The sequence below is a fragment of the Onychostruthus taczanowskii genome, unplaced genomic scaffold, assembly GCF_017590055.1.
Source record: "Onychostruthus taczanowskii isolate IOZ18803 unplaced genomic scaffold, ASM1759005v1 scaffold95, whole genome shotgun sequence".
Taxonomy (NCBI): Eukaryota; Metazoa; Chordata; class Aves; order Passeriformes; family Passeridae; genus Onychostruthus; species Onychostruthus taczanowskii.
The window spans coordinates 959692-1102985 of NW_024507546.1; the positions used below are offsets into that span (position 1 = coordinate 959692).

Consider the following 143294-nt stretch of genomic DNA (forward strand, 5'->3'; position numbering starts at 1 on the left):
GTGTGGCACAAATGTTTTAATCACATGTTTCGTGCATATGTTAGAGGTGGTGCTGAAACCCTGAGATCAGGTTCTCTGCTTTGTTAAACATGAGGTCAGAGTAACTGTTTTAATCATCCCAGAGCCTGTGCAAAACTTGGGTAGGAAGAAAAGTAGGATTAGATGGAGAGATCAGTCAAAAAAAGCAAAGCCTACCATGAAATATTTTCTTCCTTGCTTTGTACTTGTGTCCAGGCTCCTTTGTGTGTACTGTGTTGTTTGAAACTCCATGGTTACGGGAGGGATGTTGTTCTCCTGTGTTTCTAAATCTGTTTTGGTGAGCAGAAAAGGAGTGATGGTTCCCAGGATCAGATTAGTTATTGAAGGCTCAAAAATAACTTTGTATTTTTAAGGCTTTCTTTGGACTCCAGTGGGATCTGAAGAGCTGTGGGAGGATATAAGGACACAGAGGGAGGTGTTTGGATTAGATGTGTGTTACCCAAAGCAAATGGTCTAGATGCAGGGGTGCCTACAGGGACAACACAACAACATGAGAAGCCTGTTCTCTTTCTTGCAATTTTGCAGTTGTTGGCAGTTCTGCATGGAGGCAGAGCTTCTGTATTGCTCTTGATGAGATACCAAACTGGTTGACAGTGTAACCCTCTAATTTAGGCCCCTTGAATGTCATACAGTGAGGGGAGGATTTCTTGCTTCTCCTGAAGTCCCTTTCAGCTCTGAAATGGTTCTAAATGCTCTGACAAATTGTTTTTCCATTTGCATGAGCACCTCTGTGTTCTCTGGTTTGTTTTTATCTTCTTCCTCCCTGCCAAGCGTCTGCCCTAATTTGTGCTGCTCCGAAATTTTGAGCTTCTTTGTAGTGTAATTAGGTGTGTCAAATCAAGGCAAATTTTGAACAGGATTTGTAAAAACATAGCCTTACTCAGAGTTCAAGATGCAGGCGTGCTTCTTTTAATAAAAATAACCTGTTGCCACTTTCGCTGGGAGTTTTTTTCTATTTGTCACAGACAAGTGGGCAAGAGGATTTTTCATACTGATTTAATCTTATCAGGTGAAAGGGCAGAGAAGCTAAAATTGAAGATTACAGTTGCAATTTCACTTTCCTCTAATTTTTATCATCTGAAGAGTCCATCATGAAGGGAAGTTTTATTTCTAACAAAGAGTGTCAGTGTAGGTTTTTGATAATACATTCAAGTAATATGTAATAATTGCTTTTTGGCTGAGTGGCAGCCATTGTTGCTTGCTCTTAAAGTAACATGTGGGTCTTGCCTTGCTTTAGAAACTTCAGATTTGAAGATGAATTTGTAAATATTCCTCAAAGTATCGCACAGATAAGTAAGGAAGCTGGTGTGGAAAAATTCATTCATATCTCTCACCTGAATGCTAGCATGAAGAGTCCCTCTAAATACCTCAGGAACAAAGTAAGTCTGGAATCCACTTAAATATATTTCCTGACAACGTACTTTGTGTTTGGTTTGGGTTTGGTTTTTCCCCCCAGCTGTAGCTGTTTGAAGGAAATCAGTGTATGAATTTTCTACAGGCTGTTTTCTGTAGCTGAGAAATGTTTGGGCTTTTTGTGAGACCTTTATCTTAGATCAGCATCTTGAGGATCAAATGGCTTAGATATAAATAATTCTTGTGCTACTGATGGCATAATTTTTTTTAGTTCTGTAGTCAAAGGTGCCTTCTGGTATGAAAGGCATTTACTTCTGCTTGGTTTAGCGTGGATGTAATGAATGTGTTTGTTTTAATTGGTAGGCTGTTGGAGAGGAGGCTGTGAGGGAAGAATTTCCAGATGCTGTAATTTTGAAGCCATCTGAGATGTTTGGGAGAGAGGACCGATTTCTCAATCATTATGCAAGTAGGTACTCTTGGAATAATAAATCCATGTATGATTTATGTAACTGCCTGTAGAGAACAGAGAGAAAATGGGATTTGCTTCTGAAAAGCAGACAGGTGTGTTCTGATCAGCAATGTGTGGGATATACAGCAGCATACTAAATTCTCACCTCTTGACAGAATTCTTTCTCAGTCTAGTTAGAGGTTGCTCTTTGTTTTTATTTTTGTAATAATTTTATTTTGAGCAGTGTGTGTACTGACTCACTCTAAGGAAACAGCAAATGCAACACTCTTGTTACTGTTAATACAAAAACTAAATGTGTCTTGAAAAAAAATGCTGCTGCAATTGGCTGGGAATTCTTCCCAATCCTATTTTTTTTTAAAGAGAATTCAATTTTCAGAAGAGATCCACACTCAGTGTGGTGTCAAATGTCTTGGTTATTCTAGTACTGAAAAGATTCCCAGATTTCTTCTTTTTTTACATCAGACATGCGCTGGTTTGGTGGTGTCCCTCTTGTTTCTCTGGGCAAAAAAACAGTGAAGCAACCAGTCTACGTAAGTTTTCCATGAAATCCCAATCTCAAATCCTCGGTGGGTGGATGTGTTGGTCTGTAAACCACTTCTGAAAGAAGAGTGTGTGCATGTATTCCTGTTTTCTCTTGGTAACTGTTGGAATTTGTTCCTCACAGGTGGTTGATGTAGCAAAGGCAATTATTAATGCAATTAAGAATCCTGATGCAAAAGGAAAAACATATGCCTTGGCTGGGTAAGTCACTTTCTCTGATTCTCATTAGCTGTAGTACATCTTTTTGGTGTCATTTTTTGGCATGCTGCACAGTACATTTAATTTCTCCATCCATGCACACAGTTCAAGGTGCAATAAATTCCACCTCCTTTTTGGGAGGAAAAATGGCTCAAGCAAGCTCTTACAGTGAGTACTCTGAAAATCCTAATTTGGGCTCCACTGCATTTCATGTGATGTATGTACACACAAAGAAGTAGGCAGCTTGGGAAACATGCTAGACAACATGGATTCGGGGAGAATTCTGGTAAAGCTTTGTGGAAAACATCTGGAATTAGAATTAGATCTTAGAGGCAGTGGATCTACAGTTAGAGACTGGATTTACAGGTTGCCCAGAGAAGCTGTGGCTGCCCCGTCCCTGGAAGTGTTCAAGCCCAGGTTAGACAGAGCTCTGAGCAACGTGGGATAGTGGAAGGTGGGGCTGGAATGAGATGGTTTTTGAGGTCCCTTTCAACCCAAACCATTTTGTGGTTCTCTGATCTCTTGGAACTTTTTTGGAGAACATGTCAGTTGAAGGCTCAGTTTTCATGCTTGTAACCTTAGACCTTGGCATCTGCAATCTTGTGTTTATCAAACTGCTCAGCAGTGTGCTCTTGTGGTGTCATGGAGCTTTTCAGAATGTTTTGGAATGGCAGCAAATTGCCTGGAAAGCCAAGGGAGATACCTGACAGCTCAGGCTGAGCACATCTAGAGAGCTTAAAATGCCAAGGCACGATCTGAACAAGAAAGGAATGGGAATTCCCAGTGGTTTGTGTTACTCCTAGGCAAGTGGATGGACAACTGACTGCTTCATTCTCTCTGTCTTGAGAGAGGGGAAATGCATTTTTTGGACAATTCGTCTTGCTTTTAAATAGAACAAGTACTCTTACTCAAGTAAAGGCAAGTGACTCAATTTCCCTGCAGCCATTTCTACCAAAGATGGGATGTCTTGTTAATAAAGCATCCTTAATTCTGCTTTCATCCTTAATTTCATTTCTGGCTTCCAAGTGGGCTTGAACAAGCTGTCACAGTGCTGGAAGTCTTTGAGTTCAGAATTGGAGTCAGCATGGAAAGGAGGCACATTCAGGTGTGCTTTCAAAGCACACAGAAACACTCCATCCAGTGTGGTTGTGGTGGGTTAGCCTTGGCAAGCAACCAAATACCCACTGTCCCTTTCTGCCGAATCTTTTCCATGCTTTTCCCCAGCTCCAGGATGGGCCCTTGCACAGGCTGCAGTCCTCCAGGATAAACCTCCTCCCTGTGAGCCACAGGGGAATCTCTGCTGGCAAATTACTTGGATTGAAGAAACAGGCTCTTTGTAGCCTTGGGGGTGGAGGGTTTTAAATTGTTATTCTTCTTGAGTGCTAATATTGCAGTGTAGCTGACTGAGGTGTGATGTTTGCTGCGTTCCCTTCCAGCCCTCACCGGTACCTCCTGTACGACATGGTCGAGTACATCTACGCCATTGCCCACCGCCCTTTCATTCCCTACCCGCTGCCACGGCCTCTCTACCAGTAAGTGGGACCCTAATTCAGTAAGCTCTTGGCTGCACAGAAGCATTAATACCTGTTGCATGGGTTATTTACTCTGCCCAGTTGTTATTAAACTGGTGGGGCTGCAGAAGTTGCCTTTCCTAAGGTACTTGTTAGCCAGTTTTGAGCCTTCAGCTCAGGGACAGGCCTTCATTTGATGAGCTGGTACACGAAATGCATGCTTGTAGTGAGCTTAACATAGCTGTTCATTCCAGAGTAATTTCCCCCTGACATCTAGGGACAGGATGAGAGGACGTAGCCTCAAGCTGCACCAGGCAATGCTCAGGTTGGACATCAGGAAGAATTTCTTCACAGAAAGGGTGGTTGAACATTGGAATGGGCTGCCCAGGGAGATGTGGAAGAAACAACTGGACATGGACAACAACAGTGGTCTGGTCTGGTTGACAAGGTGGTGATCAGCAGAGGTTCGACTTCATTAGCCTGGACGTCTTCTCCTGCCTAAGTCATTCTGTGATTGAATGGCTTTGCTGAGCCAAGAAGTAGCGAAAGTTCCTAATTCAATAAAATTAGTAGCAAATCAAATGATTTTTAACAATACCACAGGGAAAATCTGTGTGTATGTTGCTGACTGCAGGCCCTGACAGATTTTTTTGCACAATCTTAAGGACCTGCTATGAGGCTGGGCCTGATTTTTAGGGAATAATCACATCTTTTTGAAGAGCTACCTCAAACAATACATGCCATTTCAGAAGTTGCCCTCAGCACGATGGGGCTGTGTTATTGTTTGGCATACTAGTCCTCCTCATTTTTAGTACAATGCAAATGAATAAGCTTAATCAGTCACCAGAGTTAGAACCCTCTTACCAGTACGATTCAGCATTGGATCCATGGAAGTGCTGATGGATAACACTTAGAACATCCTAAACTGTTTTAGCTGTTCCTGTATTGGCTGCAAGAGGCACCACGCACATGGCTCTGGTGACAACAGAGCAGCTTGTTAGAAAGGTGCTATGTGGATGCTTCTTGGTTTCATTCACATTTGCTGCAGTTCATGTTATGCTTTTTTATTTAGGGGCTGAACTAAGTGATAGTTCATATTTTTGTGAAAAGAATGCACCTAAAAGGCAGATGAGCCTGGTTGTGTTCATGTACAGTAACTCAGTAACACCCTAATCTGCCGGGTGAGCACGTCAGCAAGAGGTCCTACTTGTTCAGTGAGAGATTCTGCTGTTGGTCCTGAGACACTGAGCAAGAACTGTAGCATTATTTTGTTTTCCCTGTCAGATTTCATTTCTTTCAAGGGAAACTTCATTTCTGAAAACTGCAGATACCCCAGTCCTCGCCCTTTTTATAGATTGCTCCAGATTCCACCAGCATGTTTGTGTTGCTGATAACTCTGCTGATTAGTTGTCAGCAAGTGTGATTTCTTCTGGAGGCATTGAATCCAACATTGTGACTAATTGGATTACTGCCTACACTGGCAGGGAACAGAGTTTGAATGAAAGGCAGGGGCAAGACTAAGCCCTCTGGTGTGTGGGGAATTGGATGGGGGATTTACTTTCCCCACCCCCTAATGCTCATTTTAACTTCCACAGATCTGCTTCTCCATTCCATCCAAAGTAAAGTAATATAAGATCCAATAATTCAGGAACAGTTAATTACCAGAAACACAACCAAGAACTTGATGGCTGGCACATGTAGTGCTTTAATGAACTCAGAGCTTGCAAGAACAGCTTCTTGCTATTGGAACAACCTCTTGCTCACCATCTACTAAGTCTGAAATAATTTTTACCAGATTTCTATGTATCTGGATAAATGACTGCACTTTTACACTATTTCTTCTGTTCACAGTTTAGTTGCAAGATTCTTTGAGTTGAATCCGTTTGAACCGTGGTTGACACGGGACAAGGTGGATCGGGTAAGTGTGGGACCAGTCAAAAATCCCTCTTGGGAAATGTTTCATTGTGCATTTGTAAGTCCCACTTGCAGTTTTGCATTCTCCAAAACCACATGGAATTGAAAACAGCCAAAAGTAGAGGTTGGATGAGCAAAGTGAGAGGGGAAGTGCTCCCCACTCTTAGTGAGTTTATGTACCTCTAGATGCACTCAAATCACTTCCATCTTCCAGGAAATGGTGTTTTTAACAACTGAAGTTGAACTGACACCCTGCACACATTCCAAAATCTCACTTAACATTCAAGTGTGTTTCCTGGAAGAACATTGCCACTTCATGTTTATTCCTGACTTCTCAGAGTGTTTGATTGGGGGTGCGAAAAAACAACTGCAAGCAAGGAAAAAGTAGGAATTAGCAAGGGCTAGTGTCAAAATTTGGCTTATGCGTAGGCTAGCAAAGATATTCATGTACATTGCCTAAACTTTCTGCTTTCTGAATTACGGAGTGTCTCTCCCACCTGTTTTGCAGCACTGGAATTTCAATATATTTTATTATAACACAACATCAATACCCTACTTAACCTGATTGTCTCCCTGGATATAATTGTAACATCTCCAAAAACCTTCAGCTGCCTTTGTAGTTTCTTCCATTATATTTCATAAAATAAGCCTGCACCAAATCACTAAAACTGCTGCAAGTTAGCTGTAGCATAGGTAGTGTAAGAGGGAGTTTCTCCATGTCACTTCTGGGTCTGATTGTTCCTCTTTCCAAGCTTTTTGTCCTTAAATAATCTGTACAGTATTAGATGTATTTGATTCAAAAGACCTTTCAAGGAACACCAGCATAAGAGAAATCTCTGTTTTCTGTGGGTTGCCTATATAGAATATAGATAATATATGGTAATTCTGTAGGTAATAGAATTAACTGTGGTAATGGAATCAAATATTTGTACCAAGCCATGTTCTAAACCATAAACACAGCAAAACCATCTACCAGAGGTGATAATTCAACACAACGTTTTCTTGACAAATCAGAATATCCATAATTTGAGTTCAAGTATAGCCTTGGAGTTCCGCTTCATTTTGCCTTTATGATGCAGTAACCTCCCTGATAATGTATGGAGAATAAAGGAAGGCACTTTGTGCTTGATATTTATTCCTGAATTAAAGCCTGAAGGACTTCTTGCTGGGTGCAGAATACCTGTACCTCCTGTTGAAGGTCTTGGTACTCAACACCTTGTGTAATTGTGCCACAGTTCTGTGTGAATCTTTCTTCTTCCTCTACTTCTTTTGTCAGGAGAATAATTGCATTGGGTGTAAAGCTGTTCATTTCAAGTGAATTATCTTTTTTTTTTTCCCTTACCCTCCCCATTCTTGTTGAAGTTTCACACAACAGACATGACGTTTCCTGACCTTCCTGGTTTTGAAGAGCTGGGGATTGAACCAGCCTCCCTGGAACAAAAAGCCATCGAAGTCCTGCGCCGTCATCGCAGGTTCCGCTGGTTGGACGCTGAGCTGGAGGAAGCAAAGCCAAAAACACAGCCCATGTAACAGCTGGCAAGGGGGATACTTAAAGCTTCTTAAACTGCCTTCGGATGACCCAGCTTCTTCGGAGAACTGTGTACATACTGAGTAAAATGTATTAATCATGTAAACTGTATTTCACCAGTGTTGTCTTTTCAGTTAAGGGGGGATTGTGACGGCAATGTGAATTTTCCCTCTGCCACAGAAGGAAATAACATGGTTGCTTAACTGGTGAGCATTGTAATGTTTTGAAGGTTGGGACTAGAGGGAATATGCCATAGCACTTGTCCCTTTCTCCCTTGCCTCTCAAAGCAAATGTGTCACTGAGCTTTAGGTGTTCAAACAGTTTCAGGAGTGTTGCAGTTTGGGACTAGTTCATCCAGAATGTGCCCTTTCCAGTAAGAATTGCTGGGTATGCTGCCTGTTCAGACTACGAGATCTCAGACAAAGCCCTGGTTTTAAGTGTTTGACTCTTCTGTACTTGGTTTCCTGTGCTCTTAAAGAAAGTGCCAGCCTCCTTTAAGGGAGTTGCAGAGAGCCAAAGTCACTGAGCCTCCTTTTCTCCAGGTTAAAACATCCCCAGCTCCCTCAGCTGATTGCTGTAGCCAGAGAACAGAATCTCTCACTCTTTCTATATTGCCAAAGTACAATGAAACTCTTGGACAAAGTGTTCCTCAGATTTCAAGAGCTTCCACATCAAAACTGCTGCTGTTAATATTTACTCTGTGAGAAAGAGGTGGGCTCTTGTGAGTGTTTTGATCTTGCCTTCGAAGGAAGTATTAAATTTGTCTCTCTCATGGATTGTTTATTTTTCTTTTGATAACGTAAGTTCAAAAGCTAGGGCAAACTGGAAGGTGAAGTGCATATTGTTAGTAATTTGAGCATAAACTTCTATTATTTTGACTGCCAGCTTTTCACTATCAGACCCTAACTCTATAGTCTCATTAGCACTCATTTGCTAAGTGTGGCCCTGATCTTGATTTATTGCACATTGCTCACATCCTGCTGTGAAAGCACTCATGTTCCTGGGCTGCTTCACAAGAGTACAGAGAGATGCAATTATCACACATCCCTATGGTTAACGAGCAGTTTCCATTTTCAGATAGCAGAGTGCTGCAGGAAAAGCTCCCAAAGGCAGTGTTGGAATGTGAGGTGCCAGTTCTGGAAATGTTTACCATGGTGTAGTGATTTATTTTTCCACCCCCCTCATTCAAAGCACAGCTGTTCCAGTTGCACCGCTGAGCTCTCCTACAGGATCTTAGTTCAGACAGCCATTATAGAGTGGGAAAGGGATGAATATCCATGAGAAATTTACTTGAAGCAGCTGTTCCACATCAGGAATATGGGTAAAGTAGAGCATGACACCACAATACTTTGCACGCAGGACTTCCCACCCAGCAGAAACTATGCTGTGATTTCTCCTTAGTTACCATTCTGAAGCAATTCCTTTATTTTGTAATACAGCCCTGAGTACAGAATTGCTGTAATCCATAGAATTGGTAAGGTTGGAAAAGACCTCCAAGATTGCTGAGTCCAATCTTGGGTTACCACCTTGACAATTAGACCAGAGCACTGAGTGCCACATCCAGAGGTTTCTTGAACACCTCCAGGGATGGGGATTCTACAGTGTCCCCTGGGCAGCCCCTTCCAATGCCTGAGCACCCTTTCCATGAAGAAATTCCTGCTGATGTCCAACCCGAACCTCCTTTGGAACAGCTTGAGGCTGTTTCCTATTGTCCTGTCTCTTACTGGGAGCAGAGCCTGACTCCCACCTGGCTGCACCCTCTTGTCAGGGTGTTGTTGAGAGCCAGAAGGTCCCAGCGAGCCTTTTTTCCTTCAGGCTGAGAAATGCTTAAGGGTTTCTCCAGTTGCTTAGAGGGCAGATTTTAATGACTGAGAGGAGATTCATGCTGGCAGTAATTATTCTGTAGTTACTTCTCTCTCCCTGCTGTTACTTCTTTTCCCTCTGCCCTAAGAAATGCACGTGGATACAATTCTATGACATAAGATCAGAGGACTGATCCAAACTTTGAGTAATTAATGAGAATCTTATTTCAGCTTCTTTGAGGTAGGGGAACAGAAGGTGAAGTGCGCTTAAAAAAAGATAAAGAGAAGCTGGTGGCAGAACTAAGAACAATGATGGTGTGCTTCTATAGGGTTTCTTTCTGGGATCTTACTCCCTAAATACCATTCCTTAGCTTAACATTAGTTGGGCATGTTACAAACTACAGAATGGAAATTGCCTTTCTCATTGTCGCTAGGGTATGGCAGGGATTTTGTTACCTAGATTCTGGTTTGAAGCAGCACATGGAATCCACAGCTGGAAAAACAGATCTAGCAACACAGACCTGGCTTACACTGAATCGCCAGTAGTCGGAGCTGCTGCTTAGCAAATCCTGATCCCAGTTTTCCTTCTGGAACCTCCTTCCCCAGCGTTCCTCCTCTGGGCTGATACAACTGATTAAAAAGCCATGAAATACCTCCCGCCAAAGTTTCTTGTGTATACACATCCAAAGGCCAGTGGTCAACAGCTCACTGTCCTGATGGATATCGGGGACAAGGGATCGAGTGCACCCTCAGGAAGTTTACAGATGACGCTAAGGCAGAGTTGTCACACCTGAAGAACAGGACGCCATCCAGAGGGACCTGGCACAAGTTGCCCACAGAGAAGCTGTGGCTGCCCCATCCCTGGAACTGTTCCAGACCAGACTGGATGGGGCTCTGAGCAACCTGGGATAATAGGATGTGTGCCTACCCATGGCAGGGGGTTGGAACAAGATCTTTACCCTTCCAATCCAAACCATTCTGTGATTCTGGCAACTAAAGCATATGTTCCTTACTTTAAAACCATTGAGTTCACTTGTCTCAAGATTATCCCTGAACCTTACTATTGCAAACCTCCTCTACACAGAGGAGATGCCTCTCAGTTTCTGGTCCCTGTGCAAAGCAGTCTGTACCAAGAAACAGAATCTCGGTTCTGCCAGAGGAGCACCTCAGGTTCTATAAGGGATTTGTCCAACTGCCTGCACCTGAGGAGCCTTTCAAGCGTGCTCAGGGGTGGCTGGAGGGAAGAATGGGGCAAAGGTGACAACAAACTGCTTAAAACAGTCCTAGATGGGGGAGGTAGGTGCATGGTAAGGAGTTAGTTTGGCTCAGACAGTGGTGGTTGTGGGAGCTCTGGTGAGCTGCTGCTTCCCTTCAGCCAGCAGTGCCTGTGGTAAGTCACTTTTTTGCCCTTTTGTTATCTGAATTATTTGTTGTGGGCTTTACGAATTCAAGAATGGATGGTTTTGCAAGCTGAAGCCTCAGTGAGCAGCTGAAGAATTCTCCCCTGGAGACATCTTGTTTCTTCCAGGCTTATGTCTTGTGCTTGGCTTCTCAGGGCTATAATGGCATCAGTGCCTCATTTTGTCCCTGTTAAGGGGTTTGTGTTGTCTCTCTGCCATGGAATTAACTGGTGTGTAAGGCTTAAATTTATGTTCTAGTATTTCTATGAGTGGGTAAAGTGCAGGTTTTGTTCTCTGTAAATTTGTCCTGCCTTTGGCCAACAGGACTTTCTGAGCAAAGGGTGGACAATAGGAGCACATATGCATTCTGTAGGTACAATTTCCTTAGGAAGTTCATGTCTAACTAATGTTGTTGTTAATTAAAATAAAGCTGATGCTGCCACTGCATTTTTCGAGCCTCTGAAGTCTGAGGGCAGCCTGGGCAAAGTAGAGGTTGTGTCCCAAGAATGTGTCAGAGCAGTAATTTAGTAACACAATTGAGTGAAAATAAAAGCAAAAGATGTTTGCCTGTTTCCAGTTTTGCCAGCATTTTTCTTAAGTTTTCCTCCCACATACACCCCATGCTTTATACCCTTAAGTTGGGCTTGGGTAGGAAAGAAAGAGCCACTCATTTTTCCATGTTTGTTGCTCCCCAGACCACCTTATTCCTTTCTTTTTGTTGCCTTTAGAGTTTTCCCAGCCTGAACATTAGTGCATTTATGAATGTATAACAAAATAAGAATAACCTCTCACATCTTTGTGTCTTCTTGAAACAAGAAAAATCTAGTTATACAGCATAAATTAAAGAACAATCCCCTTCCCTATTAATTAACTTTTACTTGAAATATTTGAAATTTTTCATGCTAATCTTCAAAAACTGGCTCAAGTCTATTTGAAATTCCTAATCTGACTTACTCAGGCCGCTGACTTAATTTTAGAACCACAGACTCATCGTCCCTGGGCAGCTTATCCCAATGCTTGATAACCTTTTCTGTGAACAAATTCTTGCTGAAAAGAAGAACATTCAGAAATGCAGAGGAAATGCTTCCCTCCTTGGCTGTGTGCTCAAGCTTGCTTGGCTTTACTGTGTGTGCAGCAGGAACCTGCCTTGGGAGGAAGAATTTAAAAAGGAAGAAAAGGTTTTATTCAGTAGTGTCTGGTGGAATGGAAAGAAGAGCTGGTCTAGAGACAGGAGCTATTTAAGGGCTTATTAGCTGCCAGATTTTTAAGGGGAAACTAAATCAGAGAACAGACAGAATCATTTAATCTGTTGCTGAGGGATTTGATTAGTTCTGATCAAACCTTGTGTGGTGAAACTGTGATAGTCAATAATAAGATAATTTTTAAAAAACCACACTGCTTTCATTCACATCTTTTTTTGCTTGAATTCTCTAAAGTCAGGAGATAAATTTAGATTTACCTTTTCATTTTCCTTCTTTGTGAAACTGCAGCCCTGTTGAAACATCAAGTGTGCTTGTTATCAGTGGGGTATAGAGCCCTGTTTGCATCAAGTGTGCTTCAGTCAGGACCAGTGGGCAACGTTGAACCAAATTGTTATTTGAATTTCATCTGTCTCTTGTTAAAAGCAAGAGAAGAAGAATTGTAGTTTTCAGGAAGTTAGATGATTTGCAATTGGTTTCACCTGTTTGTCTCTATTCCTGTCCATATCACGGCACAAGCTTTCCATTCCTACACCAAGTACAGGTAGGTCCCTTCATTCTCTGGTTCAATTTTTTTTTTTTTTTTTTTTATTTGGTTGATGTTCCTGGGCTTTGTTGATGCTGTTTAACCTGCTGTATATCTCTCTTCCTGTACCTATTTTCCAGTGCATTGCATTTTGCATTAATTTTCTGGTACATAAACTGAGGGATTTTTTAAATATTCAGCAGACTGGGAGCTTTTTTCCCTTGTGCTGAAATCCAGGTGAGGTGAGGACAGGACATCCACCAGCTTGGCAATTAATTACCAGCACTCAGAGGGCTAAAGGGCAGAGCTGCTCATGGTCAGCCACCTAAAAACCCTCAGTAAACTGTGGAAGACCAAAGACTGCCAGTGACCCAGAGGGTCCATCAATCCCACAGGGCAGATCAGGGTCATATCCTCTGTGCCTGGAATCTAGAGTTTTACATGGAGCTCCCTGCTTGAAACCAAGCACTGATAGTACCTGGGTATCCAGCTCAACTTTCTGTAGCAAATGTAATTTTAGAAATTGTTTTATACTTCCCTGCCACCACCAGATTCTGTCTTCAGTTTCCAGTCATGACTGTAATCTCAGATTAGATTTCAAACCGTGTTTTTTCTGATTTTCGGGAGACTCAGTGTTACTTCAGAGCATGTTTTTCCATCCGTTTACTTGGAGTCCCTACTTCTCCCATACAAGGCAAAATAGTACCTGGCAGTGTGTGTTTGCCTGCAGAATTCCCCAGAAATGTGCCATCTGTTTCCAAGTGCCTAAAGGATCAATGGTAATGGCAGCAGCTTTGAAGCTGAAACCACACCTTACTTGAGCCCTGCTGTGGTGGGCACAAAGAGCTCTGAAGTCAGTGCTGGCTTCTCATTCTATTTGTATTCCTCTTGCAGTGGTTCAAAAGAGATTTGCAAATGTAGGTCAGTTCTGTGTGGATTATTTAACAGGAATTCTCGATGGAAGTGTTATTTATGCAAGTGTCAGGACTCAAACCTGGGAGCTCCATGGTGCAATGGTGCACGTCTTCCAGCTACTTCTTCTGTGGGGAGTTTGGTAAAGAGGAAATTCTTGTTGTACATAGGCAGTTTGAGGAGGTATTACCAATGTGCTTTAATTCAAGGAGTAGTGCTACTAGTATAATTACTAGTGTAATTCAAAATGCTGTGCTAGAGCTCTAAGCTGACAGCCACATCCAAAAAAGGCTGAAACAAACATTTGCAAAACTTTATGTGCAACTCCATAGCATTGCCCAAGTTTGTTTTTGCACCTCATTTAGACTTTGAATTTGTGTACCTGCTGTGGTTTTGGTTTTTTTGTTGAAAGGGTGCAGATGCTATTAGTGTGGATGAACTGAGGCTGGCTCCTTCTGTACCCCACCCTAGAAATGCTCCCTAATGTGTTCAGCTCAGTCTGCATCGAGTTCCATGTCTGTGGGACTGGCCTGCAAGTCAGTTGGTTTAAGTAATAGCACACTGTGCTGCAATCTGCTGTATAATTATACACTTAATTAGATTCACAGTTTGCTACCTGTGTCACACTGTGACAGGGCTTGCTGCTCTTTAGGGAGGGGAAAAAAAAAAACCTCATCTGCTTATAGCTCAGAAAAGCATCATAACAGTTGATTTTCGCCCTGAAGGTTTGAGTTCCTCTTAGAAGAACTTGCAGAACAGATTAAAGCTCAAGTAATTACTGTTTATTAAATATCAGTGAACACCCCCCAATTAAAATAGGCCTTTGGGCTTACCAGGGAAAAGCCCTAAGAACAAGATGATGATGTCAAACACACTTAGAGCTATGGGATAAACAGAGAGAAAATTTCAGTGCGTGAGTTCGGAGGGACCTGTGATTGTGAGATCTTATATGACGATCACAGATGGCCTGGGTTGGGAGGAACCTTACAGATCATCCAGTTCTAACCCCCCTTCCACTAACACCTTCCACTTCCCAGGCTGCTCAGAGCCCCCGTCCAGCCTGGCCTGGAACACTGCCAGGGATGGGGCAGCTTCTCTGGGCAACCTGTGCCAGGGCCTCACCATGCTCACAGGGAGGAATTTCTTCCCAATATCCCATCTAAACCTGACTCTCTGTCACTGTGAAGCCATTCCCCCTTGTCCTGTCACTCCAGGCCCTTGTCAGGAGTCTCTCTGCATCTTTCTGTAGGCTCCCTTCAACCCTGGAAGACCACAATGAGGTTGATATATCATGAGGTGAATCACCATCACATGGGGTAAACATGTTCTTACTTGTTATTCTGCAAAATATCTCTCTTCAATGTATCTTCCTTATGCATGTTTAATCTGCCTTAAAACTCTCCGTGATGGGCACTGCTTGTGTGTGTCAGCAAATAGGAAAGAGCTTTAGTTTACCATTATTCATTTTAAACAACAGAATGTTTTGGAATGGAGGTATCCATGGGGCTCTGAGCAACATGGTCTAGTGGAAGGTGTCCCTGCAATGGCAGAGGAGTTGGAACTGGATGATCATTCACCCTTCCAACCCAAGCAATTTTATGATTCTATAATTATATCATTTGATCCTTCACAGAGCAATCCTTCTATCTTTCTCCGTGAAATGAGATGAAAAAAGGGCATAAAAATTTTATTTCTCATCCTGTTTGTCCTCTTCCTTTCAAGACAGAAAACTTAGAAGTGTCTGACTGCTCAAAGCCTCCACAGATGGGCTGTTTCCCTAAGCATGACACTGCAACAGTGCAGCATTTCAGGGACTGTGTCAAGCTGTCCACACTTTTAAGTGTTTAGAAACATAAGCCAACATTTCCCTCTGTAAGGAAGGAGTCCTTCACAACATCTTGCTGCTGCAATTATGGCAGATTGCGTTTGCATAGACCCTGCTAAGATACTGTGAAGTTGGTTATTGTGCATTTCACTGAGCAATGCCAGGATTTAGGAGCCTATGCTGTTAATTAGGGCACTGGTGAGGCCACACCTCAAGTGCTGTGGCCAGTTTTGGGCCTCTCGCTTCAAGTAAGGTCCCTTCTGTTCACACCATCCCACCCTCTTTGCTTGATAACCCCATACACCATTTCTTCACCAAACTGCTGGTCACACTCTCTCCCTCCTCCATCATTCTTAGTTTAAAACTCTCCTCAGCAGGTTGGATAGTTCTCTGTCTTGGCTTTTTTAACTCTGGTGTTTCCATCACCTCAAAAAGATTACTAGGAGCAGGAAAGATTCAGTAAACTTTGACCAAAAAATAGAAATAATAATAAAGCCTGTGCAAGTGTTTCATATCTCTGATCTGTAGTAGTTTCCTATAATGCCGTTTAGGGTAATTTCTCATGCAAACACAGTGCACACAGCCCATAAATCTTGCAATGGAAGAACCACTCAAGCTCTGTGTCAGAAAGGGCTCCTTTGCCCCCTGCTCGTGGAAGGCTGTTCCAGAACTTCATAGTTCTGATCCTTAGAAACTTCTCCCCAGTTTTCAACCCATGTCTTTCCTCGGAGAGTGGAGATGAACAAGTCCATATGTTCTTCTTAAGCCAGGATTGTCTTTTAGATTAAAAATTTCTCTCCTTTGTATGTTTCCCTCCTGGGAAACCAAAGAAGCAGTAAATTTCTTAGGCAATTTCATTTCCAACTTCATTTTCTTAGGTAAGACAAGTAAGCATTTTTTTTTCTTCTTAGCTTCTTTTCATTCAAAGGATTTTCTTAATTGCCTTTGTAGTTTTGTCCTATTGATCTCTCATAGTCATCCTGTAATCAAGCAACAAATGGAGCCTTCATTCTTTTTCAGTCTGAACACATAACAGAGGAGAAATTCTGTTGGATCTCTGAATAGACACTATTTACTTGGTTTATTTCGTGTGATTTCTATAATTATAGTCCTTTAGGTCACCCAATTTTTTTGACTGATTTCCCAGCCTTTCTGGAAAAGCCTGATGTAACAAACTAATGATATGACTTTTCATTGTCATGGCTATATAAGCAGCATTTTAGAAGTGATATCTGGAGTCGAAACTATAAACTATTTTTGGCAATGAGAAACCAAGCAAACCACAAAGCAGCCAGATCTCCTTGTCTTTTGCACTTAAATAATAATGTTTTATGCAAGATACTGCTGGGGGGGGGGGGGGGGGGGGAGACCAACAACAAAAAAAACCCCTGAAAATATGTAACTGCTTAAAGAATAAAAAGGGCAGGAAAAACTTTGTCTCCGTTTCAGTTGGGAATATAGGGTGGTCCTCAGCTTTGAAAATAAGATTAAGGAAATGTACAAATTGGCACCTACCTGAAGCAATTTTGGAGTTTAAGGAGAGTGTGTTTTAAGTGTTTCAAGGTTGCATGAAGTGCCTTTGGAGTCCACAGGCAAGGACATTTCATTTTATTGTCAATAGGACTGAAAAATTTTAGAAGGAATTATGACTTTTGCAAAATTTGCTTCCACCCAGTCTCAAGGCTTGAAGTCCTCTGGCTCCTGCAGAGCATGGGTCTAGAGAAAACTCTGTCCAGAGGAAAGGCAGGGGGTTTCCTGATTCCTTTCTTTACAGCAGGAGCCCTGGGAGGTTTTGGATGAGGAAAGCCTATGCTGTTCTTGAACATGAGGTGCTTCAGAGCTGGGTAAGGCTCAGGACAGTGTGAGAAGCTGCTGCTCTCAGTTGGATGCTGCACAGCTCAATGAGCAGCCTCAAGCCAGCTCTCAGGGGTGGAACATGGGAAAAGAAGGTAAATACATTCCTTAGTGTGGAGCCACCAGTGTGGGGACTCTTACCAGCCGGGTGGGGGAGTCCCCCAGTTGCCAAAAGGGACACGAGTTTGGAGGTCACTGTGAGTTTAACTGAACATGAGGCAGTGGTTCAGCCAGGTTAGTCCAGTGCAAGTGAAGTAAACAAAAAGCCAAGCACTGAAATATTTTCAAGACTTTAGGAAACATTCAGAAAACAGAGGCCTTGCTGCTTTGTGTCTCTGGTAGTTTTGCATTACCTAAATTCCTTCCTAACCTCGAGATTTGTCTCCAGGTAGGTTTGAAATTAGAGAAGATATTACTGATTTTAGATTTCTGTCCAGGCTTGCAGCTGTGCACAGCTCTAGTCTAGATATAGTTGTGTGAGAAGTAAAAAGCTCTGAGCCTGCAATTTTCAGGTCTGTGGTGAAGACTCCTGTATCTTCTCTGATGTGATGCAAGGAAAAAGGTTTTCATCATGAGAATTGTTCACTGTTGGTAAGGCTCCAAGAGACAGTGAAATCCTCATCCTTGGAAAGTCTCAAAACTAGGTAATTTTTCATGGGATCATATCAAGAATGGCTTGGCTTGGAAGGGAACATTAAAGATTATCTAGTCCAAGCTGTGGTTACTATGACTGATCACTGGGAACCAAGCAGTGGCCTCTCCATCTCTGTGTGTGGATGGTGTGCACCCAAAGCTGTTACCAGTCTAAACAGAGCCTGAAGATTTGTCTCTAGGTCACAATTTAGACAGCTTTGGGGACCTGCCTTTGGGATACAGGGAGCTGAATTTCACCCAGGACCTGGAGTTCCTGTGCCTGCTGGCTTCATCCTGAAGCCAGGACAAGCACTGCACTTTGAAAGGGCTCTCCAGCACCCTCCAAGAAAAACCAGATTTGATGGAGGGGAGGAGCTGATCAGCCATCCTCTTCAATTTGAGAGATTTTATTTTCTCTGTGGCTGTTTGTGTTTCTTTTTAATCACTTTAAACTGCTCTGGGACTGCTCTGCCTCGGGCTGCTGCTTGTCTTGAGATTCGTGAGGAATGAGCTGCGAATTAGGACTGCTCAGTGGTGAAGTGCTTTTTTATCCAGGAGGTTTAAGGCACCTGGCTGAACTTCCTGACAAATCTCCTTAGTTCCACCACAATGGTTTACTGTAGACCCTGAGGAGAGATGCTCAATCAAGAAATTCCACATGGGCTTCAGAATTCATTGATGGCAGAGCTGATTTCTTTGTTTTCTTTTTCCATGCAAATGTGCCCTTTCCCCCCCCAATTTTTCATGAAGTTTTGTAGGGTTTTTTTTCTTGTTAAACTTTTCCACATCTCATTTTAACTATTTTAAAATAAAATAGAGTTCCCCCTTTCTCCTCTTCTAAACAACCCTGTAGATGAGAAACTAAGCCTATTACTACAGAAAAATTAATTAATTAAATTTCCAACACAGTCCTGTGTTTCAGGAGTTATTCCCACAGCTTTGAAATCAATATCTGCCTGTCTTGGGGGGATTTTGCCTCTTCTTTCCCTGTGGTACAACATCTTCCCAAATCCTTAGGTCTTTGCAGTTAAAAAAATGCAACTCCACTTGTTCCTTGTAAATACTTTTTGAAAATGATGGAGAAGAGCTGCACAATTCATCCGAGAAGAGTTCTGTTTTCTAAAGAGTTGAGCTGCATCTCTTCCCACTTCCTACTTCTGTCTATATTCCTCCCCTGGTGAAAGCCAGAAACATGCAGTGAGATAGGCAGGCAGGGATTTAGCCTCAAATGTGCTCGCTTTCCAAAATGTTAACAGAGCACTCACACAAGTTCCCAGCAGGCTTAAAACATGGCCACCCCGTAGGAAGAGCCTTTACTGAATTTCTCAGACACGGATCAAGAGGCAGGCTCTGTGCTGCTGCCCCTGCTTAGCAGCCCTTGTGTAACCCCTGCAAACCTAACATTGTCCCGAGGAATGTGTGCACAAACACCCAGGGCACACATCAGGAGACACCTGAGCACTGGAGGTGATCACATCTTATTTCCTGCACAGGGATGAATTGTGGAAGGATTCTTCTCTGTTAACAAATGTTGAGGGTTTTTTTTTCCTTTGGAAGGGGAATTTCTAGGCTTTCTCTCCTCTGTGGAAACTTGCTATATCAGAGATTTATGGCTTTCTGGTGCTTTTAGTTGAAATCAGGCAGTGGTGGCACACTAGAGAGACAAGGGCAGCTGCTTGGGCAGCGAGAAATCAGGTGGCACTTGAGTAAAGAGCAGTTCTTGGACACTTTCAGCAGAGATCCTGCTCCGAGGCTGGGTTTTATGGCCTCCTTGTAGATGTGCTGGTATGTGAGCTGACAGGGAATGAGCTAGTGAGGGTTTCTAAGACTGATTTGATTCAGGTGCTTAGAGGAACGGTGGCTTAGAGGAACCTTTGTGTCCTCAAGGAGAGCATCAGTGCTCCTGGGGAGTCATTTTCATCTCACAGGTAGGAAAAGTTGTGGGAGCTCAGCTGTCAGTGGTTGGTGCCTCAAGATTCTTTGACAAGGGGTAATTTCACACACACTCCTATTCAGTTTGGGAAATTGGTCTAAAAATGTTACTATAAACAGGCTCAATTATTGTAAAATTAAGTTTATACTAACATAAACAAAGCCTGCCATGGCCTGCCTGAGCTTCCACTAGCTCAGGTTGCTCAGAGTCCCATCCAACCTGGCCTTGGACACTTCCAAGGACTGGGCAGCCACAGCTTCTCTGGGCAACCTGTGCCAGGGCCTCACCATCCTCACAGGGAAGAATTTCTTCCTGATATCGAATCTAAATTTTCTTTCAGTGTGGAGCCACTCCCTTTTCTTTTTCTTTTCTGTCACTACATGCTCATGTAAATACTTTCTCTCTCCTTAGCAGATTATTATTAAAATAGGAAAAAGTTGAGGAATAAAATAGGAAAAAGTTGAGGAATAAAATAAGAAAAAGTTGAGTTGGCTAACAGATAATCTGTCTGAAATTTATTATTTCCCCCCACCTCCCACCCCCAGGAATAAATCCAGCTCCCTGGATTTACCTCTTCATGATGGTGTAAGAGTGCAAATATTCACTTGCATAGAACTTCCAGGTGAGAAAAGCTGCAGGTCTTGGTGGAGTTAAATTTCATAATGAATTCTTACTATAGAGTTTTGGTCTTAAAGTTCATTTAAGGTTGGCAACTGGTACAAAAATGTTGGCCTGGCCTCAGGGTCAAACTTTTATTTATAATACAACAGATGGGAGCAAAACTGGTTGTGCACCTCTCATCAGCAGACAAGTTTCAAGATAAGTGTATGACAGAGCTCAGCTGTGTGGGATTTGAATGTGAATGACTGGGGCAGGAAGATTATCTGGCAGTGTTTGTACAGCATAATATAGCTTGGATGTTGCCTTTGGGAAATGTTTTAACAGGGGCTCGAGGTATCCACTCACTTTAATTTGCATAGAATAGTCCATCTAACATGTCTAACGATGATGGGTGAGATACTTTATCTAATTTTTCCTGTATTGAACCCAGGAACTAATTCATATGGCCTCTCTAGTTAGGTATACTCATCACATTAAAAAAAAATATTGAGAAAGAGCAAAGTCATCCATGTGATTGTCAGGGTATAAATGCAGTTCTTCTTTTGTAGTAAAACTACTAAATCATGTCTTCTCAGCCTGAAACCTCAGTGTTTGCATACAAAATTGCAGAGAAGAGGACATTTACTTTACCTGATCCCTTTGCTTCCCTACTTAGAGTGAAGAGCTTTGATATGAAGTTAATAAAAAAGAAGCATTATCTATATAAAACAGATGTATCCAGGAGACTTTTCAAATAACTTAAAAAAAAATTTGGGTTTTAATTGATGGCTAGGAAGTTGTGCCAAAAAAAAGAGAGATGTTTTTTCAAGCTGAGATGCACAGCCATTTTTCTATCTGACTCTTTAACAGAGGCTACATGAAAAGGTATCAGTCCTTTGACTCCTGAGCTGATCCTTCTCTATGCAGATTTGATTCCCCACCTTCCTGCTGGAAAATTCACGTGATAGAGAATAGGATCTTTGTGATTAGGATGATAAGTGGAGTGGCTGTAGAGTTTTAAGAGGTCTGTTCAATATGACTTTTATATGCACTTCTGTATGACCAGTGAGTTGCCAGAGTTCTTCTGAGGAGCTTTTGAAAAATCGTGGAAGTGTTGGCTGGAGGGCACCTCTGGGAATCCTCCTGCAAGGGCAAATTGCCACCAGGTCACACCAGTCACGGCTTTGCCTGTCTGAATCTTGATGGCTTTTGCTGATGAAGTTTCTGTGACAGAGGAGCCCTTGAAAATGATACCTTGTCATTTGTGTTAACTCATCCCCCACAAAAGCTTTGCATCTGTGGCTAAAGGGGAAAAAATGTGCCCGCAGCTGCAGAAATAAAGATTAATTGGTTTGTTGCCTTTCAAATGAATGGGTGTATTATATTTTAATAGTTTAAGCTGGTTCTATATTTAGCATCTATACTTCTAGAAAAAGTTAAAAAGCTTTTGTTCCACTGATCCTGAGAATAATCAGGCTACAAATTAGAGATCAGGACATGCAGAATAGGTTAGGAGAGTTAATTATTCAGAAACTGAATGGCTCAGATTTTTTCCTGCCTTTCAAAAGCTCTAAAGCTTAACTGTTTTTCCCAAAATAGGAGATTTTCATAGGATCAGAGAGTTATAGAATGGTTTGTGTTGGAAGGGGCCCTTAGGATCACCCAGTTCTAACCCCCCTGCCATGGGCAGGGACAACTACCACTAGCCCAGCTTGCTCAGAGCCCCATCCAGCCTGGCCTGGAACACTGCCAGGGATGGGGCAGCTGCAGCTGCTCTGGCCAACCTGTGCCAGCGCCTCAGTACCCTCACAGGGAACAGTTTCTTTCCAATATCCAACCTAAACGTCTTCTCTGTGAGTGTGAAGCCATTCCCTCTTGTCCTGTCACCCCAGGGCCTTGTCAAGAATCTCTCTCCACTATGGATGCACAGTTTCAAGAAACTTGTGGCCTTGGTCTCCATCTTCTGCCTTTACAGGGGATGGTTTGGGGAAGCCTTGGACCACAAGGAGCCACATCCTGTTCTTTATTAGTTTCTGTATGTTTGCACAAAACAAGTCAGAGCTGCACAGGCCTCTGAGCTACTACCATTTTATGGCATCATTCAGGGCCACAGGGCAGAATGGCAGAATTACTCAATTTAATCAAGTGTTTCTGGATGTTCATAGCCCAGCCTGCTGCTCAAAGCAGCATTGTATCTGAAGTGAGGTCAGGTTGTGCAGAAATGTGTCAGGCTGGGTCTTGAAAACCTTTAGCGCTGTAGACTGCCCGTCACCACAACATCTCTAGGCAACCTATTCCTGTGCTTTGATATTTTCCTGCGCCTTTTTCCCCACCCTTATGTCCAGTAAGAACGCCTCTTTCTTCAATTCAGAACCCTTATCCATAGTTCTGGAGCTGGGCATGTGAGATCCCTGCTCTTTGGCCTTGGCAAAAGCCTGTCAGGGCTTGGAAGGTGGCTTTAACGTTTTATTTTCAGTGTAACCAAGCTCCATTGCCTCAGCTTCTCTCTTCACAGGAGAGACTTTGTCTCTTCACAGGACAAACTGTCAAGGCTGGACAACTTTGGTGCCATTCCACTAAAGTCATTCCAGGTTACTTTTAAAAGACTCGCTGAAATAGCTGTTCATGCTTTAGAAGTGGTTTATGATTCATCCACAAGGATGGCTAATCCTGGTTAAAACATTTGGACTGGTTTTCCTACAGGCCTGTGCACAAATATATGAACACAGCTTCTGTTTTGTGTTCCCTTGACTTCCTGTCTGGGTCATCTCTTTAATTTTGTGTCTCTCCCATGGCACCCAAGAAGTCTTATCTTGCCACAGAGAAAATACAAAGGTTTTGCCTTGGACTTGAATGAAACAATAAAAGGGTTCTTTTAGTTTTTGTCTTACTTCTGCTGCTTGTGTCATTAAATAGGCAAAGCATAAAGAAAATGCTTCTTAGAAATGTACCTCTGTGGTTCTTCAGGAAGAAAAGACCCTGGATATCACTGCATATGTCTTATTATCATGGTAAATGTTAAAAAGTGCAAGTAATGTATGTTAATGTTGAGTTTTCCTGTCAATTCAGATGAGCACATTATGAATAAACCCTGGATTCCCAATGTCTCATGCCACTACAAAATAATGTTCCTTCTCTTCTCAGACTTGGTCAAGAAATCACTTCAGGAATAGAAATGAATTATATAAGGCTGTACCCTGGCTATCTGACAACCTCACATCTTCCCAGTAGGCACAGTACTAACTTTATCCCAGCACAGTGCTCGGGCTAATATGAGTCATCTGATAACCTCCTCATTGTGCACTGACCTCAACCTTGGACCAAAATAAACAGAAATTCAATTTCAAACCTCTCCTTGGTGCTCTCACCCTCCCTCCAGTGTGTCTGAAGCTCGGAGCAGTGTGGCAGACTCAGCTTGGCTTTCTTTCCCATCCGGCTGTGGTGAAATGGGAGCTGAGCCTTGGGATGGGTTGTGTTTGTCCTCCAAAGAGCCTCAGGCTCTGATCCTGTGTTCAGTGGGTTCAGCACTTGCTCTGCTCACTGCAGGGGGCTTGCTCCTGCCTGATGTTGAGCTGGAGTCCTCTGTGATATGGGAAAAGCCTTGCATCTCCCCCTCAAGGCAGAACCTGGTATCTAATAGCTAATTTCTTCACTTTTCCTGCTTGCATTAATAGCTGGGAAAGATTTTTTTGTAGGTTTATAATTTTTTTGCCATTCTCCCTTCCTGATAGCCAGATGCAAGTTGGGGATCTTCAGGAAGAGAATAGGGCACTTGGGGCAGAGAATGGAGGATCAGTGATAGGGTATTTTTCGGATAAGTTTTCCTCTGAAACAAGTCCACTTTGAAGACACAAACCTCTGTCTGTATCCAGGAATGACCACCTCAGATATGCTGTGTGTGACAAGAGAGGGATGGCACATTGCCACACATGGATATCGGCTTGTTAAAGCACTGCTCTGAACAGAGATAATTCCAAGATAACTTCAGCCCTGCCACTGGACACTCAGCTTGTGCCTCTTCCCAATCTACAAAACAGGGCCCACCACTAAGCCTGTTCCACAGCCATACCCTTTTAAGGGTAAGATTTAGGGTTTTGTAGTTTGTGTGGAGAAGGTTCCATGGGGCCAATTAATGGAGGGTGCTTAGCATCCCTGCACCAAAAACAAAGCTGCTCGTCTTCTAAATTCTCTGATTTAAATCTCCCTGAGCTGTTCTCTATGAGTAAATTATAGAAAAAATTACCTTGGTCTCTGGAGCAATCCAGTCCTGATCTGTCTTGAAATAAATATTTGAAACTTCACAGTGAAAAGCAGATGTTAAATTCATGTTATTCTGCATTGCCTCTGAACTGTTTGCTTGAAGATAAACCCCCTTTCCTGTTCTTGCTGATCATTGGTCATCTGTTCTCCAAGATCTGAAATTACTAAAGCAGGAAAGTCATCCATGAAGGAAAAAAAAGGTAATGCAACAGTTTTTAAGGTACATTTTCAGATGCATCATGCAAAAATTCCCTAAAAGATTCAATAGCTTTGTCATGTGTGAATTTACAAGGACACATGTATTTCTACAGCCAGGGGATAATTCTGTAAATAAGCACAGCCCTGCAACCAACCATGCATGCAAATATGCCTTAAGATTTATACAAAGCTTACACTTATTTGACTTTAATAACTACCTACATATCAGGCAAGAGTAAAGGTGAATCTGACAAAAATTCTAAGGGTGAGTCAAGAAGTTTGGGCGGAAGGCAATACTGAAACATGGAATCATTCTGTTGAAGAAGACCCTTAAAAAGTTGGGACTTGCAAACACCAAACTTTCAGCACTGAATGTGATAGAGAAAGAAAATATGGTTCTGTTCTAAGAAAGAGCCTACTCACTTAATTTGTGCCCAAACCACCCTGGAATGAAAGGGTTCTTTCATCTGAAAGCTTCAGGCTCAATGCACCTTTTGTTTTACATGAAGCCTGAGGCATTCACCTCCTGTCACTTTGCTGGTGAAGTGCTTTACCTCCTTTATGATGCAATCTGAAGATCTTTGTACTCAGCAGAACGTTTCCTTTTCATGTCAGTTAGTTGGGGAAGAGCTGTGCACCTCGTTCCTTTGAAAAATGGATTAATGATTCAGAAGTGCATTAACATTGAATCTCCATAGTCAGGCACCTCAGAGAGTGTGATCTTGACTAGCTTCGAAAATTAACTTCCTCTTTCCAACATGGACCAAAACCACACAAACATAGCAGTTTCTTGTGGAAATGAAATAATGAGCTCACACATAAATTCAAGTTTCTCTGGAAGCAACATTCTTTGAGTCTGGGATAAGAATTTGAACTTCAGATTGAGTGTAGTGCCTCTGTAATAAGCACAGAAGGAAAAAAAAAAGGTGAAGATAATGGTTTGCTTCCTAAGAAATCAATATGAGATGATTTGGCATGGTGTAGTGCTTGGAGCTCATTATGGAATTCTTTGGTGCAAGTATTGGCAATCACTTGGGAATAGCAGAGAGAAATCCATTTTGTGATCCCTTATTTTTTGTTCCTCACACAATTATCTGAATTGCAATGTTGGTCTGTGCCTCTGACTTTATGTGCAGTTCTCCCACTGAGAAGATTGTGGAGCACACAAATTCCGTCCATCAGCAGTATTTAGGTTTTTTTTTTTCTCTTGCCACAAATTCTACCTGTTTTAATACCCTTTCAAGGAGCAACTCTGTAGCTTAAATAACTATCAAGTTTATATTTTAAATCTAAACCTCTGTCTGTTAGAAGGTCCTTGTCCATTCATTCTCTTCTGATCCAGGACAAAGTTTTGCATGCATTTGCCATCCTGGAAGCAAGATCCCAGTGTCCTGTGGGTCCCTTAGACCTCAATTACCTTGATGTAATCCTGATGGCTGCCAGCAAATGTCTGCATGTTTACCCAGGGATAATAAATAACACTTTGGGCTCAGAAACAATGATTGGAGGCTCTTCCACTTGTCTTCCTGTGAATTAAAAATTGGTGATCACAAAACCCTCCTTTTTTTTTTTTTTTTTTTTTTTTTTAACAGTGAGGATGGTAGTCCTTCCTTACTTGCAAAGAGATTTGGGAATTACATTTTAACCAAGGCTGTCTGAGAATCTTCTGTGAGGACAGTTCTCTGATGGAAAATGCATATTATTAGGCATCAACAGCAGCTGAGATTTAAATCCAAGAAAGCTTTTTATTTCTCCCTCTCTAGGATGAATATAGGGAATGATCCTTGGTTCTCTGCTCAGAGGAAACTCAGGAGCAGCTGCCAGGTGGGAATGAACTGCAGCCACCTTCCTGCTTATTCCACTCAGCAGCATCCTTGGAAGCCAGGTACTGTGAAAGAGCAGAGCAGAAAGACACAAGAGGCTGTTGCTCAGCCTTATATTTCTTACAAACAGCCACTGCTGGATCCTCTTTCTCCTTAGGAGCAGGCGGGGAAAATGGGGCAAGAAAGAAATGCATAGATAAGGCACCAAACCCTTGATGACAAGCATGTTGAACTTCCACAGGTGTATTTCTGGTGCAGTGAACTGATAAAAAGTGGAAGACAGGCATATGGTGTTCCTTTAGGTTATAATTTCCTTGGCTGTCAGAGGTCAGGTGAATTCATCTGACATGAGGCAGGAGTGGACATAGAAGGAGTGGTTTGGATTGGAAGAGACCTTCAAGATTATCTTGTTCCATTCCCTTGCCATGGGCAGGGACACCTTCCACTAGCCCAGGCTGCTCAGAGCCCTGTCCAATATGGCCTGGAACATTTCCAGGGATGGGGCAGCCACAGCTTCTCTGGACAACCTGTGCCAGGGCCTCAGCACCCTCACAGGGAAGAATTTCTTCCTAATACCAAATCTAAACCTCCTCTGTTTAAATCTATTCCCCTTTGTACTGTCACTACATCTCCTTGTGAAAAGTCTCTCCACTGTTTTTTGTAGCCTCCTTTCAGGTACTGGAGGGCTTAGCAGTTTGATGTTGCTTTGTTGCCACAGTGCTCAGCTGGATTCAGCTGCAACGTCCCCATAAGTCAGAGATAATCAGCAGATGAGACATCTCAGAGCAGGAACAGCATGGCCACAGAAACCTCTGAATCTATCACTGCAAACTGGATAGGCTTACATGTAATTGAAGGAATGCTGGAAGCAAACCCATTAAGTGGGTTTTCAATAGCACCAATGTCCTTCTAACAATACAGCAGAGGAATGACTCTCAGGTCAGTGTTGCCCCTACAAGGAGGCTGGAGCTCCTTTCTCAGAACACGTTCTTGTATTACCTTTGCAGAAACGTCTGCCAAAGGGGCCCACTGGAGTGGAAAACAGCCTGACCCTTCCAGTGTTCCTGGGAGATGTGCTTGGGAGAGAGAGCACTGCTTGGCTGCAGAGAAAGAAATCTATGCAAGAACCTTCCTCTGAAGGCTTGTGAAATATTCTTGTTGTGTAACCTCCCTCCTACATTGTTTGGGAGCACACAGGGAGTGTTTTACTGGGCTGCAATGATCTCCAGCCTGGGCATCAGGTGCTGCAAAGAGCTCAGCATTTGCAGAATTAGCTCAGCATTTGCAGAATTATTGGTCATTTTGGGCAAACAAAAATAGATGTAATCTTTAAGGCTCCATTCCAATTGCTGGCTCTGATGACAGCTCAAAATGCCTCACAAAATGAAGTGCAGTTAATGCTATTTCTGTTCTGAGCTGATCTATGGGGTTTTTTAAAATTATTATTCTTAAATATTAATAGCCACGTCTCCACAAATGATCCGAAGTTCGGAATTCCACATTTCCTGATCATTTAGTCAATCCATTTCCTAAGCTAGGTGCTACTTATGCTAAAATGGCTGAAAGAGCACTTCTCAGCAGGGTAAAAACCTGCAGGATTGGGATCACTGTCCTTAGGTGAAATGGTTCCCTTGGGAAAAATCTTAGAGAAGCTGCTCCTGAGAACCTACTGGGAAATAAGAGGAGTTTTGTTTGCTTTTTAAAAGTCCAGAATAATTCATTTATTTTTAGATGTCTAGCAGTGAATCTGGCTGCTTTGGGGATGCTTAAGCTCTTCTTAAATTCAAGTGAGGTTCCTTATTTTTCCTTCAACACTGAGATGCCAGCAATAGTTTTGATACCACAGACCTATCAGTTCAGTTTTGTTTGCTTAATTGACAGTCTGATAAAGCTGTGTTTGCAAATGTTTTGGTTCCAAGGGTTTGACTGGCTCACCACAAAGGCAGGGATTTATAACAGGAAAAGATTAGGAGATGATATATGTTGTAAAGAAAGCTTTTCTTAAAAATCAGGGACTACTCAAAGCAGAGTTCTAGAAAGGGTTAGCATGTGATGATGTGTACAAACAGGAAATGAAATTTATGGGTTTTCAGGGCTGTGGAACTAAAACATGATAGGAGCTTTATGGCTCAAATTCAAAAACAGCTTCCATGATAAATTTAAGGCTCCTCTTCATCTTTTAAGAAATAATTTAGGTATTTTCCCACAGAGGATTACTGACTTCAGTAACAGCAAAATCAGAAAAAAAATCCAGTCTAAACAGAAGCAACTGGAGTTTGAAACCTTGCTATGCGAAAGGCATTATGTATTTTTCATAGAAAGCAATGAAATATTAATTCCTTTTAGTGACTTAGATGAGCACTATAAAAAAAAAGTATTAGAACTGGGGCAAAAGAATTGCATTATTCAACCACATCCTCTTCATTACATGTTATTAAAGAGATGCTCGATATTTTGAGAGGAAAAAGGCTTTTATAGTTCTGGTTATTAGAGTAAAAAGTTAAAATTTTGTCAGTCTTGGGAGAGAGAACTGAGACTGAGGGAGATCTTCCTACTCCTTTCTTTCTAAAGAAATGAGCATCAACATTACAATTAAGGAATTTTGTTTGACCCTTGTGCTGGAACAGCGTTTTACAGAAGTGTTCATCAGAAAAGCCCTCAGCAGTGTTAGAGCCTGGCTCCACTGACATTCCAGGCTCCCTCCCAGTGCTCCCAAAAGAAGTCAGAGGGATTTCACCAGCCAAGGAAAACTGCTCCCATGCCTGTACCTCCAACAGTACCTAAGTCACTATAAAAGGCTTCTCCTGGGTCCAAGATTGTGTATTATTTGTTCCTTACAATCACAGTTCATTGGGTGCTGACATCTTCACAGCAAGCCTTGACCTGGTCAATGCTATAAAAAGTTAATTTTATGGATTTCTCGTTAAACTCCAAAGGGTGGTTTAGGAAGGTTTGTTTTACAGGCAGCTTGTGCCTATTCAGGGTGGATTTTTTTAAAAGACAATAATGAAAGTGGTGCTGCTGTTGTTCCTCCTCCCAAGAGCTGAAGCCTGGCTTGGCAGGCATTAGCAAACTGTTGGATATAAGTGGATAAGACAGATCTAATAGGAGAGATGTCATGGAAAGAGGATGATTCACTGTTTTGGGCTGTGCATGGAGCTCAAATCCTTGGTTTAATCTGGTGTTAAGTGCCAGCTCCATGTCTATAGCTTGACACTAGGACAGAGAGCTTTTTTCCTTGGCTCCTGGTGATCCTGAAACTCTTGTTTCCCTTTGGAGGAGTCTTTCCTGCATGCCTCAGGTTGATCCCAGTGAAATAATTATATATTGGTGCTGTAGATGTGTTCTGCAAGCAGCAGCTGGAGCTTGGAGAAAACACCCTTTCCTTTGGTCTCAAAGAGGTTTTACAGCAAAGTTCTCCCAGGTCTGCTTTCAAGATTAACACAGAGGGCTTTAAACTGCATCTAGTATTAAAACTGTGACTGCCAAGATCCAAACCTTGAAGAAACCTAAAATTGGAAGTCTTATATCAGACAAATTTGCAGTATAGCTCTCTTCCATTGCAGTTTAACACATTGCTCAGATTCCATTAAGTTGTAGCACAGGACATAGCCAGGGAAGTGCAATGGCTTTTGCTTCCTAGATAATGGACATTAAGGATGAGACAACACTGTATTCCTGGTAAAACAAGGGAGGCAACATTGCTGGGAAAACTAAAGAAAAACCCCAAAAAGCAGTGCGCACCTCAGACTTTCTCCTGTCCTTTTTCTCTACCTTCCCTACCTCACTGAGCAATTTATGTATTAGCTTTCCTTTTTATTGCCTGTTTATTTATGGAGCCAGTTCCTCTTGCTCTGAAATCTGATTCAGACTGAAAGAATCAGAATCTGTGGCTCTCCAGTGGTTTCCAGAAAGTCCCGGAGCAGACACAGATGATTTTTGCATGGGCGATTTCTGTCAGATATTTTTCATCCTCACCTTATTTGTGACTCGTACATTTTTTAATCAGATTCTCTGCAATGACCCGCTGCTTTCCAGCAATTTTCATGCAGAGGAAGAGATGGCTTTTGTTACAGAGCTAATCTTACATCTGCTTTTATTGCTCGGTATTTGAAGATTGGCTTCGTGTTCCAGTGGTCAAGAAGAGGGGAAGTGATTTCTGCCCTTTTTAGCCAAGAAGGGTGGGAAGGCTGTGTGAATGGATTTAGTCTGGTACTGGGTTTTGTACATCAGGTTAAGCTTTAATTGAATTTGGTGCCTATTTGGTTTATATTTAGTAATAATAATAATACCAAAATACTAAGTTCAATGATCATGCTACTGTTATATTTTGAGGAGTCTGGTAAAGCCCTCTGTCCCAGCTGGAAGGTTTCTTGTTGATATTATGACTGCTAAAATGAGATCTTTTTCATGTTGCTTGTCTACCTCTGAGCTAATTTGCTTGTTTGTTTTTATTTTGAAAGCTTCTGCTAAAACAAACTAAGGAAAAAAAAATATTTGGCTGTCTCTGAAACAAAGTTGGTAGAAAATGTTCTGCTCTGCCTGTCAGAAGTTATTACAATCGTTTTGCTACAAAGCTCTCCTACTTTTTGGGCAGAGCCAGAAAATTTGGCAGGGAGGCTATTCTGATGTCATGGTGCTCTCTGCCATCCTTGAAGAAATTTTCTCAATGCATTTTTTTAAACATGTATTTCATTAGAGACTTGTCGGAGCTTTACTATGGAAATGCATGAGGATTTCTTAGTTCTGGGAAGACCAGATGTTCCCGTATCAGTAGGAGGGAACTGTTCTGGCTGGCCAAGACCTGCTGCTCCTGGCAGGGAGGGATGGGACAACAAGTGGCAGGCTGAGAGCTGTGTTTCCAGGGCTCTCCATGCATGCAGGCAGGACACTGGGAAGTGGGAGGACACAGAATGGGATGAAGGGAGAGGCAGCCTGAGGTGAGAGAAGGAAGAACACAGTGCTGCCAGCTGTGTCCTCACAGGTGGGGACATAAACCTTTTTTAGCCAGATGACCTCTGGAAGTCTCATCACTTCCATTCCAGGGATGAACAGAAATCCCTGTGAAGAGAAATGTTAAGTCACAGAAAGGCCAAATGCTTTCCCTCCTCGTTTTTGGCTGGGAACTCTGGACAGGCAGAGGGGGCAGGATGGATGCATGACACACAAGGGATGGGGGCTTCTCTTGCAACAGAGAGTTCCCTTCACATCAGAGTGATACAAATCTCAGTAAAATATTTCTTTATTGTTCCTTCCTAATAAAAGAGAGGGTGGCATAAAATAAAGTGAGTTTAGTGATGATACAGGCAACATCTAACAGACTGTTAGAACTTATTAAGGACTAACAAGTTCTAACAAAGTAACAAATTGAAATGTAACAAATTCCCACAGCTGAGGTGTTCTTTTGCTACTGTTGGTTGGTTTTCTCTTGGGTTTTGTCTGTCGGTTTTGGTTTTGTTTATCTTTTAAATAAAGTTTAAACAGGCTGCAAGTGCATGTAACTGTAGAGATGACCTCAGTGGAAATTTTACTGGGTGATCCCAAGCTCTCAGGGATGGGTGTTAAGGGATGCTGTAAGTGGCCAGCAGATCCTAAACTCTCCCCAAGTTTTCCATAGTTTCACAGGCCCCCCTCAATTGTCACAGCTCCTCCTGTTGCTCATTGCCCTCATCCACTGAAATTAGTGACTGAAAAATTTTGGTGTTTGTCATGTCTTGGCTATCCCTTTGTGTCTCTGTGTGTTTTTCTTTTTCTTTTCTTTTTTTTTTTTTTTTCCCTTTATTATCACTTTTAATAGAATCATAGATTCACAGAATGGTTTGGATTGGAAGGGACCTTAAAGATCATTTTGTTCCAACCCCCTGCCATGGGCAGGGACACCTTCCACTAGCCCAGGTTGCTCGGAGCCCCATCCAACCTGGCCTGGAACATTTCCAGGGATGGGGCAGCCACAGCTTCTCTGAGCAACCTGTGCCAGGGCCTCAATACCCTCACAGGGAAGAATTTCTAATTTCTTCCTGATATCCCATCTAAACCCACTCTCTGTCAGTGAAAACCATTCCCCCTTGTCCTGTCCCTTCAGGCCTGTCAAGAGTCTCTCTTTGCAGTGAAAGGGTCCTTGATTGGGGTGCCTTAAAGAAGCAGAAGCTTTCTCCTTTCACTTAGCCTTACACAGTATATAAGCCACTGATCATTGCCTGGACCACTTAGAAAACATTGCACTACCAGCTAGAACCATCAGAGGTGCCACTGACAGCATGTACAATCTGCTCTTAGCCAAGACTCCTTGCAAGGGCATTCTGGACTTTGGCTAACATAATTTTCCTCACTGTACCTTTGGAAGCAGTGGATGGGCACCCAGATGTAGAGAGACTAAATGCCACAGCAGAATTCTCAAGAATCTCTTGTCATTTTAGAAATAATGCCTTTCTCTTGCATGGAAGCAGGGCTTCATTGAAATATCGGGGTTTTGATGTGAGCCAAAGTTAAATGAAAGGATTGGAGCAGAAAGAACTGGGAAATGAGGAAGGATAGAACAGCAAGCTGAAAAGGCAGGGAGAAGATAGAAAATGGGAAGAAGGATGGGACATGGACAGGAGCTGAGGGACAGAATAAAAGGATAAACACTTGAGACCACCTCAAGGCCTCTAGGATGGAAATAAATTAAAGAGTGAAAACTGAATATTGGCGTGCAGGAGCAAAAGGGGTTGAACAGACCCATAAGAAGACAAAGTCCAGCTGAAGCATGACCAGAGTTGTCCAAGCAGTTGCATCTGATGCTGCAAAACCTGACACAGTATTTGTACATTTCAGTAATTTTAAGCTGCCTAGAAAAGAACTGTGAAACCCTCCATCTTTCCCTGGTGAGGGGTCTGCATGCTGCTGTCACTGTCTGTCACACTCATTCATTTGCTCACACAATACAGGGTTGTGTTGTGAACCTAAAAACTATGACAGACCAGAATGCTTTTCCTCCTGTAATAAACAGAAACCTGAAGTCCCTGAAGTACATCCACAGAGTCTCTCTAGGAAAGGGCATCTGAAAAAAACCCAACATATTTCCATGGGAAATACTTAAGGGATTTAAAAATAAAGGTTTAAAAGTTATTCATCTATAGATAGAATTTTGGGGGGAAACCCAAGACAAACACAGTATTAAAGGCACTTTAGGTTAACACAAGTACTTGAAAGCTAGAAAATATTTGTGTCAAACTTTTTGGTACAACCTGTTTTCATCCCTCCCCCATTTATCCCAGTATTGTGACAAAATCTTTAGTTATATCATTATATATTTTTTCCAGTACAAAGACCTGTTCAACAAACAGAAAGGACAGCATTCCAGGAATAGTCTGGGTTGATCCAGGGAATAGAACTGTCACCTTCACTTCGTGGAAGTGCAATTCTTCCTCAATCAGTGAGCAGTGACACAAGCACCCTTTTCAAAGGGCAGCACAGAGACTGCTCAAGGCCTGGCTGCACGGGACTCTAAGCAACGTGGGCTAGGGGAAGATGTTCTTCCTGCCCATGGCAGGGCTTTGGAATAGGATGGTGTTTAAGATCCCTGCCAATCCTGGCCATTCTACGATTCTATGACTGGGATGGAGGGTTTCCCATCAGAGAATATTCAGGGTTACTTGTATTTTGAGAAGATTGGGATTTTTTTTTAATCCCTGCTCATTGTGGTGATGCATGAAATCATGATTGATACGTGGGTATTGTTAGATGCCCCAGCCCTCCTCGGTTGGGAGGGCTTTTCTGGTTCTTTGAGATCTGCAGTTACACAAATTGAGAACTCTGAGTATTTTCTTCTCTCTAGGAGTGTAAAAGAAATAGGAAAGCCAAGGTTTCATTGCCCATATGCAGTGAAATCACTGTTCTTTCATACCCTAAGTGAGTCTGGCATTCTGTGAGATGCAATGTTTCAAAGCCAGGCCTTCACTTGGACTAGAATAAGGAGGCTGAAGGCACTCAGGGATCTGATCATGAACATTTTATGCCGCAGCAGGTGATGCCTGGAAGGACATTAATAAACATCCTTCAGGTTTCTCCTGCTTTCTGGTGAGAGAACAAACCAGGAGAACTCCTGTTTCCGAGTGGTGTGCCTAACAGCTCCAGGGCTCAAGCTAATTCTGCTTCCCTCCCCTGTTCAGCACTCTCATTTATAGATTTATGGCTCTGAGTAAGAAGGGAAGTATGAAGTTGGCTGTAATTGGTACTGTGTATAAGTGTAAATTACCATTTCAAATGGGGATGCTCTGCCAGCTATAGCATTTTTTTTTTCTGCATTTTCCCTGTCTATTGCTCTTTTTAGACTGTGGGGATTTGTTTGATGTGTGGAATATTTTGGCTCCTGGGAAATGAATCTTACCCCAGAGCCTCCAGCCTGTGGGAGGTTCTGTTGTGCCTCCCAGCCTGTGTATTAGGATGATTTTAGAGGTGCATTGATCACCAAAATATACTGCAGGCATGGAAGGTGTTCTTGTGTCTCCATTTGATGGGGGTGAGAGTTACAAGATGTCACATGAGCAAAGCATGTCAAGCTGTTCTGCTGAAGGTCCAGTGGGCAGCCAGCATCCCCAGCACATACTGAGCAGCCTTCAGCCAAAAGGAGTTTTGGAAAAGGGATGTGAAAAGTATTTTGCTGCAAGCAAGTGAAGAAACTGTAGTAGGATTATAGGGATGAGAAGCTCCATAACTGGGAAAAGTACCTGAATGTGGGAAGCAGAAGATAGGGGTAGCACAGGAGCCATGAAGGAGGGAATTGGAAAGGTCAGGAGACAATGGGCTGACTGGGAAATGCAGGAAGACAAGGAAGTGGCTAAGAAGTTTTGCATGCCCTAGCCTCAAACCTGGATTCCCACTTGGGATAAATTAGTTTTGGAGTGAGGGTCTCTGGGTTTGGCTTTCCTGAGAAAATGCTACACAGATAATTTTTTGGCAGTTGCAGTGCTGATATCAAATCCTGCAGAAGGCAGCTAAAGGAAATCCAAAGGGTGGCAGCGTTACCCAAAATGCTGAGCCACGTTTGGGGGTTCATCCAAAGGAATGATGGAAACTGAACTCCTGTGCTGCAGATTGACAGTGCCTGTATGGACCAGGCCTGGAAGAACAATGTCCCTCCCGTTTTTGGAGCAGGATGAGAGCCCAAAACTGGGTGTCCTGTGCAAGTCAGAACGCTTTTCCCTGTGAATCTCTGAAGGGATTTTTGTGCACCTTGGCATTAGTGACCAATACAGCCTGCAGGAGGATGTGGCCATCATAAACTCTTGAACCACAGCAAGGTGCCAGACCTGAGTTGGAGATGTGATCACAGCTACTGCCTCAAAGAGGAGCTTAATGGCACCCTGAGGTGGCACTGGCCTCGTGGTGTTGGCTTCAGAGCCAGCACCCAAATCTCTCTCCAGGGAGCATTACAGTACAGCAGTGTGACTTTTGGGGACACTGTTCTTGTCCCTCCCGACATCTCCGGGTCGCCCTTGCCTCCAGCTCTGCAAATTTTGTGCCACCAGGAGCAGCTGGCCCAGCAGGACATGCACAGAGGCTGAATTGTGGCAATGGGTATTGCCTCTTAATATAGAAGTGAGGAAGGGGTGAGGCTGCACAGGCGGCGCGGTGCAGAATGGCTCGGGAGCAGGCTGTGTGCTGAGAAGAGTTGTGTGGCATACTGCAAGGGCTTCTGGCTTTAACACTGAGCCTGAGCGCACCAGAGGGACAGCGGCTTCTGAAGGGCTGTCAAGAGCAAGCCCAGGTGGTGCAGAGCAGCCAGAGTGCCTGCTCGGAGCTGGGCTGTGGCAGGAGGGTGGGAAGGGATGGGATGCTGGAGCACTGCTCGCCCAGGTATCGGGAAACCCAGAGGTTTGGTAGCATGAAGTGTCTGTATGGGCTAGAAAATGGCCCTGCAAACCGTTCTGGAGCTCCACGCTGACTCTGCTCTGCTGACTGAAGCTTGCTCCTTCAAACCCAGCACAGGGTGAGCTCCATCACGTATACATGCCCTATGTGTCCTCTTAGAAACGTCGGGAGCTTTCCCATCCCTCCTGAAAGCTGTTTTGAAAGGATTTCTCAACAGTTAACCCTGCAAATGAAGTTATGATTCAAATAATCTTGGGAATGAATAATTCATTGTAATAATTGAAAAAGAAATTTCAGCAAGAAGCATTTTACTATTACAAAGGCAAACAATGATTTTTTTTGTTCAAAGAATAGGTATATTCTCCAGCAAAGTCTTTTTCATCTGGCTGCCATACCCCAGTTATGTATAATATGAAACAAAAATACACTTCCTTGTGTGACAGCCCCAAAAATGAAAAAAAAAAAAAGCTTTCTTTTGCAACAACCATCTTCAATGCTAATGAGCAAGAAAGGAAAGGGGGTTAAGTGACATTTAATTCATATTCACCTCCTTCCTGAGAACAGAGACAAAGAAAGCAGCCACAGTCAGCTAGTCAAAATGTCCAGAGTCTGAACCAGGAATTGCCAGCTAGTTAGGAGGGACTGGGAGAAGGGAGGCATAAAAAGGGGAATGTTTTCCTCTAGATCTGTGCTGCTAAGAGATGGTGTAGGCTAAGCACATGGCTTGCAGCCAGCACAGGCATCAGATGCTGCGATGATAAAAGCCTGGTTAATAATATTTAGCACTGACAAAGGGCTTTCAAGGGAAAGACAGACTTTTGTCGAGGGAAGGATGGAACCAGAGTCACCTGTTAGCCCATTTTCTCTCTTTCAGGAGAAAGTACAGTGTCGTAAATTTCTCTGTGCTTTCAAATGCTGAGCGTGACTGGGATGGGGCAAAACACAGGTTTCTAAAGACAAAAAGAGCTGGTAGTCTGATTGTGTGTGAAATGCAGATTCTGATTTTGGGAAGACTTAATGCTAGCTGTGTGGTGATGGACAAAAAAAAAAAAAAAAAAAAAAAGCTCACGTGTTTGGTATGTGGGAAAAGAGGCAAACTCCATCCACCCCAAATGAGGAGAGCAACTGCATTTACCTGTATCTTTCCCCGGTTGCACTATTCACCGTGACAGGCTGTCTCCATCTGTGGATGGTCCGATGCTACCGTCGTGCTTGCATCATGGCAATGACATTTATAAATGGAGGTCCACGAGCCACAGGCATGGAGTGACTGGCTCAAGGTCAACTCCAGCCTGCGGCGGGAACGGGAACAACACCGAGGTCAGCCCGGTCCCATGGCTGAGCTCTGAGCCCAGCCCGGAGCCGGCGGTGGCGGACAGCCCCCGGCAGGGGTTTGCCTGAGGGGACAAAGGCAGGACTCCAGTGGGGAGAGGTGGGCGAAAGAAGGGCGGCGGCGGTGCCGCCCTTTGGACCAGCTGTTGCGAAGCTCCTGGCCAGAGGGCTGATCCCCGAGCGGCTTCCCCTCGGGGGTCTCCCCCGAAAAGCCGGAGCCCCTAGGCTGTGGCTGCCGCGTCCTCCGCGGCGGGGGGAGAGGTGGGGCGAGCATCCCCCGTTGGCGGGTGCGCGCATCCGTCTGTAGCTGAGCGTGTCGGCGCTGGCGCGGCGTGCCTGTCTGTGTCTGTCTCCGTGCCTGTCTGTGTCTGTCTCCGTGCGGGTGCCTGCGTGTGTCTGCGTGTGCCCCTCTCCCCGTGTGTGACACCGTGCCTGTGTGCTCGCACACCTCCCTCTCCCGCTCTCTCTCCCGCGTGTCTCCGTGTCTGCGTGTCCCTGTGTGTGCGCGGGGAGAGCAGCGCGGAGCCGAGCGCGGCAGCAGCGGCAGCAGCAGCAGCGGCGCGGTGCCCGAGCCCCGCGGCCGGAGGAGGAGCCGCGCCGGGAGCCCCGTGGAGCCGCCGGGCCAGCGCGGCCGCACCGAGGCGCAACAGGCGGATGGCTGCGGGCGACGGGCGCTGAAGGCGAGCGGGGCGAGGCGGAGGGGCAGGGAAGGGCAGGCGAGGAAGGGCAGCGCCGGGCAGAGCGGGCGGGATGCGGGCGGAAGAGCCGCTGGCGCTGGCGGCCCCGCGGGCGGACGGCGAGGCGGAGGCGGAGGCGCCGGGCGAGGAGCGGAGCGGCAGCAGCTGCTGCAGCAGCGAGCGCCTGGTGATCAACATCTCGGGGCTGCGCTTCGAGACGCAGCTGCGGACCCTCTCCATCTTCCCCGACACGCTGCTGGGCGACCCCAGCCGCCGGGTGCGCTACTTCGACCCGCTCCGCAACGAGTACTTCTTCGACCGCAACCGGCCCAGCTTCGATGCCATCCTCTACTACTACCAGTCCGGGGGGCGGCTCCGCCGGCCAGTCCATGTTCCCCTCGACATCTTCCTAGAGGAGATCCGTTTCTACCAGCTGGGCCAGGAGGCTATCGAGACATTCCGGGAGGACGAGGGCTTCATCCCAGAGGAGGAGAAGCCTCTGCCCCAGCACCACTTCCAACGCCAGGTCTGGCTGCTCTTTGAGTACCCTGAGAGCTCCGGGCCAGCCCGCGCCATCGCTATCGTCTCCGTACTGGTCATCCTCATCTCCATCGTCATCTTCTGCCTGGAGACCCTGCCCGAATTCCGCCAGGAGCCCAAGGGACCGCAGCCTGGCTTCGGGGAGGCTGTTCCTCTCGGAGATGAGGCGCTGCTGCTGCCGCCGCTGCCACCGCCAAGCGGGACCCCTCCGCCCCTGCACCCCGCCGCTGGCTCCGGCCCATTCTTCACAGACCCCTTCTTCCTCATCGAGACCCTGTGCATCATCTGGTTCTCCTTTGAGCTCCTCGTGCGCTTCTTCGCCTGCCCCAGCAAGCCCGAGTTCTCTCGCAACATCATGAACATCATCGACATCGTGGCCATCATCCCCTATTTCATCACCCTGGGCACCGAGCTGGCCCAGCAGCAGCAGCAGAAGCAGCAGCCCGGGAGCAGCAGCAATGGGGGCCAGCAGCAAGCCATGTCCCTGGCCATCCTCAGAGTCATCCGCCTGGTCAGAGTCTTCAGGATCTTCAAGCTCTCCAGGCACTCCAAGGGGCTGCAGATCTTAGGGAAGACTCTCCAGGCCAGCATGAGGGAACTGGGCCTCCTCATCTTCTTCCTCTTCATTGGGGTGATCCTCTTCTCCAGTGCTGTCTACTTTGCAGAGACTGATGATCCTGACTCACTGTTCACCAGCATCCCTGATGCTTTCTGGTGGGCAGTGGTGTCCATGACCACCGTGGGCTATGGGGACATGTATCCCATGACCATTGGTGGCAAGATTGTGGGCTCCTTGTGTGCCATCGCGGGTGTGCTCACCATTGCCCTCCCTGTCCCTGTCATTGTGTCCAACTTCAACTACTTCTACCACCGAGAGACTGACCATGAAGAGCAGTGCCAGTACACCCATGTCACCTGTGGCCAGCAACAGTCACCCTTCTCTGAGCCCAAGAAGGGGGACAGTAATCAGTCCCTCAGCAAATCTGAATTCCTGGAAGCAGAAGACCTGGAGTCCATGAAATATTCCAACTACATTCCTCCCAATAACCAGGGATATAAAGAGAAGAAAATGCTGACAGAAGTGTGATGGGTTTTGTTGTCCTGGGTCCAGACACAGAGCTGCAAGCTGCTGTTACAGTTGTCTTCCTACAAGCAGCTGGATCTATTCAGCATTTACATGCCAGATTGTGGATTGTGATACCGTAAACAGAATGATTGTGATAATGGGCTCTTCTGGCCTGATTTGCTGTTTCTCATTACTGTGTGCAGCCAGAAATGTTCTTGCTTTATTCCGTGGAGTGCTAGCTGTCATCCCCACTCCCTTGTGCATTTCTTTCTCTGCTTTTGATGACTGCTTTAATCCAACATTTGCTCCGAAACCAAGTCTTGTAACTCCACTAGCAGAGAAGTCCTTGCCACTACTTCAGCAGAAGCATTCAGCAGAGTAAACAGTTAAAGCAGCTACAAACATCTGGCTCGAGCCATGCTCTCAGTCCCTGTGCCAGCGCAGTGCCCTTGGCTGTGGAATCAGTCACGCCTGCCATGCCATTGCCTTTGAATAATGGAAACGCTGCAGCCAGGATCACAGGGAGCTCTGCAGCTGTAGGGGAAAGCCGGCAAGCAGATACCTGCCTTCTTTGCAACCCTTGGCATGCTAAAAGATCGTCCTGGTTTGTGTTTCAAAAAAAAAAAAAAAAAAGTGCATAAATCTAAAAGCTCTTTGCTATTTGTGACCATACATCATGTATCAAAAACAAGCTTAAAGCAGTCAACAGGCTTGGTGAAGATTCTCTGTGTTTTGAGCTTATCTCAGCCTTATTTATGTCTGATGTTAATTGGCTTTTATAGTACCAACTTAATCTTCATAGTGGTAAGTGCCTTCTGATGCAAGGCATGTTTGAGTAAATTCATTTGTTATCTGCAGAGTTCATCTTCACACAATAGCGTTTAATGAGATGTGCTTTGTGCTTCAGATACCCAGCTCTATATTCAGGCATGGGAGAGCAGTTGACACCGCTGCTTTTTTTAATTGAGCATTGTGTAGCTGAGGGAAGTTTGCATGTTGGCATTTTGTTGATGTGGCAGGAAAATCCCAACCACAAAGAGCTGTGCACCTGTGCTGTGTGAGGATCTTGCTGGTTTAGCAAGTCAGAGGCATAAAATGCTTCAGGGAGAGTGTGTCAACACTTGAAACTGAGACTGGCACAGATACAAACTTCCCTAAGCTGTTTGCACAAAGCCAGCAGCATCCTCCAGACCCTTTGAATGAGAGGAGAAACAGCAAGCCCTGAAGAGATGCTCTTGCTGTATTGCTGGCCTAGCCAGTTCCTGGTATTTCATGGATAGGAGTGACAGCAGTGTTTTTGTACTTGATTTTATGAGAGCAGTTTGTGCCAGCCATGCAAAATATGCATAGCTTGGCCTGCAGAGCCGGGTTTGTCAAGGGACCAGAGATTTCTATCTTCAAACACATGTTTTGCTTCCCAGATAATTTCATTAGTTCAGTCAGCTCTGCCTTACACCTAACGTTAAAAATGTTTCAAGCTCTGCCAGCAGGTGAGAAAGAAAAATGTATGCTTTCAGATTCCACTGGCAGATTTTCCTGCAACGAAAAGTCCTTCTTGTTTGAATTCTAAGTGTTTGTTCTGCATTCACATGTCTGCATGTGTACAAAAGCAAAGGCAGCCATTAATGCCTTGCATTACACTGTATGAAATGCATATTGGAACGTACTACATATTGCATGGGGCACGTGTAATACATAAACCAAACATAATGCCAAGGTGCAAAAATACAGAGAATATATTTTGTATATATATTGTGCTTTCCAGCCATAAGACTAAGAATGCTAAAGGCGTATCATAGAATCATAGAATGACCTGGGTTGGAAGGGACCTTAAAGATCATCTCTTTCCAAAGAAGGACACCTTCCACTAGACCAGGTTGCTCAGAGCCCTATCCTTTAATATAGTCAAAACTGGCTATAGAACTGGTTGTGAGGTGGGATCTGTTTGCATCTTCATTACTCTACCTGTTCTCAGTTGTCTTGACATATGGCTCCATGCCTAGAGTGCTTTTATTGTGGCCTCTCTCCATCCTGGCCCTGCTCATATGGTAGAAGTTGTTTGTGCAAATCCTAACTACTCAATTTCTCCAGAGTCCTCTTGCCTTCTCAAATGTTTTTAGTGTGCAGGGATCTCCCTTGGGGTCAGCACACAACCATTATATTAGAACCTTTGCTCTCTCTTGCTGAAATCAGTAGGAAAATGCCACTTCTCTCAGTCTGGGAGACACAAGTTTGATGTGGTGAGGACTCATAGCTCAGAGGGGTTTGCCTGAATAAAGCCTAATTTATCTTTGCTTCATGTGACTGAGGCAAAGGTTCGTGAAGGTCTGAGCCTTGGGGACCACTCTGCATCCCTTGACACCTGTAATCAGCTGGTGGGTAAATTGTCCTGGTGAATAAGTGGGACTGAGGGGCATGGTGCCACCTCTGTTGATTTTGTGTAAAAGTTGTCCAGTTCTTAGTGTGTCGTAGTCTTGGTGGTGTTCTTAGTTGTGTTTTGGGGTCACCTTAATGAAATCTTTACTGTGAGGTCAAGAGAGGGTCTGTTCTTCAAGTTTTCTATTGCATGAAACTAGCAAAAGAAGCTGCTATTTAAGAGGGATGTTTTGAGGCTGCTGCCCTCTCCCAGCTGAATGCCCATGTTTGGGGATATTTTATGCCTGAGTCTATCAGCTGATAAAAGCTCCCCCAAAGTAAGATATAAAAAACTCAGGTTGAACACAAGTTCAGGAGGAGTCATGAGACACGCTGAACCTACGTCAGAAAATTCCTGGTCTCGTTTCTCCCCCTGGGCCTGGCCCTGTTGGCCCTGCCAGGCAGGAGCCCTCCCTGCCCGGAACAGGTTGTTCTGCTGACCAGCATGACAGACAGCTGGACATGGAGACTCTAGCAAGAAAAAACGATCACTGGTAGCACAATCCCAGCATGTCTTACACAGATCCTCTTGGAAAGAGGTGTTCTGCCCTTGGGTGGAATCCAGCAGTGAGTTTCCAGTGGGTATTGGATTCTCCCACCCACAGATCGCACCCAAGGTGTAAAGGTATTTTGTGGTGAGCAAGGCAGCTCTGTGCAGTTTTTGTGAGCCACTTTTGTCAATTCTGAAAAGAAAAGGGCACATGAAAATGTGTAAAGCAGGAGTGTTGTTTGCACCCTGGGTTTTCCATGTTGGCTCTAAGGGAAATACAGACCGCCAACAGAAACATGGAAACTGTAACCTTGGGACTCATCTGGGACATGTAAATCCTTCTCAAAGCACCTCCTGAAAAGCAGTGAAGTCCCAGAGCATCAGTAATGCTATACGTTACAGAACTTGTGGAATCTGACATTTTTAAAGGAGCCTTCAGATTTTTTTTTCACGTGACTGAAATGACACAGTGGCACCCATTAACTTTATCAGAGGTCTCATGCCACTGAATCATAGAGATGCTTTCAAAAACCTTATCTCAAGTTCTCAGCGCTTAGCACTCCCCCCAGCTGCTCAAAATGCAAGTCAGTTTCCTTCTGAAGGTAGAGCACATCCCTGTGAAGCCAAGTAGGCACCTCCAGGGACTTGTTTCCATAACAACCTCCTGGACTGTTTTTCTCTCTCTGTGCTGTGATTGTGGCTACAAGCAAAAGCACTCGTTGGATATTTTGTGTTCAGATATCAGCACCTTATCTTTACAGATGTTTTCTTTGCCTACTGGAGCTGATCCCATCACCTTATATCATGTACAGCTGCCCTGTCCAACTTCAGGTGGGCAGTTTCCAGCCTATGAAAGCAGGGAGAGCAAACCTGGAGATGGAAAGAGATTTTATTTGTCCATCCACACAGAGTTGAAGAGTGTGTGAAATACAATCTGAGCAGTCAGCCAGGGAGCTGAGGGGCAACTGGTCTGATGTAGAGTCATCTGGGTGTCTGGTGACAAGGAATACAGGCTAAAGCATTACTTTAAAGATCCAGAAACTCCTCTTGCAGCAATCTCACTAGGAAATAGTTTTACAGTGGAAGAGACTATTGCTCCTTCCAGATCCCCTGGCTGGTATGTTACAGTTGGTTCCCCTGATCATTTTCCCACAGGATGTTTTTCACCAAAGCAGGACAGGGCAGAAATTGTCTCTTTGGAGGTAGGCAAAAAAGGAAGAAAAGGAAGAATTTTACTGAGGACACAATTTTTTTTATCCACACAAAGGTCTGGAAGCACGGAAGGCATGAAGACCTGTTCTGTGGTGTTTTACTGTTGGACTCTTGCTCTTAACTCCAAGATGAAATTCCTGTTCTGCTCCTTCTTGGAAAACATTGGAATTCGGGATTTTTGAGTAATTTTCTGTTTGGGCCTTTTGATCCAGCTTTTGTGGATAAAAATTCACTGCTACAGCAGGTGTGGAGGTGAAGGTGGCTGAACTTGGTCTTCTCTCCTGGGTCCTCTAATTCAGAGTCCCTATGGGATAAAGAAGAGTGAGTGTCAAGAAAATTCAGGGCAGCAAGAGACAGGGTAAGGATTGAAGTGTCTTCCACACGGTGATGGCAAGAGCAGCATCAACCCTAAAAGCAAAGGAACAAGCAGATCCATCATCTGCTGCTATTGCAAAAATAGGTAAGGTTTCTTTCTGTTCTGGGAAATTAACAACCAAGAGTTTCTTGAAATTAATGAGGAAGGATTTCCTAATTAAGATTTGCAGCCTAAAGGGGGAATCTGGTTCTAGGTGAAGAAAGATAATTATAAACTACAGAAATGTAGTATGAGCCAGATCCTCACCATCTGCTGATTCAAGCTTGCAAAACTCCTTTTAGTACAACTGCCTTGGATTATATTGGGCTTCAACTTCAATCTTCTGCATCAAATCCAAGCACATGTACTGTTTGCTAAACTGCTTCTTTTTGTTTGTTCTTTTCTTGAGGTCCTGTTTACATCAGGGAAAGATCTGCAGATTACAGCAGGAGTCAACCACAGCTTTCCCAAAAGCTCTCACCTGTCTCGAGTCCAAGTAAGTCCTATCAAACTTGGCAGAGCTAAGTTAAAATTAACTTCAACTTTATATTGACAGAAATTAAGAGTAGCAGCATTTTATGAAATTTTTTTCCTCACTGGTGGAAAGATGTGGACAGATTCATGGGGCATTGGAACATACTGCCCTCCTTGGCAGCCCTGTGAGCTCAAGATACCTCTGTTGGTGCTGCTGTTTACCAAGAGCACAGCCTTGAGCCCTTCATCATTTGAAGCTCTTTGAAGCTTGCACTAGAGGCAGATCCCTTCTGAAGAGATTTGCAGCCATGGTATCAGCAGGTTCGCAGGAGAATGCCTAAACTGCAGGCACCTGCTGTAGGCATAAGGAGGGGAGCAGGTGTTGGCAGGATGAAAAGACTTAATCCCCTGATGAAAGGAACCAGGGGATGCTGTGTGTCCTTAGCTGCCACCAAAGACAGTGCCTGAGGAAACTGCCTGCCAGTTTCAAGGAACTCTTCTTGTTCAGGCTGGGGTCCTACAAGACCCTTCCCAGGAAGATAAATCCAGAAAAATGTTTTTGGGGAAGGCAGACAGGGATTGTGCTAATTAACAGTGCAGCATTAACAGTGCAGCTGTTAGTACATGTTAATTCCACGTGCTTTTCCCTCTTTTGAGTGGGTATTCCCTTGCTCCAGGGAAGTCTCTCTGGGGCTTGTTGGCTGGCACAAGGAGTTTGAATGTCATAACGTGGCTTTACATTTTGGGAAACTCATAGCTGAGGTCAGTGTGGGTTTTACTGTCCTACAGCATTCACTGATGAACCTTCACCACTGGACATATCCAGGTTGTCTGTAGTGCCAATTAATAAGAGGGGGCCCAAGAAATAATTGAGCTTTGCTGTGTAAAACTCCTTCTTAATGAAAGGAAAGAAAGGATTTGCAGGAGGGAAAGTGCTCATCTGTTTCTGTGGTCACCATAAATACTGAAGCTGTGTTGACTACTTGTTGCAGATGAGAATTAGGGGAAACTTTTGTCTTCACACAAAGAAAATTCAGCAAGTCCTTCTTTGGCTTCATTTTCACTAAATTAATATAAAGATATTTATTCAGTGGTACAACATTTTGGAACACCCTTAGTCCGAAAGTGGCATAAGTCACAAATTTATCAATTTACTTACCTAATCTAGCCATTGTCTGTTTAACAAAATGAGGGCCCTCGATTCTGCTGTCTACCCAAGGTTAGATAAAGGTTTCCATAGGATTGTGGATGGTATGACTCCTGATTTAAATGAGTGTGAGAGAAGAATCAGGCCAAAGAAGAGGGCTGTAAGTGCCCATGACTAGGCTGGATCTCTTTAGGGTGCTGTAGGTGCACATTGGTCCATTCACCTAAAAGGTTGTATACAATTTTACACCAAAAAAAGTTCTAGCTGTTAGAGTACATATTGCTTTATTCTCTTACATTCCCTGGAGGGAAATGAAATGGTATTTTACAAGAAATCTGGAACATTACCATCCCTTCTTGCTGCTCCTTGATGCATCTGTTGTTTTCAATTAGCTTGATGGCATCCATTTTCAGAAAACAGATGCTGCCCTCTTTTACACTGGTGCAATTCTGGAATAACTTCACTGACGTCAGTGAAGTGACTCCAAATTTATCCCCGGCAAAAGCAGAATTGGACCACAGTCTCTTTGTCTGCCTCTCTGCTTTGGAGCTCTGGGGAAGGTGTGCCACTGCCACAACATAAGGTGAGGGCGAGTGCCTGTCTGCTGTGCTGTGCTTGGCATTTTTGTGTCCTTGACACCCCCACTCATGTGCCTGGCTGGAGCAGGAGCCAGGCTGGCCTGGGGCATGCATGGCCACCAAATTCCTGGTGCTGAATGTAGCACTTTCTGGCTCTGGATTCCTGACTGCTCTTCATCTTAGCTTCCTCTTGCCTGAATATGTTTCCCAAGGACACAGAGCTTTTTAAGCTGAAAAAATGTAGTTGCAATTCTTAAGTAACAGAACAACAGAAGGGTGGCAGAGGTAGATGTGGAGACAAGCTCTGCGCCTCCTACATTTTTTTTGCTGATAGGGCTATGTGAAAATCATTGCAGACTTGGTAGGTTGGCTTTACATCTGCTGGTTTCAAAGTCTCCATTTACAGGGAGTACTAGGTTGGAAAAAATGGGACTTACCTGCTCTAACTCTTCTGATGTCAGTCCTGCCTTCCCTGAAACTGGACAGAAAGCTTTGTGTAAATCACCAGTTTGCTGTAAGGGAAAATACCACTGGAGATGGGACAGATGAGGGTGAGTAGAAGGAATACTTGTGGAATCATGGAATGGCCAGGGTTAGAAGGGATATTAAAGACCATCTCGTTCCGACCCTCTGCCATGGGGCACGGACACCTTGATTGCTCAGAGCCCTATCCAGTCTGGTCTTGAATATCTCCAGGGATGGGCAGCTACAGCTGCTCTGGGAAATCTGTTCCAAGGCTTCACCACCCTCACAGGGAAGAATTTCTTCCCAATATCCAATCTAAATATCATCTGTCAGTGTGAAGCCATTCCCCCTTGTCCTGTCACTCTGGACCCTTGTCAAGAGTCTCTCTCCCTTTTTCCTGTGGGTTCCCTTCAGGCACTGGAAGGCCACAATGAAGTCACCCCAAAGCCTTCTCTTCTCCAGGCTGAACAATCCCAATTGCCTCAGCCTTTCCTCCCAGCAGAGCTGCTCCATCCCTCTGATCCCCTTGGTGGCCCTGCTCTGGCCTGGCTCCAGCAACTCCTCCTCAGCCAGAGTGCCAGTGTCACTAACTGACCCACCATAGTGGCTCAGTTTAAAAAAAAATCAAGGTGCAAATCTTGGAAAATCTCAGGACAAGCATGTTCAGTAACACCTGGAAAATCTTAATTCTGCAAGGCCTCATCTGCAATGCTGTGTGCATTGTTTGTGACCTAAAGACAGGATGCACAGAAGAACAGCAAGAATGATCAGGCGGATGAAATGTGCTTTGCTAGTGGAACCTGGAAGAGTATGACTTTTCTAGGCCAGCAAAAGACTGACAAGACCTGTAGTTAGGAAAGAACTGGGGGCAAAATAACCAAAAAAGAAAAAAAAAAGATGAAAATTGTAAGATCTTCCCACATTTCTTGTGTCTCCAGATCATTTGCCATACTTCATGTTTACCTGCAGAACACCAAATCCTGGTGATTTTACTACTAAATACTTGGGTTTTGTGGGTAGGAGGGAGAGCTAGGAGAGGAACTGTGAGTCTTGGGAAGTTTTTTTCTCAGTGGGACTGAGGAGAGAGAAAGAAGTCCAAGAGTGGGGTAGAATGGCGCAGAGGATACCATATCCCTCCAGGAGCTGGTCTGGAGGCAAGAGAGCAAATTCACACCCTTTAAAGATACCCCACCAAACTCTGTTCACTGCTCTTCCCCTCAGCCTGGAATGGCTGCTCACCATATCCAGTCCTTTCTCCCTATCCAGAGCTCTCCAGCTTTTTGCTGACCTTCCTTCTTCCTGGAATCTGTGGTCATTCCTCACTCCCATGAGCTCCCTGGAATCATTGGAATGGTGCATTGCATCTAATGTTGGGGAAAGCCTTGAACATCTCTGCTGCAGCTCAGTTAGATTATCTGATTTGAGCAATCTGCCCTAGTGAAAGGTGTTCCGGCCCCTCTGGCACGAGCGTTGGAATGAGGTGACCTTTAAGGTCATTTCCAACCCAAATCAGTCTGTGAATCTGTGGTTTGTTGCAGAAATAAGCAGTGATGCATGGTCTTCAACAGAAGACCATGCTCACAGAAGACCATGCTCACAGAATCATTAAGGTTGGAAAATACCTCCAAGATCATCAAGTCTAGCCTTCACTGGAATATCATAATGCCCAGAAAACTATATAATGAAGTGCTATGTCCACTCATTCTTTGAATAGTTCCAGGGCCGGTGACTCCAGCACTTCCTTGGGCAGTCTGTTCTATTAACTGCTCTTTCAGTAAAAAATTTTTTCCTAGTCCAGTCCTGTCCCTTGTTCCCCTGGAGAAGAGGCTGACCCCCACATGGCCACACCCTCCTGTCAGGGAGTTGTGGCAAGCAGCATTGTTGGGTAGCTGGTCAGAGCAGTTGATCCCAATGGCCACTCTGGCCTGAAGAGATGAGGAGAATAATTTCCTATTGCACATACTGTTCTGACACAGAACAAAATTTCATGTTTCCACTCTTACCTCTCTCACCTCTCTCAAATCACAGAATTCACAGAATCACTAGGTTGGAAGAGACCTTAAAGATCATTGAGTCCAACCCATGCCCTAACATCTCAAGTAAACCATGACATCGAGTGCCACATCCAGTCTTTTTTCAAACACATCCAGGAATGGTGACTCCACCACCTCTCCGGGTGGCCATTCCAGAACCTTATGACTCTTTCCCTGAAAAACATTTTCCTAATATCCAACCTGTATTTCCCTTGGCACAGCCTAAGACTGTGTCCTCTGGTTCTGTCAGTTGCTGCCTGGAGAAAGAGACCAACCCCACCTGACTACACCCACCTTTCAGGTGGCTGTAGAGATTGATAAGGTCACCTCTGAGTCTCCCTTTCTCCAGGCTAAACACCCCCAGCTCCCTCAGTCATTCCTCGTAGGGCTTGTGTTCCAAGCCCCTCACCAGCCTCCTTGCCCTTCTCTGAATGCGTACAAGTGTCTCAATGTCCTTCCCAAACTGAGGGGCCCAGAATTGTTTCCCCTTGTGGAGGTGAAGATCCTCTTAAGCTCAGGAGGAAGACAAAATATTGGCTGAGGCAGGAGCTTCATCTGTTCAGCCAGCTCTGTGTCACAGAAGTACCAGGAAGGAGCTCTCCTTAGACTTTGTCCTTGAGCTTTCCTGCTTGTTGATGCTCTTTGTTCACTTCAGTGAGGAAACCATTGTCTTGTGATTTCCATCTCTATTTTGGCCAACCAGTTCTGCTTTTTAGCTTTTCTCCTGTGAGTAGTAAGATGGTGAAGGGCCTGGATGGGAAGCCACATGAGAAGCAGCTGAGGGCACTTGGTCTGTTCAGCTGGAGAAGAGCAGACTGAGGCCAGAGCTCACAGCAGTTCTGCAGCTTCCTCACGAGGGCAAGGGGAGGGGCAGGCGCTGATCTCTGCTCTGTGTGACCAGGGACAGAACCCAGGGAACAGCTGAAGCTGTATCAGAGAAGTGTTATGTTGTTTAGGAAATTTTCTTCCCCCAGAGGGTGCTGGAGCACTGAACAGGCTCCCCAGGGAATAGTCATGGCCCCAAGGCTGCCAGAGCTCCAAGCATGAGGTGGGATTGTTGGGTGTCCTGGGCAGGACCAGGAGTTGGGGTTGATGATCCTTGTAGGTCCCTTCCAACTCAGGCTGTTCTATGATCTGTGATTCAATGAGGAAAAAAAGAAAGCCAGGCAATGGAAATGTTATGAATATCCATGCACATCACAAAAGCCTGTAAATGTGGACACCACTTGTGCTCTATCCGTGGCACTGGCAGGATGGTGCACACAAATCTGATGGTCCTTAAGATATCATAAGAACCTGTCCCAAGCACTTGGCATAATTTGAGTCATGGCAACAAGACACATTAGAAAGGAGTTGTAAGAAATACAGAGTAAGCCAAGGAGTTTGATTTGAACCATGAACAGTTGTGCAATTATTTCTGATCTCAGTTTACTCACAGAATTATGGAATAGCCCAAACTGGAAGGAACCCTTAGCAGTGTGTAGTTCTCAGGCTCTGAATTATTCTCATATTTTAGTGTGTCAGAAATAGCACTGTCTGGCACATTCCTTTGAGAACTGTAGACTATGGCCTTTCATGCTTATGACAAAGCAATTGATCTTTGTAGCCTGTCCTTGGAAATGACTTTCAGAAATGTTTCGGAGAGTATTCACTGCCGCATTAGTCTGGTATTTGATGATCTTCTAGTTTTTATCAGTGGACTGCAAACATTTCTCTTGGATGAAAAATGTTCTCTTTCAAAAGGTACCCCTTCCTCAAAATCAGCAATGTTTGTGTGAGAAGTATAATTTCAGTTTATTTTGGTACCCTTTACAAAAGGCATGTTTGAAAAATTTTGTAACATGCGCAATCTCTTTCTTAATATTCTATATATTTTTTGCCTCTTTTGTTTTTTTTTTTTTAAGAAAATGGATGTAAACAAGGCCAAATACAAAATTTGGCCCTGTTTTTGTTTTTCTTGGTTGGTTTTTGTTTGTTTGGTTTGGTTTTGGGATTTTTCTTAATTTGTTTGGGGTTTTTTGTTTGTTTTTTTTCTAACTTTGATCTGGAATGAAATATATAACATGCATTTGGGGTTTATGTTGTTTATTTTTTTTTCTTTTGGGTGAGAGGGGATTATCCTTGGTTTAGGGGAGTTTATTTTTAAAAAAACTCTTTTTTTAAGCAGTGTAGTGGTAGGCATTGGTTGTTCCTGTTCATTACCAGTGTAGCTCCAGTGTCAGCTCCAATACTTCCTTTAATTCATCTATGTGATACTCAAATGCTCCAGAAGAGATGGAATGACAGCCCAAAGCTCATTGGTAATTACAGCATGTACTCCCAGTGACAGAAGGGATGTTCCAGTGCTTTGGCTATGGCGGAGCCAAGCCTGTTGCTCTTTTCTGCAGCTGCAACACCTGCCCAGTTGAGAAAGTTTTTTTGATGAGACCAAACTGCTTTTCCAGGGCTGTCTGACTTGCTAGAACATGTCATTCTGAATTGTGAGCTCCTCCTGTTCCCACTCAGCTGGTCAGCTTTTAGGATCCTTTTACTCCAAGATTATGTGATAAGAAAAAAATAAAAATTAAAACTACAAAAGCTTATTATTCAAATTTTCTGGGTGAATTGAGAATGGAAGGAAAAGGTGCTATCTGCAGAGGACTGTGGCTGCTCTCTTACTTTTATCTTGGCTCTTTAAAAACCAAACCTGTGCAGATTTGTGAGCTGCCACTAACACTTAGCTAAGGGGATTTCAGAGGAGATGAGTTGGGAGTTCCTTGCACAGTAACCACTAATCAGCATCCCCATAGAAAATGTCTGAATACATATTGATAGAGCCAGCTGCAGCTGAGAGGGATTCTGGAGGCTGATGCAGCTTTCCTCTCCATCCTGCATCCCCAATCATGGACTGTGTAGAAAACCACCCACTGGTACTTCTGGCCCTGGCATTTCTGCTTGTTATAATTGCACCAAAAGGTTGTGTGGGTTTTTTGATAGTTAAGATATTCCTTAGGATGGAAGGTGATTTAAATGCTGGGCTTGTAGTCAAGGGCAGAGTCCCCAGTTCTGTCACGTGGCCTTTGGATGTTCCTCACATCTCAGTGCCTCAGCAATAAGATGGGACAGTACAAAGCCATTGATTTCCTTCTCTTCCCTAAACCTTTTAGACAGGGAGATCTTTCTGAGTATTCTTCATCTCCTCTCTGACACCTGGATAATGTCAGGCACAGGTGGGAACCTCTCCTCCCTCGGGACACTGTGTTGTGCTGCTGTCACAACAGCAGTGACAAACAGATGGGCAATGAGGATGAAAAAAAACACAGGAAAATGTTTGTTCCTGTGCACAGGACTCACGGAATACCCAAATGCTGACAAGTCCTGCTGTTACTGGCTCTGTGTTAGTCTTGGCTGATCTGATCCCTGTTTTCCAGGCTCAGGCACAAAACACTCAGAGCAGGCCCCTCATTTGTGACTGTCCCTTTCCTTGCAGGCTGCCTGATAATTAAAAGTGTGCAAAAATATTTCTGTCTGACAAAGCCCAGAGCTGACTTAACTGCAAGGTAAATTGAAAGCTCCTGGAATGCTTGTTCCATGGAGATAAGAGGCTGACATCAATTTTCACAGCTAGTTCAGAAGAAGGGAATTGAAACAAGTTCTTCTCTTCTACTCCCTGAGTTTCCCTCAGGGACCGAGGTGTTAAAACAGCAGAAGAAAAATATGGTGGAGGTGGAAGGAGTTCACTATCTCTTTCAGAGATTTGTGTCAACTCTCCAAGCATGAAGGACTGGCACTGAGCAGTCAAATCTGCACTTTGAATCTGGCAAGATTGGGGGTTTTTTGCAGATATTCACTGGCATTGTTAGGAACTAATACTCCTAAATGATTTTGTAGGGTTTTTTTCCCTTTATGGTATTTCAGAGGGATATGAGGATATGTAGAATAGCAATTACAGCTCTTCATGGTTTATATTTAGTCATATATTGGTGATTCAGAAACAGGCATATGTAAAAAGGCCCAGATGAATCCTCTTGGAAATTTCTTTCTGTCCTATAGCACATTTAGGTGCTGGAGACTTACAAGGAATGCATGAGTCTTACAAAAACCGTATGTTTTTGGAGAGAGAGTCATGCCATGTCTTTGTGCCCACCATGATGCATGAAGAATTTTTTTTTTGATGGCTGAAATGTTTTAACAGCCTTGCTGATACAGAGACTTAGTTTCAGGCAAATAGAGCCAAATTCTCAGCTGGTGTTCATACATCAGCACATTTTTCTTCTGATGCCAACTAGGCAGCATGGTACAGGGTGCCTTAGGAGCCTTTTTTATCATTTAGGAGGCTTTGGGGTCTATTTACTGTATCACTGGGAAGCAATACCTGTTTATCTTGAAAATTCAATGTTTTGAAGTGTAACTAAAATCCCCATTTGAATGTTTTTTGAATTCTGACTGTCAGATGTGCCACAGCACCATGAGAGTCTGTGGACAGAGTGATGCTCACAGGCACATTCTGGGTCAGGATCTGGGATGGATCTAACATTTCATTTTTCCCATACCTCAATTCCTCTGACTCTGGAACTGTAATAACATTTTTCTCTTCTCAGCCTGCAGTTGGGTAAAAATCAGTGGTAAAGTTCTAGGTACACTCATTTGTCTTCAGATGCCAAATGCAAATGGCCATTTTTTCTTTTCCTACAGGGAACCACAAGCAGATGGTGCAAGACAGGCCTGGGAAATTAGAGTCACAGAATTACAGAGTGGCTTGGATTGGAAGGGACCTTAAAGATGATCTCATTGCAGTGCCCCTGCCATGGGCAGGGACCAGTATGTTCAGAGCCCCATCCAGCCTGGCCTTGGAAATTTCCAGGGATGGGGATTGAATGTAGATGTGCAGCTGGGGTAGCTGCTTACTCTGAGATCTTCAAGGAGCTTCTCTGACCTGTTCCTGATTTCACATGGTTGTAAATTCTGTAAAGGGTGTTGTTGTTTTCACAGCTGGAAACAGGATAAATGGGATGTTGACCCTCTTTGTGTGTTTCAGTAATGTTGCTGCCATTGATAATTTTATTTTAGGAAGAAATTCTTCCCTGTGAGGGTGGTGAGGCCTTGGCACAAGGTTGCTCAGAGCAGCTGTGGCTGCCCCATCCCTGGTAGTGCCCAAGGCCAGGTTGGATGGGGGTCTGAGTAACCTGGAATAGTGGAAGGTGTCCCTGCCCATGGCAGGGTTTGGAATCAAATGATCTTTAGGATCCCTTCCAATGCAGGCCATTTTGTGATTCTCTGACTATTTCCCTGTGCCCCTACATCCCTTTCCATGCTTTCTGTCAATAATTGGAAACCTCACTACTGTGTCTTTAGGTAATTATAGTGGGAGTATAAATACTTAACTAAGCAGCCAGGCACTCAGGAGATACCATAAATTCACACTTCCAGAACTTTGATAGAAGGTGGCATTTAAAAAAATGCCTAAACACACCACAGCCATTGTGAATTTTTTTAGTGACTTTAGTGAAACAGAATTGAACAATAGCAAGTGCATTTGAAAATCCTGCCTCTTGCTCCAAGCAGCAGGTCAGGAGTAATCCTGCCCCTCTGCCCAGCCCTGTGAGGCACATCTGGAGAGCTGTGTCCAGCTCTGGGCTCCTCAGGACAGCAGGGACATGGAGCTCCTGCAGCAGGGCCAGCGGAGGCTGCAGAGATGATTTAGGGCCTGGAGCATCTCTGGCAGGGAAAGGCTGAGGGAGCTGGGGCTGTCCAGCCTCCAGAGGAGCCCCAGCTGAGAGGGGCCCTCAGCCCTGGGTGTCCCTGTGTGCAGGGAGGGCTCCGAGCAGGGCCCAGGCTCTGCTCCGGGGGCCCAGCGATGGCACCAGAGGAACGGGCAGGGACTGATCCCAGAAGGTTCCACCTGGACAGGAGGCAGAACTTCTTCCCTGGGCAGACTGAGTCTCCTACAAAGGGGACATGAACTTGCTGCTTGTATTCCTGTTGCTGGCTTTGATCATAGGGGAACCCTGGAGACCCTTGGGATGAGGTGAGAGATAAGGAGTGGAGATAACTGTGGCCACTGCCACAATCGTGGCAGGAATTTCCTTGCCCCTAAGCCCCTTTCTCGCATTTCTCAGCTGCAGCTGCCATCCTGTCCTCTGAGGGCTGGACTGGCAGCAGGACCATGGCTGTTTTGCTGTCCCCAGCAGGCTGTTGTCCTTAGCAATGCCGTCTTTGTCTCTGCTGCAGAGGGATATTCCAGACCTTGTGGCTGAATATATAAATTTGGGGAAGAAGAAGGAAGAGAAAGGTATGTTCAGGATTTGTTTTGGTGGTATTTTGTGTGTTGGTTTCCTTGGGATGTTTCTAAAAGGCATTTAAAACAGCAGTGAAGAGAAGAGAGATGAGGATTTAATGAGGGCTAGCAATGAGGTTAAAGCTGATAAGGAAGGTTGGATTCAAGTTGGTTGCTTCATCTTCTCAGCCACTTTAAGCTGAAAACATTGACCTTTGTGGTCCTTTCCAAAAATTGTAATAAGGGCAAGCGTATCTTGTTGATTTTTAATTTAAAGTCATTAACTCTGCAATTGTCCCAGAATATTGCTCTTGAAGGGATACTTTGTGAGCCAAGGGAAAAATCTAAGCCCCGTGTTATAGTCTCCTCCAGCACTGACAAGAAGACTTTGAAATCATAAATTTCAAAGCATAAATTTTAATGTCTATGGTTTGGCTGCATCTTTGATCCGTAAATGGGAAAGGACTGGGAAAATGTGTGGGTGCTGTACTAATTGAACAGGAGCTCATGTGCCAGATGTGTCCGTGCTTGTGAAGGTGTGGTAGACGTCAGTGCTGGAAAGCTGTAGGCTCCCCAAACTGCAAGGTTTTTGCAGTGATCTGAAGTAAAATGCAAATGGTGGTGTGGTAAATAGCAAGATTGCAAAGTGAATTTGGTTTTGTGCAGTACATTGAAGTGTGTTGGAAACAATAGCTGGTCATAGAATCAGAGAGTAATCGAGGTTGGGAAAGACCCCCAGGATCATCAAGTCCAGCTGTCTGATCCCCACTTTGTCCCCAGACCATGGCACTGAGTGTCACGTCCAGTCGTTCCCTCCAGAGATGGAGACTCTACTCCCCCCCTGGACAGCCCCCTCCAATGCCTGACCACCCCTTCCATGAAGAAATTTGTACTGTGTTCAACCTCAACCTCCCCTGGCACAGCTTGAGGCCATTTCTTCTCATCTTGTCTCTTGTTCCCTGAGAGCAAGCGTAAAGCCTGATCCCCCCCGGCTGTCCCCTCCTGCCAGGGAGCTGTGCAGAGCCAGAAGGTCGTCCCCACCCCGAGCCTCCTTTTCTCCAGGCTGAACCACTCCAGCTCCTTCAGGTGCTCCTCATAGGACTGGCTCTCCAGACCCTTCCTTGCTATTAATTAATCTCAGGGTTTACTGAGTACAGTTTCTCAGCAGCAAAAAACCCCCTAGTTTTTCTGGAGGGTTGGTGTGTAGCTTCCAATGGAGCCTTTTCGGGGGGGAGATCACTGATGTTTATTCCAGCAAAATGCCCACAGAAAGAGAGGTGATCTTTCTGGGCAAAGGCATAAGAGATTCTGTGGAATTCTACTGAATTCTGAAAAGCCTGAAAATTTAAAGGAAATTTGAATTGCAGTGGAAAAAAGTCTGACTTTGGGAAAAATACTGACTGTTGCTGTCAGGAAGCGTCCCTGAGAGCCCGGGAGGAGTTTTTGGAGTGTCGCAGTGCCATCCTGTGGGCCAGGGAGGTATGAGACAAGGGACACCTGCACGGGTGCCCGATCGGTGCTCCCCCACTCCACTCCCCACCAGCAGGATACGGGAGAGAATGGCAAGGGTAAAACTTGGAAAACCCCTGGGCTGGGATAACGGCAGTTTTATAGGGAAAGGAAGAGCAGTGCACGCAAGCAAAGCAAGGAATTAATTTCCTGCTTGCCATGGGCAGGCAGGTGCTCGGCCATCCCCAGGAGAGCAGGGCCCCATCACACATAAGGGTGACATGGGAAGACAAATGCCATCACCCTGAAACATCCATCCCTTTCCATCTTCTTCCCCCATGTTATACACTGATGATGATGATGCCATAAGGTCTGGAATGTCACTTGGGGTCACCTGTCCCAGCTGTGTCTCCTGCCACACACCCCCAGCCCCCTTGCCAGCGTGGCAGTAGGAAAACCAGTTGGATCTGCACAACCAAAACTATCCCTGTATTATCAACCCCAGTACAAACCCAAAACATAGCCCCTGGGAAGGAAATTAACTGTACCGCAGCCAAAACCAGCTCAGCCATGAAGGCTCCGCTTGTATGAGCAGCACTGTCTGCCTCAGCATTTATTAATCCATTTCCTTTTATGTAGAGAAATTCAAGATTTTCTGTGTTTTTTGTCTCCAAAGTTAGCTTTGAAGGAGATGCTTTGGTAGCAGCTGAGGGCAAGCACTTAGGCTTGGGTCAGATTTAGGGAATGGATGTGGGACTTGCCACATGGTGCATTTTCTGGAACAAGTCAGTGTAGTCTTTGTACAATGTCACTAAACCAAACAATGTCCTTTTAATGTCAGAATTAAACACAACATGTTCTGGAAAGTCAGGATTTCTCAAGGGAGTCCCAGATGGTTCCCAGGGAAAGAAATGTGAGCTGCATAAGGCCAGCACTGTGTGGGGTTAAACTGGGGGTTTAATTTGAGGAAGGATGGTGCAGTGCTTGGAATTTCCTTGAATATTTTGATTTGCTCAGTCAAGTTAAATAACCAATCTCACATGAGGTTGTGCTGGATCTTTCCACTTAGTTATGATGGCAGCTGATTTGATGTGTCCTTTGCAACAGAGAAACACTGGAAGGAGTTCATCCTCTCATTAGGAACAGAGCTGCTTACTTCACAATCCTGCTGCTCTTTTCTGCTTCTCTGCTTTGAGATGGGCACTATAAATACATTAGATCTGGTCTGTTTAATCACCTCTCCCTTATCTCTACACAGTGGGATAGCCTGGCTGCCACAGGGGTCTGTCCTAATGAAAGTGAGTAAAATTTGCTTTACTGGACTTACATCCACCTGAAGTAACTTTCCCCACATTTTTGCCGTACCCAGGGACATTCAAAGCCTGAAATTATTCTCAGTTAACTCACTAAAAGTTGCTTCTGACTGTAGATCTTCTTACTTGCTGAATGTACAGTCTGAATGGGATTGCATCTCTCACCACTGAGGGGGATTCCAAGACCTTGCATGGTAGCAGGAGGCAGCAGTTTGGTTTTAAACATGAGTGTTATTCCATGTTTTCAATTCATAAATGTAGAAGGTGTCTGAAATGGGGTTGAAAAGTTGCCCAGGTGAGTTTAGATCCCATTCCAGAGCATAGTCCAATTTTTCACATCTCTGGTCTCAGAAAACTTCACTGAGTTAAGTTATTTATTATGAATGGAGGCATCAGTATCAGGCTCTCAAAATTTAGGACAATAAAGGATAGAGAAATAGGTGCCCAAAATTAACCCCCTGCAACCCTCTACACATAAATGAGGTCCACCTTGTAAAAAACAACAGCAGTTTAGCAGGTTTTTTTTTTGTGTACAATACCTGCATTCTGCTTGCTGGAACTCAGCCCCTTTAGACTTCAAGCTGAGCATCCAATGTCATTCACCACATGGGAAATTCTTGGTTTAGTTTTGTACTTTAAATAGTATTAAAACGTAACTAAGCAATAACTGAGTAATGAGTAAGTCATAGGCAAGGAGTACTTCGGTATTTTGTTTCTCTTATGCTTCACATTTGCCTTCATGGTGCTTTGTTACTTTCGTATTTATAGAGTTACAGAGAAAGAAAAATCTTCTGTGGTCCACCTACCATTCTTCTGGCCCAGTCAAAACCTTTCCTGTTGCTTTGTCTGTCTGAGTGATGAAAGTAATCATTATTTTGATGGTGTTTTCCAACACTGTCATAAATTTGGATATAGGATGATTTCATGCCAGTCTCTGCTGTGCTGTGCTAGCTAAACCCTGGCTTAGTGGACAGATTTAGAATGTGAGGTTTGCTGGCCATAACTGGTTGGTTTTTTCCCAATATTTGCAGTATTGAACAACTGTTTGTTCTGCTGTAACTGAATAAAACAGATCAGTTATTCTTTCTAAGCTGTTTGCAGAGATCTGCTTAAGACTGCAGTTTTTCATCCTTGCAGATGCTTTGTTTCTAGAACATCCAATGAAAGGTTGGCCAGAAAAATTTAGACTCTGGCTTTTAGATTTACAGGTAATTCAAGAATATTTTTCATACTAAACTCAAAAACCTGTTTATAAAATTCATTACCTTTTTATTTACTGGGACAATGATTCTTTTGCACAACCTTTGCTTTGAACAGGGAGGTAACATTACACTCATTAAACATGCAGCACTACCAGTTCAAGAGGAGTCAGGTTTGCTGCCAGAGGGTTTTCCTAAATTTGAAAATCTTAAAGGAGGAAGTATCATCTCCCTGCAAGAGTAAGAGAGTATATTTTACAATTTCTGAGCTTTTTTTATTTTATTTTTAATATGCACAATGAATAAAAGGAGATCCTAGGCATCAAATATTGACTATTTAGAGTCTCACCCTCTCCTCTTTCCCAGTGGAACATCTCTACTACTTTGGGGAAGATCCATGTCATTCATGTAAGTGTAAAACTAGAACAAGAATCAGACCAAACCACCACTGTGATTGTTCACAGTGCTGGGAAGTCCAGGCATTTGTCAGAGATTCAATTTACACAGCTCCTGCAGACATATCTTTCTGCCTCTGGATTGTCTGATTTGGTCTCTGCTTTACCAAACTCCAAACAATACTTGGATTCAATTATTGCTGCTCTGAATCTCTTGAAAACTGTGAGCTGGCCTCAGCATCTCAATTTTTTCATCCTCTGTAATCCCTGGAGTGAAAACTCTCTTCTCCAACATATAAATTAACAGGGAAAAAACTGTCATGAAAGAAAACTTGCTGAGGGAATTTTGCTTTGAAGATCAGCACATATTTAGCCTGGAAAGCAGAGATTGCTCACAACTATGGTGAACTCAAAGCAAGCAAGTTGTGCATTTTGTTGGTAGACCTGGTTTTTCTTTGTCTTAGAAAACTTTTTGAAGACCAGATGTTAATGTGTTGGTGTATATTTATGTTTACATAAGGATGCATATTTATATATTTTCTGAGCTGTTGACATTTTCTCCTTTCAGACCTAGGCAGAACTCCTTATGAATCTTGTTCACTTTCTAGGTTTCTCCCATCTCTGATGTTTCTCCCACTTCTTTCTCCTCCTTTGGGCTTTGGCAATGTGACAAACAACCTTCTGGCCCAGAGCTTTCTCACTGCCACACTTTTTACAGCCTGTTCTTTTTCTTTTTCTGGCTACTTGAGTCATTGCCAAGCAGTAGCAAGAGCTGTGGGAGCTTGAGACTGGAAAGTGTATGGTTTTCATCGTGGAATAAGCTGCTTTCAAACCCCTGCACTGAGTGGGAATGGGAGTTGTGGTGGAAAATGGTGTTTAAAAACATAAATGGTACAAACTCTTTGCAGTGCAAGGCTTAAGCTGCTCAGCATTTTGTCAGGCACAAGCTGAACTTGTTTAAGCTCATTAATAGTCCTGCTCAAACAATTAAGTCTGGACCTCAGAGTTTTGTTTACCACTCTGGAGTCCTAAAATGGTGAATTTAAGATCATATCCTATCCATGTAGCTGTGGTGGGTTAACCCTGGCTGGATGCCAGGTGCTCCCCAAAGCCACTCTGTCGCTCTCCATCCTCAGCGCTACAGGGGAGAGAAAATATCATCACAGACTCCCCACACTCTTCCTATGATCCAGTGGGGGGTCCCTCCCATGGAAGCAAATCCTCCAGGAACTTTCCCATGGCCTGCAGTTCTTCATGATCTGCTTCAGTGTGGATCACTTCCACAGGGTGCAGTCCTTCATTTATTCCAGTCATTTTTTTCTTTCTCCTTCTTTTGTTGTGGAAGACTGCTGATACTTTTAATAACTTGTTAATAGCCCTTTAGGTTTTATGAGTCACCAGCACAGATGCAGCTGAAATGGACTGCAGAAAAGTGTGACAATGGAGAAGTCCCTAAAGGAAGAAAAGTTCTTGCAGACCCAACTTTTTTTGTTCTGCTGTCTCATAAATTGTTTCAGATCTAATTAAAAAAAAAAATTAAATTCCCTTATTTGCTTTGATAGACTTTTCAGCCTTGCACAAAGGGAGGGGCTAGCAGCCAAATTGTCATTACACATCTATCTTAAAAGGACCTAAAATTAGATGCCATGAAAATGGCTCTGGGAATTCCCAAAGTCCCCATTACAGTAAGAATCAGATCTTGTGTCTCTGTCCTTGAAGAGCACAGCACTGCAATGCATCCTAACAAATTTTGCAACCTTCTATTAAATATATTTTGTCTCATGTAAGAAGACGGGTGTGTAATTCCCAGGAGCTGCAAGGAAAAATTGGCTCTAAAGCCAATCCCAGTAGGCATCAAGGTAAGCAAAGAAATGTAGGACTTTCCATTTTAGCCAGCTGCAGTTGACAACAGATTTCAAATTCACCCCCTTCAAACATTCTCATGAAGAAATGAACCTTTAGGTTGTTGTGGCTTTACTGTGATCCCTGTAAAATAACACCTTTTTCTTGCGCATTTTTTTTAACACAACACCTTTTTTATTTTTCCTTGCTAGGCTGGATTCTGTATGCTGCAAGGCTGTCATGTCAGGACGTTGCAAAAGATGTTGTTGCATCTTCTTCCTGTAAAGTTTGTGGAGTTTCTCTCTATGTAGGGGGTACAATCTTTATGGCCAGGAAACTGTTTTCCTTGCTCTGTGGTTTTCTTGCTGCTGCTGCTTTTAAAGGGGTCAACACAGTTCCAGGAAACTGAAACTAAATGTGAGCAGGGACTGGAGGAAGGAAGCAGGGAGAATCCCCTACAAGATTCCAATGTGTCTTATTTCTGGGAAAACTAAATAAAGCAGGATTCAACTGCCAGTGGCTAAATAGCAGCTGTTCCTCAAAACACCCAGACAAGCACCGAGTCCTGTGGGAAGATGGAGATTGACACAGGACACCTCCAGAAGAGTCTGCTGTTGAAAATTCCTTTAAACCTTTTTTATAAGTGGAGCATCCAGATCTGGCAAATGCATGAGGTCAGCCCTTAAAAGAGCAAAGAACTCTCTCTAAGAAAACCAAATGGGTGGCCAAAGTCTGTCCATTTGTCTGCCTGTCTTTTTGGCCTTGGATTACTGTGCTTTTCAAAGCTGTGCTTTCACAACTTGGATAAAAAGGTAGATGTTTCATATAGCTCTACAAGCAGTAATCATCCTCTTCATGCAAAATATCTGCTGCCTGGGGGATGGGCCCAAACCAGACGTGTTTCTCAGTTACCTACAAAGCACCTGGCTTTAGCATCTATAGTCACTTTTTGTGAACATGTGAGTCCATTGCCTGCTCTAATGGAGTTAGTGACTTATTTTCAGTGGTTGTAGAGAGTTTCACTGAAATAGCACTGTTTGTAGTCCATTGTGTGACTTAGGAGACACAATAGCCAGACAATTCTGCAATTGTAATATAACTGTATGTGGTGTTCCCAGAAAATGCTCTGAAGTCTTCTCCCATTGCACCATGGTGATAAAAACCTCTGCTGCTTTTCAAGCTCCATGAGTCCATGCTGTGGCATGCTGAAAGTGATAGAAAAACCAATTAGCTCTGAAAAGTGAAGGGCAGAGAGGGGTGCTCTGGCCTGAAATTCCCTCCCTTTGGCAGCAGCAAAAGTCAGCCATGCAGCCAAATTTCCATGACCATGTGTGGATCCAGCTTGTTTGCGTTGCCAGCTCTCTGCACAGGGAAGTGGGAGGGGGTAGGAAGAATTGATTCTGGAAGGGGAAAGCCTGAGGGGAAGAGTGGAGTTAAATGTGACAGCTGGGATTTCCAGAAGGTAGTTTGATGGAAATCTGGGCATCCAGCTTCCCTAGAACTCTTTATCAGTAACACCCTCTATATCTCCCTGAGTGACTTTTAGCCTGTCTGGCACTTTTCAGCATCAGTGTGTGAGGGAAAAGAGGTGGGAGGCAGCTGTCTCTGATTTGGCAGCTCTGGGACTTCAATGCATCTTTGTGCTGCTGGCTGAGGGTCTGGATCTCTCAGGAGCTTCCAGACTACCTGTGGCTCCCACAGGCTTGTAGGAGTGGGTTTAGAGAAACCCTGAGCTGCCAGATGAAGGCTGCTCCTGGTGCAGCTCTTCTGACTAGTCCTGGGTGTGGATGTCAGCCTGCAGTCCTTGGGAGGCAAAATGCTCTTCACAGTCCCAAGGGACTTGCTCTATCTCTCAGTGCAGGCCAGCTGTGGGAATTCTCCAAGTCTCTTTATCCTGATCTGTGTGACAAGGCCATGTGACTGACCATGAGTGACCAGAGCTGCCATGAATCCTTCTTGCAAGGGCAGTTGTCTTCAGAGTCAGTATAGGTGCAGGCTACCTTTGGAAAAGTGTGAATATACTGGGGAAATCCATGGGGCAGAAACCTTGGGCCATACTGTGTGCACCACACCATCAGCAGGCATGATATTGATAGGGGTGCTTTGCTTTTGGTGTGAAACCTTGCTCTGATGCATCATTCTGAGAAAAACAGCTGGAATTAGCAGGCCAGGTCATGTGGTGAGATAAGTAATTCCAGCTCCCTTACCGGACCTTATTTATACAGGTCAGGTCCAATATTGCTGAGAAATTGGTGGTGGTGGGTTCTTTTTTGTTTGTTTCACTGAAAACTTGAACCCTTTCAAAAATAAAGAAAGAATGAGGTATAGGGAATTTTTAGCTAGAGTATGTGCTTCAGGGTGTTTGCTGCATTCAGGCTTTGAGAACACAAATTCTCTGCAGACAATCCCACACACAGTGGGAAACGAGGTTATTGGGCTTGGAAGTGCACCAGGGAGATGGGACTCAAGTGAGCTTTGAACAGCAATCATTGTATTAGTGGTGGTGTCATAATATGTGCTTGACTCAAATCCAGCATTGCACAGGTGAGAACCTGATGAAACCTTGTAATGCGATATTTGTGGTTGTTCCTGCTGGTGTGATCCACTGTTGAATAGGCTAGACATGAATAAAATCAGTATTTTTTAAAGTATTGTGTGGGGTTTTTTATGTCAAAAAGGCTGGTTGCCCTCTTGGACTTTACTGTGTTCGTATTAAATGTTTGATGTGGAGTTAATATGGGTCTGCAGCTTTTTTAGGACAGTCCATGTCCCCTTGCAGAATTTCACCTTCCTCAGAGGTGGGTGCTGCAGTGCTGCACTGAACTCCTGCTACACGGAAAGATGTGAAGATAATTTGGCAAGTCCCCCTGCTGGTCCTGCAGGGGTGGTCCCTCCATGCTGTGACAGCTCTGCCTGCCATCAGGTTGGAGTGATCTCCTGGCTGGAGATCAGTGTAGTGCTGGTGAGGGACGTGTCTGACTCCATTCCAGCCCTTGCTCAAGGAAAGATGAAGTTGGTGAAGATGGTTTTGCATCTCCCGCATTCTGTGTCTGGTTGGATACCAAGACTAAACAGAGCCAGCTTGGGCACTCTGCAGTGTGTTACCACCTTCCACGAGATCTGTCCTGCTCCATAATGGGCACTGTATGTAGGAATGCTCAGTGGCAATCTCCAAATTACTCTTCACTCAGCTTTTGCTTGCTTCTGGACTCGGGAGCCACAAAGGTAAGCCCACGTACATGGTATTTATCCATGTGTCTGCCTCACAGTCGTGCTGGAAGAGAGCAAGGAGACAACAGTCAAGGAAAAAACCTTGTTTTCCCATTGCATGAAGGAGTCTGTGTCTTGCTGAAGGGCAATGGTTCCCACACAGTTTTGTTTTCTTTTTTCTTCTCCCCCACCACTGTGGCAGCATTGTTACTGGTGAGTACATGTGCTTGTCTGCTCCCTGTCCCTCACCCAAAGCCCTCACTGCTTTGGACACATTTGCACATTTGAGTTAATTCACGTATTTTGCATGTTTTACAAAGTCTTTTGTTCTCTCAGCTGCCACATTTCAAACTACACTTGCTTACTTCATCTCTTTCCCTTCTTCATCCAGCCCAGATGATTCTTCTCTCCCCTCTGGAGGGAAGTTGCTGTCCCAAACCCCACTGCACTAAAGTGAGTGGCACAAATGCTGCTGAGGAGCTGTGTTTTGGATCCCATCATTACAGACCCCATCACTGCCAGCCTGCACCAGCAGTGCTCCAAACCTGCAATGACATGTGTAGAATTGAGATTGCTCTCAACTACAGGTAGATGTATAATGTCCAGGCAATATCACATAAATCATCTTTTCACCCCAAAAAATTAATCAGATTTGGGTTACAATGATGCAAACCCCTTTATCTCCCTATCACCACCACCTCTCCCCCTTTTGTATTTATTAAGTAAAACTTAAAATGCTTCTATTAATTTTTTTTCCTATGAAAATGTCTTTTTTATCTAGCAGGTAGCAAAGATCTGAAGGGAGGAGTGGTCATCTCACCTGCCTCAGGCTGCTGCAGGGGTCACTCCTCAGAACTGTGAATGGGTGATGGAGATAAAAGCATTTCTGGTCAGGCTGCAAACACAGCCCTGGCCTCCACTCTTGTAAATACTAATTTCATAGCTTCCTTCTGAAATCTGGGATTTAGGGAGCCCCATCAAAAGGTGAGGCCACTCCAGGGCTGTGTCTGTGAGCCCCAGGAATCTGTCGTCCTACATTTTTTCAGTCCCTTGCGTGGTGTTAAATTTTGTGACACCCTCTTCAGTTTGACTTACTGCAGATAAGATAAAGAGGGTTTTTTAAACCATTTCGGCTTAGGGTAAGTTTGGGAGAAGGTTTTTAGAGGGTTAATTATGAAGGCATAAACTGTGCAAGGCTGACCAGTTCAGCTGCATCCACCATAAGGGCCCACAGAGTATTAAACTGCATCCGTGGCAATACAGGTATAAAGCAAATGTCAGGAAGGAGCAGCAAGGAGGTCTATAAATTTATTAATTTTAAGTTCAGAATTTGTATATGCTGTCATAATTGGTCTGTTAAAATTATTTTCCTAGAAGTGAATTAGTGATCCCAGTAGATAATACAGTTTGGGGAGTCATTGAATTAGAAGAAATGAAATCAAAGACAGAGTAGCATCTCTTCTGTTGAATAACTGTGGCAGAAACTGTGTTGCAGACAGATTGAATGCTGACAGTTTATCAGAATTGAGTGATATTCACTCATGACTTTCAAGGGAAATTGTGGAATTATGTACAGCACTTCATTCACTTAATCCTCCATTGTTGCCTGCAGTCTGCAGAATAACAAAGGTGGTGGTGACTTTCTTTAAAACATTTTCCTTAGGTATTGCAGTCTGGTAAATTTAACTTCTGTAGAAGGACAATTAATTGTATAACAAGGAATTGAATCAATGAATGCCTGATAAATACAAAAAATGTCCTTCATAAAAGTCACCATAATTTCTGTTATGGAAGGTTTTGCTTTAGGACACTGATTTCTTTGGAGAGATAAACAAGCACAGTGGTAATGGTGAGTATCCTTGTTTAGGTCAGAAGGTTTTAGAGTGAAATGTCCAGTCATGGGATCAAAAAAGAAGATCCTGGAATGGTTAAAAATGGGAAACAGTGAGCTTCTAGGTTTAGGTGGTCTTCTTGTTGTCATTCTTCAGACTTTAATATTAAGGCAGAAGTTTGGCAGAAACAGGAAACTTATGTCTAGATCAAAGTCCGTTCAACTTCTACAGTTTAATGGTATTAACTGGTGTTATATAGCTTTGACCCTTTGGAGAGATCTAGATCTGACTTTTCCCAAGCTCTGATGGAGTAAAATAACTGTTTCCCAGTCTTTTATTTGCAGATACTCTAAATATTGTTGGTGGGGATGAGAATAGCAGTACAGTAAATATCAGCTTGCTGACAACCCATTATTTTTTCTTTGTGACCTTTATGGGCTCCTTAAAACTTGTCCACAGACCCTTAAAGAGTCTTGAACTATAACTCAATGGACATTGGCTGCACTGTGTAGAGTTCATCCCTAATTTTCAAATTTATTGCAGGCAGAAGACATCCACTCCTGGAAAAGGAGCAAGTAGTCACAAAGAGTGAGAAGTGAAGAGTGAAGCTCATGAATAAGGAAGAGGTCATGTTCTCAGCAGAGAAATGTGACAACCCTGTGTCTGTTTCTCTTTGTGAGCTGGTCAAATCTGTGTGAAGTGTTGAGGTTCTTGGTGAAACCATCAGGTCTGCACAGCACTCTCTCTTTCCAAAGGGGGAAATTATATTCCAAACCCCAGACAAATCCAAGCCAGTGTGGCTGCTGTCTTTGCCTTTGAGTGGAGTAGACAAACTGTCTGGGTATCGATTTTGTGCACATTAACAGCTCCCTATAGCCCAGGCCATTTGCTGAGTAGCAATTTGCATACTCATAGAGGAATCATTTCCTTGTTTATTACTGGAAAAAAATCACCCTTTCCAGTAGGTTTTGATACTGCGTTTCAGGAAGTCACTTCCCATCCTAAACTTGTTATATAGCGATGTGTATCTATAGCTCCTTCCAAATCAACCAGGTGCTGTTTGCCTCCTGCAGCTGCTCACTTTGTGACTTCTGATTGCTCTGCACACCCCACACAGGCCTGCCATTCCTTTAAATGTCCACATAGGAATCAAACCTGGGCATCACAGAAGGAGGGAAGAAAGCTCCCAGGGCTTTTCATCCACCCACATTCCTGACCAAGCTGCAGTTCCAGACTGGAGGCAGCCCCAGGTGTCAGAGGTACAAATACACTGTGCTGTAAAGGACTGAGTCTCAGTGATGCCTTTGTCCTGTGCATTCTCAGAAGTGGCCATTCCAGCATCTACTGATCTGCCCCTCCTCTGAGTATCCCTGAAGCCAGAGGTCTGGAGAAGTTTGCAAGGATAGCTTGCCTTACGTTTGCTGCACAGTATTGTTGTTGGGACATCAAAGGACATCATAGGACTTCCTGGGAAAGTGGCTGCAGTGAGTTGAGCAGCACAGGTGGAGGTGGAGCCCTCCCTAGAGGCTGTGCAGCCAGTGACCTTCATCCATATCACTGATTTCACCTGTGCTTGCAGAAAACATTGGCACTGTTCTCATGCATGCCTGAGATTTCTGATGATGTTTTAGTAAACCTGACATTCCAAAGTCCCCTCTGCTGTAGTGTCCAAATTTTGGGGTCTGATCTTTGCTGTGAAGGGGGATGAGACAGCCCCAAATCCCTTCGTCCTTCCATGCCCCTCTGGGTACCCTGTAGGGAGCAAGTTCCTCCTTTCATCACCTATTGTGTAGTGCTTCCTTTTCCCCTCATGAATAGTCTTTACATTGCATTATATCCTTTGAGCTTTCTCCCTTCTAACTGGCCCCTGCCTGTTCCCAGCTCTGACCTTGCCATGGCGCACCTGTATTCTGTTCCCTCCTCCCTGGCTGGGCTGGGATGAGCACAGCGCTCCAGCAGAGGGCGCGGGATCCATTCAGGAATAAGCTGTTCCAATGCCTGATTATCTTTTTTTTTTTTTTTTTTTTTTTTTTTTTTTTTTTCTTCTGCAGCGCTGTGTGAATACTTGCCCCTACACACTCTGCCTCTAGGACAGTCTCTAGATTTTTTTCTCTTCCTTTGCTGACAGAAGTGTGGGGTGTTTGCCTGCCAAGGTTATTCCATTAGGGTACCTTAGAATCATAGAATCATTGAATAACAGAATAATTCAGGTTGGAAAAGACCTTTATGATCATCAAGTCCAGCATGTGACCAAACACTACCTTGTCACCCAGCCCAGAGCACTGAGTGCCATGTCCAGTCATTTCTTGAACACCTCCAAGGATGGGGACTCCCTGTCCTCCCTGGGCAGCCCATTCCAGTGCCTGAGCACCCTTTCCATGACAAAATACCTCCATATGTCAAACCTGACCCTCCCCTGGCACAAGTTGAGGCCATTCCCTCTCATCCCATCTCTTGTTCCCGGGAGCAGAGCCCAGTCCCCCCCAGCTGTCCCCTCCTGTCAGGGAGTTGTGCAGAGCCAGAAGGTCCCCCCTGAGCCTCCTTTTCTCCAGGCTGAGCCCCCCAGCTCCCTCAGCCCCTCCTGGTGCTCTAGACCCTTCCCCACCTCCATTCCCTTCTCTGGACACGCTCCAGCCCCTCAATGTGTTTCCTGTCCTGAGGTTCCCAGAAGTGCCCCAGGATCTGAGGCGTGGCCCCAGCAGTGCCAGCCCAGGGGACAGTCACTGTCCTGGCCCTGCTGCCACACCAGGGCTGGCACAGCCCAGGTGCCATTGGCCTCCTGCCCCGCTGGGCACCCCTGGGCTCCTGTCCAGTGCTGTCCCCAGCACCCCCAGGGCCTTTCCCAGCTTTCCAGCCCTTCTGCCCCAGCCTGGAGCTGCAGGGGGCTGGTGTGACCCAAGGCAGGACTAGGCCCTTGGCCTTGTGGAATCTCAGACCACTGGCCTGGGCCATGGATCCAGCCTGTCCAGATCCCTCCAGCAGATCCACATTCCCACCCAGCTGGGTGTAATCTGAGAAATGACCGAGGGTGTACTCAATCCCCTTGTTCAGGTTGTCATTTAAAGAGAACTGGCTCTGGGAACACCTCTGGATATACTGTCCACGAAATGGACATAGCTCCATTCAGCACCATTCCCTGGGCCTGGCCATCCAGCCAGTTTTGACACAGTGAAGAGTGGATTTTAACTTGTGGATACTAACTTGCATATTTAGAGGACAGGGAAGGTGCAAGGCTGGGAGAAGTGCCAGCTGCCTTGCAGAGCTGCTCTGCCAGTAGGTTGAGATTCCACTGCTCCCTTTTCTAAGTACAATACATGATCATAGCAATCTTTTCTGGCTTTAAAATTGATGGCAGATGTACTCCCCAGATAATGAATCTCATAAAAAAAACTGTATGAAATCTCCTGTTGAATTCAATAGCAGAGGTGCTGCTCCAATTTAAAGGTTACAGGATGACACAAAAAAAAAAAAAAAAAAGAGCTAAAGAAAGGCTCTCCATTTCCACTCAGCCTCTGGAACCTGGGTTATTACAGAGCTGACTTTGCCAACACTAAATCAGATGCTTTTGGATGACTGAAAGCTCTCTGTGCACAAGGAAATACAGGAATGTTCCCCATGTGTGAAGTGCACAGAACTGCAGAGGGCTAAGAGCTGTTCCACCATGATTTGTCACCAAGCTCTCATGGCAGAGCAGTGCCATTTAAAGTTTGCTGAAAGGAAACTAAAAAATCCTTTTTATTTTTTTTTCAAACTGGAAGTATTCTATCACATGACATCAAAGAATTTTAAAATTACTGTTAATCTTGGTGGTATGTATTAAAATACAATAAAGTAATGACAGTACTGTTATACTGTCAACTCTTTTTCATTATTAGGTATGAATGCCATCTTATAGACAGGTGTGTAGCTTAGAGATTTGGCAGCAGGTGCTTTTATGCTTCTTTTCGTCTGATAGGAGGAGTCTTTGCTCCTCCTATCAGTGAAGGATGGGATGACTCCATGGACCAGGTGTTTGAAAAAGGCTGGATGTGGCACTTGTGGCATGGTTTAGTTGATAAAGTGGTGTTAGGTCATAGGTTGGAGATTATGATCTCCAAGGTCTTTTCTAACTTGGCTGATTCTGTGATTCTCTAAATCTATGACCAAAGCCATGCTGTGACTCTCGTGCCACGGTGGAGCTGTCTCTTTTCCCCGGGGCAGTGGCAGCAGCAGGAAATGCCTTTGTTATGGTGTGAGACAAGTCTTTGATCCCATGCTCACATAGCTGTTTGAACACAAACATTCTTGTTAAAAGTCTCAAACACAAGTGTGGCTGAGGCTTCTACAGAGCAAGAGAGCAGAGAGTTTTCGTGTCTTAACACACCTGATGTCAAAAGGCTCTTTTTTTTCTTTTGGCTACCACAGCTGAAGTTATCCCGAATTTGGGATTGTGGGGGATGCTAGGGAGCACAGCAAAGCAGATTCAGGGGAGGGAGGATATTTGCTGGCATGGGAAGAGTGGGAGATCTTACAGACATCCAAGGTTTAGTGACTGAAATCCCATTTCGTGCCGGTAGAGGATACTCAAACTGCTGCCAGCTTGTAAGAAACAGCTCCTTAATCTCTGCTTTTCTGGAAATCAATTGCTAGGAGAAGGAAATGTCTTTGAGAGGAGTAAAGGGAGTAGATGTTTAGGTACATCTAAAATCTTTCTTTTAGGTGGGAGTTCAGTGAATAGAATCACGTGCACAAAAATTGAAGCAGTGAGTGACAGCAAACAGAGCTGATGAGCTGCCTGTATGTCAAAGCTGCAGCTTTCTCTGCATCAGAAAGTGGCTGGTTCCTAGGAGGTAGAACTGATGGAGCAGCCACATGCTGTTGTGAGAGAGAAAAAGCTGGTGTGGGAGAGAGAAGGACATATAGAGAGGCTTAGAAAAGGTGCTGGTGGGACATTTTGCTCTGGTTGGATAGCTGGGATCTGGTGCAAGCCAGAGATGTGGTCTTGATTCCAGTTAACATTGCACAATCAGAGGGAGCAGAGCACTCAACATTCACTGCAGGACTCATTGCTGAGGTGAATGGCAATGGGAGTCTTATGTAGGGATCCAGGTGTGGTTTAACTCCTCCAAAAAATCAAACCATTTCAGACAGGGCAGAGCCCAATGCTGTGATGAGCTTCTCAAGGAACTAACAAGAAACCTCTACTTTCTGACTCCAAAAGTCAGGCCAAGCAGGGCTTAAAGCATTTTCTTACCCTGGCCAAGCTTGGCTGCATCAAACACACCAGCAGTCTGCTGCTGAGTCTGACAGTGTCACCACAAATCCTCCTATTGGGGTGGATGCAGGGAAAAAATTCCTCTCTGACCTCTAGTAACATTCCCTGCTCAGCAGGGCCTCAGTTGTGGAGGACTGTGATGGGGATGATTATCCTGTTACAGTCTGATTTGCATCTTTTGGGGATGGTTAAGCTGACAAAGGTTCTTAATCTGGCAATTAGAGCAACACAGACTTCTTTGCTGCTAATCAAAGAATTTGTACTCCTCTTAAGACCCATGGCAGAGTTCTGTCATGGTAAAGTCACTTTCCAGGATTCCCATCCAACACATGCAGAACTAATGTCCAGGACACATTCGGGACCTGTCTTTCCAGTCTGTGTCTTCCTTTTAAAGGCTGCAGTAGTGAGAATGGGATACATACCAGGAAAAAATGTCTCCAAACAATTCCATCCAGAGACTGGAGATAACTTTTTTCACATGGGGTGGTCAGGAATGCAGCAAAAGGATCCCAGGCCAAAAGGCTGTGCTCTGGGATGGAGCTGCTGGAACCAGGCCAGAGCAGAGACACCAAGGGGATCAGAGGGATGGAGCAGCTCTGCTGGGAGGAAAGGCTGAGGCAATTGGGATTGTTCAGCCTGGAGAAGAGAAGGCTTTGGGTGACCTCTTTGTGGCCTTCCAGTGCTTGAAGGGAGCCTCCAAAAAAGATGGAGAGAGACTCTTGTCAAGGGTCTGGAGTGACAGGACAAAGGGCAATGGCTTCACAGTGACAGAGAGCAGGTTTAGATTGGATGTTGGGAAGAAATTCTTCCCTGTGAGGGTGCTGAGGCCCTGGCACAGGTTGGCCGGCGCAGCTGTGGCTGCCCCATCCCTGGCAGTGTCCCAAGACCAGGTTGGATGAGGCTCCGAGCAACCTGGGCTAGTGGAAGTTGTCCCTCCCCATGGCAGGGGCATGGAACTGGATGATCTTTAAGATTCCTTTCCAACCCAAACCATTCTATGATTCTGTGATTATAAATTAACATGATCCTCCTTGCTAACCGAGGTCAGACAGACTCTCAGTTTTTCCCTTGGTCCTGGTGACAAGGATTTCCTGACTGTCTGTTTCTCAGTGTTATTGTACCTGCCCACCTGGATATCATCTGTATGCTGCTGGCATGAGGACCTGTTTCTAGTCTTCTGAGGGCTGTATGTCAGTGTTGAATAATGCAGCCAGAAATCTCTAGAGCTCATGTCCTGCAAGTAATTAAGCTGGATTGACTGGCTCCATGCATGGTAAACAAGCTGTAAAACACTGATTTATTGTCTCGATTGCAATAAATTCTGCTGTATAAAACCAAAGTATCTCCAGTTTGCATGGAGACAGTTTGTTTTAAGGTATTTAAAGACACTTTATTGCGCTTTTGGTTAAATTCTGGTCATATCTCCTCCCTGTCATCTTGATCTCAAAGCAGTATATAACACACCTGAACATTTTTTTTTCTAGGCCATTGGGGTGCTTTTTCACCCATAGGAAGTTTCTCCAGCTGTACCTCTGTAATCTTTCAAAATTTCTTTCACAGTTCTTTCTTTATCACCTGTTTGATCTTCTCCTTTTGTCTTATGAACCCTGCCAAATGTTTCCTTGAGTTCTTCCAAATGCAGACACCCCTTTCATTCTGTTGATGAATTGTGGCAGAGTGAAAATTCTATTCTGGGAGGGTTGCCACAAAAGAAAAAAAACATACAAGTTGTTGATTACTCTCCACGTGTGGCGGGGCCATGAGGCTTGACTCTATTTCAGAAGGCTGATTTATTATGTTAGATATTATATTAAAATGCTACATTTAGACTATACTAAAAGAACAGAGAGATCAGAAGGCTCAACAAGAACGAACAGAACAGAATAAAATAACAAAAATCCTGTGACTGCTCACAGCCTTGGTACAGGTGGCTGTGATTGGTCATCAATGGAAAACAATCCACATGGACCAATCATGGATGCACCTGTTGCATTCCACAACAGCAGATAGTAATTGTTTACATTTCTCTCCTGAGGCTCCTCAGCTTCTCAGGAGAGGAAAAATCCCAGCAAGGATTTTCCATAATATCATGGCTACATTAAGTGATAATTTTAAAGCCATTTTTTGATAGGGCTGCTGGGGGAAAAAAATCCTTACTTTTGCTCACTGATGTCTGAGGATTGAGATACCTGTGGTGGGAAAGAAGAAAAAGAATGGATAAATTTTCTACTAGTCTTCTTCTGGCTCTTGAGTTTTCATCTGTAGAAAGCCATACCAGGCTCATGACTCTGCAAAACTGCATTTCTAGATGTTTTCCCATTATTTTCCATTGTTTCCTCCATTAAAAGTATATTGAGGTTTCTGGAGAATAAGTCAGCTCATACTTCTTATGTCCTGGGTTGTTTTTTTAAATGGCTTCTCTGTATTCAGAGATGTATTGGTTTTGAAGGTCCATGAGAGAATATTTAATATGGGCTGAAAGGTTGATCTTCTCCCTGGCATGAAAAACTGCCAGCCCACTGTGCCAGCTGGGAATATCATCCTGGTATCTGGAAACTCTGTGGAATGGAGCACTCCTACACTGTCAGCATTTTGGAGTGGGCAGGGAAATGGAACTGGAACCTTGTGGGGAAAATCTGCTTCACGCTTGGTAAAGTTTCCTGTTCCTCTGGAGGGTTTGTCCCAGGAGCAAAGAGAGCTGGGGCAGGGTTGACGTTTACGCAGCCTGTGAGGGAAGACTCGGCCGTGGCATTCCTCAGCTGGAGAAACCCAGAGCAGCCTGGATCTGCTGCTGAGTGTACCTACCCTGTGAGGAGGGCACTGACAATCAGGAGACTGCATGGCACCTCCATGACTCCAGAAGTAACTCAATTTCCTTGTGGTTTTGGGAAAAAAAAAACAAACAAAAAAAAAAACAAAAAAAAAAAAAAAAACAAAAAAAAAAAAAAACCCACACAAAATTGGGGTGGTAAAAGTTAAAGGAAGGAAACCCTAGATAAGAAAACCTGTTTTCTTTTGCAACAGAGAGCACCTGACAAGGAGGATCACAGGAATAGGATAATCCCAAAAAGGAAGTGCTGTGACACCTCCAGGATCCACCATTAGGAGATCCTGAGACTCTGAATGACACACACACACAAGGCTCAGCTTCTGCTGAATCCAATCCTCGGTAAATAACACAGAACTGGAGAAAGAAGAGGTGCATTTAGGCAACTGACCAAGGAAACAAAACATCTACGCTAAGCAGCTGTTTGTAAGGCAGCTGCCTATAGCACAGGCACAACTTCCTTTGCCTGAATTTGGTGCCTACCTTACAGGGAGAGAATTCCTTGGAGGTTCACAGCTGTCCTCTAAGGAGGTTCACAGCTGTCCTCTAAGGTGGTAGGCATTTCTGGGGTGCCTGACTCGAGGCTGTGCCCGTGGCTTGCCTTTCCGTTGCATTCCTGTCAAAAACTCAGGCTAACCTCTTCCTCCCCTGCCACTTTTTAAGGGAAGTCAAGTTATTCCCAACAGGTGACCATGGCCATTTTAAGTGGCTCCCTGTTTTCATTAGTGTCTTCTCCACTAGTGATGCCAGGATTTTAACCCATGGGATCCCACAGTCCCCACATGTGTCTGTCCCAGTATATCCCACTGACTGCAGCTGTCCAGCCCTTCCCAAACCAGTTGTTGGCTGGTGCCAAGTTAAAGTAGGGCAGCTAACTTGGAGTCCATCTCTGGTTAGCCTCCAGCAAGGTTACTGGTGTGCTTCTGGCCACTGGAGGGCTCTGGTTTTATTTCATAAAATATTTCATATTTTCTCATTCTATGAGAGAATGATACTAAAAATTACCAGTGCCATGGGCCAAAAGGAGGGTCTGAACTCCTGCAGAGGCCTCATGCCTTATCCTGATACTTGGGCATGAAAGTTGAAAATGGGATGTCCAGCTAGCTTCATCATTAATAACCAAGAATCTGGGACGCTTGCTTGCAATTATTTGGGTTATTACAATGATTTTCTCAGCCTCCTGAGGTCTGTCTCTGTGCCAGTGCAGCAAAGATGTGCTCACAAAATCTGTTTGTATGAGAAGGAACACTGTCACCAGAGAACAGAGGCAGGGGTGTGTGTGGAGGGAGAAGCAAAGGGAGATCCACACCACTTCTAGGAGTCATTTTTATCAAGGGCTCATCAGGGGTAGGAAGAAGGGGAAACCCTAGGTTGTACCTACTTGGATTTGCTAAAATTGTGCCTTTTCCTTCTTCCCCCTTATTGAGAGACCAGTGCGGCACAAAAACACCTCAGAGAAGGAGCTTTCATTCATTGCAGAGCACTACACTGCATTCATTATGTGTCCTTGAAGGAACCTCACATTTTGGAGCTGACCCTGAGCTTTCGCATCAGGAAAGCTTGGTTGTTTTTATTTTTGGTGGTTTTTTTGGCCTTCCTCAGCTCTAGTCCTATTTTTAGAGCCTGTCGTTTTCTCAGGGGCTTCACAGTCTATTTTTAAAAAGACTTTGCAGGCTGCCAAACCACTGTTATTCTCTCTAGGGTGATGTAAACACAGTGCCTATAGTAAACGTGCCTGGCATTTACCATAGGTGATGCTTTAGAACAGATAAACATTAATGTTGAGGGTGAAAAATGCTTTTGCAAGCAGAGCCCCACTGTGAATTGTTTCATTTCCACAGAGCATCCTTTTGCTTGCATTGTGGCTTTCCCCTTTTCTGAAACACTGATGGTCTGACCATCAAATTGCTCACTGCTGCATGAACAGTGATAATGTTCTGTACATTATTAGATCATCTAGAGTGTCTGTAAATCAGGTTTGGCCCAAGTCTTGCAGCATGTCTAATGTTTTTACAAAGTTTTTTTTTTCCCCTTGCCATTATATTGGGAATAAATTTAACAGCCCAGCTCTGAAGGAACATGGGGAAAAGTTTAAAGGGCTTAAAATATGAACAGCAACAAATATTGTTAATAATCATCATGGTGGCATCAATTTTGGTGGAATTCTCTAATGAATCCAGCATAATCACAGCTTCTTTTTACCTTTGGGGAGAGGCAAAAAAAAAGGGAAAAATTCAGGAGCAGTTATGTAAAGATGTGGGAGCAGATGTACTGCTGGTGTAAGCTGGCACTGCTCCACTCATGTCAGTCAAAGTAGTTGATGTGGGGGAACATTCGTCTGTAAGGAAAGCAAGATTTATCACTGAGCTCTGGTGGCTCCATAGAAATCACAGAATGGCCTGGCTTGGAAGGGACATCCAGGATCATGTGGCTCAAACCCCCTGCCATGGGCCCATCCACTATCCCAGGTTGCTCACAGCCCCATCCAGCCTGGTCTGGAGCACTGCCAGGGATGGGACAGCCACAGCTTCCCTGGGCAACCTGTGCCAAGGCCTCTCCACCCTCAGAGTATGATCACACATCAGCTGAATGTAGTATTTGCCCATGTCATGCTCTGATCCCCTCACAAATGTGAGGGATGATGTCTGACTTTAATCTTTTCATGGATGCTTAAGCCAATGTCTCTTTTATACTTCCTACTGTAGACAACACTGCCCAAGAGGACAATTCCTGCCCTTCAACCATATGGATTTGTTCCTTGGCCTGTACTAGGTCAGCTATGCCTTTGAACATTGATTTTACAGACCATGGACACATGTGGAGCACCTCCTCCATCAGCCACTTGTGTGAATGTCATGGCAAGACTGAGCAAAAGTCTCTGTGGGAGGTGGTGAGCCACCCTTCTGCAGAATCACAAAGGCATAGAAACTTAAACTCCCTTGTTTCAGTAAAACTTGAGATTGTAAATACTTTTGCACCTTTGAACCCTGAGTGCTGGTCAAGGAAATAATGCAGTATACAGGAATGACTCTTTGTGCTGTTCTTGCTCTGAGTCCATTCCCTGAACCCAGGAAATGTCCAGAAGCTTCACAAATTGGTGGAATTTATTTCAGATACAAACCTCCAAGGGATTTCTCTTCCATGAGTTTGACCAGTTGAACGCCTGTAAACAGCTACCATTCACGGTATCCTGCAGCAAGGAGTCCAAGGCCAGGTTGGATGGGGCTCTGAGCAACCTGGGATAGTGGAAGGTGTCCCTGCCCATGGCAAGGGATTTGGAAATGGATGATCTCTATGGTCCCTTCCCACCCAGCCATTCTGTGATTTCATGATTCTTATCCCTCCTGTCCCAGCCCTTCAACTCCCATCAGATTTTCAGATTTGTACAAGCCACTCCTTGGGGACAGCAGGGCTCCAAACTGCTGATACCCAGTTTGCAGTGGAAGTACAGCAGTGACCTGGAGCTTCTGACTGAGCCTCCCAGAGTCACTGCCTGTCAGATGAACCTGCCCCCTTGTTTGGTGCCTCCTCACTCATGTCTTGATCTCAAAGGGGTGCTCAGGGCTCTAAATTTCCCAGCATCTAGTTCTGGTTCTCAAAAGGCCCATCTCAAGTTCACCAGACCTTTGAACTTTTGTGAATCTAACCTGAGACTCACATTTGTAACCAAACCAAAGGAATTTTGCCTAGGTTTGCATTTCATTGCAGGTGCCTCACACTCTTCTTACATTTCATGCCACTGGACAAAGAGCAACCATTTGGAAACCCCCAGGAAAACTGCCTGACTTCAAGTTCTGTTGGTAGCAGCCCCCATGCTCTGAGAAGGCACCAGTTCTGCTTCGTGCTGCTGGCAGCTGAGCTGGTTGGCTGCCTCTGAAGGTACAACTGCCACGGCAGATGGCTGGGAGGTTAGCAGGGAATTTATTCAGAACTCTGCATAAATGAGGCTGCCTTCCCTCAAACAGAATGGCAGCCAAGAGCACACTCACATCCCCCCCACAGCTGCACAGTGACATCCAGGAGCTCCATGGTGACCCAGGAGTGGAGGAGACAGCCTGTCTGTCACACACCAGCTCCTCGGCACTGCTCTAGCCCAAAGTCTGTGGCAGCTCAGCCGGGCTGTGGGCTCCATCTGCATCTCTGAGCAGCAGAGGTGGTCCAGCAAGAGCTGAACCCACTCTGTTCATGGGGGAATGGAGCAGAGCCTCCATCTTGGGGACATCCTTTCAGACACCCTTTGTGACCCGTGCCCAGTCAGCAGCTCCAGGTCACTGCTGTACTTCCACTGCAAACTGGGTATCAGCAGTTTGGAGCCCTGCTGTCCCCAAGGAGTGGCTTGTACAAATCTGAAAATCTGATGGGAGTTGAAGGATTGGGACAGGAGGGATAGGAATCATAAAATTATAGAATGGCTGGGTGGGAAGGGACCTTAGAGATCATCCATTTCTAAATCCCCTACCTTGTGCAGGGACACTTTCCACTAGACCAGAGCCCCATCCACCCTGGCCTTTGACACTTCCAGGGACTGGGCAGCCACAGCTTCTCCGGGCAACCTGTGCCAGGGCCTCACCACCTTCACAGGGAACAATTTTTTCTTACTGTCTAATCTGAACCTATCCTCTCTCATTTTGAAGCCATTCCCCCTGCTCTGTCACTCCAGCCCTTGTCAAGAGTCTCTCTCCATCTTTCCAGCAGGCTACCTTTAGGCACTGGAAGGCCACAAGGAGGTCACCCCAAAGCCTTCTCTTCTCCAGGCTGAACAATTCCAATTCCCTCAGCCTTTCCTCCCAGCAGAGCTGCTCCATCCCTCTGATCCCCTTGGTGTCTCTGCTCTGGCCTGGCTCCAGAAGCTCCCTGTATTTCCTGTGCTGGGGCCAGGGCTAGATGCAGTGCTGAAGGTGGGGTCTCACCTGAGCGAGGCAGAGGGGCAGAATCCCCCCCTCCCCTCCCCTGCTACCCACACTGGGGGCTCAGCCCAGCACAGGGTGGTTCTGGGTCCCAGCACACAGAGCTGGGACAGGGCCAGCTCACACCCACCAGCACCCCCAAGTCCCTTCTGGCAAAAATTCCCTCTATTTTCCTCGGGAATAATGAAGTGTTAGATGCTGGTGTTGCAGTGAAGATGGCTGAATAGAAGGAAAGCTGCAAACCCTCAAGAGGTTTCCCCTTCAGTGCCTGTTTTTAAGAGTTAAGCATCTGCACCATGAGCTGAAGCAGATGTGAAAGGCCCTTGGTCAGAGTCTGTGAGTGCTTGCAAAGATACCCACAGGTAATGGGATTTGAGCTGCCAGTTCCTTGACTTCTCCCTCTGCCCCTAGAGTAGCTGCATTAATTTTCATCTTTAAACGTTGCTGCTATGCAAAAAATCCCCACTGATGTTACCACCTCTGAGTCATGCCAGCATATTTGTGTGCCGATATATTTTAGGAGCAAAGCTGCCGGAGTTCAGTAAGTGTAAAGCAGGACTTGATAAGCAAGGTAGTGGTAGTAGCAGGGTATTTAGATAAGAGAAAGGAGGTGTAGTGTGCTGTCGGTAAGTACTTGGGACCTTGCAGTATTGATCCCAAATGAGTTTGGCCCAGGCTGTCTCTCAGTCCCTGGATTTTCTGCAGGTTAAATTCCTTTCCTCAGGCTTGGAGGACATATCAGTGTTATCAGCCTGAGAGATCACAGAATATAGAATTGTAGAACCTCCTGAGCTGGAGGGGACCCACAAGGCTCACCAAGGCCAGCCCTTAGCCCTGCACAGCACAGCCCCAAGAAGGTATGCTGTCCTTTGCTTCAGATCTGTTCTTACCACTACAGGAACTTGAAGACCTTATCTGCTAAGTGATAAGACTCATGTATCACATGTGTCTTCTCCCTTCAGGCACAATTAATGACCACTGATATGGGATTAAAGCAGTGTTGAATCATCCAGCAGGACCACTGGAAAGAAGGTATGGATGTTCCTCACATTTCTACTGCACTGTTGATAGCAGATGTGGGAGCTGCTCACCACAGCTGCAGGAAGAACAGCACCTGCTCTGAAATAAGGCCTGGTGGGACAGAGTTATTCTTGTACATTTGGGGCTGCATTTGAATGGACACTATGTGCTTTTGCTCTATGTCTGTGTCATATTTGCTTTAGCAACAGAAGTCCTCAAGACAATTTGCAGTGTCCCTTCATGGGGTGTAGACTCTTGCTGTGTCCTATTCCTGTGCCTGTACCACAATGGGTGTGTAACCATGATCTGAAGTGTAGGTGGAAACTTGTTAGGCATCGCTGGACCTGTAGTGTCCTGGAGTTGTGGTGGACTATGCAAACATAGTTCCCCAACTCCCTAGCTGCTTTATTCCAAAGAGATGGTCATCACAGAATCATAGAATGGTCTGGGTCGAAAGGCTTTGAAGTTCACCTCGTTCCACCCCCCTCCATGGACAGAGACACCTCCCACTAGCCCAGATTGCTCAGAGCCCCATCTTTGATCCCAGTGATCAGATCAGTGCTCTGCCTTTTCAGTCCTTTCCCAGAAATTCACCTGCTCCCCTGAAATACAGGAGAGAAACCCTTCATTCAGAGTATATCCCTGAAACACAGGAGAGAAGCCCTTCATTCAGTGTCTGTCCCTGAAATACAGGAGAAAAGCCCTTCATTCAGTCTCCATCCCTGAAATACAGGAGAGCAGGCTTTCATTCAGTCTCTAATCAAGCTCCTTGCTCAGATCCACGTGCAGACAAGCGCTGCTGTGGTTTCTGAGTTGCTGGTCTGCAGAGCCCTTGCTGCTGTTCCAGGGGAATTGGCTGGCTTCAAGGTGACAGGTTACCTCTTTGCTTCCAGCTGCTAGAAGCTAAAGAATGGCAAGAAGCTAAAAATACCTCTGAGCCAACACCTAATGTCACTTCTCCTCACGAGGGGTTTCTGCAGTTGCCACGGGGATCTTAAGCAATTGCACAGGGGAGGAGATAAATCTCTTTATTTTTGTGAATAGAGGGGGAGGTGCTCAGGAGAAAAATCCCTCTATGAAAAAGCTGTGCAGCCACGTGCTTTGATGCCTGGATTGAAAAAGCTAAATGTCCACGGATTTAGACCAGCCAATGGTGTGTGAGTGCTATATTTGGAAAGCACAGTGCAGAATTATGGCACATGCATCACATGTGAATTGGAAAAGTGCAAGCTATTTTTGGAGCCTGTTTGCATATGTGCTGAGTCAAGGTTTGCACTGAGAGCAAGGCTGCACCTAGCATCTCTTAAATCTACTTTAGCAAGGTTATTAGTTTTCAAACAATCTCTGGGTCCCATAAAAATCCTTTCTCCCTTTGATTTTATTAGCATCTCAGCATTGCAAGAGGTTAATTAGGAAAGACAAAAAATTAAGTGCAAAAGGGGAAGCACAAGGAAAGGGGAAGCAATTTAGAGTTGGAGGGGGATGGGTTCTGAAAAGGTATTACCTAATTAAGTACAGAAAGATCAGAACAGCATAAAAATATGGAAAGGCAGAAGGGGCTCGTAAAGAAGGTGGGAAATGTACACCTTGTGCTATTATTGCTGAAGGAAGCCTATTTACAGGGAGCAACCCCTAGGGAAAACTGGAATTAGGAAAAGAAATAGCATTGCATGAATTACAGCCAGACCTTGTGCTAGCTTGAAAACAAACCAATGAGAGATCCCAAGTCAGAACTGAAAGCCTGTTGGTCAGGGTGGCAGTAGCAGTCCCATTTAATGGTGTCTGAAGTCCTCTTGAAGTGATAGATGTGGTTCTGTTGAAGCAGTGATCCTGTAGAAGGGTTTGGTGTTCCTCTGAAGGTCCGGTGGAGGTTATATAGCTCTTGTCCTCTGGGAATGCAGTGGATCAGTCTGCCTGTGCCATTCCAAGCCTCAGATTACATCCAGGTCGGAATGCTTGGCTCCTCCCGCTGGGCAGAGTATCTCACAATGGGATGATGTAGTTTTATCAGTCATGTAGTGAGACTCGATGGCCCATTAACAGAAGAAAACCCCTGGAGTTATCAGGGATGAGTCATGAAAGAGATAAGGAACATTGCCCCACCTCCTTTAATAGCTTCTGAAGATGGTGTCAGAATACATACTTTTGGTTACATCTTACACTGTAACCTAAAACAGCCCTGGATTTGGGGGCAGGGAGGGAAAGCCCCTAGCTTGCATGGCTAGGGATGCCAGATGAGGATAACACAAAACTGACTGGCTGGGGATGGTCTCAGTGGGGGCACTCTGTTCCCAGAGGACACAGCCTTTTGCAGTGCCTTCCAGAGCAGTGCTGGCTGTCCTCACAGATGATGGACACTCAGACATAGTTCCCTGCACTGCCAGAGGTGTTGCCTTAGCAAGGGATTTTTCTTATCAACTGTTTCCAGGAGGAAAGATAGGAGACAATTAGACTGCTGTGGTCACTGGGGAGGACTTGAGGTTCAACCAGGCCAAGTTCTGGATCCTACACTTTGCCCCAACAGCTTCCTGCAGTCCTCCAGTCTGGGGAAGAATGGCTGGAAAGGGAAAGGGCCTGGAGGTGCTGGCGACAGTGGCTGAATGTGAAGCAACATGTGGGCAAGAAGGCCAATGGCACCCAGCTGGGATCAGCAATGATATGGCCAGCAGGATCAGAGCAGTGATTGTCCCCCTGTACTGGGCACTGGTGAGGCCACACCTCAAATCTTGTGCCCAGTTCTGCACCTGTCACTGTAAGATGGACATTGAGGTGCTGGAGTGTGTCCAGAGAAGGGAACAGAACTGGGGAAGGGTCTGGAACACAAGTCCTATGAGGAGCAGATGAAGGAGCTGGGAAAGGGTCTCAGCCTGGAAAAAAGGAGGCTCAGGGGGGATGTTCTGGCTCTGCACACCTCCCTGACAGGAGGGGACAGCCAGGTGTTCCCAGGGAACAAGGGAAAGGATGAGAGGAAACAGCCTCAAGCTGCACCAGGGGAGGTTCAGATTGGACATTAGGAAGAATTTCTTTACTGAAAGGGTTATTAAATATTGGAAGGGGCTGTCCAGGGTCATAATGGAGTCCCCATCCTCAGAAGTGTTTAAGGAAAGACTGGACATGGCACTGGGTATCATGGTCTGATATTTGGTCACAGGTTGGACTTCATGATCTCAGAGGTCTTTTCCAACTAGAATGATTCTGTGATTCAAGTGTTCTCCTGTGCCGCAGTTTGCCTTCTGCTGGTGGGAAGCACCAGCACAAATCTGCAGAGTGGGTTAGAGTGGAGCAGATGGGAGGCTCTGTCCACCCAGGTGTGGCACTAGAGAACTTTCTTGGTCTGGTGTGTACCGAAGTAGGCTTGCAGGCACAGAGAACACAGTGCTGGCAAAGCAGCAGGCCCACCAAGCAGACAGGAAGGGAGCAGGAAGGTACCTGGGAGCTCTGGGAGAACAGTAAAGTGTTTTTAAACTACATAAGATGGGAAGCACAGCAACAGCAACCTGAGCACTGGCTTGTTGGTGGAGGTCCAGATGAGGTCCAGAGCAGAAACATTCTGTATTGTTCACACCAAGCGCAGTCCTTCAGAGTTTGTAGCATATTTTAAAGCCCTTAAAGTCCTGGTGAGGCTGGCTGTAGAAATTGACCCCAGGGGAAAGAGGAAAAGGGAGCAGCAGTACCTGGACACAAATAAACATCCCTGTTATGTTGATAATACCATGTCATGCAGCAGGACACAGGGAAGAGGTGGGATGCATGCTGATCTCTCTAGAGGAGTACTCTTGACTCAATTTATGACTTCAGTTCCTAGAGACACAGATATCAACATCAGACCTGACACACACCTATAAACAGGGTAATGAGCAATGACAAGCAGCTGATGGCACTCGGTCTGTTCAGCTGGAGAAGAGGAGATTGAGGTCGCCCCTGGCACACTGCCTCCTATGTTTGCCCTCCTGGTGGCTTTAATCCTGATAAAACCAGATCTACGTGGTACTTTCTGGGCCCTTATCTGCCTAAGTACATGTGGTTCAGAAGAGTTTGATAAAATGATACCTGTTCTATTTGTCCTCTTTCAATCAGAGAAAATAAAATCTGAAATCAACTCCAGTGAAGAAAAAAAAAAGTTTGAAATACACATGGGGTTTCAAGTCCTTGTCTTGAAAGTGAGCCTGAGAATGCGCTAAAATAAGAATAAAAATGCAAATGTTGATGTAATTTCCCAATTTGGAAAGCAGACACAAGCCAAAAAAATGCCAACATGACAATACCCACAAAACAAATCAAATCAAATTTCCCTCCACTTTCCAGCTTGAACAAGGATCCAAAATCTGAGGAGAGGCAGAGGAAAATTGTGCAGGACCCCACTTTTAAGCTGGTCTATTACATTTTATTATTTTTTTTAACACCATTTTATTCTTCATATAACCAGATAATAGAAAACAGCACTTTTCCAGATCTTAGTTTGGAGTGGTTTCCAGCTAAAACCACTTAGGTTCATCACCTTCCTTTCTGCAACTGTAGATCCCCAGCCTGAGAGGTGAGCTTGAGTCTAAGCATGACTTGGACCTTCTGGAAATCTGAGTGCTGATTTCACTCAATACTCAGATCCCATCCTGGAACTTTGATGAACCCAACCTGAGATTCGTGCTGGTAATCAAACCTAAGCAGAGATCAGTTTTGCCTGGGTTTTAGTTTCAAGTAAGAAGGCACCCACCTTCCTACCTGTCTTCACCTTGACCAGGCTGTGGGATGGCTGGCCTTCTCCTTGCGTATCATTAGCTTTTTGGGATATATGATCAGCCCCCTTCTCCTGCAATTTGTAACCCACCCATTTGTGCTACGTTGTCATAAAATCAGCTTGTTCCCAGTTAGTGTTCCCTGAAGTTGACATGGCCACGGAATCATAGGATATCCTGAGTTGGAAAGGACCCACAAGGATCATTGAGTCCAACTCCTGACCCTGCACAGACACCTCAACAATCCCACCCTGTGCCTGAGAGCATTGTCCAAATGCTCCTGGAGCTCTGGCAGCCTTGAGACCATGACCATTCCTGGGGAGCCTGTTCAGTGCCCCACCACCCTCTGGGAAAGAACCTTTCCCTGATATCCAACCTAACCCTCCCCTGACACAGCTCCAGCCATTCCCTCGGGTCCAGTCCCTGGTCACACAGAGCAGAGATCAGGGCCTGCCCCTCCTCTTCCCCTCATGAGGAAGCTGCAGAACTCCTGTGAGCTCTGACCTCAGTCTGCTCTTCTCCAGCTGAACAGAACAAATGCCCTCAGCTGCTTTTCATGTGACTTCCCCTCCAGGTCCTTCCCCATCCTGGTGGTCCTCCTTTGGACACCCTCTATCAGCTCTAGATCTTTCTTATGTTGTGGCACCCAAAACTGCCCTGGCACTGGAGGTGAGGCTGCCCCAGCCCAGAGCAGAGTGGGACAATCCCCTCCCTGGCCTGGCTGGCCGTGCTGGGTCTGGTGCCCCAGGACAGGGCTGTCCCTCCTGGCTCCAGGGCACTGCTGGCCCATGTCCAACTGGCCATCAACCAGGACCCCCAGGTCTCTTTCCACAGCACTGCTCCCCAACATCTCCTCCTGCAGTCTGTCCATTCAGCCAGGCTGGCTCTGCTCTGCGAATGACTCTGCCCAGATGGTAATGAGCCTGACAAGGGCTCTCTTCACAGCTGTGTACAAAGATGCCATTGTGGACAGATCAGAGTCAACAGCACCACAATTGCCAACCCACGCAGCCACCTCTGCACAGCAGCATTCCAGCGCTGTGTGGAAAAGAGAATGCCTGCCTGACCCACAGAAGTCTGCTCTGCCAACCCTCACCAGCTGTGAACAGATTCAGAGACAACACATCAGCAGCTGAATTCACACAGCACTTCTTGCTTATGGCAGCAGAGTAGCCATTTTCCACTAGAGAAACAGCAAATGGAAAATTCTTTGCAGAGGTCAGTCCTACACCCAGGAATAGTGACTGCACTGTTCTGTTGTACAAAAGCAATGATCTTGTTATTTTGGTGTTTTCTATATTGCTTTGCAAAAATCACATAAAAAAATCGTTGTGTTTGCATCCTCTCTGCTCTCAGATTTTCTTAACTGTCTGACCCCTTGTGTCTGAAGAAATATGCCACAATCTCACAGGATTATATAGTGCACAGAAATAGGTGTCTATCAATAAATTATTACTTAAAACTCCAGTTATGTTAGCCTGCATAGATCAGGTAAATCAATTGCAGTGTATTCTATTCTGGATATCTGAATGTCTCAGATGCTTGGTGGTCTGGGAGAAATAGTCTCATCAATACCTTTAAAATGGACTTCCTTTTGTTGTTTTGAATAACTGAATATCCTGCTTCTTTCAACTCTCTGACCACTAGGCTTTATTTTTTTATAATAGAGTATTTAATTCACAAGGTTTAAAACTACCTTGACTAATAACTCTCATAAGCAATGCGGCTCTTTGTACAGGATTTTTGGTTTCAAAACAAACACAACTCTTACATGTGTCAATGTCAGTGGTAAATGTGTCCCACTAGGTCCCTCTCTCTTGAGAGGACAGAGCAAAAACCTCTGGTCCTTGATACCACCAGCTCTTCTAGAGCAACAACGTCTGAAATAAATAAGCAGTCAGCTTCGTAGGGTATCCCAGAGGTACTTGGGGAATTACAGCATGGAGTGTGGCACTCTTCTGCAGCAGGAACTGAAAGTCAGAGCAGGAATATCCTTGTCAGCCTCAGATGGCATCAGATGTCCATGATTAAGCAACTGCTCTGAATCATGGAGATCCCAATGATGGCCAATGGAGACAAGAGAGATCTCCTTGTCTGAAGCAGTGTTGGCTGGTGATCAGCTCTGTCACTGGGCTGCAGGAGCCAGCACTGCCTGGATTTCCTGTTCTGCAGACCCAACCCATACAGCCTGCCTGCAATATAGGCACTGTCACAGGCCTGATTGGCATCTCAGCCTCTCCCCAGCTGAGATGGCAAATGAACTTGGGTAAATATAATGGTGTCCATGTTTTCACTGGTCAGAGATGGAAGAATGAATAGAAGGAAGAATGAGCTACACAGGCAGTCTGAGGAAGATGTTTTGGAAGACCACTAGTAGACATTCCATGGAGATTGAGAATACTTGTTGGTACTTTGGTCAGATGTGCACCTGGAATTTCACATATATAATAATGCCAGCTATAGCAGACCCCTTCCAAGACTAGTGCTAAAATAGACTCTGCACTGTGAATTTCTCTTGGCTAAATATGTAAATAATACACCAACAATAACTAAGCTTTTGGGAGGAGGTACAACTTTGATGCTGGTCTTATTTGGAGTGGAAGTAGCCCTGCTAAAACTGATGAAAAACCAGTATTATTTGAACCTGGCCTAAAACATGCCCTCATCTCCCTCTGGCTGACAGGAATGGTGACCACTTCCACTGTGTGGCACCTGCACCATTAAGCGTCTCCAGTTAAGGGCAGCAGAGCTGTTTTATGGGCATGGATCCAGCAAAGAGTGGTTGAAACACATCAGGAGCATTGCTGACTTCATTAAGATTCTTCATGTTTAAACAACTGCTTGAGAGCCCTGGTGGATGAAGCTTTACATATCTAATACAGAGCCCTGAAGGTCAAGGCTTGCCTCTGAAACTGACTTTATTTGGTTTAAGCCATCCATCACATTGAAATAATGCTGTTGTTGGGTAGGAGACACGACTATTTTTATGGCTGTGTGTAATATTTTCCACTGTCACCAAAGTGCTTTTCTGAGTGATAAATGTGTAGATTTCCTGCTTTCCTGGGCCTGAAGGAGCAGAGGAGGGATGGTGGGATGCGGTGCCTTCTCCCTGTTTGTACAAGCAGTGCTGGTGGAAGCAGGGAAGTGCCCAGGATGGAAACTGGCAGCACTCAGGCTGCAGATGCCCTCTGGGAGGAGGCACATCAGTAGGCTGATGCAGAACAGGAATTTCTTTTTTACACAGCTTACCATCTGCATGGAATTGGCTCCATCTTCCCATCTGTGTGTGGAAATGGGAATGCTGCACCTGCTTAACTCATTGTAGCCTTTGGAGAAGCCAAAGTCTTCTTCCTGTTCTGACAGCACCTTTCTCTTGCCTGGAAGAACTGCTGTCATCTGGGCCTGCATGACACAGTGGTAACCACTTAGTGCTAGAAAGATCAAGGGAATTAGGCTATAAATGGAAATGGAGGACTGATTATATGTTGTAACTTGCTGAAGATTTACTGTGAGAAGTTTCATAGAATCATAGAATGTCCTGAACTGAAAAGGAACTACAAGGATCATCCAGTCCAACTCCTGGCTCTGCACAGGACAGCCCAAGAATTACCATGTGCCCTGAGAGTGCTGTCCAAACACTTCCTGAGCTCTGTCTGGCTTTGTGCTGTGACCACAGCCTGGGGGAGCCTGTTCAGTGTCCAGCCACCCTCTGGGGGAAGAATCTCTTCCTGAAATCCAGCCTAACCCTCCCCTGACCTAGCTCTGTAATTGCTTTAGATCTTCCTACTATTGTGGCACCCAAAGCTGCCCCAGCCCAGAGCAGAGTGGGACAATTCCCACTCCGGGCCTGGCTGGCCATGCTGGGCCTGGTGCCCCCTGGACAGGGATGTACCTGCAGGCTGCCAAGGCACAGCCAGGTGCCATATTAAACATGCCTTGTCTCTCCCTGAGGATACAAAAATGACCATTATAATTGTTTCAGTGATGACATCTTCCTCAGTTCACACGCGAATGCTGCAGTCCTAGCAAAGGCCTGTGCAATCCTATGATGGCTTCACAAGGAAATTTAATCCACAGGATGGAAAGGACCATGGAGCAGTGTCTCCAGGTGAAGCCACACTTTGCCTAGCTACTGTTTTTTCCAAGTCAGCAGAGACAGAGGGAACGGTAAAGTGTGAATGCGTGGTGCATCCTCTGTTAACGGAACTGGAACTTCTTCCGTTTGGTCTCATATCTTTGTTTGCAAGGTGCAAGTTATGAAATTTGCCTGCTCTTAAACCAGTGGAAACAGCTCAGTTGTTTATCCCCTTCAGACAGGCACAGTTCTAAAACACCTGCACACATCTACTCTGAGGCAAACACGGTGGCACTGAGAGTTCCCTCAGCAAAACTCTTCCCACTGCCTGCATCTGTGTGACATAGGAAGGCAGAGGGGACAAGTAATCATTCTCCACTCCACATCTAGATGAAGCAAACTTTTCTTTCTTTTCCTTACACCCGCGCTTCAAGACCCGAAACACTGTCACAGCTCCAGTATTCTCCAGTGTCCTGAAATGCAAGAAAGGTATTTTCTTAAACAGTTTCTACCCTTTCTGCTCCTCTCTGACAAATGAAGGTGTCTCTTCCCCTCCAAAGAAGCAGTTCTTATTCTTTGTACTGGTGAGCGGGTTTATGTCAGAATTGCTTTCCAAGAATATTGGCAAAGTCTTTGGGAGCGTGGCTCTACTTTCTGTTTCTGGAGCTTACCTCTCCTATTAGAAGCAGTGATTTTATGTATCTTGCCTTTAGCTTGACTGTTGGAGAAAGCAAGGCCCTGGCTCCATGGAGTGCCTTTGTCAGCACCTGTCAGGCCTTCACAAAGCAATGGCTGATCCTCTCTTGAGAGACTTCTGCTGCCACACAGGTCTGAGGAGCTCATGTAGATTACTCCCAAGCCCACATTTAACACTACATAGACCATCAGTAGGAGTAATGTGCAGATACTCTGAGTGGGGGGGATTCTGCCCCTCTGCCCCGCTCTGCTCAGCCTCCCCTGCAGCACTGCATCCAGCCCTGGGCCCAGCACCAGAAGGACAGGGAGCTGCTGGAGCCAGGCCAGAGCAGGGCCACCAAGGGGATCAGAGGGATGGAGCAGCTCTGCTGGGAGGAAAGGCTGAGAGAAGTGGGAGTGCTCAGCCTGGAGAAGAGAAGGCTTTGGGTGACCTCTTTGTGGCCTTCCAGTGCCTGAAGGGAACCTTCAAAAAAGAGGGAGCTCTCTCTTGACAAGGGTCTGGAGTGACAGGATAGGGGGGAATGATTTTACAGCGTCAGAGAGCAGGTTTAGATTGGATATTGGGAAGAAATTCTTCGCTGTGAGGATGGTGAGGCCCTGGCACAGGTTGCCCAGAGCAGCTGTGGCTGCCCCATCCCTGGCAGTGTCCAAGACCAGGTTGGATGAGGCTCCGAGCAACCTGGGCTAGTGGAAGTTGTCCCATGGCAGGGGCATGGAATTGGATGATCTTTAAGATTGCTTCCAGTCCAAATCATTCTGTGATTTTATGATTTTCTGAAGTGCAGAGTAGCAGTGATACAACAATCATGTGGTGCAGGTGGTGTCCCTGTGCATGCCTTCGCCAAGCCCTTTAGCCCTGTTCAGCATCAGCCTGAGCTGCCTATGTAGCGAAGGACCTTGGAGTTATGAGAAAATCTTTATCCCTTGTTTTCTTCTCCAGCTGCAAGGCAGATTAACTTTTTTATGGCAACAGTTTCTCTACCACTTTTTGAAATATATGTAGACCTTGATGCACTCAGCTTTCTCTCAGGTCATTTCATGTTCTTATTCCCACTGAGCTCTTACACTAGACAGAAATGCCCTGAAGAACAGGAGGCAAATCAAATTACATCCTGCTTGCTTTGGATCCAAGGGCTCCCAGCATTTGAATTGTTGAAAACACACAGGGTTTTGTAGATTTTGGTTTTCCTTTGTGGTGGGGGCATGTATTGTACTTTATTATTATGTTACTGTTTGGAGAAATACATGATTTTAAGCCATGGAAATTTTCTGTGGAAAACTTGGATTAAAATCCCAGTCAAGTTTACATGTTTAACTGCCTTACCCTCGGTGGTTGGAAATGAATCAAAGAAACAATGGAATTTGGTTCACCCTATGGATATGCCTCTGTACCCACCAAATCGCACAGATACCCAAATGTGATCCCATGTAATTCTCCATTCAGTTTTGCAGGGACACAAAAGATGAGCTCAACCCACTGTAGAGCAAATACTGAAGAAAAAATGTTTCTCTTCGAAGGGAGTAAAAGGGATATTTTGCAATATACCTGTGCAAACCTATGGGAAGTCAGGATAAGTCCTATGAAAAGTGAGAGCAGGTCACAAAATCCTCATGCCCATACAGCTTAACAAGCCAGCACAATCTTTGTGGACTTTTCCTCAGCTTAAAAAAAAAAACCTGCTAGATGTTTCTTACACTGGCAGAGCTTTTTTACCCATAGTGGGAGTTTGTTTACTTTTACACATTGGTAGAAGGTGTGAAAGAGCTTTTGTGGAAGAGTTGCTGGTAGTGAGGTAATTCCAGGCAGAGTGGAAACGTAACAGTCCTTCTGTGCCTGCTGTCAGCCCTGGATTCACAGCTGCACAGCGCCTGGGCTTCCCACACCTACACTAGAGGTCTCCTGTTCCTAATCCTTTTGCTCCCCCACCCCTCAGACTCACTCCTACCATCTCCCAGTTTCCCAAGCAGAATAAGAAATGGAAAGCACAGCTTGGGATTCCTGCAGCTGCTCCCCTGTGCTCATCACTCCTTCCCTCCCAGCCAGAGAAAAAGGGCAGTTCCACACCCCAACTCCTGTTACAGCCCTCAGCAGTAGAGATTTGGGGTTCATTTTACTTTGGTGGGTGCCAAATCTGCCACATCTTGCAGTGGAATTTGAAGGATTTGGGGCTGATATGAGTGATAATATTCCCTGATAATGCTGGAGAGCAGCAAGCAGTGAGCCCAGCTTGACTGAGGTGATGTTTGGCTTCAGGGGACTGGCCACACTCTGCTGTTGTAGTCTGAGAGTCTGATCTTCTCTTCTTGCAATGAGAAGGCAGTTTGTGTGTGCTATTTACTTCCCCCTCATGCTCTAGCAGACCAGAAAACCTTTGGAAGTGCACCAAGAGAGTGTGTGTGTACTAGAGGACCAACCCAGCTGTGGGACTAAATATTCCACAGGCAGCACCTTGGGTGAAAGGCAAGAGATAAGGTCTTTTGCAGCAGGTTCTAAGGCTAACTGGGAGCTAGGATGGGAACCTAAGTAAAACTCTTCTCCCTTGTGTCCTGAATTCTTCCCTGATTTTAGGTAGCCATGCCTGTACCTCATGAGTCTTTGGCAGCTGTTTGAGGCTGAGCTGATGGATGCAGGGTAAGGAAAATATTCCTTTTTGTACCCGATAATGAATGAATGAGCTGCTGTCAGCTGAATCCAAACAGCTTCTGGAACTGTGGGTCAATTCCTTACCACCCTGAATGAACTTTCTCCTGTTGGAATCTCAGATTTTGGCCTTGGTCAATGAAATTCAGTAACTCTAGTTCATTTTCCTGTTTGGTCTTCTGAGCTTGCATGGAAATGGTTTTACTGTTTTCCTATTATTTCCTAGAAATTTAGTAGTACTATTATTCTCTCCCTATAGCATTAAACTAACTCCTCTTTCTGCTCTTTGGATAATCATTTTGCCCTAGCCATATTCCCTATTCCATATTCTGCCAAAATCCAGAAACTTCCTATTAAAAAAAAAAAAAAAGCACAGTTTTAATTTCTTTTTTTAATTTCTAGTTTGCATTAGGGGTAAGACGATTGAGAGAGGTAAGTGCCAGTGGTTGAATTCATGACTTTGTTTTGACAGGCATCATCCTGAAAGAAGGTGTACACAGGAGCTTGTGGTGGAAAAGAATCCATGCAGCCAGACACTGAGACCAAAGCAAGCTTCTGAACAAAGTGTGAGGTACAAAGTTTGTTCTCTTAAAAAATTAGACACCCTTTCTCTATCCTACTGAGAATCCACTGCCAGAAATGTAATGAGTATACTCTTCCACCTGAGGAGGTCCCATGGATTTACTTTTCCCTAGTAAGAAGAATCTTTGTGCTCTTTATTCCCAGTCATATAGTTAAATTAATGTGTATGTCTTTTTCTGCTTCACATTAAACTGTTCTTTCTAAACTTCGCTTTGCAAAGGAGTTGTTTTTACATCATCTTTTCACCCTGTTATCCTGTGTCTGCTGCACAGCAGCCTTTCTTTGACTCTAATGTGTTTTAAGCAAGTGTTTGATAAGCCAGAATAGCAGCTGTGAAGGGATTTGTGTTTTTCCTTCTGCAGCACAAACCAAAAGTCAGAGAAGCAGCCCAAAGGAGAACAGTTGTGCTCAGTGCAGAGACAAAATACCTCAACAAACAAATAGAAAAATAAGTGGCAGCTCAAGAATTTCAGCCAACTTTCACTACTCTCCAGAGTGGTTACAAATCAACTGGAAAAATACTGCCAAACATTGTCATCCCTGTTGGTGACAGATATGCTGAGCACAGGTCATTTACAAATTTTCCTTTGTTTGTACAACTTAGGGGCATTTGCTGAATTGATTTTAACTTCTTCTTTTTATTTTTTCTCTTTACCTACTGACAGTAATTCACAAATAGCTTTAGATCCAGGCAGCAGTAAGATAAGGTAATTTATCACTGTTTTAAACTAGCACCATGCTTGGACTGATGACATTGAGAAGTGCATGGAGAAGTAGAGGCTTTCATTAGGCCAGATGATAAAATTGTAAAACACAGGCAAGCTCTCTGTCACACACAAGTCCCTTCATCACACTGAGTGCTCTGTTTATTTTCATGTTCCTCCCGTGTAATACCACTGCAAATCTGCAGAAATCAATAGAGTTGCATTAGCATAAAATTAGGGAGCCCCAGCAGTAAATCATGCCATGAGTTGTTGTTGATGAGCTCCAAAGCAGAGCTTTATTTCCTGCAAAGGTCAGGGTGATGGATTGTGCAACAAATTTTACCTCCTCTGCTACATGTTTATTGCTAAATGGTCTTTCACAAAGCAACAAAATAGGACATATCTTACCCTTCCCCACAAGCTGGAGGTTTTCTCAATTCAGTAAGATAAAAGCCAGGCCCTCCATCCTGCTGGGTTTTGCAACCAGGCTGTGTCTGTTACGTTAAACTTGTGTGTGTCTGGGAGCATCCCTGGGAGCTGGAATGTCACTGCCTGTGCTAGGAAAGAACTGGCATGGAACTGACCTTTCCTAACTAGTCCTAACTCCAGTCTGCAGGCAGTCATCTCCTGTTTAGGAGCAGTCTATCAGATCTGGGCCCTTCTTTAACTCCTTTGAGCACAGAGCTGCCCCAGACACTGACCAGGCGGGAAGTTTGGGTGCTCATGTCACCCATGTCCCTTCCCTGCCTCGAAGCAGAGTTATCCCTTTCTGCCAAGAGATCCATCCCTGCCTGATGGATAGCAACACTTCAATTTTACATTCCTTGCTAAGTTAAAGATGATTTCAGCAAGCTGGCAGATGAGGAAGCAGTGATAGGAATATGCACAACCCATTTGCTCTAAGAATTTTATGGTTTTGAAGGCATTTAGCTGGTGGAAGCTTTGAAGAGAACCAGTGTTTACTGAAGCCAGCAGCCAGGGACACCTGTATTTGTGGGAACGAGCAGAAAAGTGAGATCTGACAGGCTTGAAGTCACACTGAGGACTACAGTGGCCAAGCAAAAACTACCTGGGATGGCTGTGTGAACATAAGCAAGAATGAAGCTTTGAGATTTCACATCATAAATTCTCTGACCTGGAGCAAACAGCAAGCATAAAAAGGGGGTGACAAACTGAAGGAGAGTAAAGGATTGGGAAGAAAGTCCAGAGACACCATGAAACTCAAAAGTTCACCCCATCTGCCACATAATGTCCACTCCTACCTCTGCAAGTGGACTTCTTGTGGAACAGTGAGCCCAAGCTCCTGGACTCCTTGAAGAGTGCCTGTAGTTGATAAGCCAAGACCTCTGTGGTGAGGCCTGAGAACATAATATTCATGTTTCTTTACAGTAGGTGTTTTATTTTTACAACTCCTTTTTATTTTTACAAATCCTTAAGAACTTTATAAGATAGAGCTTGGGAGTGTTAGTCTATGGAAATTGCTCCTGTAAGCCTGACCTCAAGCCTTATGACTGTCCAAACCAAATATAAACCCCATTAATTTTATTTTTTTAATTTTTTTTTCCCCCAGCCACAGGAGTACTCAGAAGCCCAGACCAGTAGGCCCTGGAATCCAGGCTGAAAATACAGCAAACCGTTCAGACTGCCTCCTTGAGAGGTCACAGGGAAGACAGAAATCTTTTAATTTGCATTTTAATTATTTGTACAGAGTAAAAGAATATTTACACTGAAAAACAGGGATCTGAAAAGCTGAAAAATGCCAGAACTGGAGTAATTTGTACTACACAGAGGTTTTAAAACTTTTGCAGTGGGACAGGGGCAAGTTCTGAAGGTTTCCTCTGAGGTAACAGAGCAAGTAAGCCAGCCATGGCTGGGACAATCACCAGGAATGTGGGATAGTTGGGGATGAGTTCTTGCTCTGCCCTCTCCAAAATGCCCATAAGTGCCCCAACTCCAGAGGCATTACTCCTCCCTACTGCAGCTGCTCCTCTTTCAGTAAATAATTCAATATTCATTGAGGCAGGGACCTGAACCTCAGTTTCCCACATCCTGTGTGAACGCCTGAACAACGGCACTGTCAAATCAATCTCTTGCAAAACACTCTCCTCTCTCAGCAAGTGTTTAAGTATTTATGCAGGTTAGATACACTCCAGCAGAGAAAACTGTGAAACACTTGCCCTGGGCTAGAAAGATCCCTTTGGATGTGGCTTTGCTGGAGCAAAGGAGGGACAGGAGACTCAGGATGAAGTTCCCTGCCTAATCCAGGTGTTGAGAGGTAAACCTACGTGTTATACACAAGGAAAATAGACTCTTTCACACTGTTTATTAGCAAGGTTTTTTCCTCCTGGACCCAGGATTCTGCATCTCCAGAGTTTTCACTGAATGAAAACATTGCCAAGAAAGGTTTCTTTTTGCCATGGTGATATTTTATAGCAGAAATTTTGCTGAAAATTCCTTAACAAACAACACAAGCTGGGGCTTACTGTAGCCTGGCACACTGGTTAACTAAACAGCAAGCAGCACACACAGACAACCACCTTCTGCACAAACCTTCTGCAGGGAATAGAAATTCCTCTTTTATTGGGGAAGGTGCAGGGAGAGGATCCCAGTTTTTATCTGCGGGATTTCATATCTGTGCTGGGAAGAAGATCAGGGCTTAAGAGCTAAAGCTGTGTTTGCAGACAGAGTGACCAAACCCAGACTGGGTGTCTCCTGAAAAACAAACCCACTGGGAGTCAGCCCAATTCTATCAGGGACTGGGTTAAATTTCCACCTTTGCTTGTAATGACCTCATTTGCAAAGCTGGATGCTGCTTCTCTGACCCCTTCAGAGGGTCATGGAATGGTTTGGGTTGGAAGGAACCTTAAAGATCAGCCTGCTTCAACCCCCTGCCAGAGCAGGGATCCCTTCCACTATCCCAGCTTTCTCAGAGCCCCATCCAAGCTGGGCAGCCATAGCTTCTCTGGGCAACCTGTGCGAGGGCTTCACCACCCTCACAGGGAAGAATTTCTTCCTCATATCCAGTGTAAACCTGCTCTCTGTCAGTGTGAAGCTATTCCCATACAGCTCTGCCATTGCCATTGTAAATTGTCTGGGAGGAAGAAAGGGAAGTGAGGAAATGAAAAGGATGTATTTGTGAAAGAAGATATTAGTGAAAGACACACTACTAACACAGAGGGATGACAGAAAAGAAAGAAACCTTTTAGCAAAGAAAGTAACTCTTTTATAGCTTTTCCCATAGAAGACAGTGAAAGTTAAACCCACTTCGGCAGAAGCACAGAGCGTGTTCCAATATTTTGGCCATGTCTCAGATGGATCCCACACCTGGACTCCTCACTGCGAATCGTGGAGACCCTGTTGGCACCAAGCAGACACTGCAAGAAAAATGCAGGATTACCTTGTTGTGGGTTGATTGCAAAGCTTGAGGGTGCTTCTCTGAGGGCAAGATTGCCCTCTACTCCAGGCTGGAGTCTCCACTCTTTATAGGAGCAGGCACCAGACATGCCCTTGGAGACAACTCAGTTCATACAACACTGCCTTGGGTTTTCTACTTGGAGATTCAAAGCCCTCAAAGGAATGCTTTGCACAGCCTGATGTTTGACATGCCTGGAGATGGCAGGGGAGGGCACCTCTTGGATACCTGATATAACTCTGAGAAGGAGGAAGGAAGGGATGCTGAGAGTGCAAACCAAGCTGATGGAAACACAAAGAAGGAGCCAGAAGACAGTGGAGGAGGGTCTGCAGCAGGATGGGGTATGGAGGAAAGTGAATTTTGGTAAATAAAAACACTATGAAGTGGAAGGGAAGGGCTGAGGTTGAAAACAGATTGAGAGAGAAGGGAGCAGATAAGAGAGGGAGCATGCAGAGCCTCTCTTTGTATGGTTAAATGAAGAGCCTGGGACCCAGAGAAAGACCTCAAAGATAAATCCAGGGTGTGCAAAGGAAAGATGGCAATGTTGAAGAATGTGGGGCGGGGGGGGTTGCAGGAATGGGGTGAATGCTACTGTGTCAGTCACAGCACTTTTATTTCCATGAGAGTGTAAAAATCCTAAGCGACAGGAGATCCATCATTTCCCTGCTGTAGGGAAATGCCTTTGAAACCTCCTGCTAAGGTGCTTGGCATATTCACCAGGTAGGCATTGGTGCTAGGAGATGAATATCTTCAGGCTGCCTTGTTCCCAGGGAGAGGGTGTTCAGGGGTGGGTACAGGAGGAGTGATTCAGCACAAATAAATTAGATCCCTGGTTCAATTTAACCACTGGAGAATATGCTCCCTGTGTGGGGAAGCAGCATCCTAGTATAACACAGAACTACAAAGCCCCCCTTCCCTGCTGTAACACAATCCATCTCATACTCACTGGGTTATCTGTTACAGCTGCTTGTTAGTGGTGGTTAGTCCTTTTATTGGCATTAACTGCTCTGTGTAAACAAGACATGTAAACCAGAAGCAAGAACAAAAGTCTTCCTAACCCAGCCTCTTAATGTAAAACTGCTGCACGTGCTCTTGCTCCCACTGGTGCCAGTGATAACTTTCTTGCTGATTTTAGTGGCAGCAGACTCCAGGCTTACTAAAAGTAACCTCCAGAAACAGGATTTTCAGAGAACATTTTTCTCTTCTCCTCCCCACCCCCAAAGTTGTTGTTTTTCTTCAAGAACAAATACACAAAGTCATAGGAAAAAATGCTGTGACAGTGTTTTAGAAGTTCAGTCTCCAGAAGGGTGGGTAAAATACATTTCCTGTGAGTCTCAGGCTACATGTTACCTTTAGAGAAAGCTGCAGGAGTAGGTACAGCTCTCCCAGGACCCAGAGGTTTTTTGTTTATAAAATTAGTTTTAACTCAAAGGTGCCTTTGAGCCCCTGCTCTGAAATTCTTCTGCAGATGGGACAAACCTGGAAGCTCAGCAGGTAGGAGGCACCTGATTGGGTGTGGTCTGCACCATAAAACCCCCATGGCTTCAGGTGGGGGGACCTTGTGGCAGGAGCTTCAGAGACTCTCTTCAAACAGGCTGTAAGGGTTGAGAGGGCAGCACTTCATTAATTCAGCACTGCAGCTTTCTGCACATTTTTTTTATACACTGCTAATAATCTGCTAACAAAAATTCAATTTCACCTCGGAGGTTTTAATGCTGTCAGGCTCTACACCCACTTTTGCCAAAAGAAAAATTAATTATAGCTTTTTTGTGTTGAACTTGCATCCTCAGAAAGAAACACAGTAGCTCCCCTTTCCCTCTGGAATATTCTGCCCTTCACAATCCAGTTTCTCTCTGACCAGCATGGTCAAAGGTTGCACTAGATAAAGGTTGGACTCAATGACCTTGTAAGTCTTTTCCACCTAATTGATTCTGTGATTCTGTGGCTTATGTTATTTTCCGTGTTTTTAATGCCTAATAATTCTGTCTGAAATTGTGGATCTTTTGGCATTCAAAGAGGTTGCAAGGCAGATGGGCTCCTTGTATTCATATGGAAAACTTGACTTGGGCTCCCTCATCATCCATGGCTTTTCATTTGGGGTTTTTTTTTTTTGGGACATAGCAACACACCTTTGGAGAATCGAGGCACTCAGGGCTGGAATGAGTGGAAGGGAAACATTTGTAGCAGGCTGGCTACAGCATGGCCAGGGTAGTGGCAGAGATACACCAAGTCATATTAGATCTTAATTCTTCATATTTCATACTGCACTGGAGAGGAATATGGGTGGAGAAAGGGAATTCATTATCCCTCTCCCCTGTAACCCCACTACAAATCTACCCCTGCATGTAAAGGTTACATCTTTTCATGAGGCACTGCAGGAAAGCGGAATATGACAGAAAAAGATTTCTGGTGCATGGGACGGAGCTGCCCTTAGGCAGTGTTAACTTGTCTTACTGACATTTAAATGGCCTAAATCAAGATGACAGAGATGTTAGTGGCATGATGTGAAGAATTGTTCTGTAGAGGAATGCGTTGTTCTTTAGAACAATTTATATTCAGCACAGAGAATTAAGCATAAGTGGGTTTAACATGAGGCTCACATGTCATCATTTTCCAGCTCTTATTATCTGTGGTGTGACTAATGCAGGATTACTCTTCATCTGTGCTCATGACTAACTTATCCCTGTCCTGTATCCTGCTGCAGAGCCTTGTTCCAAATTGCCCCTCAGAACCTTGATCGCTGCTCTATCTCCCACAGAAACAAAGTGCCCAGGAGTGTGTCCAATCTCTCCTTTCTCATCCTGGGACAGTGTTTGGGCATTTCCCGGAGAAGGAGAGACCACAGATTCCCTTACTGGGGAAATCCAGCTGAGGAGGAGTACTGCCTGCTGGCCTGCTCTTCTCCACCATTCTCTACCCTGTGAGGGAGGGAATTCTGCCCTCTGCCCCACTCTGCTCAGCCTCCCCTGTAGCGCTGCATCCAGCCCTGGGGCCAGCACAGGAAATACAGGAAGCTTCTGGAGCCAGGCCAGAGCAGGGACACCAAGGGGATCAGAGGGATGGAGCAGCTCTGCTGGGAGGAAAGGCTGAGGGAATTGTGTTTGCTCAGCCTGGAGAAGAGAAGGCTTTGGGGTGACCTCCTTGTGGCCTTCCAGTGCCTGAAGGGAGCCTCCAAAAAAGATGGAGAGAGACTCTTGACAAGGGTCTGGAGTGACAGGACAAGGGAGAATGGCTTCCACTGACAGAGAGCAGGTTTAGATTGGCTATTGGGAAGAAATTCTTCCCTGTGAGGATGGTGAGGCCTTGGCAGAGGTTGCCCAGAGAAGCTGTGGCTGGCCCTGGAAAAGTTCCAGGATAGATGAAGCTCCAAACAACCTGGTCCAGTGGAAGGTGTCCTTGCCCATGGCAGGGGTTTGGAACTGGCTGATCTTTAACCATTTGTGATTCTGTGATCATTGTTGGAAAGCTTTAAAATTCCTCAGAGGAGTCTCTAGGACAGGCACATTTGCTCATGCATTTTATGTTGCATAACAGCTGGTGAGACTGCAGTGAATCTACAGAGTTGGAATGATTGGCTCAGTTGATTGTTTTCCTGCTGCTCTGGGTGTTAGCATCCCAGAAGATGCTGCAGAAACTGTTACTAGATAAACAGCAAATATGTTATTAAGTATGGTTTTTCACTGCTCCAGGACAGAAGTAGTGAATTAGTGCTGGACCATTTCTACACTGAGTTTCATGATAAAAAAGGTATTTGTACATTAAAGATTATCTTCAGTGTCAAGAGAATGGATTTAAAGTAAAGCTGGGAAAAATGTATTCTGGAGAAATAATTAAATTTTTTCTTCCACTTACTTTTGGAGAACTTCTGGTCAACTCAGGCCATTTCACAGGGAAAAATACTATTTATTCCAACACAGAAATTTTGCAAAAAGCCTGAATAAATTCCTCGAGAAAAATGGAGAAAAAAAATAGAAACATTTCTTCTGAGAACCAGATTTAGATTTGTGGTTTATTCAAATGCATATTACGCAATTTTATTAACCTTCACTGTTTGAGCAGATATCACATATATTCATTGAACTGCTCCACTTAAAATCAGGTATGTTCTAAATCCTCCTGACTATCAGAATCCTGAGTCAGTCACTAATAAACATGTCTCCAGTGGGGTTAGTCAAATCCACCTGATTTCAGAACATTTTTCCACAGAACAATTTGTTATCACTATCACATTTAGTGCAAAGATCTCACGATAGAGGATAATGTATTAATTGTTGTTTAATCTCACTACTTCTTGATTAAAGTAAAAGTAGAGCCTTTAAAATTCTATCTGAAACATCAGAAAGTCTTTTTTTTTTTTTTTTGTTTCCTCCTACATGTACTAAAAGAGAGGCTTCCATTTGACCTGCAAAATCAAAAATTAAAAGGAGGAACAGGGAGCTATTGTTCACATTTCCATTACCTTCTGGTTTCAAAGTAAAATGGCAAATAAATAAATTATTAATTAACAACATGATTTCAGGCAAACCTGAGTAGGAGTTCCCTCTTTCTGTTTGGCAATTAAATTAATTAGCCCCTTATCTTGCAAAGCTTAATTGTGTGCCTGAGTCATGTGAGACTTGATATTCATGCTGAAGGTTAAATTCACTTGTCAGGGCTTGCAGTGATGAACTTTCTTGGGTGAAGGCAAGGCAGCAGACACACAAGCAGGGTTTAATGGCATGTTGGGAATGGCAGGATGATGAGAGAAGAGGTGAAAAATCACCAGCTGACAAGGACTGGGGAGTAGGTGGGTGGTTGAGCTCAGCCTCCAAGTGAGCTCGACTGTAAAGGAGGCTAATGACTTTAATTTGTCTGGCACAGTGCCTGGGGAAGATAGCAAAAGGTACACCTAGAAGATGTGCATTGTCCAATCTCCCTGAAAAGCAGACTAAGACTCAGAGGACTGCAGAGGCTGAGAGGAGAGCTGCAGGTATAAGGGAAGTCATATTTTGTTTAAAATTCTATTCCACAAACATTCTGTGTTTTTCCATTTTTTTCCCAGACACCACTGCCTATTTTCTATTTTTTATTTTTTAATTTGGACAGTTATTTTAAAAGAGTTGCAGGATCCTAGCATTGGAACTTCTTTTTCCATGTGTGTAAGGAAGACTGGGTCAAATTTCACTTTTACCACAGCTGTTGTGTTGCTCTCAAGGCAGAGACAAGCTGATGTGTCCAGCATTCAGGTGTGCATCCCATGTTATGTGTGATCAATCCATATCTCTTTTTCCCATAAAACATCCTCTCTACATTCTTGGACTGTAGGATGTTTAGGCAGGGACTCATGTGGACTGCCTGGTTGCTACCACAAACCAATATATTAAAACTTCACTACCTTACAGCATTGTTAGGAATCAACAGATAAATGATCTGCTTCCTTAACTTTATGGAAAGGCACAAATATTCAAAGCTTTAAAAGTCAAAACTGCCTTAGAGGAGATGTAGCTATAAATCATAATTTTTTACTTTTTGCGAGAGGAAAAAAGGTAATTATTTCAAAGAGAACTCTAAAATAAAAAATATTATTTTCATGAACTAAAAAAGTGATTCACAAAGGCAGGAATACAGGGAAGAACAATAAGAAAGCTATCAAACAGCAATTACATCATCAGATGCTCCCTGAGGACTTCTTGAGTAATTTTCTGGTTATAAATTCCTGCTGTGATCCAAATCCTATAGCATGACTTATGGTCACAGAGTCACAGAACTGTTTGGGCTGGCAGGGGCCTGTGGAGATCATCCAGTCCAACCCTTCTGCCAAGGCAGGGCCGCCCCCATGGGTGCCCTCCCTCCACCAGACACACACACCTAAATGAAAATACTGGTTTTTCTGACTTAAAATTTAGATGGAACTACTTTAAGTCTGCAAGTCCTATGGTACCTCCTATAAAATGGGGTTCGTCAGTTCTGTCAAGCGAAAAAGCTTCTGGATAAATATAAATGACGCTTTTCTCCGCATTTCCTGATATGCTGCTTACTCTACTGTTTAACCTTCTGCCTTGCCTTCAGCATCTTCCCTTCTCTGGTCAGAACCCATAGTTTTACAGGCACATTGCTGATGACTTAAAATCCCTTTGTAGTTCCTCATAGAAGAGGTGATGGAGTACTACATTCTTTGTTTACTTAGTTGATTAAAAAAAATTGGTAGGTAAAAGAAAAGAATCTACTCAGTCTGAAAATCTTACTTTAAATGAAAAAAAAAAAGGAAGAGGAAAAAAAAAGAGAGAGATTGCTCCAATCTGGAACAAAATGTTTCATTACAGCAACAATAGCAGTGTTTCTTTCGGAGTTACTCTGACTGAAATGGTTCACAATGAAAATTTTGAACTCAGGTAGGGAGAATATAAGAAAATTTCCTCCATCTGATTTGTCTTAGAGGGGGTTTGAAAATCCAAGTTAAAAACCTAATTTTGGTGAGCAAGTGTTTAGTTTTGGGCTTAAAGGATAATTTTTAAAGCAAATGTCTTCACCATACTTGTATTTCCAATTCTAGGGGTGTCCTCTGTTTTGAACTCCTCCCTCTGAAGAAGTTGTGCTGGGGGCTTGATACCCATGCTCTGCACTGCAGCAGATGCATTAGAATCTCCCAGCCTTCACACACAGCAAATCCAGGAGCTACACTGGCCTATAAACACTGGAAATTAATGACATGACAGCCTCAGGAAATAGTGCTTCAGATATGCAAGTGCCTCATGGGAGGAACTCATTACTGGAGTTACAGTAAATTGCCACTGAGTGAATGCTGGAGGAGCTTCCCACACTTCATAAGCTTAATCTTGTCTGATTTCAAGGGATAAGTGAGTTTTGGCGTGATTAAATACTAAGAATTGTGGCCATCTGAGAACACTGGTGGGGATAGCAGAGCACAGAGTGCATTGTGGCAGCTTTCTCCAGGTTTTGGTTATTGGCTTTTGTTAAATAAAAGTCCAGCTACTGAGCTAAGCAAGTATATTCTAGTGGAGACCCTGCTGCTCAGATTTTAGGCTGGTTTTGTATATCTGTGAGCTGCTGGGATTTTGGGGATCGGGAGGTACAGAAAGCCATACTACAGTTATTTCATTTTTGGTCCCTTGCAGGCTCAGTGCATTTGACTAAATATATGTCAAGAAAGAAGCCAAGCCTGAACAGCTGCTTGCTTTGCTGGATAAGACTTATATTTTCATTTAAAAATCTATTTTTTTTCCTATCTTAATGTTAACTGACATAATAGCAAAGTTAACTATCCTGAAACTACCCTGCCCTGAGGTGTCATCTCAAAAAGCTTTTTTCAAACTGAAATTAAATCAGTAAATAATTAAAGTGCCATAAGGACAAAAGGTGTCTCACCTCACACCAGATTAGACAGAGTGTTTTGTGCTGGCCAGAACTTCCCTTTTCACCATTGCAGTGTTTGCCTCGTTCATTATTGTGGTTCTCCTCAAAATCAAGCTCTCAGCTCTAGATGTGAAAGTTCAGAATTGCAGTTGTCATCCAGAGAAGATGGCAAATTCCCCTTTCCTCTTTCCAGTGGGCTGGTGAAGGAAAATTGAGCACTAATGCTGGGAACATGGGCAGTGTATACCCTTGTGCTGGCCTGTTCAGACACACATTTGATATGGATGCAGCACTGATGGAAAACAAGGAGCTTCTTCTCATTTTTATGAAGATTAGTGGTGTCCGTCTGTGGTCTTACACTGCTTAACTGCCTGTTTTTAAAGATATTTGTAGAAGAGAAATGAACTGTAAAAAAAGCAAATGCTGGATTAGTAAAGTTTCAAGTGCTGGTGGAAAAACAATGGAAAAACGTATTAAACAGAACATTTCCCAGCCCAGAATTATATGGGTTGGCATACCCAGGATTAAACTTAGGTTCAACTATTGCTAAATTGGCAAAACACTAACCTGCACCTTTCTAGTCCCTGTACTGCCATTTAATGTGAGTTGTTCTTGAGGCAAGATGCAGGCTTATTGCAAGAATTAGTGGGCAGTATTCTCTGCCATAGGGATGTGCCACTGCAAGGTCATGAGCTTTCTTTAAGGTTTAAAAGTAAAAACACCACCCACAAATATCCAGGGATACCCAAATATTGGTATATTTTGTGTTCATTGTTTTGTTAATAAGTTTCTGCTGCTGACTGGATGACCCAAGAAATACTGTGTCGTTGATAATAATTTTTTTCCTCCTCCTCTCTTTGTCATCAAGAAAACGTGAGTTTTAGTCTGCACTGTCATATTTCAAATGCCTCTAAACCAGAGCTCTGCAGGAAATGCTACATTTTGGCTCAGCACCTTAATGCCTGGTGCTTTAGCTCAGCAGTGGGAAGGAGGAGACAGATACGAGGGGGCCAAAATCCTTCCCAACTGCAGCTCACTGTGCTCTGAGTGTGCATTCTTCACATTGTGAACCACTCTGTATTACACTGGGGACTTCAGAGGAATTTCTGACAGCATGGGCAGATGGAGGCTGTGATGCAGCTGCCTTCATTTTGGCCACAAAATTTAATTTCTGTTCTTAGAAAAACTTAGGAATGTCAATTATTCACCTTTCTAATAAAGGAATTCAGGTGTGCATGCGACACCAGAGAAACAATGGGTTTGCCTGCTGAAAGATACATCCTTTTCAAAAGTTTCTCAAAATCCAAGGGCAGCAGGATGAAAGATGTTGAGGAAAGACTGTCCTTAACAGGGTTATATCTTCTGTGCACTTGAATGGCTCAAAGCTTCTGCCTGTTGGATGTGACACCTCTCTTCAGAAGCAGTTTAGACTCATACTCAGCCCTGGGTAGGTCCACCCTGGCTGCGGTGTTTCTTAACTTGGGGACAACATCTAGATCTGATTAAAAATATGAGCAGAGCTGCATCTCTTTTGCCCCATCATCTGTCTTCCTTCTAATCTGCTCATTGCTAACAATCCTTTGGAGTCAGATAAGATCTATTTCTGTTCTACTGTGAAAAGCTCAAGTAGAAAGACAACCAATTGTTGAGAAAGCAGTTTAGGTTCACATCTGCATTAACAAAGGACATGCAATTAGAAAGATCATTTGCTGTTTTAGTCAGTTTGTATGATGCGGAAGACAAGGTAATGAATAAAAATCAAAAACTTTTTGGTTTGTTTTACTGACTTTATTTTGTTATGTTTGCTTTTGCTGGGAAGGAAAGGTTTGCAGTTGAAAAGTTCTTACCCAGAATTTTTTCTGGAAGACAACTCTGGTGAATCTAATAAGACAAAAAAATTTTATTGTTCATTCCCTCTCACTTCCAGAGGGGAATTCTCCCATGCTGGATTCCCATCGTGGAACTAGAGCATGTCTTTAAGTTCACATTAACAGAGACCCCACCTGCAGCGCTGCATCCAGCCCTGGGCCCAGCACAGGAAGCACAGGGAGCTGCTGGAGCCAGGCCAGAGCAGGGCCCCCAAGGGGATCAGAGGGATGGAGCAGCTCTGCTGGGAGGAAAGGCTGAGGGAATTGTGTTTGCTCAGCCTGGAGAAGAGAAGGCTTTGGGGTGACCTCCTTGTGGCCTTCCAGTGCCTGAAGGGAGCCTCCAAAAAAGATGGAGAGAGACTCTTGACAAGGGTCTGGAGTGACAGGACAAGGGGGAATGGCTTCGCACGGACAGAGAGCAGGTTTAGATTGGATATAAGGAAGAAATTCTTCCCTGTGAGGATGGTAATGCCCTGGCACAGGTTGCCCAGAGCAGCTGTGGCTGCCCCATCCATGGCAGTGTTCAAGGCCAGGTTGGATGGGTCTGTGAGCAACCTGGGCTACTGGAAGTTGTCCCTGCTCATGCCAGGGGCATGGAACTGGATGATCTTTAAGATCCCTTTCCAACCCAAACCATTCTATGATTCTGTGACTCTGATCTCAGTTTGCCATATCCTCAGTGGTTCAGGCTTCATCGCCTTGGATGCAGCACCATGGCAGTTCCTGGTGTTTGAGGCAATTTACTGCAGCTCTGACTCGGGTGTAATGAAATGGGGACAGCGGCATTACCTGACTTTGGGAGGAGCAGGAAATGGATTATTTTGAGATGTATGAATCCCTATTTGAGGAGTTCCTCTGGTTGTGACCAACACAAAAGGCAATGGAATCAGCCTAGGTCCATTTTTATAAGGTGCTAGCAAATGTGGGAAGCAGATCCATTTCACTAGGCTGGGTGAAGGGGTGCCCTGTGAGCACTGCTAGAGGACACTTTGGTGTTGACAGCACTACCTTCCTGGTGACACAAACCCGTCTCCTAATCACTCATGCTCTCTAAGAGATCAATTACACTTTTCTCAAGTGTTGTAGGGCAATTAATCTTAGCTTACTGATCAACTTCAGTGTGGTAAATTATAGCCTAAGCATCTATGCTTTCATCTTGCAATGGCAATGGGATATGGGGATATGCACCCTGAAGTGGTGCACAGGGGTGTTGTGTGCTGCTAAACAGCTGCCATATCCTGCTCTGGGAGTTTTCCACAGAGGGAGAAGCTGGAATTTATAAAGATAGCTATTTTTCTGTGTGTATTTAGTGTCAGTGGAAGTGAGTAGGGATACCAAGCAACAAATAAACATGGGCTGGAAGGTATAAAACATTTCAAAGCACTAGAAACATAAACATTCTTTTTATAAATGAGTCAGCAGGCATATGGAATAGCCTCAATATCAAAATCTACCTTTTTATATCCTCACTGATAAAGCCTTTGAATTGCAGTTTGCAGAGGAAACTAAGACTGCTCCTTTCAACTGATTTCGTCTTCAGCTGACATATCTTTGGCCTCTTTTATTTGACCCCTCTCATATATATTTGCTGTTCCTAGTCAGGAACATTGGTTGTTGTCTAAAGTCTTATTGTGCCCTCCTCAGTGTCATACAGAACCAGAGCCTCAGTTCGTACCAAGAGCTACAGTACTGACGATATTTTTTAGTTTTGCCCTTCAGAAGCAATTCTGCCCAGAACCAGAAGCTGTGTCTTGGTACAAAATGACCTGGGCATCCAAAGGACCTTGATTCTGGCCAGGAGTCTGGACAAACTTCAATGGGAAATAAGGAGGAAAAGGGGTTGGCATGTCACTCCATCCTGTGACACACAGAACACATGGACTGCCATGGCCTTGGCAGGTTTCCACTGCTCTTGCCACAGACTGTTGGGCCTTACTCATCTTTTGTGAATCACTGTTTGCTGTATATAGAACTTCACAGCACTTACAGCAACCAAAATGGAGTAAATCACCTGGTTGTGATGTATTTGTTGATATCTAGATTCTGTAAGAGTCACTTACTGGATTGAGGAGAAGGATCTGATGAGCCTTGTTTCACCCTACTCACCCATAGTCCTCTAGAGATTTCATAGCCTCTGCAATGCTGCTGGTCCCCTGCAACCCTTCTCCACCCAGAGCATACTCCTCTCATGTGCAGTTGTATCAACACTTCCCGGATTTTTTTCTTGACTACTGACTTTCTTTTTTCTTGACTCACATGTGCCAGGATCCCTTCCTCACCTTTCAGCCATTTGGGCTGCCAAATGTTCACTTTTCTTGTGTGTTTACCTCCTCATCCTGGTCCCATTCTGCTGCTGCTGCTGTAGAATAGAAAGTTCTTGAGGCAGCAAAACTAAATGGTGCCTTTTGTGAGATGTGCTGGAAAGAAGGGCTCTGAGTAAGTTCTCAATCATGAGAAATTTGAGATTCGGAAGGCATTTCCCAGAGCTGTTTGAGCTCTGAGAGTTTAGGCCAGAAGAGGAACTAGTTTGTGTTTCCTAAACTTTATGGTGACCTGTGCAGGGAGCTGCATGATTTTTCTAGCCCAGGTGGGATAGAGGGAGGGGGCATATAACTAAGGCAATGCCTGGCCAACATGCGGGTAGAGGTGCTACATCCCTGGTTTTGTTTCCACTGCCCCCCACCCTCGTTCTGATTTTGTTCGTGGTAATGAAAACCTTTGGCATTTCCACTGGCAATGCTGGGCGATGGAATTTGGGCGCAACCTGAGCAGCAAGCCAAGCTTTTGGCCCTTTTGCAAGTACAGCCTAAGAAATTGACCTTGTGTTGCAGGACATGGGTTAGTCAGTGACAAACCAAGTTTCCACAGCACTGGATGTTCCAGAGACCTCACAGCAGCAGAGGCATCACTTCTCTGTCACTGAAAGAACACCAGAGCCTAAAACCAGGAGCCTCTACATGTTTATTAGTCTGCCACTGTACTGAAAGTCAGAATTTGAAAACATAACCTCTTTCCAGGCTGAAATGTCTCCTTCCCATTTCTGACAGTATTTCCTCCCTCTCCCTAAGTCTAATCAAGGGGTATACCTCTAAAAGTACTCAGATGCAATACAGTCTAATCATCATTACTGTATTAAAAAGTCGATGGCACGGAAGCCTCTGAGTAGCCAGCTTGGTAGTATTTATTGGGATTTAAGAGCTTACTACAATTATCATGTCCAGTAACTGCCTGGATTGATGTGTGAGGGGGAAAGAAAGGAAGCTGGAAGCACGTCTTGTTAGGGTGTGCACAAGATCAATGTATGGATGGGTGAGGAGATATGAGTGAATAAATATGTATTCTTTCAGGCAACTTTATGTTTTCCCAGCCAGCTCTCCCTGTTCTTCTGACATGCTTTGCAACAGATCTGACACAGGTTAATCTCTGGATTGAGATCATGATGTAATTTTGTCCAGGCTTCATGACTATCATTTTTCAGTGCTTACATACTTCCAGAAACCCAAGTTTTCCATGAGATTGTCTTTTTTTTTTTTTTTATTTTGCTAAGAAAATGCTGCCTTAACGGGAGAGTTCCTAGCATACAAATCAAAGTCACTGAAGAAAGCACATTTTACATGACTCTGGAAGCTTGTAGCCACAGAACACATACAGTAGATTCCCAGCAATACACTTTTCTCTGTTGGAAGTTCATAACCTTGCCCAGGGTCTCTTCCCATCTATTCCACTGGGTCGGATCTATCCTTTTGGCCCTTTCCAGGGTACAAGTTTCTTTCTTGGTCTCTGTTGAAAGCCACAGGAAAACCTGAAATGTCCTAGCTTTGTGGGTCTTCCTCACAGTCTAAGCCAGACATCATCTCTAATCATTCTATTATTTCCAGCCAGGTGATAACGTGATTTTTTTTTTTTTTTCCCCCCCTGAGAGAAAGAAAAGAAAAAGAAAAATAAAAAGAAAGCCTTGTTTTAATTAATCTTTTCTTAAGGTACTTTGCTGCCTTGAGGTTGAGGATAAACTAATTTTCACGATGATGGAGTCACATTATTTGGTGAATTTGCCACTACTAATATAGCATTTCTGAAGTGTAAAATAGATTTTAAACTCATGGAAAGTATAGCAGGAATTTTGCCATATAAGTTCATGCCCACATTAGATTCTTCTGATACAGATCTACATTCCCTCAGTCTATGAAAGAAGAGAAATGGGATTTTGATATTTTTAGGTGCAAAGGGGCCTCAGACTAGACATGGGGTTTTTGGTTTTTTTTAATCTGGGATTTTCATTGAGCTCTTGAATGTTTATTTCATATTCTTTATGATTTATGTGGGGCTTCCCCATCTGCCTTTCCCTTATTCTGAGATCCTCCCCATCTTCTGTCTCAGGGGAGCCTGGCTGCCACAGCAGACTCTGATGAGATTAGTCACAATAATGCTGCAGAGCTAAGCTCCTTACACTCAAGTCTGGGAGAGCTGGTAGTATTGTCCAAAGAGCAAAAGGCCAAAGCAATGTTTGACCTGTGTTGTTTCATTCAAATTATGGTCTGAGGGGGTGGTGGGCAGATGTGGTTTTACCACCTGGAACCACTTTCTCAGAATCACAGATTGGTTGGAATTAACTTTAAATATCATCCAGTTCCAACCCCTTGCTCAGAGCCTCAACCAACCTGGCCTTGGACACTGCCAGGGATGGGGCAGCCACAGGGATGGGTTGCTCTGGGCAACCTCTGCCAGCACCTCAGCACCCTCACAGGGAAGAATTTCTTTCCAATATCCTACCTAAACCTGCTCTCTGTCAGTGTGAAGCCATTCCCCCTTGTCCTGTCACTCCAGGTCCTGGTAAATAATCCCTCTTCATGTTCCCTCTCCTAGTAAACCAGTAGGAATTTTCTACAGTTACCATCTTCACCACTTTTGTGTCATCCCACAGTGGTGCTGTGAGTTGCCCTGTGAATTAAAGTGTGTTATTTTGGCTGTGGCTGGATAAACATTACATTACATATTTTGTAATCTTCTCTACAGTAGGATGCCCTGGCACAACTTTCATTGCCTTCTCATTGACCAAGAGTAGGTTTAGATTGAAAATTATGAAGAAATCCTGGCTAGCAAAATGTAACACTTTGAAGCAAATAAGCCTGTTTGGGATCATATTTTGACATATAACATCTACTTGGGAAAGTCACAGAAAGAAAATATTAACACAGCAAAATACTCCAAGCTACAATTTAAGTTTAGGCCACTGGACTTTGCACCCTTGCTCTCTATGGATGAGAAAGCTCAAATGAAGAGCCTGTGTGAAAGGATTTTTCTTATTTCCACATCCATCTTTGCACATTTGCGTTACACAAGAAGTTCCCTAAAGGCCAGCCCTGCATTGAAAGAACGCACTTAGCACGAATTGCTTCTGGCAGGGAAGCTATTCCTAGCTTTACCTTGAACAGGTAATATTCTAAAATCAGCTTCATTTAAGCTTGGAAAATACACAGAGGAGGTTTGAGAAAAATATCCAACTTTTCACTGTGGTTATTTTCATTTTGGGGTGCATTGTGTTCGCAGGGCACAGTTTTGGTAGCAGAGGTGACAAGCTCCCCCCATGTCCAACAGAGCCAGTTCCAGATGGCTGCAGGATGGACCTGCCACTGGCCATGGCTGAGCCCATCAGGGATAGTGGTAGCACCTCTGGGATAACAGATTTATGATTAAGGGGAAGAACCCCACAACTGCACAATGGTTGCTGAAGACAGAAGTTCAGTGTCTGAAAACCAATAAATATTTAGGAAAATACCTGTCTCCAAGGATCTAGGAGGTGTCTGAACTGTGTCAATCTTTGATGCACTGAGTAAATAAATCTTTAGGATTAACCATCAGATTTCTGTCCACACTTTGCTGTTTCACTGAGTTTTATCTAAGACACCGTTATTGAAGCATATCCTCCTGTAATTTGCACTGTCTTTTTAACTATATCCATATGGCCAAAGCTTGTGTTCACTCATCCAGGGACTTCTGTGTCCAGCAGGTTCTTGCAGCTCAGGAAAATAAAATACTGTTGAACTCTGGAAGCTTTGGAGAGTTTAACTGCTGTGCTTTGAAATGCACCTCCATCTGTCCACCTGAATTTCTGCTCTTGCTTCACCCATAGTAAAAGCAGCACAGGAAAACCCTCTCTTTCCTTAACTTCTCAGGTTTGTGCTCCAAGATAATCAACTTAAACTTCTCAGCTAGATCAGTTTTTTCTAGGTACACACTACTGCCTGTTATTTCTGTTGCCCAGATAAGCATGGGCATGAAATTCCTGATTTATAGGAGTTAAAACTCCAGCACAGCTCAGCAAAAACACTGCAGAGCCTAAATGAATGACACTGGGTTGGGAAACGTAATTTTAACTGCAAGTGACTTGAGTTTTCTGTGCATTTAGAAATACAAAATAATCCCTTGGACTTAGATGAAATAGTTTGCAGGGGAGTTTTTTGTTTTGTTTTGTTTTGAAGCAAAACCAAAAATTTCTTATGGATGTTTCACAAGTATGCAGCAGGATAGCACACTGCTGATCTGTAATAATTCAGAACCTGACACAAGAAGACGAAAGGCACATTTTAGATATGATGTTTTCATATCCCTTTCTTTTTTCCTGTTGTTCATTTGTTTTGAATGTATAAACATTTTTTTGCAGGGGGGATGTTGAAATGTTGGCATCCTTTGCCTAATTTGATTTATAACAGAGCATTGCATTTACTCTATGTGGTATCAGAAATGCTGTTTTATTCGAAAACTTTGTCAAGCTCCCTGGAAAATGATGATGCTCTCTATCTTTTAGTACTACTCACTTACCTGCTGCTGGAGGCTGTTCCTTGAGGCTGTATCTGAACTTCCTGACCCTTTTCTTAGCTGTTCTGGCATCCTCAGTGAGGAGCAAATTCATCAGAAGCTGTGGCTTTGCAGTGCACCAAGAGCTTGAATCTGGCTCCACAGCTCCCTTCTGCCACAGCCCCAAGGAAGAAGAGCAGGAAGAGGGATTTCTGTAAAATTCTTCAGGTCTTGGAACAGGAACCATCATCTTGAATTGTCCATCCCTTTTTCTTTTCTAAGAGAGATTCAGAGTTTCAGAGGGAAAGGAAGGTTGTGCTTGTATTTACAAAGCCTCGGGTGTTATTTTGAAGATATTCAGTGACCCATGGAAAATGCTACTTAGCTCCAAAAAATAGGAAATTGGAAACTTCTTCCTTCATAAAAGGCGTGTTTTAACTCACTCTGGGCCTGAGCAAGTTGAAAGCTCTTGATTTGCCTTTACTGAAATGATTAAAAGCACATAGAGGGAATGAGAAATAAAATGGATATTTTTAATTGAACTAAATCTACCCATGGATATCTTGTGCATTCCTTGCTGTGATACCTGGCTCCCCATTTGAAGGTTGCTTTTGTTTTTGTCACAACTGAAAGTTGATTGGACTAATCTGCTATAAACTCAAGCTTTTAATTCCACAGCATCATGTGCCCAAAAGCCAGGGTAATGCTGAGGCACATCGTGATGAAAGTGGGTGGAGAGAGCAGATAGGAAAGGACAATGCCAAGAAAATGTTCCATTTCAATGCTGCAGCAAGGGGTGGGAAAAGAACCAGGAAAATCTGAGCTGTTTAGGAATCTGAGGTTGGAATTTTATCTGGCTCTGTAGATTTTCTTCAGGTCCACCATGTCAGTAAGGGCCAGCTGTCTCTGGACTTCTCCATTTGCTTATTCCTGAGTTATTTGAATCACTGCTCATATTGCTGAGAGCCCCACAACAGGAGATAACCTGCCACAGATCAGCTGCCAAGTGGGGTTTTTTTCCCTCTTTTTCTGCTGCTTCAGAGTAAGATGCAGACAATGGAAAAATGAACTGGCTCATCTTGGCAACGGGCAGTGCTGCATTGCCATCTGCTGCAAAGCCAAAGGTGTTCCAGCATGGAAGATGGAGTTCTAGGGGAGAGCTTGTGAGGGCTTTTGAAGGAAAGGAGGGCTGCAGTGGAAGCAGAATTTTTTGGATCACCAGTTCTTGCTAAATATCCAGAGTAAATGCAATATTCCTCATGCCACAGGAGATCCCTCTGGTTTATAATTGTTTCCAAGGCACCTCTGCTGGCAGGGAGCACCATTTCCCCCCAGCAGGGACAGAGAGCTGGGAGTTCCTGCTGCAGCTGGGGAATTCTCTAGGAGCAAAAAAGAGCAGCACAGCAGGGGAAGGAGTATGAAAGGACCCAGGAAAGCTTTCTTTTCTTTAGTGATCAAAGCTGGACAGAGCCAGAGGTCATGCTCCATTGGGAACAAACAGTACTGTTGCTCCCTCTCCAACTTCCCAGCTGTGTTGCCGAACGTCAAACTGGAGATTTTTATATTTTTCTACTAGCACAGGATCAGGGCCACCTGAATTACATATCACATGGACATGCAAACTCTTGCTCCTCAGAGACTACAGTCTGCATAGGAAGGGCAAGATGAAAGATGGGAAGGGGAAGAAAAATGTGTGGACCAAGCTAACGCTGCTGCTGCTGAGGGTCACAAATGAGAACCAGGGTTCTGGGACTAGAATCCAGCATCTACAACTTTATCTAGGTTTTAAGATTTATTCTGTGGATGAAAAAAAGATTACCCTTTAACCAGAGTTTGTCTCCAGTATCTTTTCAGTACCAGTTTTTCTCTGCTTTTCGCAACATGGTTGAATTTCAGGGACTCATAGAATGACTGGGCTTGGAAGGGATCTTAAAGATCATCCAGTTCCAAACTCTATCATAGGCAGGGACACCTTCCACTATCCCAGGTTGCTCAGAACCCCATCGACCTGGCCTGGAACACTTCTAGTGATGGGGCAACCTCAGCTTCTCTGGCCAACCTGTGCCAGGGCCTCACCACCCTCACAGGATTTTTTCCTCATATCCAGTCTAATTCTACTCTGTGTCAGTGCAAAGCCATCCCCTTTCATCCTGTCACTTCAGGCCCTTGTAAATAGTGTCTCTAAATTTTCTTTTTCCTTTTAAGAAAGGATGTATGAAGTTATCAATCCCCCTACAAAATAACTCTCAGAGCTCATGGCCCCAGCTAGTGGTGAGTGTATGTGTTTATTTGCTTTTATTGAAAGATTTTTATACATCAAAGTGTCTTGGGCACAAAGAGGTACAAAAGCCAGAGCATAAATTCACCTTTTTAAGCTTACACAATATCTTAAGGAGTGTCATTTGACAGAACTATAGATCTGAATAATCTCCTTTCTGCTGTGTGCTGCAGAACAGAGCTGTGATAGATGCAGGAGCCACTGCCAAGGAACCTGCAGAAAAAATATGCAAGAGGAACAAGAACAGATCACCACAACAAGGCATAAACCAAAAACCCAAGCAAAAATAAATTCCCACACACTGTACAAAAGGTATCTGAAACCATCTTTCACAGTTTGATTATTACCTTCAAAAGCAGCAACATTTAGGCACCATCTTGCTGATTTCAGCCCATTTTCCATCTGGACATATCCTCTGAAAACAAGCAGATATTTTTCTATCCTTTTTTTTTTTTTTTTTTTTTTAAGAAAACAGGAAGTTGGTCATGCTGGCTCAGAACAATAAACTGTCAGTCAGAAGAGACCTCCTGCCTTTATTCCTGGCTTGTTCTTGATGCAAAGCTTCTCCTTGACTTACTTTCCCAGCCAGATATGTAATGATACCAGTAAGACACATACATTACTTTCAGGATCCTGTGGGGAATCAAAGCTCACCATAAACCATAAATTCAGATTATCAGAATGTCAGATGTTAAAGCTACAGCTGCAAGTGAGATAGAGCCTCAGCCACACCTTCCTGAATACAACAGCACTATTCCATTGATGAGACCCACAACAGAATTTCCCATGGCTCAGCTGTCTCTGTGGTGGGTAAAAATCATTCTTGTGCAGACAACACACACAGGGTTTATGAATCACTTGAACGTTCTTTAAATCCTCAAAGCAGGGATTAAGTAGGACTTAAGGGGAACATATGACTTGTGCTTGTCCTCAATACAGTAGTGACTTTCATATTATGTGAGGAAATAACTCCTTTGATTGTTCTGTGGTTATTCAGCACTAATGTCCCTGGATGTCTTTGTTGTTTCCCTGGCTAGAATGAAAGAGCAGCCTGGTCTGCTCCTACAGCTCTTCCACAAACAGGGTTCCACAGCAAATGGACCCTGCAACCCCTGTTCTAACTCCTAACAGTGCTCTGATTAATTTAATGCTCCAAGTTAAAATTCCCAGATCCTCCCTGCGGCTGGCTGAGTGGGTGGAGCTCTTTGCCTTGGTGGGCAGGCTGGCAAAGTGAATCTTTGCACAAGTGAATTTGACTTCTGTACCATTTCCTCCTTAATGGGGAGGATTCTCCTTTATCTCCTTCAGTTGATTGTTTCCTTGGATTTTGCAGCACAAAGGTCAGAGTTCTGCTCCACTCTCTGATTTTCCAGCTGGTAGCAATCCAATGAGATTTGCACAGTCACAGATGCCTGTGAGTTAGAAGGGTGATCGAATCTTTTTACAAGATTAACTCTAAAAGTCCACAGCTGGGGATAACTTGAAACTACTCATGATTTGTGATAAATTTAATAAATTTCAGAGACCAATTAAAGAAGGATTTGGTTTGTGTTGAAACACATTATTTCCACACATTTTCTTTTTTTTTTTCCTATGCCATTCACCATCTTTAGCTGCTATATTTAATGCATTTTCAATCTCTGCCTTTTCCCCACAATACAAGACACTCAAACACAGAAATAGTGTTACAAATGAAGATGTCATTTGATATTACTTCTTAATGATTATATTTCTATCTCTTTTTATCAATCAAACAAAATGTCATAATTACTTTTCTACTGCTTTGCTGTTGCAGGAAGTTGGCTTCATTGAACACAGTGACCTCAGGCAGGTCTAGGTAAAATTTTCCAAAGGGAGCCTGAAATCCATCCATAGTTTGGCAGCTCTAAATAAATCCATATTCATTCACAGGAGAAAAGGGATGGACTTGCAATATGTAAAACATGCTATGACACTAGAGGCCTGGATGGTTGGGTATTACCTGTCCTTGCAGCTAGGTGAGGATTCCTTTCACTTCACCCAGGCCGTGGCAATTTCCATAGGTAAAATGTTGGCTTGTGAGGACAGAGGCAAGCACAACCTCTTGTTTTTAAACTGTAAAAGAGCTTATATTTTTAAGAACAACAACCAGTTTAGGTTTTTAAACTGTATCCGTAAGCATGAGGGTAATCACAGATTATGATTAGGACAGACTCTGAATCCAAATGATCAAACATGGATCACCTTGAGGTTTCAGGCAGACAGCAAACTTCCTTCCACGAGAGGATTTTGCTGGCTCCTGCCACACATCCCAGAGATTTCTGCCAAGGGTTCTGTTGCTTTGGGGATGTGGCTTTGGCAGTGATTACCTGTTCCAAAGCGCATACCAGGATGTAGGAAAAGCAGATATTTGGTAAGATGGAGTGAGAACAGTGGTCTGATATTCTGGCTCAGAATTGGAGCATCCCAGTGCATGTCTTCACCTCTCACATGCACTGTTATTAGCAGAACATTTAGAAGTAGCTGCTGGCAAGGCCTTTTGCCCTGTGCTGTTATTTTTGCCCTGCAAATCCATCTTGCCTTGCTCACTGCTGCCTGTCCCTTGTTGAAAGGCTCTTCCTGGCATGCCTCACACTATCAATGTATTTCTCTGCTACACAGTACAATAGGATCATTATCCTGGGATCGGTCCTCAGACACTGAAGTCAGAAAATACTGCTGTAACTATTGAATATTAACTTGCTGACTGCTGCCTTGAGGCAATTGGACACAGACAGGAGGTGTGTGATGGATGTCCTTTCTCTTTTCCTACATAATGCACAAAGATTTGAAAAGTGGGACATAACAGGACAAAAGCTTTAGAAATTCTAAAGGCAAGTGATTTGTAAATAACTCAGCAAGGTGCCACATAGGGAGGGAGAGATTTGTCTGAAGTGTAATGGCCCTACTGCAATGTTCTCACAAAGCACTCAGCAGCATTTTAAACACCATGAGACTTGATTTTGAGACTTCAAGTGAAAATAAATCATCAAAAAAGGTGCTCAAAACTCAAGAGCTATGATCTAACAAAGTGCTTAAGGAATACAACCAACAGGAAGCGGACCATACACTCCTGCCACAGCCAGCACAGAAGAAGCTCCAGAAAGGGAATAGGTCACCAACTTCTTGAGTTCAGAACAGACCCTGGCCCAGATACAAAGTAGGACAAGACACAAAAAAACAAGACTGAGAAGCTGGAACAACAGCAATGCCCAAGGCACAGGAAAGATGAGACATTGATGACCTGGTAGTGTCTGAGGGGTGCCTCGCTGCCTTCATTTTAGGTAAGACTTAGAATTATTCTGGAGCACGTAAAATCACCTGGGGACAAGGCTTCAAAGCATCTGGATCTTTCACTTTAATATACAGTAGCCGCTAGTGTTTTTGTTTACTCAAGTTCTTTCTTTTACTGTAAATAATTGCTTCTGCTTCACTTGAGCTGTCTCTCCAGCAGACAAGAAGAATTCTGGGCAGGCAGGTCAGCAAGAACCCTGTTCCTGAAAGAGGACATGCAATTGTAAATCTAAATTTGGGCTCTAAGGCAAGTATATGTTTGAAACACTCCCTGTTAAGCATTTTTGCCTCTCCTGCATGCTGAAAATAAAGCAAGAGGAAGCTCTGCTGCCAAAGCAGCTCTGCAGAGCAGCCTGCACTGGGAATTCTCATCAGGGAAGGACAAATGTAGCAGGGAGCATTTCCAACCCTCTGCCACAGACACTTGAACTACCTGCTTAGCATTTCCTTTCCTTGTGTGGTTCTTTCCGGCTTTCTACAGGCTTAGAGCTGGGGCTGAAGATCCTGACTCCCTCCAAGAGGTAAGGACCCCCTTATGGCAGGCTTTTGTTGCCCTCATATCTTTTACGTTACCCCATTTCCCACTAGTGCAGCTCTGCTGCGCAAACACCTTGGTGCTGATGTTTTCTGGTTTGGTCTTTGCTCAGGCTGTGTCATGACATTTCTCCCAGCTCTACAGCTACCTCTGGCCTTCCTTTTGCACTCTCCTGCCACTGTCGCTGCTGCCTATGATCCCTGCCAGGCTGCAGCTGCTTTCCTTTGGCCTTACCTGTATTGCTGCTCTCTGTCTTCATATCTTCTCCACTCTGAACAGCAGATGCAAACGACCTTCTCTTTTCTCATTTCATTATGAGTTTCTTGTTTAGTGTAACTGCTTCTAAAGCCTGGCTGCTGGACTGCAATCCACCCGCCTCTACACATGTCCTTCAGTAGATGCATTGGACATTCCCTGTTTAGTCTTAGGGAAAAAGCTTTGCTGGATCCCAACTTACTCAGGTAAGGATCACTTTCCTGACTGCCTTGTTTTGACTATCACTCCCTGCACTGTTTATGCTGCTAACTTGCTTTGCTCTCACTCCTCTTCATTTTTGATACCCATAGCAAGACATCTGGTGCTCAAATCTGGCCTGTGAAGTGCTGAATGGCACAAATTCTGCTGCAGAGTGCTACAGGCCGTGTCAGAACAGGGCATGCCAGGCCTGTCAGACAGTGGGAAGGCACTGCTCCTCTCCTAATCAGCTCTTGTCAGAGCTTCCTCCAGAGCCAGCTCCCAGAATGCCAACCATCCATCTCCTGCCATATAAAATGATCATCTGCAAAGGTGACTTGGAATGGCAGGAAGATCTCAACTGATCAGTGTTTACCCTGACCAAGCTCTGCAGTGCACATTGGTGCCTGGCCAGTGGAGTAGTCTGGCTCCAATAAAGCACCCTCTATCCCTAGGTATGAAGTTATTCATTTCCTGATGGCAGCTCTTATATCCTCAGGGATTACTGCTTGTCCTGCTTTAAATAAAACCCCATCTTGCACATGTGCACACACAGACACAAACACTCAATCCTTTGCCTAGTAACGAGAGGGGCAATGCCTGTGCTCCGTCTTCCTCCCAGCAGAGCTTCACACTCCATTCACAAAATGTTTCCATGCCTTTATCATCGCACCCAGACAGCTTCCAGGAGCGCTCAGCAGTTCCTCAGCATGCTCTCCTTGTGCTGGAGCTCATGCTGCATCTTTCTGATGTGCCCCAAAGTGACACACTGGGATTATCCCACCACTGTGCAGGAGCAGCAGCACCTCATTCCACCAGGAAGTGCTCCAGGTGCTGACTTTGCAGCAAGGTCCAAGCTTTCTGTGGCTCTGTCTGTTCCAGGAGTTTATAGCAATTTGGAAGTGATGCCCTGCACTGGATTGCCTTTACCCTATCACATGGGGCCCTGACTGCTGCCAAATCTTGTCTCTGTGTGATAATTTCTCAATAATACTTGTGTCCTGAGAGGCAGGAGGACAAAAAGAAGAATCTAGTAGTTTATCTTCTCTATGAACCACTAGAAATCCTTCACCGCTTTTGCTCTGGACATTTCCTTCATGGCTCTAAGGTTTTTGAGATATAATTGGAAACACTGAAGAGTTCATAGATGTCACTGCTCTCTGAAAGCTTCAGCTTATCTGCATTTCGTCTAATATACTGTTCTGTGGGTCTGGAATTATGGCTGGGGCTCCTTCTTCTTCAACATGTCCAGTTCCAGTGGAAACTGCCCTCAGCCACTGCCTTGGTACCTGGGAATCCCTCCACTGCATGTCTTAGTTTCTGCTGGAGCACACATGATCATGATTCCAGCATTACATTCTGTCAATTATAATAAAGACAATCATGAACCCAGAGTAAGATGCTGCCCTGACTCCTAAGAAACACTGAACAGTTTTGAATTTGATACACCTAATTGAGCCTGACTTCTATTACTGCTGAAGACTGGTGACTTCAATCCTGTAAACCCTGGTTTGGCATTAGCGTAGATTCTCATTTTATGCAGCTACCTCTTGTTTTTCTTTCTTGCTGCCACTGATGTATAGTCTGCTCCTTTCTCTGTAGGTCTCTTCACCTCTCTCCTTTACATCTTTCCTTTTCAGGAATTTTCCCTCAGTAACACTGAGAGTGCCAACGGACTGCCATGTTTTTGTAACCTGAATTTCAGGTCTGCAGTCAGCTTTTGAAACAGGCACCAGCCTGCTTAAGCAATAAGGCAACACTTTTTGGGAAGGTTAAATGAAGCCCATGAGGACTTCTCCCTCCACATGGCTTGCTCAGTGAAGGATGTGAGTGGATTCTCAGTGTCCTTTATCACAAGACCAAGTGATAATGTGCCATATTTCATGGCAGCTCATCAAGAGATTGCAACTGTCCAATGGCCTTAAAATATCCTTGCTATAAACACTAAGTCCCCATTGCTGCAGTCTAAGGTTGCTGTCAATGAGTGTTCCCAGAGTTCTGTTGCAGGTGACCTTGCAGCCCAGCTAGGGCTAAACCCAGCTCTGATTTTATAGGGTAGCTGTGATTATGGCTATGGCAAGACTGGTAGATTAATTGAGCACTGGGAGTATCCTGTTATGCCTTGAGTTCCTAAGGCACACTTTGGTGTGTTTGTTTAGCCTGGAGAAGAGAAGGCTTTGGGGTGACCTCCTTGTGGCCTTCCAGTGCCTGAAGGGAGCCTCCAAAAAAGATGGAGAGAGACTCCTGACAAGGGTCTGGAGTGACATGACAAGGGAGAATGGCTTCACACTGACAGAGAGCAGGTTTAGATTGGATGTTGGGAAGAAATTCTTCCCTGTGAGGATGGTGAGGCCCTGGCACAGGTTGCCCAGAGCAACTGTGGCTGCCCCAACTTGGAAGTGTCCAAGGCCAGGCTGGATGGGGCTCTGAGCAACCTGCGCTAGAGGAAGTTGTCCCTGCCTATGGCAGGGACACTGGAATGAGATGATCTTCAAGGTCCCTTCCAACCCAAACCATTCTATGATTATGGGATTCTATCACTCATCACCACTCAGCCTCAACTTCGGGCTTCCTAACAAAGCTTTTTGTTTCAAAAACACCACTGCTTTGTGATTCACTCCTGGTCAGCTCAATGCCATATGAGGTGAGGCTTTGTTTAAATATGTGTCAGAATATTTTTTATAGGGTAGAATCATCCTGCAAATGAACTCACACAGGAGCAAACTCAGACTTGCCAAAACTGACTTCTTGATCGTGTGTTACAAGGACCCACTGCAAGGACTGGTTCTGGGATTTTACAGGAACGTGCTTGCTCTGGTGGTGCTCTGTCCTCCTCAGGTGTTCCCTTCTTTGACAGTGGTGCTTTTTGTGGTGCTCACCCCTCATGACACGGGGCAAGGTCACTTTCTGCTCTCTGCACTTGGTGGCCAGCAACACTCTTGATAAACATATTCTTGCTGTGGTTCTTTTATAAAATCTTGTACTAAGTCATCCAATTGTGGGAAGCCAAGAGTGGAGCCAAAAATGGCTTCCGTTGAGAAAAAAGTCCTGTGTGTTAAAAGCCTGAATATGTTCAGGGGTGGATTGTCACTTTGTTTCCATTTCTGATTATATAACTGCTTTTGAGGGGGACAGAAGAAAGCTCAACCCCAACCTAATACAGAACATTTTCTGTTCTTCCCTGCCCAGCCATTCTCCTATTGCCACACTTTGCACCTTTCCAACCCAGTGATGTGGGATGTAAACGTAATGCAGGGACTTCCTTTCTCTCCAGGCTGGCCCTAATGGCACAACTATCATATGAGTAAGGGCAGTTTCTGCTTCCTTCTTCATGGGAATAATTCCCAAGCTCTCCTCTTCTCTCTGTGTAGCAACAGGACTGGTTCCACTCCTTGTTTTTTTTGATCCCAGAGGGCCCATATTTAAGGCTTTAAAAGGGAACAGGACAAAAAATGAAATTATATAACAAGAGGGAACCAAAGTAATTGTCATCTCCCATCAGCTATCAATATTCTTTGAAGCATGAGATTTGATTATCCTGGTCACAAAAAATGCATAACAATACTGAAGGATATTAGCAAGGCTCATAAATCAGTGTTAAAAGATTAAAAGCTTTTAAAGGATTCTTTGTTGCCCTCAAGGAAGAAAACCCAACTGTCAACACCACAAGCTCACCTTTGGTTCAATCTGTTGACTCTTTCCATGTCATGAACCAGAACGATTGACAGACCCTCTGCACAGCAAACTGGGGCCAGAACATCTCACTTTATCCTCTGCCTCCCAAGGCCATTAAATGAGGTGTGTGGTGACACCTGCACAACTCATTGGTGGCTTTAGGCAGCTCAGAATGGAGCTATAATGTTTCCAGATTGGTTTCCAGGTTTAGATAGATTGGGATTACAGTGCCTGTGAGGATTCATAGTGTTCAAGCAACCAGGACATCCTTTGCCATTAGATTTCACAATGGTTTTTATCACAGAAAATGTCTCTTTCAGGTGAAGAAATTTTGGGGGCCACTCAAGAAACTCATAGGAATGAGGCCATGCTCAGAAATCCACTGTGCTTCTGCATCTATTGATTTCAATCAGGATTTTCCAGGTTCCCTGGTGACAGTGTTTAAAGCCTTTTTCACTGTGTAAAGCCAATGCTCATTTTTTTAATCCTGTTTCAGATTCACATTCATTTAATACAATTATTATTGTAATCCTCACAATACACAAGGACTTTTAATCAACATCTCAACTCTTTCTTTCTAAAACAAAAAATAAAACAAAAAAAAAAAGAGGAAAATGCTCTTCTTTCTCATTACAACAGTACCACCAGACTTCCCACCAGAAAAAGCTGCAAAGTTTTTTTGAATTTTTAGTTTCCCTTCAAAAAAATTTAGTTCCTGAAGAGAACTTCTTAGTGTGGCTTTTTGGGGGGATGACCAGTTCAGCTGCTGCTGGCCATTTTCTGTAATGTAAAAGGTAGGAAATAGCAGCAGCCTGACTTTGAATCTGGCAGCAAGTTGGATTCTTCTTCCATTCCTCAACATTTAATTGAAGCTACTTAGCACTATAATGTGTAACATACAACCTTCTTGCAAGCCCTAGTTACACTGCTCATTAGTCTGTGTACTTTAACAAGATTTTATTGACCCTATGGCTAATAGCCCACTTAGAAAGATCCCTCCCTTCCAGCATGACTGCTTGTTAGTAATGGTAGTTAGATTGCAAAGAGAAATCCCACAGTACAAAGCTATTCAAAATAAGGATGGGGGGGAGCAATATCCCAGTTTGTCCTTTAGCTGTAATGGAAAAACTAAGGCTGCTATCACTCCTCTTTTTGTGCCTGGTGTGCACATAGCTCCCAATGAGGATTTGGGTTCTGCTGTGCTAAGGCAGCTCTCAGAAACCAGCAGCCTAAGGAGCTGTGACAGGCAAAGGAAGCACTTTTAAGTCCTGTTTTCCAGATGTAAAAGTAGAATGTATAGCCTTGTCTGCAATCCCACAGAAAGCCAAGGGCAGAGCAGCACAAAGAGCTCAGGCCTCTGCTTGTTAAAGCTGCATTTTCAGCCCATTCCTGAGCATCCTTTGGGTTGGGACAGGGGAACAAAGCACTGCACCAGAGGTGGGGGAGCGCTCACTCATAGAGCTCCTGCTGCTCAGCAGCTCCAAGTGCACCGAATGCAGAGCTCCCAGAGTTCTCTGCAGCCAGCCGTGCCACCCAGGCATGGAATTCACTGCCATAAGATGATGTTCACTCAAAGGCTGCCACTGAGTTTCTCGAGGGTTTGAAAAAGCTGCTTAGTTTAGGTGATGGGACAGCCTTTCTTTTTTTTTGTGAGGGTTTAGTTTTTACAGGGTCCAGGCCTGCAGGGTCCAGGGCTGAGTGTTGATGTTGAGCTGCTGAACTTCAGACAGAATTGTGCTTTATTTTTCATGGAAGAAGACTCTTTTTATTTAGTTTTATTTATTTACCCAGGAGTGGCAGAAACAGATGTTTCTCTTGCTCACAACTTCACCAGAAGTTTCTCACAAAACTTTTAGCAGATGTGATACTGGAAAAATAAGCCAAAACAAACCAAACAACAGCAAAACCCACCCTTGTACCAGGCTAGACAGGAAATCTGTTTCTTTGCATATATGTTTCACAGGGCTGGTGAATGCAGCATGCTAACTAGCTGTGACTGCAGCACTGCCAGGGGTAGAGGACTTTAGAATGGTTTTTGCTCTAGTAAAAAAATTTAAAATAAACCACAACATCATCAAAAAACCTCACCCCAAACAATAAAACATGGGCATAAATAAGGGGAAGGGAAGAAGAGACAGAAACCACCAGGAAGGTCAGGTGGTTAAGTATTTTTGGACTGCCAAGGTGGTGATCTTAAGTGAAGATAATGTATTATGCAGTGGAAAGCTAATGAGACCAGGTCTGTTAAACACAGACTTGGTGTTATTTAGCTCTGGAGTGCTTCAAATTACACAGGCACGGATTGTATTTGATCACTGCTCCCGCCCTGACAAAGTGAGCAGCAGGCTTTTATATAATGTAAGTGATCATATACTGTGGGGAACAATCCTATGCTGGCAGGGGAGGCCAGCTGATGACATAATGGGTCTTTTCCATCTCGAAGTTGTGTGATTCATCAATTAAACGAATTCGGTGGGATAAAGGAGCATGAAAGGGCACTGTCCCTGCCTGACGATTAACCCTCCCAATTCCATCCACACCGCTCGGGATTTAGCCTCCACCAGTATGTCCAGGAGGCTCCGGTTGCGCAGCCCCGGTCGGTGCCGAGGCGGGCCGGGGGTCGGGGCCAGGGGGCTCCGGGCACTGGGGGCGCAGCCGCCGCCCTCCGGGGCCGCGGCCGGAGTCCGTGCGGGATGTGCGGCCCCGCTCCGCCGCAGGTGCTGCGGGGGGACCAAGCGCTGTCCCGCCGTCCCTCGGCGCGTCGGGAAGCGGCTGCTTGGCGCACCTGCCGGCTGCCCAGGATCCCGCTGGCTTCCGCAGCCCCATCCCACAGCCCCATCCCGGGGCCGCCCGCATTGCGTCGGGGGCGCGGCGCGCAGCGTGCGGGGGCGGCCGGCCTGGGGGCAGCGCGCATCCCTCCCTCCTCCGCCAGCCCCGGCCCCCGGCTCCCCCGCCCTCCCGATCCCCGAGCTGCACCAAAGAGCTCTCAGGTTTCTGCTGATACTGCAGCGTCAAGAAATGGCTCGAGTTTGCTCCTCGCTCTTATGCATTCAGCAGCCCTCTCGCTCCTGCCACATGCGTCCAGTTCCTGCCTCCTCCTGCCTCCGCCGCTGCTGCTGCCGGGACGAGCCAAGACCGACTCCGGGGATGCGGCTGCAGGGCTGCGGCGCTCTGACATCTCCTGCGCCGCCGCTGCCCAGCGCCCGGCTTCTTTTCCAGCTGTCCTAAGGGAAGAGAGCTGGAGAGCCAGCAGCTATCTAGGACTCCTTGATTCATACTGACTCACCCAAGCCTTTTGGAAAAGGTACTTTGCACTCTTTTCCACGCACACCCCCCACTCCCCACTGCGGTTCTCAGCAGAAACTAATTAAACCCACTCGCCCTTGGTGCAGCCTAAGACAGTGTATGAATATTTCAGTGTCTCGCAGGCAGCCCTGTAAAGCGATCGCTGCGTTATAAAGAGGGGCGCAAGAGGAGGAGGAGGAGGAGGGTTAAGTTTGCCGCTGCGGTTTTTGTTTTGGTTTGGCTTTTTTTGGATGCTGCTGCAAGGCGACTTGACGCATTCCGGCACTGGCTCCTACTCCTAAGCGGCGTGTCTCACCCGGAGCAGGTAAGGAAAAGCCCCTTCTCCCTGCCGATGTTACACTCGATTTTGGACGGTTTGGGTCTGGGATGTCGACCTCCCTCCCCTCCTCTCTCTCTCAGTTACCTTTAGCTGCTGCAAAGCAGGAGAGGAGATGCTATGCTCCCCCTCCTTCCTAATCTCCCCCCCCCCCGTGTGATGAAGTTGTCAGTGCTCAGCTGAGTCTCCACAGCGGGGAGCGCGGTGCTCGGGAGACTCCTTGCAGGAGCTGACCCCGCTGAAGTTTCCCGGGAAGCCCTCCCGATGAGTTCTGGGCACCTTCTTGCCTCGGAGGCCTTGGTGCACGTCCGGGGATGTGTAGGAACGCGTAGAACTCCGCATGTACTGCTGTATTGGGCAGAACGGGATGTTCCTGCTGATGTGAAAGCCAATCCATTGCGCCTGAGTGTGTGTGTGTATGTGGAGGGGCTTGGGGGCTGGTTTATTCTGTTTCTCTCCTCCCTGGCAGCCTCCATCCTGCAAGTGAGCTTTATGCCTTCAAAGCAGAGTATTTCCATCCCTCCCTCCCTCCCCAGCACAAAAGAGGAGAGGACCAGGGCAGTGGTGGTGGTGGTGGTGGGAGGGAGAAAGGAAGAGGCAGGTGATGGAAATTTGCTGAGTTGGCATTGCAAGGACTCACCTCCCAGCCAGCCCGTGATTTATATATTTATTTCTATATTTATTTATTTATTTTATGTGTATGTGCGTGTGCATGTGTGTGTGTGTGGTAGCTTCGTGGCAGCAGCTGCAGCGATGGTCGAGCCGGCGAGAAACGTGGACGGATCGAGTTAAAGGCTAAAGGAGACAGCTGGGGAGGGAAACCCCAGCCTGGGGGTGCACTCCACAGACCTTCAGCCTCCCGGTGTGGGGGACAGGACCCCTCACCTTACCTGCCCTCTGCCCCCCCTAAAGGTACTTCTTCCCTCTTTCTTCACCTTCCCATCATCCCTGATGCCTCTCCCTTCATTCCACCTCTCTTTTCCCCTTTTGGGTATTTCCATCCTTTAGGCTCCACTTCCACCCCTTCCTCAAGCTCCCTATCCCACCTCAACCCCTCCACCCTTGAATCGCCCTGGGTCTCTCTGTGCTTCTCCATCCTCCTCCTCCTCCTCCCTTTCCCTCACTTCTCCCCTGCCCCTTGGTCCCCTTTCCTCTGTGCCACCATGACCGTGATGGCTGGAGAGAACATGGACGAGACTTCTGCGCTACCTGGCCATCCCCAGGATAGCTACCAGCCCGCTGCCCACGACGACCACGAGTGCTGTGAGCGCGTGGTGATAAACATTGCGGGACTGCGCTTCGAGACACAGCTGAAGACTTTAGCCCAGTTCCCCAACACGCTGCTGGGCAACCCCAAGAAACGCATGCGCTATTTTGACCCTTTGCGCAATGAGTACTTCTTCGACCGCAACCGGCCCAGCTTCGATGCCATCCTCTACTACTACCAGTCCGGGGGACGGCTCCGCCGGCCCGTCAATGTCCCCCTGGACATGTTCTCTGAGGAGATAAAATTTTATGAGCTGGGCGAGGAGGCCATGGAGAAGTTCCGAGAAGATGAAGGATTCATTAAAGATGAGGAGAGACCCTTGCCGGAGGGGGAGTACCAGCGCCAAGTGTGGCTCCTCTTTGAGTACCCAGAGAGCTCTGGGCCGGCAAGGGTTATTGCCATAGTCTCTGTCATGGTGATCCTCATCTCCATTGTGATCTTCTGCCTAGAGACATTACCTGAGCTGAAGGAGGACAAGGAGTACACAGTGCATCGCACTGACAACACCACCCAGGTCTATAAATCCAACATCTTCACAGATCCCTTCTTTGTTGTGGAGACCCTGTGCATCATCTGGTTCTCCTTTGAGCTGGTGGTGCGCTTCTTTGCTTGCCCAAGCAAGACTGATTTCTTCAAGAACATAATGAACTTCATTGACATTGTGGCCATCATCCCTTACTTCATCACCCTGGGCACTGAGATGGCCGAGCGGGAGGGGACTCAGAAAGGAGAGCAGGCCACCTCCTTGGCCATCCTGAGAGTCATCAGACTGGTAAGAGTCTTTCGAATCTTCAAACTCTCCCGGCACTCTAAGGGCCTCCAGATTTTGGGACAGACCCTCAAAGCAAGTATGAGAGAGCTAGGTTTACTAATCTTCTTCCTCTTCATTGGGGTGATTTTGTTCTCTAGTGCAGTGTATTTTGCTGAGGCTGAAGAACCTGAGTCTCATTTCACAAGTATCCCTGATGCTTTCTGGTGGGCGGTGGTATCCATGACCACTGTGGGCTATGGTGACATGTACCCTGTGACAATTGGAGGCAAAATCGTAGGCTCCTTGTGTGCCATCGCTGGTGTGCTGACAATTGCCCTGCCTGTACCTGTCATCGTGTCCAACTTCAACTACTTCTACCACCGAGAAACAGAAGGGGAAGAACAGGCTCAGTTACTTCACGTTAGCTCCCCTAATTTAGCATCTGACAGTGATCTCAGTCGCCGCAGCTCCTCCACAATCAGCAAATCTGAGTACATGGAAATCGAAGAGGATATGAATAATAGCATAGACAATTTTAGAGAGGCTAATCTCAGAACTGGCAACTGCACTGTAGCCAATCAAAACTGCGTTAATAAAAGCAAGCTGCTGACTGATGTGTAAACAAACAAACAAACCCAAAACAAAATCCCCACTCACAGCTTGAAGACTTTAGTGACACAGTCACACTTTGTAGATGCTTTACTGATAGTCTTTGAATGCTTTATTTACCTCGTAAATGCATTGTTGCATTGCAAATCTCTGCTCTGCGATAAAGAAGCTTCCAGGATCCATGAAAGACAAAATTTTGTTTATTTTCAAAAAAACATTTTCCACCTGGCAAATGATAACCATTTGAACTAGTTTAGTTTTAAGCCGTTATGACGCTAGACCTAAACTTTTCCTCTCCTATCTCCTCTTTTTTTTTTTTCTTTTACTTTTCTTTTACTTTTCTTTTTTTTTTTTTTGGATAAAGTTATCTTAAACTAAACAAGACAGTTTTTAGAGCTATTAAGCATATGCATGGATTCCAGTAAAAATATTCTGCAAAACTACACAGTTGCAAGAAAGTGCATCAGATTATAATAGTAAAAAAAGATCAGCCAAAACCTGCAGCAAGCATTTGCCGTGGTGTTTATGAAGGAGTGCAAATTTTCCTTCCGCCCCCTCTGTGAATGATTCCGTCCTTCCAACCTACAGATCCACACAGCACCTTATTAAAAAACCTAATTAAGCCTGATCTCTTTTGCTGTCCGTAGAAGAAATATACTAAAAGGAGAATAACAAACAAAACGGAAGACAAAACATCTGCAATGCTGCTAAGTCCTCTCACATGCAGATGATAGAAACACCCTTCCTCCCCCCCCGCCCCGCCCCCCCCCCCCCCCCCCCATTCAGAACTGGATACAAAACTTTAAGCCCCTCTGTTGCAAGATAGCACAATGGAGTTTAATATAAGCATGTTTGAATTTGATACTATTTATTTTATGATCGCATGTTTGAAACGTTACCTCAGACAATAGCAGATAAGCTTTCGTTTGATCTGAGTCTTCTAAAAATAGGTCCTTTCTCCTCTCTTTTTTAATTTCTTTTCTTTTTCTTTTTGATTTGCATTCACCAGAAGTGCACTCCTTAATTTATTAAATTGTTGACTAGTAATTTAAAGTACTGTATTTAAGTGCATATGTTAGTCAAATGGGAACAATAACTTTTGGAGATCAAAGCATGTTCAAATATTCAGCATTATGGCCTATTTGATTAAAGTGTAACTTGAATTAATTAGTGCATGAATTCACTGATAATAATAATAATAATGATGATGATAATAACAACAATAATGATAACAATAAAAGCAAAAAAAAAAATGTACTGGATAGGCTGAGGGCCTGAATGAACTGATTAGAGAAACCTGATTGTTTTCCTGCATTGCTCAGGGAAATGTGTTGGCTTTTGTCCAGGCTTTGTCAGAAAGGAACATATCCCATCCCTTAAAGGGAAAGCTATATGGAAAACTAACAAGTCAAGTTATATATAGCAACAGCTAAAAACCTAGTATCCTCTATAGATGAAAGGTGCAGATGCATGCTTTTTGGTGCATTCTCAGAATGTAAATGAAACTTATCTATTATATGCATCCGAATTGCAGCAGCTGGTTTCTTTTGCAGTCATCAGTTGAGACTTTTTCATATCCCCCCCAAAACTCACTGAAGAGACCCAGCAGACTGATTGAGAGAGTTGCGCAGTGCCTTTATCTTACACCCCCCAAAACTGCTGAAAGTGCCTCCAGGATCTGAGTGGATCAGAGACACCGAGGGAAAGGACAAGGAGTCAGTCAGTCCTGTGTGTGAGGAGTGTCCTGTGCTGTCTACTGGCACAGCATGTAGAGGTTTAGGGATAGAAAGATCAAGTGTGAGTGAGAGGCATGCAGAAGAAGAAGGCAGAGACCACCAGTGTCCATGGAAATACCTTCCTTCCCCAGCCAGTCTGATTCTGCAGGGCTCTGCATTGGCTTCTGCCAAATAACTCCTAGCTGTGTACATGCGAGGCTTCAGGTTTCCCCGGGTTGTTCATATAGGCATCACTGCCATCACTGTATCTGCCCTTCCTTTCCCTGAGGTAGGCCTTTGGCAGCTTGTCCCTGCAGGGCAGGGCACAGGAGGAACGGGAGCCTGGGCATCGCCCAGTCAGGCAACCAGACTGGAGGACTGTGCTCTTCTTTCTCTAAGGTTGCCCAGCAGATAGACGGGAAAGGCTTTGCCGGGCCCTCCCATCCCTGTCTGCTCCATCGTCTTTTAGATCTTAGATCATATCACAGCCTTTGAGCCATGTTCTTCTTCCTGGTCCCTGATCTTCCTGGTGAGGGAAGCAATGCTAGGAGAAGGTATCTTCTGCAACATGCCAGCCTTGACTGCTAGGCCCTAGAAGATAATGACCTTTGATCTGAACAAAGGTATAGGCACTAATCTCAATTTTTCAAATGGACAAAGTTTAAGATCTTCATTCTGCACTTAGCATGTGGCCAACTGCTGTTGAACACATCTCCTTCCACGCTGTACAGATCCTTTCCTCTCCTATCTTTCCAATATATGTATATATGTATATATATATATATATATATATATATATATATATGTCTGCTCCTGTGTGTGTCACACACGTATGCAGGTACATGTATATATAAAATAAAATCAAAGCACTTAGAATTAAAAACCAACTCTAACTCTGCAGTTACGCACAAGCTTGACCTGCCAGGTCTCCAGAAAGACTTGTCTTTATTTCTCACTGTGTGACTTCTGTGAATCTTAGTGATGAGAAAGATCAAGAACTGAGGGAGCTCCAATTCCTGCAAGAAGTGCAAAGCATCAGATAAAACAGGGCATTACATCTTCTAGGTAGATATTGTAAAGCTCCTTTCCTGTCCCCTGTTCACACCCTTGCCCTTTGTATACTTCTCTCCCCATTAAATTCCAATGGTCCTGATCTTCCCAACCCCTTGAATCATATGATATGACTTCTGATGTCAAAATGAACTTGAACGCTGCACTCAGCTTACAAAACCACCATCTGACTAAACTAAACAGCAATAATAAATTCAGTGCTATGGGACTGATGGTCAGAAGGATGCATTTGGGAGATGAGGCCTCACATGGGTACCTTCTGCCCCAGCTGGGTGTGCACACCTTAATTTAATGTGCAGAGTGATGATCATTCTGCTTATGCACAGAGAAAAGTACTGCATGCAGCGATTTTTGGTCAAGAGACTGGGATAGATCATAAGAACTCATGGTTTGGGGAGCCTGAATGTTGCTTTGTCCATTTATAGCTCACTGCAAAGGATCTCAACCCATATGGAGTACAGGAATTAACCTCATGTAGCATAGGCATGCGTTTTCAACAAGTTTGACACAAAAAAATAAACAACAAAAACAAGGTTCTTACTCCCTTTACACATGAGTGCTGAAATGTCTTTGTGGGCCTGAAGGTGCACTTAACAAACTGCCTGTTCTTATCAGCAAGCATCCTTTTTTTATTTCTTTATTTCTTTCTTTTCTTTTTATATATCTCTCTTTTTTTTTTTCTTTTGGCCCTTATGTTTCTTTTTGCCACACGTGGACTCTAAGGGTTTTTTTATGTAACTGGAAGAGGACTGGAAATGAGCTAATGGCCAGTGTAGTGCTTCTCTGAAAGAGTCAAGAGAATTCCTTTGGTAGGGACCTCCTGGAAGTGATGCCCACATTATGCTGGACAGGGAACCCAGTGGATATTGCAGTCTTTAGTTTGGTGAGGGGAAGAAAGCTTTTCCAGCAGAAGGAGTCATTCCCCACACGCCCACCACCACCCACTGCTCTGTGCCTCTCTGTGCTTCTTAGCTGGTCCTGTGCAGCTTTTCCTTCATCCACTCAGGGAGAGGGGTGAGGGAATTTACCTGGCAAGGGCAAGGAAGCAGTGCACTGCAGTGCAGAGACAGGAACGGAGCAGAGAGTCAGTAGGCAGGAATCCCATAGACTGGTATCCCCTCCAGAATTCCCCATCCGGTTCTAACATACTTAGCTCTAGACCACTAGGGAGGGGCAGAGAAGCAAGGGTGAGAGTGAAAATGAAGGACTCTGTACCCTGTTCCTTCACAGAACCCAGGGCTTGCTGCAACACTGCCGAGAGCTCTAACCCTCTGTGTGGCAGCTCCAGCACAGGCCATGAACTGTATTTAGTCACCTTTGTGAGGAAGTTGGTGTGCAGTTAGCCAGGCTGTGAGTTCACAGCATCCTAGCAAACCTGTGCAGATTCCCTGCATGGGGTGTCCTAAGCCTTATCTCCACCGGGGACTTCAGGAAAACTAATCCGAATTAATGAAAGGTGTGCATTTAAAGGAGATTTGTTGAACTGCTTTAAAGCCCAGCATGGACATTCTGTTGCAGTATTAAAGCAACCTTAATCTGATTTGGAGTCATTCTTTTTGAAAGGGAAGTAACCTGAATTGAATTAAGGCTGCTTTAATTCCGAACACAATGGGGCTTAATGCAGTTTACCTCATCTGCCTCACAAGCTCATTCAGACAGATAAGCCTGTAGTAATCATTACATGTGCTGGAAGTGACCCCATTGTGCAGGGGGTGCCCATGTGCACCAAAACTCTGGGTAAATGAGTGCTGCAGATTCACAGCCTGGCTTACTGAGGGGAAAACTAACACTTGATCGTGGTGCTAGTTCTGGTGAGTCCCTCCCTTTGTTGCTGGTTTACACCTTTGTGTGGATAAGCCACCCTGCTGCCTTCAGGGAAGCCGAAAACAATTGTGGCTGAAGGAAATTCATTTCCACTTTACAGAACTGCACAGGTGCTAGCCTGATGTACTGTTAGTCACATGGACAAGAACTTGTGAGACAGAACGAAGCACTGGAGACAGGACAAAATTCAGCCGAAGTCATCTTGTTTGCAGCAGTGGTTTTTGCCCACGCAGAGATTTCAGAGATCAGACCCTTCTTAGCAAACCAGCCGCGTGTCGTTCATTGTAGGCTGCAGCTGCCCAAACTGGCAACAGGAGCAGTGGCAACTTGTATTGACAGGGTTTTTTCTATACCAAGGGACAATAGTTTTCATGAGGCAGAAGTACAGGAAGTTAGTTTCTAGTCTGAGAACTGCAGCCCAAGTGTAACCTCAAAACCTGCTGATTTTAAGGAGCTGAGGGCAAGTTTCACTTTTTCCACAATCCACACTTGAACAGTGCAGTTTCTTATATGTGCATTTATTAAAAAAAACACAACGAACACTATGTCAGAAACATCTGAAATTTATTAGAAAAAGGTGGAAAGTTGTATTTTAGAACAAAATCTTTGCACACATATGCAATACATGGACAGAATGTATTCCTTCCCAAATACTACCTTGGTAACTGTTGCTTGAGGGGTGCCATTCTGGATTAATCTTTTCCTCTAACCTGAAGAAGAGGGAGGTACTGCAGCTTTTCCAGGAATGGTCTGATCCTGTAGGCTTCCAGCAGACTACAGTGATCCTCAGAGTAATTTCATGCCAGTGACCCTCAGAGTAATTTCAGACTCACAGGGATGCAGAGTCAGCTCCAAGGTGTGATTCAGCCTCAGCAGCCACAGAACTGGACAGAACTGGAAAGCTGTCCTTGCAATTGCACAGCAGGGCAAGTTTGTCCCAGACCTGCCTCCTGCAAGTCTGGAACAGGCTCCTTTTCTGAGATGCTTTAACCAGGGACCTACATTTCAGTTTTGGTTGGACTTAATTCAGGCTGAGTTTCTTTTTCTTTTTTCTCTTGTTCTGGCTTTACTTAATCAGGTTTAGGGAATTTCTTTTTCCTGAAATGCTTATCAAGTATTCTTAAAGGTGTCAGTATTTGTATCTGCAAAAAAATAAAAAACAAACTTCAGGGTCTTCTACAGTTTCACTCAGTACAGGTGAACTTGCCACCGGTGAGGTCAACAATTTATGCTGTCAAGGCATAGCATGCTTTGATATTTTCAAAGGAAATAAAATGAAACTGAGGTCTTAACTTAAATTTGTCTCAAGTTTTCTGTTAATATCTGTGTAATTCTGTATATTTCACCTATTCACAGGCTCTAGCAAATGTCACTACAAGTTATATATTAAAAAATCATCTTCCATTTCTAATTTCTATAATAAAATGAAGACACTGCATTAAGTTCCTTTAGGTGCATCAGTCTTTGATCCATGTTATTGTTTCAGTGGCATTTCTATAATGTAATTGGGATCAAACATATATTTTACTTTTGTACAAAAGTAAAAATGATATTTTTATGACTAAATTCAGCAAATCCTTACCTATAACCTGCTATGATGAAATATTTTTTTTCCTTTCCTTTACATGTAAAACATTGGGTTTTTTGCAGTATGTCGGTTTGAAATGAATAAATAACAGCTGTCAATAGAACTGTAAATGGCCTCTCAGACATACCTCTGACTTTAAAGAAAATATTGCCGATGTGAAATATATAAACTGAATAGTCTCCATATGAAAGTGCACCATCAGGGCAACAAACCATTTAAGCTGACACAGCTATACTTATTTCCACCATTTACCAATTGCTTATACTTTGGGTCAAGTATGTACTTTATTGTCACATTACAGCTCAGTTTACTTCCAAATAGTGAAATTGTTTGACTTAACGTTTTTAGAACATCTGATGTTATGAGTTCTTGAACTATTTGAAATGCATAGTTTTCATCTATGCCTTCTGTACTCGTTCATCAGTTCATACTTGGCATCAATTAAAGATAATTTTTAAGGATCTTACCCAGGTTTATTCTGTCTGGTTATTTTCTGGAGTCTGGTTTCTCTGCTGTCACTATTGGCCAGTTCTGTCTGAAATGAATGCTTGCTTTATTGATGTTTTTCCTACCAAGTAGTATAAGAAATGGCAATGTAGTGAGTGGGAAATGTGACTGTGGGCTTTGAGAGGCTTATAAATGATAACTCCAGCTTTACAGTGCAATTAATTCAAAGGTTTGGCTTGTGCAGGCTTTGGACCCAGCCCTGCATAATGTTCTGGGGCGAAACTGTGCCGCCCTCACTTCTGAGACATCACTCAATCCCACCAAAACTCAAAATCAGGTTAAACCTACTGGCCATGAACAATGACTGCACCCTCCAAAGGTTTGTGGGTATTAATTAACATTATCTGAGTCCAGATTTGTAACCAGGTTCAAACCGCTGTGTGACCGACCATGGGCTTTGGGTTGGGTTGAATGTCAGCAAATCCAAATGAGTTGATGAGTTGATGTTTTCCATGGAAAATTGCTTTATCAAGGTGTATTTCATGCAGAGCGTGCCGAGAGAGCCATGCATGCTGTGTCCCAGTGCTGTGTTTTTCACAAAGGAGGCAATGACATAAATGCTTGTTATTTTGTGCCAAAGCTGTTGTGTGTTGGGAGTCCACCTAGAGATGGGTTTTTCAGGAGATAGGGGCAGTTTTCAACAGTGGGATGCACACAGAGCGTTGATCACACACTGGTGAAATGAAGTGAAAATATCCTCATCTTACACGAGGCAGAACATTTTGTGTGGCCTGTCCTGTGATTTTATTGCCTGACTTGTTTTTCCTTCTTGGTCGAGAAAAGCTTTTGTCAATGAAACCCTCATTCATTCGATAGCTTGGAGTGTTTAGTCAGTTGATTGATATCACTTACAAACTGTCTGAAATTGTTTTGTTGAGTTGTCAGTAAGGATTTGCAGTGTTCTTAAACGGGTCTGGTCCAAGTTGTTTGTCTGTTGTTGGCTGCTTTGTGGTGGTCAGGGGGGTGATCACTGTCATTGAGTTTTGCTGGCTCTAGGTGTGTCTAAAGTCTCATTGCTTCTTTCTTTTCTCTTTTTTGTGTTTAGAAAAACCAAACCTCAACCAAAAAAAAGCTTACTTATCATCTCTGCAGCAGCAATCTTCTCTCATTTGCTCTTAGGAAAGCTCCTGTTATTTATTTCCTGTTGAAACTTTGTGCATTCAGAACCGGGTCCTAGGACATGATTTTGCCCTCTAAAATCACTCCATAAAAAAAAACCTAATAACAAAAACAACAAAAAACCTCCACAAAAAACTAAACAAAAACAAAAAAAATCCAACCAACCAACATTGTGTACTGGGTTAGTGAATCTCTGTGTTAACTCCTTACTTAATGTCAAAAGTAAATGTGTGCGATTTTTTACCCTAAAATACAAATCCTCCTATGTTGTATTTTGTACTTCATAATTTACAAGAAATTTATATGTTGAGTCCTTCCTTTGGTTACACCAAACCACCTCCTATATAGGTTCTCCCTAGAGCATCCTACACTGAGGGGAAAAAATATGTCTCTGCAGTATAGCTTAGGTAACAGACATGAGGATCCATGGAATAAGCTCCTTTTTTCTTCAGCTGCTTTGGCAAGTGTGTTCTAAGAGGAGCAATAATTCAGCAGACTTTCAATACAGAGAGGGACTGAGTCCATTCAGTAACAAGGTGCGATTTTCCTGTTACCTTCTTTGTATAATATTGTTGATTACAACATAAATTTGATTAATCTGTCAGGTAATCTTGGAAGTTGGTCAGTTTTTGTGTATTGTTTGATTAATGGCTACAAAACAATCGTTTTATGGAATCCTGTGGATCTCAGGTGTGAATATGCACTCTCTCGCCATGCAGAAACCAAGTCTTTCTTCTTCAGTGAATAAGAATCCTAAAACTCCTCCAAGCCATAAAACAACTTTTAGCTCTGAAAGCAAAACCAAACTTTTCTGATGGGTGCACCCTTCCCCAGTGTTAGGGTATTGCCCATCCCATCCTCTACAGCATCTGGAGCAGGTGCCTTCAGGGCTGGCAGTTTGAGTCAGATGGTCTGACTGCCAGAGCAGATCAGACATCTGATTCAGGGCTGTGCCCAAGAGCAGCTGCTCTGGCCTGCAGCAGCCAGATACAGGCTCTTGAAGTAACCCAGAGCCCACAGGAGTAAACAGGGTTGTGTCTTTTCCCCTCAGAAGGCTGCAGAAACACCACGATTTCGTGCTCTTTCTCAGCCTGTGGAGAAAAGGAGATGAGAAACATTCTGTGCTCAAGGCTTCTACTGGGTACTTTTGGAGTTGAATTATCTCCCATGGCTGGCCTTGCTATAAAAATGCTCACTTCACAGAGTGTTAGATTAAGCGTTGGAAAATCAAAGAAGCTTTAATTAGCACAACAATGCTTCAATCCACTCAGCTCCTCTAAGAGCTTCCTAAAATACCTCACATCTTATTCCAAGGAGAAGACAATTGCAGCTCTTGAATAGAAACCTTTTACAGCTAGCAGAAGAAACTGTAATTGTAGGTGGTATATTTGGTGACCTCCTCTCACTAGGTAGGAGCAACAGCACATTTGGCTCTGGAGCAGGGGAGCCTGTAGTTGTCACTGTTGCAGGAAGAGTTGCAGAAAAAGCACTAGTTGATCCTTAGGAGGAGGACAAGTCAAGGACAGGTGCATTTCACGGGTCACCCTTTTCATCCTACCTCATCTGTTTTCAGTTCACATAAGAATTTTGCTAAGTGAAACCCAGGTGCAGTGGAAGTGGCATTTAGAGTCCCACATCTCCTAGGCTGCTACCCAGATGGATCCTCCAGCTCATTTGTCATGAATACTGAGAATACACAATAGCTTTGAACTATTTTTTTTTTTTTTTCAGGTTGGGGGGAAAAAAAAGTTTTTTAATTTATTGAATTTTTAGCTCATTGCTGTGTGGCCATTCTGAACACAAATCTGCGTGCAAAATTCTGCAGTAAACTCTGAATGAAGGATTTTTCAGTTTCCTGTGGCAGCTGGGTCATGACACAGTCTGGATTGATGGTGGGAGCTGAGACTGGCAACAGGGTCTTGCCTTCAAGTGGAATCACTCAGGCAATGATAGGTGTTTAGATGTATCTTTGCCTTCTTTTTTGAGTCTTCTGGTTTGTTTTCAGTGTGTTCCAGTATTCATCTTCAGCTCCAAACAAGCCAATTCCATCTTTCAGGGGCGTAGCTTTCCTTTGGTGCTTTTCTATTTGGCGAAACAAACCTGATTTGCTGGACTTTGTCTGTTGTTGTGGCTTTTAATGCAAATAAATCACTTGCAAATGTTCTGAACTACTCCTGGATATTCTTCTTTCCCTCTGCCCTGACACCTGCAACTTCAATTAGTATCATTAAGTTTGGCTGTTTCAGTTGCCATTTAAAAAAAAAAAAAAGATGGAATTTGGAAAGTTAGAAGGAGAAATTAAAAATTATCTGGATACTTGGGGTACATACCCTTGTTATGATTATTTAAATGATAAAGAAATGGCTTGAATTACAAGAGAAGAATATTTACAGCTAATGAGGCTTTAAACTCTTGTGGCATTTAATATTTAAGTCCTGAAGAAGGTAAGATGTGAGTACTGCAGGGTTTGTGCAGTGACAGTGTGATGTTCAGAGGGCTGTGCACTTCTGGGGTTACATTCACAATTGGTCACTGGAGTGCAGGGATGCAGCTGGAACTGGGTGTTGCCAGCTGAGCTGAGTCCCAAAAGTCACCCTGGGGGGTTGGTTTAGTTCAACAGAAGGATGGATTAACTTTAAGGCTCCAAACACCAAATGGGAAATCTTTTTGCCTATGAGGAAAACACTGCTCTGACACAAATCTTCTTGTCTTGAACAAATTTGTGCAATAAATCACAATGGGTTAATGTCGTCCTGTGGACTTCATGCCATATTGGCTTCTGGCATTTTCACTCTTAGCATTTTACACCTTTTTCCTTTATGTTTTTATTGAACCTCCAGTGTTTGAGACAAAAAAGTGGCATGAACCAGACCACTGCCTTTTGTTGTCCTGTGGCTAGTCTGTCAAAACCACAAAAAAAGTTTGTGTGAAGCTTTTGCTGAGTCTCCAGCAAGTCTGTATGTTTGGTGTGGAGATTTTGAACCCACTGCTTTGGTCTTCCTGGGGGTAATGTTCAATTGATCTCCAGCACGGCACCTTGTTGCCACTTGGGATGAGAAATGCAATAAGATCTTGGTGTTAGTGCATATTGTGAAGCCTTCCTTGGGTCTGGGCAGGCCTGGATTCTGCTGTGATCTGCTTTGGCTCTGTGTCTGTTTGCCCTGTGAATATTTCATGTGCTGCTCTCATCCTTTGGTAGATTTTCAGTGTCAGAGAGAAACCATGTTGTGTCTCGGGAGTTTCAGAAATGGGAAGGGAGCTTTTGTGTCAGTCCCTTAGACCAGTCAAGGGTCTGGGGATGCTCACGCTGTGCTGTGTTAATCCAGGGTATCAATCTATTTATTGAGGATCCTGAACAGCAGTTGGAAACAATGGGACCAATACCTTCAATTATTAATTAAAGGTAGCAAATGGAAGCTGGATATCTATTCAGGGTATAGAGCCACTATTGCTAATGACTATTCAAAGCCTGCATTCTGTCTGACAGAACTGGGATGTTCTTCTGGCCTGCAGGTGTCTGTGATCTCACCCATTTGTGACACCTTTCAAAGGCTGCTGAAATCCCCCAAGACAGAGAGCAGCCCAGAACAGATCAGTGTATCCATACAACCTCACATCCTGGCTGGAACATTTGAGACTGGCAGACAGGTAGCAGAGTGGGGGAGTGTTGGTCTTTTGATTTCTGTGTCTCTTTTTGGTAATACTCAGTTCTTACTCCTGTGACTTGGGTATCAAAATGAGTGTGAGGAACATGGGAATAGAGATTTCACTGGCTGCATTTGTGCAGTTCATTGCTTCTATATAAAATGCAAAATGCCCTGGTGCAAGTCAAGATAACTAATTTCTTCTGAACTAACCAGCTAAGGGTCTTCCTTTCCTATTCACATCTGATAAAGTTTTACATAAATAAGAGCTTCAGTTTGGCCAGAAGGAAAGAATCTTGCCTATCAGTTTCCACTGTAATACAATATATGGGAAAAACCCACCTCTTTTAAAGGAGAGATGTGTTAAAGTGACACCAAATATATTTTCATCTGTTGGTATTACATGACTGAACAGTGTTCTATGATGACACAGAGTATATACTTTAAGATAATAAAAATAAAAGCAAATAAAGACATGAGTATCCTTTATTTTGCCCATTTTGCTGTTTTAGTGAAGACAAATTGTTCTCTTTTCCTGTGCATAGATTTGAACTTAATATAGAACAGTTTATGAAAAACATGAGTGAAGGATGGAGAAGTAATTTTATACTATTTAAGATACATGAAAAAGGTCAGTTTTCATGGAGACATCTACAGAGCAAGCAAACTTTTTAATTCCTGCTCTTCTCCAGAATTTTTTAACACTCCTCTGATAAAGCTACTGTAGAAAATATCAAAAAATGTGATTTACTGTACTGGAAGTTAAATATGTGTCAGGCTTTATTCACTTTTACAAGAGAACCTAAAACCTCCTGCAGATAAATACTATCTGGAAGTGTAGGGGAATGAAGTCTTTATTTCTCTCACAGTAATCTCTGTTGTGATACTTTAAGTCTGTTTGTGTATCTCACCTTGTGCAGACCTTGGTTAAAAACACCAGATTTTTTTTTTTTCTGCAAACATAATCTACACACACTTTGGAGATGAGTATCCTCCATTTAAGTGTGAATTGCACCAAAAGTTATACCCAGCTCCAGGACTTCTTACCCTTCAGGGTGAAACAATGAAGTAATTAAAACAGCTGGATCTTTTCAAAGCATTGTGGCTGTAGACTCCTCTACATCACATTGAGAGTTATTAAATACATCCCAGGGGATTTTTGTTTGTTTGTTTGTTTCAGGGTGGGAGAGAATCACAGAACGGTCTGGGTTTGAAGGGATCTTAAATTTCCCCTCCCTGCCATGGGCAGGGACAACTTCCACTAGCCCAGCTTGTGCAGAGTCCCATCCAGCCTGGCCTGGAACACTGCCATAGGTGGGGCAGCCACAGCTTTTCTGGGCAACCTGTGCCAAGGCCTCAGCACCCTCACAGGGAAGAATTTCTTCCCAATATCCAATCTAAACCTGCTCTCTGTTGTTGGAAGCCATTCCTGCTTGTCCTGTCACTCCTTACAGGTAGTTGCTATGGGAGGGAATGAAGCCCCTACAGAATGTCTCTGTAGCAGGAAAGGAGACTAAGGACCACTGAGAAGCTCAGCTGATTGAAATGGGCTGGGTTCTGGGGAAGCCATTGTCCCTGTGAGATTATCAGTGTGAAGTGAATGAGCACAAAACAGCCATGAAATTGTAGTACAAAAGCCGCTTATGGCAGCAGGGAGCAATTGAGGGCATTTGTCTGTGAGTCCCCGTGCATTTCCAAGCTGATCTTTCCAAGTGCCCTAAATTCCTGTGGAGTTCAGCACCTCTTAATATGTTACTGAGCAGGAATTACATTAACAATGACATGTAGGAAGGCAGTAGATGCTGTTG

At 44.5% G+C, this 143294-nt stretch overlaps 3 protein-coding genes across 9 annotated transcripts in view; all 3 read left to right on the forward strand.

Moving 5' to 3' along the window:
• Window positions 1-7658, forward strand: part of NDUFA9 (NADH:ubiquinone oxidoreductase subunit A9) — a 12241-nt gene extending 4583 nt beyond the window's left edge. Inside the window, exons 5-11 of the mRNA XM_041426786.1 lie at window positions 1277-1418; window positions 1756-1858; window positions 2324-2391; window positions 2526-2602; window positions 4036-4131; window positions 5962-6028; window positions 7387-7658. Coding sequence (XP_041282720.1) covers window positions 1277-1418; window positions 1756-1858; window positions 2324-2391; window positions 2526-2602; window positions 4036-4131; window positions 5962-6028; window positions 7387-7554 — 721 coding nt within the window. The 3' untranslated portion in view covers window positions 7555-7658. The remainder of the gene's footprint in view (window positions 1-1276; window positions 1419-1755; window positions 1859-2323; window positions 2392-2525; window positions 2603-4035; window positions 4132-5961; window positions 6029-7386) is intronic.
• A 30023-nt stretch (window positions 7659-37681) lies between these two features.
• LOC121347849 (potassium voltage-gated channel subfamily A member 6-like) lies at window positions 37682-95767 on the forward strand. Of its 7 annotated transcripts, XM_041426796.1 has the most exons (7): window positions 37682-44561; window positions 44866-44952; window positions 64387-64832; window positions 80600-80669; window positions 92731-92793; window positions 93275-93373; window positions 95659-95767. In XM_041426796.1, the coding sequence occupies exon 1, from the start codon at window positions 38452-38454 to the stop codon at window positions 40003-40005; it is 1554 nt and encodes a 517-aa protein (XP_041282730.1). In that variant the 5' UTR covers window positions 37682-38451; the 3' UTR covers window positions 40006-44561; window positions 44866-44952; window positions 64387-64832; window positions 80600-80669; window positions 92731-92793; window positions 93275-93373; window positions 95659-95767. The 7 variants fall into 7 exon arrangements, with proteins under 7 accessions (XP_041282730.1, XP_041282728.1, XP_041282735.1 ...); XM_041426794.1 differs by lacking the exon at window positions 95659-95767 and having other exon boundaries at window positions 93275-93405; XM_041426801.1 differs by lacking the exon at window positions 95659-95767 and having other exon boundaries at window positions 37682-40788; window positions 93275-93405.
• A 32379-nt stretch (window positions 95768-128146) lies between these two features.
• KCNA1 (potassium voltage-gated channel subfamily A member 1) lies at window positions 128147-130030 on the forward strand. Its single transcript, XM_041426814.1, has 2 exons — window positions 128147-128294; window positions 128515-130030. Exon 2 carries the CDS (start codon window positions 128555-128557, stop codon window positions 130028-130030), a length of 1476 nt encoding a protein of 491 aa, XP_041282748.1. The 5' UTR covers window positions 128147-128294; window positions 128515-128554.
• The last annotated feature ends 13264 nt before the right edge of the window (window positions 130031-143294 follow it).

Coding starts and splice junctions, on each gene's coding strand:
- LOC121347849 (XM_041426796.1), top strand. CDS start 38,452: ATGCGGGCGGAAGAGCCGCTGGCGCTGGCGGCCCCGCGGGCGGACGGC.
- KCNA1 (XM_041426814.1), top strand. CDS start 128,555: ATGACCGTGATGGCTGGAGAGAACATGGACGAGACTTCTGCGCTACCT.